Genomic DNA, 144,179 nt, shown 5'->3' with positions numbered 1-144,179 from the left:
CAGGTTTCAGTACAAAAATCCCATGTGTTTTTGGTTGTCTTCTCCTCTCCTCAAAAATAGCATTCCTTTTTATTACCAGTGTTGGATTCTTGCCCGTGAGAAAGTATTTCATTACTTTTGTTCAAGCTGAGTGAATACCTGGAAATATAGCTTTTAGATTATCAGGTACAATAGTAACATTTTCCGATCTCCGCTATTTACCTGTCAGTGTAAAGTTCATATAGAAACGGGTGAGAACATCTAACATAGAGCCATTAAGATTGCTTTTCTTGTATTCAGGTAATTTAGTTCAGTAAAAGGCATAAACCATCTCACGTGTTTACAGCAGGGGCTCATGGCGGTTTTACAACATCAATTTTAGATTGACACTGGTTAGAATAATTAAACTCTCTAGTACGGACAAAGCTTGCTATAGGAAACAGCCCCAGCATCCTCCTAAATGCAATATATATGTATGCGGTGAAATGTAGTTTGTGAAGTGTATCTCATTTGGAAAGAATTACCTTTCCCAGCATTTTGGAATTGTGATCTCTGCCTGTCTTGCACCGCTATTGCAAGAAAAAAACATTTTGAGATATTGGATATGTTTCAGACTACTAACTGCGAAGAATTTTCCTTTATGTTTTTCTATTCCATTTTCCCCGCTACCTAGCAAATGCTGCCTGACACTCAACTGCTGCGAGGAGAGCCAGGTTGATTAAATAAATATACTTGGCCCATTTTACTGACAGTTTTTCCTGCTGAGTTGGGAGTTTTCTCTGATTTTACACAGCGGTCCCTGAATAATCCGGACTTCTGGAGAACAATGTAATGCCCTACAGAGGAAATTCTCAAACTAAAAATCACTGGAAAAATCAAAATGTGTCTGAGGAACGAAAGATTTTGAGCAACAAGCAAAATTTTTCTCAGAGGTCTACAGAGCACATTTATCTGGTGTGATAACTCATAACCAAGGCCAATACTCAAGAGGCCACTTTCTACAGAAGCATGCAAGAACCTCTAATCAAGAAAAGGATTTTTTTCTAATCCTCCTTAGCTTTTTGTTGTTGTATAAAAAATGATCCTCTGTGCAAGATCATTAGCCACATAAATGCCACAACAGTTTTGTCCCCCTGATATATCGTGGCAAGAATTTGCACAACTTACCAACGCCTGAAGTAAAATATGGCATGTTTCAATATCTTGATTGCCTTTCATCACTGTTAAAACTCACCTCTTATCTTAATGAGTAAGTGTAAGTAGGGTTCCAAATTGGCTTCCTCTGTGCTATAATTTTACATCCTTCTCTCATAACTCCATCTATTCATCTCCTCTTTTCTCTAACCAGGCCCATCTTTTCCACAAATCTTTTACTTTCCCTATCCATATTGTTTTCTTTTGTTTTGCTTTCTTTTTGTTCAGACACCACAGATGAATTCCAAGTTTTTTGAGGAACGGCCTTAACTTATCATTTGCCATGAAACTTCTTCATTTCCATTCTTTTATAGGTCCTGATGATTCATCCAATGCTTATTTCCTTGCTGTTGGTAAAGTAGACACTTCCACTGCGTTATCCACCACATTGCTTAGGTTTCCTATTTTGTTACATGCGTTTTTTTTCAGCAAACAGTATACGTATGATTCCTTCTGGCTTCCACTGGGTCATCCTGTCTGCATCGGTGTTTTGTAGGCCATTCACAGAGCAATAATCAAACAGGTCACTGTAAAGACATCGTTTGGATTTTTGTATGATTTTAACTTTTGACACGGCCACACTTTGAAGTCTTGTAATACCAGGCATGATATCCCCTTCTTGGTTTGCTCAGACCATGACCCCAGCCAATGGACCACTCACTTGATACATCGGTAAGGATGCTTACCCTTGGTCTGTCTTCCTCACTTGCGGCTCCAAAAATCTAGTGAGATCAAAACAAATTAGGTGAAGTAATTAACTCGCCTTACTGAGTACAAGTGAGGAGGAATTGTAAGTCCAACTGGTAAATGCACCACCACTGTCAATACGAGTGAAACTTGGCCAGAGGGGCAGATCTAAGCCCTGAGACTTCCAGAAAAGCAGCCAGATGAAGAAAGAGCCAGTATTTTTTGTTGTATTTTTGTTTGCCTTAGGAATTATATAGAGCAGCTCTAATGGTTTGATCCTGGAAAGGTATAGTTACCTTTCAAACTAGATCAAAATAACATAAATGTTATAAACAAATCTAAAGCATGGCTTTTGGGGCAGACACTAGAAACTCTTCTGTAGGGGAGAAATGAAAATCAGCCCTCCGTTTCCATTTTCATTTCAATCCTCCTGCCCTAGCAGAGCTTTTCCCAGCAGCAGAGATACGGAGCCAGAGAACACATGGCAGCAGATGACAAAGTGGATAATTTGTCATCATGAACACATTGAGAAAGCCACAAATTTACAATTATTTCTGTTAGGCAAGAATACTTTTGCTAACTGCTCCTCGTGGATGGAATTTACAAGCCTTTCTCTGATTTTCACTGAGGCTTAATATTTGGGTCTTGTCTCAGTGAACATAACCCACTGCCTTTTTCACCAAATAGGTGGTAGCACTTACAGTCTCCTCTCTCTCTAATGTCTGTCCCGTATAACAGACCCATACCCTCATAATGTTCAATGTCAGGGAGAATTACAGAATCACAGAATCACTAAGGTTGGAAAAGACCTGTAAGATCATCAAGTCCAACCATCACCCCAACACCACCATGCCTATTAAACCATGTCCAAAGAGCCACGTCCACACGTTCCTTGAACCCCAGTGTCTCACCACTCTCTCAGGAAAGACATTTTTCCTAATATCCAGCCTGAACCTCCCCTGGACCAACTTGAGGCCGTTTCCTCTTGTTCTATCACTTGTCACTTGGGAGAAGAGACCAACACCCACCTCCCCACAACCCCCTTTCAGGCAGTTGTAGAGAGCGATGAGGTCTCCCCTCAGCCTCCTCTTCTCCACACTGAACAACCCCAGCTCCCTCAGCCGCTCCTCAGCAGACTTGTGCTCCAGACCCCTCACCAGCTTCGTCGCCCTTCTCTGGACACGCTCCAGCACCTCAATGTCCTTCTTGGAGTGAGGGGCCCAAAACTGCACACGGGATTCGAGGTGCAGCCTAATTGCATCAAAGGAAAGGGAATTTTTTAGACGCTCATGATATTACCATACAAATGTTTGATATAATGGTTAAATTGCTCAGCCTGGATTTCTGTAGGTACATCTCTCCTTTCTGGATTCTGTTCACTTCAAGACTAAGGCTTAAATTACTGTTCAGCTTTCAGTGACAAGAATTTTTTATTTTCTGGAATATTTTTTTTTTTTTGTAAATCAGCTGTCACGTACTTTTTTTCTAGTCACCCTTGCAAAAGAGAGAGAAATCAGTCTGCAGTCTTCAGAAATCCATCTTTAAAACAATCACGCAAGTGTGGCCTCCCCTACAAAATATCTTTCCCGAACACTAGTAAGCCTTATTAGAGAGCAATGCTTCTGCAAGTTCTTTACACTCTACACCTTTCCCACCATTCCCTGTCTCCGACCTGGGTGTAATTTCCATTTTTCTACTGCAGTATTTCCTTTCCAATTCTCCTTGCCTTCTGAAAAGTAAAGATCTTTGTTTCTCTGGTTCTATTTTATTCTCTGCAGGTTAGGTAACACTTACCGACCACCTAACTCTTACCGAGGTGTAAGTATTATTTTTGCCTGTTGCCTTTTATCTAAAGCCCTCATCAGTACCCTTTTATATTCAATAGAGTGAAAGATAAAAGTTGTACTTAAAGGAGATCATAAAATATTGGTGAAGTAAGAATTTTCCAGGAAGCTGTTGACTAATCTTAATAAAAAGCTAAGCTTTAGGGAAAAAAAGTAGTTACCTGTAACAAATGGCAGAAGATGGTAAAAACCCAAGTCTTTGTGGGGTATTATACTATACTACCCACTTAGAGAAAACACTGTCGTGCATTGACTCCGGTGGGATTCATCTGCGTGCTCAAGCGAAGCGTGCAGTCAGCTTCCAGATGTGCTAATACGAGACGTCTTGCTTCCCCTGCCCTCGGAGCGCCGAGCTTCTGCTGTGATACCTGGCAGTGGCTCAGCTGCAGATCGCAGCATGCTACAATCGCTTAGGAACCTTTCGAAATGTCCAGGGAAATTGTATGTTTCGGACAACTCGGGTTAATCATTAGGGTTTTAATTTGGTCACATAGCCAGGGTTATCATCTTTATTTTTAGGTAGGCTCCTCTGTTAACTATTATGGCCCAAGCACCTTGAATCGTGGCTTTATTACTTCTGCCAAAAAACCCCAGAAATTTGGAAATTCCATGCTCCTTACACCATACGTAGAACAATTATTCACTTTTATTTCAGAGGCAAATGCAGCTGGTACTGAACTCTCTCTTGTAAAAGTTACCCGAGGTAGTAAGAACTGAGTCATGGCACAAAGAGTTTATCTGAGAAGATACAGGGAGACTTTAACTGCAGACTGATAGATGTGGCCAGCAGCTGTCAGGAAAAGCAGGTACCTAAAAGGCACGGAAAAGACCAGTCAAGGTTAGCAGTGGGGTGGAATATAGAAAGGTTAGTTTAACTAACAGTAATAATTTCTGTTAACCCACTGCCATCGGACCAGCCAACACTGAAGCTCCTTTGGCTTTTATATAAAGCTCTCAAATCACCGTTCCACCCTAATTAGGATGATTTATTTAACTAATCCAAGCAAAGAAGATGATTAATGTACAGTATATACTTTGTATCACGAGCAGCAGCAAACAACCTCTCCGTCCCCTTGCCGCGTTTCTTTGGCAGTTCAGGTGGCAGAACTAGTTCTTGGATTGCAACAAATTTGCATGATGGGAAATATAAGCAAATGACCGAGTTGTAAACTCTCCTTTCTGTGCTACGAAAACACCGTTTGAGTTGAGCGACGAGAGAGGGAGAGGTGTATTTAGTTACTGAATTAAAAATAATATCGGGCGCTTTGAAACTGGTGCGGAGAGATGGATTTTGCCGGGCTCGTTCTACTTTCCGAGCTCTTCCGACTATAATTAAAAAAAAACCCACACCAGGAGCCTGTTGATAAAATGCAGCAGATGGCAGTGATGTACAAAGGATCTTTTGCTTATCTCAGGATTACCCTGAGCGTACAGGCTTCACCCTTCCTCACGCTGACCCGCTGGCCTAGAGCTGCTAAACGTCTCCATTTTACTCGTCTGGATCTCCACTCGCTTCAGTCTGTTTGCCAGTAAGTGTCTTAAATCAAGAATCAGACGGGAAGATTCAAAGCGGAATTCCTTTACGAGTTCAAAAGAACATCACTGAGATGCTGTCAGCATAAATAAACAACCTGAAAAGAAATAGCTGCTGATGTGAAGACACACCTACCAGAATAAGAATGTCATCTTGACTTCATTTTAGCCGTATTTTTAAAGCACCTGTGCCATCCATTAAAAGGGTGAATCAGATAAATCCAATTTTATGGCTTTTAAAAAGCAGTATCTCATGGATTCATGCCTATTTGAAAAAGATAGAGCAGCACAGCTCTCCTGAATGCTACCGGTTACAGAATCTCATCACATTTTCCTCCAAGAAGTGTAAAATCTTTCGGCTAAAATAGGGCACGTCTTACTGAGAAACATTCCGTATTATTGACATGTTTCAAGAGATGATGATGTAATTTTTAGCATCTCAAGAATATTCGACTCAAAATGAAGGGGAAAAAGAATAAATCCTCCGATGCTGCTGAGAAGACCTTTAGGAGGGAGGTCTCCGAGTCCTTCCCACTCCTGGCTTCCACGATGCCCCTGCTCGTTCTCTTTTCTGTCGGATTCACAACCCCGGGCCCCAGCTCGCAGGCTGGGGGGGTTTGTGCTGGAGCAGTGCAAGACCCAGCTTTACGTTAAGATTCGGCGGAATTAGCTGATCGGTGCCACACCGGGATTTTCAGCCACTGCTGAGATATGTATCAAACCCAAGATCGGTGATGCTCTGCGTTAATATGTTGGGCTGTGACCCGTGACGAGGGGGTTGTGGCCGCCCTGATGATTTGGCTGTGGGGTGCTGAGAGCCAGCATTGCCAGAGGTGATGAGCTGCAAGGTGGCTTGGACATCAATCATCAGAAATCATGAATTATGGGCTTCTGCATGCTCAGATTTCAACCACCCCGTAGTTGCCTTTTAGAGGGCGCACGATTTACGCTCCCGCGAATTACACCCAACCAACGTGATCTTGGTGCGCATTGAGGCACGTGCTTCCAGCTGCAGCAGTGGCTGAAAATCCTCCATAGAGAGGTCCCTGTGGCCAGTCCCAGAAACACAGCCATCACCAACCAGCCTCCAAAAAAAGCGTGAGCATGGCTTTGAGATGAGGGCTTAGGAACAAGGCAGGTTAATTGTATATACTTTGGTTTTCTGACCTCTTTGGACCCGTGATTTTATCTATATTAAGGTTGGAAACAAACTGCTGCGAGTTGGCAAAGCCCAGGCAGCAGCTAACGGAGGGTACCGAAGCTCCCTTGTTTCTCCCCAATGAATCCGCCCTTCATTTTAACCGTGAGGGCAAGAAATGAGCTTTAAAAGAAAAGGCAGATTCGCTCTTAATCAAAGCTCTCATTAAAAAAACGCACATAAGGAGTTCATTTTCCCTCCCTGCCTTTCTTCAGCGTTTGTCCGGCCCAACTGCAGGGTTGCTTAGACTTTTCTCTCTCTCGGGAATGCCAGCAGTGACCAGTGTTTGGGTAAAGCTCTTTAATACCTAGAACTGAAGACAATATTTGTTGATGTCTTTCTTGAGAAGCATTTTTTTAAAAGGAGCAGTAATGCTTCCTTCTTTATCAGTGACCAGGAAAGTAAATGAATAGAAAGAAAACGAATAGGAAATTAAAGTTTTACTTCTTTTTTTCTTACAATGACATCTAGACTTTTTTGGCCACAGCCAACTCCATTGCAAAAAAAAAAAAATTATCCTCACTAGATGATAATAACAACACTTGTCTACTGAAAGCCAGTGGCGACTAAGATATGCTAACAGAAACTATGCTGCAGATAAGGCTGCAGGCTGGATCGCCTGGGCTAAGGCTGGCCAGGCTGGATCGATGGGCCCAGGCCAATTGGATGAGGTTCAACAAGGCCAAGTGCCGGGTCCTGCACTTGGGTCACAACAACCCCAGGCAACGCTACAGGCTTGGGGACGAGTGGCTGGAAAGCTGCCCCACAGAAAAGGACCTGGGGGTGTTGATTGACAGATAGTCGAATGTGAGCCAGCAGTGTGCCCAGGTGGCCAAGAAGGCCAACGGCATCCTGGCCTGGATCAGAAACAGTGTGGGCGGCAGGAGTAGGGAGGGGATCGTGCCCCTGTACTCGGCACTGGTGAGGCCGCACCTCGAATGCTGTGTTCAGTTTTGGGCCCCTCACTCCAAGAAGGACATTGAGGTGCTGGAGCGTGAGAAGGGCGACGAAGCTGGTGAGGGGTCTGGAGCACAAGTCTGATGAGGAGCGGCTGAGGGAGCTGGGGTTGTTCAGTCTGGAGAAGAGGAGGCTGAGGGGAGACCTCATCGCTCTCTACAACTACCGGAAAGGGGGTTGTGGGGAGGTGGGTGCTGATCTCTTCTCCCAAGTGACGAGTGATAGGACAAGAGGAAATGGCCTCAAGTTGGTCCAGGGGAGGTTTAGGCTCAATATTAGGAAAAATGTCTTTCCTGAGAGAGTGGTGAAGCATTGGCAGAGGCTGCCCAGGGAGGTGGTGGAGTCACCATCGCTGGAGGTGTTCAAGGAACGTGTGGACGTGGCACTGGGGGACATGGTTTAGTGGGCATGGTGGGGTTGGGGTGATGGTTGGACTTGATCATCTTACAGGTCTTTTCCAACCTTAGTTATTCTGTGTGATTCTGTGTAAAACTTATGAATATAGAGCCCATTTTCATTAGATCAACAATGCTACTAGGTGCAATACTTCGAACTGAGTCTAAGCAAAAAGATTTTGACAAAGAGAAGCTGATCTAGGATGAGTCTCGCCAAATTTGTGCCACTGTTAGATTGCAAACGTTGCCTTTTGGAAGCGAGCCGAGCAGATTCTAGCATGACTGTTTTGACCCAGAAACTTCAACACAGAAAACCAGGTATCTTTTCTGTCTGGTTGGCATCAGCTCAGGTCACTGACAGCTCAGGTCGTTGTGGAGCGTGATGCTTTCCTTTTCACGGCGAAAAGATGGTGCTCTTAAAATGACTCTTACTTTGCATGTATCTACATACTTGGTGCTACCCCTCATGAAAAACAATTTCTGGAACAAACTAGTCAATGAAAACGAAATGAATTATTCCATGACACTAACAATAACCTGGACGCCAGCCTGTTGGCATCCCATCTAGTTACTTCATATGACATCTTTTATTCTTCGGGGGTTATTTCCTTAAAAAGTACACCGTAATGTTATTCCCACGCAGAGAGAAAGCAAAACTGTTTTCTGTCAGTATTGTGATGGATGTAAAGGAGTAGTACTACTGGCTGTAAAAGAAATTAATTGAAATGATGTAAAAACCTGCCTTGTTCTGAGCTGTATTCAGCACAAATATCTAAGCATTTGTGTAAAATCATCTACAGGCTTCACAGTAACTACAACAGCAGCTCTTTAGCCTTTAAAAGGAAGGTGTTACTACGCTGTATGTATCAAACAAACACAGAGAAGATACGAACATAACTAGCGTAACCGCAATTATCTGGGATATGTCCTTAACATAAAATTTAATCTTCCCATTTTTCCCAGCCAACGAGGCGTATAGAGCATGATCTGCTGCTGCTGGCTCAATGCTTAGGCACACCTGAGTTAAGAGAAAATGTTCTTCCTATATTTTGTGGGTTTTAGTTTCACTTTACTTTAGTGTCTTTTTATGGCCTTTTTTTTTTATTTTTATGAGGAGTATTACACAATGCTTTCTCAACCCCCCAAACCAATTATATTAAAAGAAGTATCTGAGTCAAATTCATAACCTAAATACTCTCAATTTTTTTAAAAACAATTCTAAATGTAGGTTTTCCTTTGAACATGGTAAAACAGGAATGATCTGACAGTGATAAGCCATACTGCAGAGTCAGTTCTTCAGGTCATTCTGTGTGTAAGAAAGAAGGCAGTGCTTAATTTCCTCTGCAGATGAATGCAGAGATACTGGAAAGGATAATTACAAGAAATAGTGACTCAAAGAGGGAGAATATATTCTCTTAAAAATAGCAAAATACCAAGAGAACAATGAAAAAAAACAAACAATAAAAGCCAAAAATAAAAAAAAATAAAATAAATATGATCCTAGAGTTATATATTCTTGCATCAAGAATTATTTGTTCCTGCTCTGTAGGAAGCAGGAAACAATAATAAAAAATGGGAAACGCATTGGATTACACGAGTTTGGTTTGTGGGTGTAAAAGGTATGCGTCATATGGAAATTTTATCTTCTGCTTTTATTTCTGTTTTAACTGTTTTACTTTAAATCATGGCATATACTATTTATACTGGCTTAAACAGAATATTAATTAGAAGTGACGGTTAAGCCTGAATATAAATCAAGATGTTAAGAAGTGAGTAGCCTCAGTGGACATTTATAATTAGCATTTGAATGTATAAGTCGATCTTAATTGCAAGCTACCCAAAGAACTGTAGAAAAATCTCTAGTTTTGAGTATGAAGGGGGTTGGATTTTACATGGTTGCATTTACTTATGCAACACCTTTGGATAAACGCGGATTCTCTCGGCTCTCAGGTCCCCCAAACCCACAGCAAGCAGATTTTAATGTCTGTCAAGACAACAACTGGGTTTTTTTCTCAGTCAAAAAAGAAGCTGGCTAGGATTTCCCTGACCTTAGGATGCTGGATGGCCTTTTTACAAATCCTCCACTGAGAGCAGCCACGTATGCGCCAAGCGGTATTCGAGCAATGCGTTTAAACAGCGTTCTGCTGCCTGCACCCCCAGAAGACCGTAGCGTGAGTGCCACAACGGAGTCTCGCGTTATCTCTGTCCCTGTCATCACACGGCGTTGCCTACTGCGGTCTGACAGCGATCTGAGCGCTCGTCCTTGCTTCACATACTGCCGCTGGTAGGAAGGGAATTAGGATGGGGATGATAATTTCATTAGGGATTCACAAGTCTCAATAAAAGCCGGCTGACTCTCCATCAGCGGCGCAGCTCGGCAGTGCTAACAGCAGCTAAGGGTCTAGTTTTGTCAGCAGTGCGAGCATGTAAAAGTCAGGGAGAGAAGAGATACATCACATAGTAAAATAACATTTTTTAAAATGTTGAAAACAAAGACTTAAAATCCTTTGTGTTTTCTAAACATCGATACATTATAAATACAGTATTCTAAAAAGAATACTTCAATTATGAATACAAACATTTTAACTGCAGCTTTTTGTGAAAGCATTATTTTTCTAACTAGAAACCTGCTTCTAAATCAATATTTTTACACTGTGTTTTTGCCTGCACTAACAGAACTCAAACCAGAGAATAACACCATGATGAATAATAACTACATAATGGTAATAATTGTCATTATTACCATTGCATAACTTGCAGTAATTTATTGTATATGTTAAAAATACTACTTAATCCAGAAGGAATACATTATAATACACTATTTGATTTTCCTGCATAAAGCAGTAAAACAAAACTTATATGAAGCCAATCTGAGCATTTGCATTCTGACATCTAATTAAATTTTACTTTGATAAGAAAAAATGATTGAAGTTGAACAACAGTAAAAAGCGGAAAAAAACTTTAAGTGCAGTGAGCTGTGAATTTTTTTCCTCCTCCTCCTCCTCATTATCATCATTATTATTTTCTATTTCCTTGGGGTTCGTTGAGAATTAAAAAATCAAGTTGGAAAATTAAAATAATTTTTGGCTAATAATAATTAGGTCTCTGGTATTCTGCCACCCAATGTTTGTGTTTTACAAAAGCCTGCATCGTCAGTATTCTCTGATAGCAGATAAAGAAACAGAGGCATAAAAAGTGTGACTTGCTTCGAACACCACAATACATCTGGGAGAGCGAAAAACAAACCCAAAGCCTCCTGACTTGTATCCATCGCCTCTGTCGTGGCGCCGATGAAGCAGAGCACCAGTGAGACGCGAAAAGGACATATAGACTTTACATTTCCACGAGCGGATTCAAATATAAGGTGACAGTGAAAGACTGCCGGTACTTATTTTCTTTATGGTTGGTAGATGAGCTGGTGGTCTTCAGAAAACCCATCAGCACCTTGCAGGAGATGTTTGGTACACACAGAGATATTAACAACTCAAGAAAATGAGCCCAAAAGCAGAGAGAGAAAATGAAATCAGCGTTGTACCCCACAAAGCAATCCCCCAAAGACTGAAGCGCTACTAAGATGCTATATTTAGGACAGAAGTCTTAAAGGTTATTTTCTAGCTCGTCGGGTCTAATACTGGTTATCACAAGCACTAGATCCTGTAATTTATGTTACAACCCTCGCTGGGCCCATAACTCTTTCTCCTTTCGCCTGTTTACAACCTACTCAACATCTCAATGCCTTCCCCTCCCCATTCTGTGCATCCCCCCCGCTTTTCTCTGGTTTTCACTCATTTACACTCAAACGTTTGTATTTTCTTCTTCTTTTCCACAGGGAACAGGGACACAGAGAGATTCTTTAGTCCTTAGTCCTCATGGGTTGCACCAGGGCAGCTCCATTTCAGGGAAAGCCCTGCCGTAGGCAGAACGTTTAACCCTTCAATGTGTTTGAGGAACACCAGAGTCACTTAAAAACGCTCCAACAAAATGAAAACCTGGAAACCCCCAGCTACCTAATTAATTCTTAAATATCTATTTATACTAGGGAAAATTTACCTCAAGTGGCCTCCCTTTGGCACCTCGTAGCTGAAGTGATGTCTGGGCTATCTGTGGGCTCTCTAGACTAGGGGTAATTTCACATTAGACTCAGAAAAGAGTCTCCTGATTTAATAAATGAATTAATTTACTGCTAATGTAAATAGGTAGACTTTTATTCCATCAGTTAAAGATAGACTTTATTTACAATTTATTTGCATTCATACTAAAATAGAAACCGGCCTACTAGTGTAGTTATTAACTATAAAAATAAAACATGTATGTGTATTTGTGCCACTGTTTTCATAATTTTACATATAATTGACCTGTTTCAGTCATCAGTTAAACGATACGTTATCACCAGTCTTATGTACATAAGCACAAGTACATATTTTAGTCTAGAGTAATATTAAATAATACTTAGCTGCGTCTACAGTATCTTGGGTTCCACTTATTCATGCTTTGTCTGTTCCTAGCCGTTTTCATAACCTGTTGTGGATGATTTTATGTCTCTATGGGTAAAGAAGATTTTCAATAACTTATTCAGAGACACAGATTTCTTTCTCCAAGTCCGTAGCAGATCAACTCTTGATCAGATAATTCAGCCGCTCCAGGCTGTACATCCTGACGTGAGTGGCAAAACTCCAGAAGCCATCGACGCATATGAATGTGCTTTCTTCTGGTCTACGATAACACATTTCCCAGCTGTAAGCTTTCCTCTCTATGTTTCCCTTTCCATAAAATTCTTGCTTGGGGTCTAGTTACATGATGCTGAATTTGCCAAAGTTTGGGGCCATTCAGTAGGCTGAGGTTGACAACACACGCGTACGGGCTTACGATAAGCGTCCTTTTCTACCTACGCAATCGTGAAGGAAATGAACATCAGAAATAGCCTTTGCCTTATAATTTTCCATATGGTATCGAAAAATATTGGTACTTCCAACTGAAATACCTGAAATAGGTTTAAAATTACATTTTGGTAGAACAATCCTACCTGCGGGTTAAGGCATATGTGTTGCACATCCCTTCTAAAGGTGTCACTTCAGCAGTTGAGCTGTTTTGGACAGCCGCAATCCACAGGAAACTTGGATACTGTAGCAAACATGGTACCCAGTCAGCAAAGCACTTAACAGACTTCACTGAGTAAGGACCTATAACTTTAAGACATCATAATTTGTGCTTTGTATACACCTTCCTTGATATATACAGGTATACAAAATTGTAACTTCTGCTAAAAACAACCTCTCTGTAACGCGAAGAGCCAAGTTTTGATATTGTTCCCTGATCCCCTACAAATATGCATCTTTCCCCTCCTCTCCTGATCAGTTTGGGACCAGCAGAGATTTACAGCAGGTCTCAGCATCTGGAGCCCAAAGTCTGGGCATGTGAGTAAGCCACGGGCTGGCTCTTTCCATAAAAGTGAAGGTGAAGACAAACAAACTTGATTCCATAACTTAAAAAGCAAATTGAAATGGTAAATACCTCTTTCATCTTTCAACAAAATCTGACAGTCTATAAATGCTTTTAATCAGCTGCACTGCAAACGTTGCTGTGATTTTTCTTCTATATACACTTTGTAAAATATCAGAAAGGTTGACTAGCTGTTCTCCAAACATCATCAACCCTTTCCGGTCCATTATACATTTAATTTTGTATTTTGAATGTGTATACAATATGTGGTAACAAGATAATAGGTGTTGGTTCCTTGTTGGCTGTTTCAGACCATAACGTAATCACGTAATTGTAGTCTTGAAGCATCTCATTTCCTTGTTAGGCCTGAACTGCAGTTCTCAAGAGCCGATGGTAAGGATGCTCAGGCAAGACAGAAAGGATAATGCGTGGATGCGTCTATGCGTGGGTCAAAAGCTTAAGTGAAACACAACAGAAAACAAAAGCAGGGAGAAGTAGCTGAAACCCAGTGATTAGAAAGGAGAATAATCTAAGAAAATAAGAACGCAGTGAAAAGTATCAGTAACTCTAAAACTGCATCTACCACCCTCATTAAATTGTAGAATGCAGTACTCCGTGACAGCACCATGTAATCTGATGAAATCAGAGCTTTCACAGTTTTAGACCAGATTGGTATTTGTAATTTTTACTTCTTTTTAATAATAGATGCTGTTCCTCTCTGCTCTTCCCCTGGTACAAAACAGTGCGGGGGGGGATTTGCACGGGTCTGATAAGCGTGTCAGGAAATGGGTCTAACAGTCCAAAAGCACTCGAAATTATTAGTACATCAAGAAAAATTGTCAAATGGTAAATGTCACTAAAAATACTTTTTCTCATAACTTGGAAGACATTACTGTGTGCCATCCAAAAATCTTAAATGAGTTTATACTTACAAAAGAGATGTAGGTATTAATACAAACCACTTAGCCAATAAACCCCTGAAGCACTTGGGTGAAATGAAGCCTCATATTCGTACAGAATAAAAATTCCTATGAAGTATCAAGGAAGACAACTGTTTTACAAGGGACATAGCATGTTTGTGAGCTTCCAGATTTTGACATTTCAGCTGCCTGATCTCCTTCAAAAAACGAGGCATTTGGAAACAATCCAGAAAATGATTAGGATCGTTCTAGTTCCACAACACTAAGGTTTTATTGAAGCAAGGCAGATACCAAGAGCGTGTTGAATTTTTACAGGTGCTGAACTAAACTGCTGCATCTATTACTGCTTTCCAGTAACAAGGCAGGCGCACAGCCCTTTCCAGAGTTTGTCTCGGTATCTTTGACTTACAAATGTACTGCTTTCTCTTCCTTTAAAAAAAAAGTCATTAAAAATAAGCTGCCTCTTTCATTTATTGCTGAAAATGATTTCCATTAACAGTAAAATACAAGGTAAGTATGCTTACAGAAAATGTTATTGACATTAAGGAAAGAAAACACACATTATTTTTGGTTCTTCACAGCGTTAACATTTTGGTCTAATCCATTTTAGGTCTCTGGCAGGCATTATTTCCTAAATTAGGCTACTGGCAGCTTATGGGCTATGATCACATCTCACGGATGCATGCAATGGTAGATGAGTTTAAAGTCAGACTGTGATTTCATGATACCATAAACCTGAATTTAACACACCAGCGCTGGATAAAAACCAGGATGGCCACGTAATTTGAAACACTGACCCGATATAAACTCTTCCAGCTGGTTCAAATGCGTTTACGGCCTCGGATGAAGAACTTTGCGGCGGCAGGTTTTAGTGCCAGAGCAGGTACTCTCGGAGTTACTCTGACCTTGAGACGCCTCATGGACCCTCTGTTTTACTCCGTTTTACTGCGGCTGATGCGAAGCCTGCACAGAAAACACACCGTCCAAATAAACGTGTTAATATAATAAGTCAACAGCAACGTGATCACAGGCCCATTCATCTGCATGGAACGTGTGCTCCTGCGGACCTCGCAGCGCCCCGATGCGACAGGGATGGCCGAGGAACCACCGCTTCGCAAAAAATAGTTCAACAGCTGCTTCTCTGGAGATAAGATTGCCATCTTCAGTGTTTGCAAGCCTTTGTGCAGCCTCTGTTGAAAGATTGCGGCACTAGGGAAAAAAAATAATAGGTGTATGCTTATTTTACATGTAGAGGGGAAAAAAACCATGGCCAACCAAACACAATGTCTCTTGAGTGAAATTTTGCAGAACAGATGTTTATCTGTCCTCCCTGGCTTTCAGTCGTTATGACAAACAGAATTTTAATGTAACAGAAAAATGGAAAATATCCTGTAAAACTGCAGACTTCTTTCTGCAGGCCTGCAGTGCCTTTATATTGCACATCTAATGTGGCAGATATTCATAAAGAAGCCACCACAGGGCCCTCTATAATTTTTCAATTATACCTAATTATCCACTTCAACACTAATATTTAGTCTTGTATATATATTATTCATCTTGTATGGTCCTGGGACTAAGTCTGAGCATTTTTCAAACCTAGTGCCAAAGCAGCCTTTACTGATGATGAGATCACTGTCAAAATCTCGGCTATTCAACAACCAGGACTGAATCCTCTTCAATCAGAAGACGGCGCGTGCATAGGCTTTGCTTTTCTTTTCGTTAAGTCAACGTGAATTCTGGATGTTTTTCCTCTGGGAAGACAAGACTGAAAAAGGGTCAGATTTCTGAAACGAAACAGAATAAATTTTATGGCAGTTGGTAAATCGGTGTATTCCATAGTCTACGTGCGTTATGAAAAAGAATTGACTCCTTTACGCACACATCGTGTTTTGAATCATACGGATGATTAAAACTTTAGAAACTACAGTATGATGCATAAATGGAAAACAAAGGGCTGTTGTACCAATTCTCACATTACTAATCCCACGGGAAATGGTCAGGGTTCATAAATGTTTTTACTGCCATTGGTTATGGACAGTGAATACTGAGCGGCCAAATAACAGCTACTCAGGGGCTCCACGTGCTCCTGCCAGCTGCGTTTTTCTTTACTCAGCACCCGCTGCAGACTCACACGGGAAGGTTGGGACTAGCCGTTAATTTGAAACACTCACGTTTTCAAGGCACGCTTATTTGCAAGCTCAGTTGCAAATCCAGCTCTAACATATAAGACTGTTTCTACTAAACAGATCAAAATTATGTGTTTCTTGGCAGACTTGACTTCAACGAGAAGACCTGACTGTAAGGAGGTTTTTGAGGGCAGTAGCATGGTGTTTATCCTTCTGATATAATTGGGGATTTTCTGTATCTGCTATTTCTATTGGTCCTTTCACTTTAATATCCGGTATTAAATTCAGAATAATAGTAAATAGTAAAGGTTCAGCTGTTTCCTCCCTTAAAAAAGTAACAAAACCAGGACACCCCCCCCAAAAAAGAGATCTTTTTATGAATATACACTGGACAAGAGCAGTTCAAGTCAAATATATTCAGCAGTGTGTACAATATTAGTGATCAATCATATTGTAAAAATGCTTCAGAAAGATTGCTAACCACTTAACTCAGGTCCCAAACTTTTATTTATGTATTATTGTGTGTGAAAAATTGTTCAGATAATAAATCGCCAAATATCACACATTATTTAACGGCGAACATGCTAATTAATACAGGTCTTTCAGCAGTCCTTAGAAGGGTGTACGTTTCGAAGCTCCTTCAGCAGAGAGGTGCTGGGAATCCTCTCTTGGTTAGTAATTTTCTGGGTGTTGTTCACTTTGGGCTACAAGTAGAAGATAATTGAAAAAAATAATCCTACAGGATAGAATTGTTTTCTAATTCACTAATGCAGGATGTCAGCAACCACAAAACACAAATATTAAGCTTCTACAGCAACATTAATTCGGTCACAATGTACATCTGGTTTATTTTACAGTACACGCTAAGCAGCAAAAGTAGAGCAATCAACGTATTCAGTTAATTTTATTACTGAGTTGTATTTTAGTATTATGCAAGGGTCTAATTCTATTTTTCCAAACAAGTGTGGGCAGTTTAGTTGGTTTGTTCCAGATGTTAATATCTCATCCTCAAAAATCGTGAAGCTTTTGCAGTTTGAGATAGGGGCCGTAAAGCTAAATGAATGTAAGAAGGAAAACAGGAGGAGAAAGACTGTCTCCATTCAGTGCGGCAGAGCTGACACAGGAACATTAACTTTTGCATTTCCTGACTTCTTACTTTTCAACAGGGTAACTGTATGCGAGTATGAATGGAGGGTTTCATTTGTTTATTTCTGCATTTAATTTCCTAAGTTTGGCGCTTTTTTTAAAAAAGGAGGGCGAATAAAAACACAAAGCCTTCTGTTTATGCAGCCTAATGAAGCTGATTTGGTACTTTTGATGTGGTATTCTCTGTACGCTGGATCAAGCACACAGGGATAAGCGTTTCTCAGCTGTGCAGTTTAGAAGAGCCCTCTGAACTGCCACCGTCCTTTGGATACGGCTTGAATCTCAGGATTAATAAAGTTTCTCTTTACCTGCCTTCACACAGTTTCTCAGGAAAACACTGTACATACTATAAATAATTCAGCTACAGCTCTGAGAATGCCTAAAATTTACTCAAAGCATGAATCTGAAGCTGCTCATACCGGACGTTCCTGCATCATTGTACAAACTGGTTTTAAAGATGCAGCTTCTGTAGCAGTTTTCTGGTCCCTTGAGCCTGAACACAGAATGGCAGCAAAAGCTGGCGAAATAAATTTGGATGCTTATAATGCGTGTCAATGCGCAGCTCTCAAAGGGCAGCAGCTCTTTAGTATTGATCCTCTCTATCTTCACGCTGAAGTGAACTTCTCGACCTGCGAGAGACGCTTTGCGAAAGAGGCACTACGAAAGAGCGTGTGATGTGCGAAGCGTGCGCATTTGACTTCTACGCTCTGAGGAAGCACGAGGAGAATTCCGAACCGGTTACAAGAAGTATGGGCCAAGAAGGTGGAGAAGGGCAGCGCTTCCAGAGGTTCGTCCATTATCCTTAATAACCCCAAGCACAAAAGCATTCATGAGGTTCGGCTTTCATGTGGGCATTGCTACAAGGCCGAAGATCAAACACAAAATGAATCATTGGCATTTTGATTTAGTTTTGTCTACGAGTCTAGTTTAAGAAACAGAGCGCAGTCCTATAGCTGCGTGCAGCAGATGCTCTTCAGCTAAGCTCCATGATCCGTGGTAGACGTCGAGCCCCAGCCAGTCTGTGACCTTTCGAAGATCTGCAAGAATTACACGCAGACAAGCGTTTGCTTGCTGTATGGTGTAACTAACATGGCACATTGCCCTTTCTTATCTGAAAAGTTGATCCAGCTGTGGGCAAGGTTTCTCTCTCCGCATATTTGGCCACCCAAAGCAAATATGACATGATTTAACTCCTACTTATCTTCTGATGCTGCATTTCAGTATTGCATTCGCATCTTCCGATACAGAACGTACTTTGAAAATAATTTAAAAATTTCACAAATGCGAGTATCAGTGACAACTTGTTGTGGTAAGTTTCCACTCGAATAATGACATCCTGAGATGCTAAAGCCTCCTCTTCTCTAGGCAACAAAAGCACTTTATAAACATTCATTAATCCTATCCTCATCAGTTTTCTATGAAACAATTTTGCCGTTTAAAACTTCTTCAATCATTTTTGCCTTTGTTTATCTCTGGGTTTGATCATTTTTGTCACGAGACCTGAATGGAATCCCACTCTGGTTGTACCACTGCATGGATAACTAGAACATACCTAAGTGACTTCCACCAGAGCAGAAGTCACAAATTTTTACCTTTGGCACTGGGCTTGCACATACTTCGGTGCCTAATTTTGCTTATCAAGTCAGAGAGCTCTTTTGGCTAGGTAAACCCACAAAAATCACCGAATTGTTACTCTCTTTAAAGCCAGTCACATAGTCTAAAGCATCCAAATCAAGATTAAATACACTTGGAAAGATGGCAGCATATGCAGATATCAGCATTTTGCTAAATCACAGTTTGTTTGCCAAACCATGTCCTTCTCTGGAGGACTGCCATCCCAAACCTGGAGGATGTAAAAAGTAAAGGATTCCTGCTTTTTAAAGAATGGCAAAATATTGTCAGATCATAAGACAGATGAAAAAATACTGCCAGCTGCTCAATTTACTGAAACATTCTGAGAGAGTGCAGCGTAGAGGAGAGGGCAGATTTTGGCTTAGGATCAGGAAACACCTTCTACTGGAACAATCAGCCGACATGCAAGAAAAAGCCTGAAAAACTGTAGGATTAATTATGTAATATACGCATTTCCCACAACCTCCATTTTCAAATGCAGAATAATTTACAGTAATTAAAAGCATTCCCAAGCTCATGACAAGACATCAGCATTGTCGAAATGCTGGTAACTACTCGTGCTTGATGTAGTTTCTTTGACCTTTCTTACTACTGGAAGTTACAAATTTTTATTTATCTATTAATTGCTGTTTGAGAAAAAGGGCAGGGTCATGAAGGCCAGTGGGCCTTCAGAAAAAAAAAAAACAAACAACCCATAGGGAGGAAAAAACTAAGTTTTCCAAGGTTCTGGATTATTTCTTTATATCCACGCATCACGCCTATGATTTGATTGGATTTTAGCAGCACAGTGTTGACTCCTGTTCTCCTAATTGCATGTAGCTATGAAATGAAAAACGACAACAGAACATGATTTATAGATGACATAATAGAAGAAGGTTTTATTCTGCTTCTGTTTGTGCCATTCGAAGGAATAAGCTTTTAGGGTGCCAAAATTATTGCTAGCCTTGTTAACTACTTTGGAAGCAAAATAGTTGACATAAGGATAGCCAAATCTGTTCCTTTGCGAAAGTGCAGTAAGACAGAAAATCATTTCATTGTCAGATAACGCTTCAGTTTATATTACACAATGAGATTTGCAATAAACTACAGATTCGGTAATGTCACTTACAACACTAAACCTGGAGAAAGTAACAGTGTACCTGTCAGCTGCCCGATGCCAACGGGGTGAAAGCAGCCTGCCGTGGAACAGCTGATCGCCCGACCCAGAGTTACACGGATGCAACCGAAAACAGACTTTGGCACGTTGTCGTTCATATTTTTTAATTTGCTTCTGAACTATATCACAAGTTTAGCTCTAGTCTACACGTATTAATATTCCAAACACTTGGCTCATTAGTCTAATCAAACGATGGAAAGCCCACACGAATGTATGGATTGTTCAGCAACCCTGACCCCACTCATTCACACACGTGTAATAGCCCTGCCACTCACCCAGGCATAGAAATGATCACAAAAGCAAACAATGCTGTGCTCACTCATTCACTTAATTAGTTAGTCACTGTTTCACTCACTCGGTTGACTCAGTCCTTCGTGCTTACAGCCTTAGAATCTCATCTCACTTTCCCAGTGAGTTATGCCAATTAAAATTCACTTAAGACCCACATAGATTGAGAAAATCAGAATTACACCCTCAGTCTGACAGGTACTAAACTTCATGAAACAATCTCTCAATGTGACTTGAAAGTACTTTAAGGTCTTAAGTAGAAATTTAGTGCTGCACGGGCCTTTTTCTCCTTCTTACCTTGCTTGCTTTGAAAGCAAAAGATGTGGTTCTGCCCTTGGTATTATTTATTTAAGTAAGCATTACTGAGAGCAAAATGTGGCCTTTTGCATGTAAATTATAGACAAGGTTTTAGCACTTACGTAGTTGTCAGTGATCTATACTTCATAAAGCATTTCTCAGCATCAGTCTGCGCAGACACTCATTTATTTCAAAATTGTCTTGGCTACAGTCCAGTTCCCTTAATTTCTCTTAATTGTATGTTTCATACCCAGCACGAAGGCTTCAGAGAGGAAAGTGATATGTAACGTTCTTAATTTGTTAAACCAACAACCTTTTTTATTCTACAATATGACTTCGATACAAATTCAAATCGGTGATTCTTTCCCTTACGTGTCTGACCAGCATATTCAGCTGACACCTAAAATGTAATGTTGACTGCCCATCTTATGACCAAGTCCTGCATCATGGCGTGACAGACTTTAATGTACAGGTCTGTCTGTATTTGTACACGCACATAAATCACTGCAATGGTGATCCTTTCTGTCATAAAGCACAAAAAACTCTTATCATCCTCTGATTTTAGAAATAGAACATTATTTTCCCAGTAATAGCTTTCTCAGACCAGCAGTAGAGTGATTTTTGGTCTTACCATTTTGATCTTCAGAGATATGTTTATGATAAAGAACCAGATATTTGGCAAAAGACTGCCAAATAAGCAGAAACCCTTACAGCTAGGAAGTAAATGCATTGACACAATGTCACAGCAGTGACTGGGTCTATGTCATCTTTTTTTAAAATTTGTGTTTATTTGTGTATGTTTTTATCGAGGGCTGAGACTGGAAAAGAAGAAGGCTTTGCCTTCTCTTGGAAGGGACCAGCATCTCAACTCGCTACAGGCTCTTCACAGACAGAAGCTTTCTGCAACCCACGCCCAAGGGATGAAATTTGGAACAAACTACCATTTGAAAAGGCTCCTGAATCACGGGAAGTGCTAACACAACCCAGAAGCATATTCAAATAGAATACATACTTTGTACATCTCCATAAACCTTCGTGAAGAACATCTTATTTTTATGACTTGCATTAGATGGAGCTTATTTAATGCGTGGATGAGTATAATTATCTTTTTATTTTCACTGTAAAGTCTTTACCGTACATCTTCTTAAATTGACTTTTTGGCCAGTATAATTTATTAGTCCTGGCAAGATTTAACAGATTATCAAATTCACTTTCAAAGTGTACGTATTCCTGGTCTTCTCCCGTAAAGGCGAGAAGTCCAGGAATTTTTCTCAGTTTAACCAAGTTTATGTTGCTAAACAATATTTTCATTTTTGCCTTTATGAATAACCTTGAGTATGTCTGATGATGTGCATATACACATAACATAATATGCATTATTATCTTCTTAAAAAAGGTAAGTAGGGTTGGTGCAACTGCAAATGCCTTTACTATTCTAGATATCAGGATTAGGTGATTCTAGGAGAGGACAGGACTGCACCTTTACAGAGGAAGAGGTGAAAGTTAGCACACCATAAATATCAAAGAGAGAATGAGGAGGGGCAAATGATGCTAAAAATGGAGGTCTATGGCCAGCAAATTCATGCACAGGTGGAAGGTTGCCTCCATTTGGAGGTAATACTTCTGAAAGGTGAAATGATGAATAGAAGGAAAGATTTCACGACTGCATTTAGCTTTGCAAACAGTCGGACTTATCACTACATGCATATCGCGCTTTGCTGTCCAAAGAAGCACCTTCTGCAGCCAAAAAAGAAGATTTTATTTTAGTCAGTGAACTCTGCTCACCTGCTAGGGTCATTTAGCCATTGCCACTGCACAATTTTGACACCTCAGAAACAGAATATTCAAACAGAGCTCAGGCTTTTAATCTTGGATTTGGCCCGATGGGAGACCATCCATCGAATGCCCACTTGAACCTTTAAACTCACTGCAAAATCCTCCCCTGTGACTGGCACACCCAGGGGTATCGTACAGCTACACTCCTGGAAACAGGGACAGGGCTCTGGAATTTAAGTTCTCAAGCATATACTTCCATGGCAATTTTGTTACATGAGACGGTTTCGACCTTTAAGTGGTTTGAATAAAACAGTAAACATGGGTCAGGTAAAGAATAAAACGAAAAGGAAAAAACAAGCAGAGAAAGATGGGAAAGTATTTTTCTTACACCACTTAAGCAGCTTCTGTGACCACAAAATAAACAAAAGCAGATTCTTTAAAGTGAAACCATTACCTCCAGATAGTTTTTAAAGTTAAATGAATTTCTAATAGAAGCCAGGGGAAGTGAATTCATCCCTTTCACAAATTGAAACGGATGATCACATGCAATAAGCTTTATCTCTGCGTGTTAAAAAAAGTCAATAGAAAATCACTTACATTGCTTCTGTTGTCGTATGAAAACAACACTGGAGCTTTCCTTTCAGCAACATTTCTCCTTAGCTGAAAAGATGCTATCCTGTGTTTGATACAGAGCCATAGTTTGAGTTAATTGTTTGCGTCCCGCTCACTTCCACCTTTATTTGTCTTGCACCCCCTTCCCTCATATGGGATGTTTTGAAGAAAAAAGATCTCCTTGAACTCAGTACAGTAGAGCTGAGGTGGCCCAGCACGCTGAGAGCACTTATACTTAGTATAAAATACGTTACATACCTTTATCATGATACATGAGGCAAACACTCAGTGAAAGGTCAGGCAGTTTTCGGTTACTTGGGGGGGGAACCAATGCTTTCGCAAAGAAGAGACGCAGCTGTATGTGTTACCAGTCACAGCATCAGACACAGACAGCCCCTAAACGGCCCAGAAATCTCTGCATTTTCCTGTAACAGCATTTCATGAAATCTTGGTCACAGTTAGCAATGTACGTACTGCTATACCTTTTTCCACGCATGCAGCCTATTTAATTTTCACGGTGCTCTAGTATTAGTACTTTGAGACAATAACTACACCCACACTTGCCACCGTACACACGTTTTGCACCCTGACTGCATACACCTCCCCACCTTCTTTGGTTACGTGAGTTCCCAGGGACTGGGTCTTGCGATAAGCGCGTCACGTCAAATGGCAACCACTCACCTGGTTGCACGAGAGGAAAAGAGTCTACAGCAGGAGTAACTTCTGCTAGCAGGGGCCCTTTGAGCACGGGGCTTCCTCTGGAGGCATGCCTTCAGCTGTGGGTCTGTGCTGCCGTCTCTTTCCAGTACCTGAAGGGGAAGAAGAAAGCTGGAGAGGGACTTTTTGCAAGGGCATGTAGTGATAGGACAAGGGGTAATGGCTTTAAGCTGAAAGAGGGAGATTTAGATTAGGTATTAGGATGAAATTCTTCACCATGAGGGTGGTGAGGCACTGGAACAGGTTGCCCAGAGAAGCTGTGGATGCCCCAACCCTGGAAGTGTTCAAGGCCAGGTTGGATGGGGCTTTGAGCAACCTGGTCTAGTGGAAGGTGACCCTGCCCATGGCAGGGGGGTTGGAACGAGATGATCTTTAAAGGTCCCTTCCAACCCAAACCATTCTATGATTCTACGTGAGGCACCGGACCAGGCAAGGCCGCAGCACTGCACCGCGAACGTGACAGAAGCAAGGGAGGGCAGAGCAGGAGTCTCGAGCACAACACGTCAGACCTGGCAGGCCTGGAAAACACTGCGTACACGTTACGTCTTGCAGTGACTCGGCTCCTTCTTCTCTTCATCTAGCCTAATGGCCACCGTGTCCACAGTTACGCTGGCTGATGATCTGATTATTAAATTCAATTCTACGGAGAAGCGTACAGCAAATGGAAAAAAAAAGAGGTCAGAAAGGGTTTGCGAAACAGGACATAAGGTTGCATTTCTTTCAGGGAAATCGGCCCATGAGTACCATTAAGATAATAATGGAAAAACATTGAAAAGCATAGTTGATCTCAAAATGGCTAGTTACAAAACACAGTCATTAATTGCTTTCAAAAAGTTAACACAAGAGAACTGCTTTTTTTATAATAACGTAACAAGAGGCCAACTCTTTAAAAAGGGTATGTGCTGACTACTGTGTAATCATTGCAGTGCGTAACAGCTGAATGCTATTACAGATTTACCGGTTCAGGCTGTACATACATTTCCATGTATGCAAACATTTTGTAAAATCTTACCAAATTCACATGGACTAAAATGCAGAATTTAAGCCCCACAACAAGCCAAGGTATCAGGAAAAGCACAGGTTAGTGTTAGGAATTGAACGAGCAGTGTACGGAAGTCACATCTGCCAAAAGAGACACGGAATGCATTTTTTTAAAAAATTAAAATAAATTAAAAGAATTAAAATAAATAAAAAAACCCAACCAACCAACCAAAGAAACAAAGACCATGCTCCTAAACGGCCCGCTGGATGAAATATTATTTGCAGTGCTACAGGCTCTGCTTGTAGGGGTGGGTGTACCAAGGAGAGGGCGTGCATCCTCCTTCTCTCCCCACCGCCGAGTAGCTGAGCTCAAAACCCAGCAGACTGAACCGTTCGAGGCTGTGTGACTAATACGTGAAGTCCACCAGACCGCGCCGCTGAGGAGACCCACCCAAAAGCTGCACCCAGCTTTGTTACAGCGACGTCTTGAAGCGCAAAGGAAAGCCACGCTGTCGTCAGCAAGTCACAAGCTTATCTACAAGAATTACAGATGCAGATACGAAGCCGGGCGGAGAAGGGGAAAACTGGCCAACAGTTGTGGTTATTTCAGGCTAAGGCAGTTCCCTGGCTGGTCTTGCTTGGTTCCCCCAGCCAGGTGGAAGCAAGACCATACGATTCTGACTGCAAGGAAATCATTACGATAATAACACATAAAGAATAATCTATGCTTTGGAAATACCACCTTATTTGAGATGCCAAAAGCTTTAAAAGAAACCACTCAACTATTATTTTTGCTTGGTAGCGCTGTACCTCTTCTTTTCTGTATTCAAATGCCACTTTTTTAAAGGGCGAAAAGAGGCGGCTAAGTACACCCCAACGTAAGCAATCATAGTTAGGAATATCTTGTGATGCTGTTGAACAATTATTTTTATCTCTAATTGATGTTAGTGATCTAGCACTGACAAACCCTTATTCCGCTATTTTTCTCATACATGCAATCTGAACATACATGTTTCATTCCCATGTTGGGAACACAGGAAAAGCTCTTCTACAATGAAAAAAAAAAAAAAGCTATAAAAAAGGCAAAAGCTTTCAACAATTCCAGAAGGGTCCAAAGCAAATCTGATACTTTTTTCCTGAATCTGATTTTTTTTTCATTGTCATGTAACATATATATTTCTTCAACGTTAGCTACTTTTCTCAAAAGTGCTACTACATGCTGCCATCAGAATTCACTCCTTTCAGACTGACTCCTCATAATACCAGATTCCGTAATTCTTTCAAAAATTTTTGTACTGTTTTTGCCTAAAGATCTGGTCTGAATGTCGCTGCATAAAGCAGATCCTTGTTCAAATAGGTGTTCTTTAGCCACGAAAATAGAGCAGAAACAGAAAACCATTCGGGTGGTTTATTCTGCGAAAACAGAAAGTCTGTACAGAGCTCGTCGCAACGTTAAACTGCCGTCTGCAGAAAAAAACAGCTGCTAAAATTCTCCGGGTTGTTTGAGACAGCCTGAACGACCGCTCAGAAAATCGGCGCCTAATGGAGCTCCTCGCTGAGGAGTTCATCGCTTTAAGAGCCTAGAACGGGACCTTGGCGGAAAGGTTGTTTTGCTATAGTGCAAAGGAGAAAGCGTAACTCCATTCGAAACACGTTTAATTTCCTAGGAAGCATTAGCTTCAGGTGTAACAGATGAATAATCTTCTGTGCAAGAGGCAAAACCGAAGCGATCTGAGGTCTAGTTCACAGCGTAGGTTCTACGACGCCGATTTTTCCACCTTGTGGCTGATCGTCCCACTTAGATTAAGTTCCCCTACGCTTATTTAGCGATGATTATTTATACTTGTTGCCTAAAACCAGATCCCATGAAGTGCAAGTCTTAACAATCAAAATAAACTAGAAATTGTAAGTTGTGAAGGGACTGGGTAGCCATTTTGGTGGTGGCAGCCATCTTGGGGCAGAATAGATTCAAAGAGCTGAATTTCCAGAAATGACTATTATTTCGCAGATATTGATAATTTCAAGACAATCTTTCACATTGTCAGCCACTCCACTAGAATTAGAGGAAGGGTACGGCAATCTACCGCACTATGACACGTAACCGTAAGAGAAAATAATTTCTGCTGCACGTTTTTTGCTCTTAAGTCACAAACCCCCCCGAGACTTCAAAATAAAAATCAGCTACGAGTAGAAACCCCTTTTCAAGGCCGTGAGGTAAAACGAGAACGTACGGTGTAGGAATGTCCACTCTTAAGATCTCAGTACAAGTTTAATATGTGACAAAGTTTGGAAATTTTAAGTACTTAGACATAGACAGACTATAAAAGCACACAAGCGCATCACCTGTAAGTAGAAGAACACCGAGCCTTGTTTAACACGTAAGCCAACTGCACGATTTGGGAATGAGGTTGCGTTTGTGATTTATTCCCCCCCCCCCCAAGAGACTTTTATCACTCAGGACCTCATTACGGTGGCCGCAACTCGTTTTTGGAGCTTCAACCCCAAGGCATTCGCAAGGGAGAGGGGAAGTGGTATTTGGCAAGGAAGGGTGACGGGAATAGACTGTGGAAGCGAGGACGCGGCTCACGTTCCGGCGCACCTGGGAAGCGGTGCTCGATGTGGGACGCGCAGGAAAGGGATACGGTTACAAGGGAAGGCCGAAGTACTGCATTGGGAGACTTTGCAATTTTATTTTTCACGGTTGAAGATGAAGAAAGGCTGGAGCGACTTGAGATGACAGCGGACTAAAGGAGCAGGAATCCTCAAGGTTTAAGCACAACCTCGGCAACAAGATTGATGAGCGCGGCTCACAGATTGGAAACGAGGGAAAAACGATAGCAACCTTAGAGGCTGGAGACAGCACGGAACAAGCGGCACGCTCCAAGCCCGATACGGAGCGGACACCTCGCTGCTGCCGTGATTTATCACCAGTCCCCACGACGGGGTAGGGCAGGGTTTTGACAGCGGAGACACCGCTCTGGGTGCGGAGCGGGGAGGCAGAGAAGGCCAAGGGGAACGGCACGACGCAGAAGAAAAGGGCAGGTGCCGGTGAAGTTTGGGAAAGCAAAGGTCAAACGACACGAGGCGAGGGGGCATCACACAACTCTGGAAGGTGACTCAGCCGGCCGACATCCGCCGGGCCGCGGGGGCCGGGGGGGAGCCGCGGGGGCCCGGCGGCGGGAAGCGGGCTGCAGCAGGCCGCCCTCGCCTCGGCCCGGAGCCGGCCGCGACCCTGGGGCTGTGGCGCCGCCGGCCCCCGGGGCCGGGAGAACCGGCGGGAAGGGCCGCCCTGCCCGCCGGGGAAGCAACAGGCGGGGAGCGGCGGCGGGCGAGGGAGGCGGCTGCCCGGCCCCCGCCGCTCCCGCCCGGCCAGCCCCCCGCCTCTGCCACAGGGCTGCCCCCCTCCCGCGCGCGCAGCGGCGGGACCGTTAAAACCGTTACAGCTCCCACTTTCGAACTGATTCAAACTCGGCAGCGCCGGGCAGCGCGGCCCCTCCCCGGGCTGCTCCGCGCTCCCTCCCGGCGCCCGCCAATCCTCTCGCCGCCCTCCTTTCTCCTCCCTCTCCCCCCTCCACGTGAGGCGGCGGAGAGTTTCAAGCCTCCCCGGCCCGGCGTGCCCCGGCCCCGGCCCCGCTCGGGTGAGGGGGGAGCCGGGGCACGGAAGGGGCCGGGGCCGGGGAGGCGGGAGAGGGAAGCGCGAAGCCCCCGGTCCCCCGCGGGCAGCGCGAGAACAAAGAGCTCTCCCACCCCTCCCTCCCCCCCCCGCACGTGGGGCGCGAGCTCCCGCCCCTCGCCCCGCCCCTCGCCGCGTCTGATTGGCGCGGCGGGCCCCGTCCGCGGCCATCCAATCGAGGCGGCGCTCGGCGCTCGCCAATGAGCGCGATGCCGATTGGGCCGCCGCGTTTGGCGCTCGGTCCGGGAGGGTGAATCCGGCAGCCGGAGGCTGAGGGGAGGGAGAGCGGGCGGGCGGCGCGGCGCGGCGCGGAGCTGGCGGCGGCGGCGGCGGCGGGGCGGCAGCGGCGAGAGGCCGGGGCGGGGGGCCGGGTGAGTGAGCGAGCGACCCCTCGCGGGCTCGCGGCGCCGGCGGCGGCTATTTATAACCGGCTGTCTTTGTAATGGGGGAGGGGAGGAGAGCGCGGGAGGAGGGGAGGGGGCGGCGGGGGGGAACGGCTCCCGGGGGGCAGCCGCCTCCCGGCCCCTTCCCGCGGGCGCGGCGGGGGGCGGGCGCCCGGCGGCGGGCTGGGGGGGGCGGGCGCCGGCGGCGAGACACGCGCGCTCCCGGCCGGTGACAGCTGGAGGGGAGAGACATGGAGTCTGAAGTGCCCTTTGTCTAAGTTGGCTCCGTCCAGCCCGACCGGCGGTTCCCCTTCCGACCCCCGCCCGGCGCAGCGCAACCCCGGACTGCGGGCGAGCTCGTCGTCCCCCTCCCTCCCAGGGTGGGGGGCGGGGGGGGAGAGCGGGGAAGACCCGCGGCGGTTTCCTTCCCCCTCCTCCCCGTCCCTACCGACTGCGTGCGGCGGCCGCCTCGGGCACAGTTTAGCCGAGGGGGCAGAGGGGAGGTGTGCCTACGCCTAACGCTCGCCGGGCAGGCGCCGGGAGAAACCCCCCGGTTCGGCCGGTGGGCAGAGCGGCACAAAGCTCTCCCCCACCGGGGCAGGGCTCCGGGAGGTTCGGACGGCTCCGCGCCGGGCTCGGGTGCTCACCGCTCCCGGAAGCTGGCGCTCGGCGGGGCGAGCCGGGCGGGGAGGCTGAGCGCGCCCCGGGCCGCCCGCCCGCCCCCTGGAAACGGGGCTGGGGAGGCGGGGGGGGGGGGGGAGCGGCTCCCGGCCTCGGAGGGTTCCCGGTTCAGGGAGGGAGTTTAAGAAAGGCGAGGGGGTGAATGAGTCCGGCGGTGGCTCCGGCGAACTTGCGAATGATTAAGGGCAGCCCGCCATCCTGATCTTCCCGAGCGCCGCGAGAAAGTTCCTAGGGAGCTGGAAATCCTGGGGTTTTTTTGGATCTGATGTCGCCGAGCAGGGGTATGCAGGGCGCTCCCTAAAACCAGGCTGTCTGGGGAGGTGCGAAGGAGGAGGGTACTGGGCAGAGCTGTCCCCGAGCAACAAATGTGCGATCGGATAACGATGAAGAAGAGATCGGCGCGTTGTGGCATCACGCGTCTGTGTTTGACGTTAACAGGTATTCACGGGGAATCAGAAATCGTTGTTGGCAGACAAAAGAAAAGCCCTCTGTGCATAGATGCGGCAGGAATGGGATAATAAACTTGTACATTACTCAAGATACTTATTTCCAACTTACAAAGCGCTATCCTTATTTCATTGGAGCTAGAGAAAAGTTTATTTTGTTTTTTTAACTAAGGAGCTGGAAGTTCAGATTCTTGGTCTCTCTAATAAGAAGCATGTAACAGTTTGAACAAGGTTGTTTAATTGTTGCAGGATAGGTTTGTCTTCATTGAAGTCTAGCAATAGCTGAAGCTACGGTTGCAAGTTTGGTTCTTACTCATACAGATTTCAGTGAAGAGTTTTACCAGCGTTTTTAGTGTCATCTTAACGTCTAAACTGGGATTTCCTGATAGATAGTTCATCTTTTTTTAGGGGCTGGCGCATTGAGATTCTTTAGCTGATTTCTAAAAATTAAAAGGTCATTCTTTGTTTGTCCCTAGTGTCTATATCAAATTGAGAGTCCGGGGAATGTTTATTTGTGGTAACAATAAAGCATCTTCAGAAGGGTGAGTATTACTTGTACACAGTGTACTGTAACTACTCTCACTTTAGATCATGAAAATGTGAATATTTAAGATCTACAGAGGCTTTCAGAAAGCAGGCTTTCAGTATTTTAGGAGAGACGACTCAAAAGTTTTGTGCGATGTGTCGAGTGTTTTTTAACTTCGAGACCTAGTGCTTTTTCAAGTACTGGCTTTAAGATTGGTACACCAAAAATGTTACACTTCTTGTTGTGGAGTTTCCTTTACCAAAAAAAAAAAAAAAAAAAGAGGAAAAATACTTCTCCCCCCCCCCCCCCCCCCCCTTCTGTCTACATGAGGAATGAAAGTAACAAAATTAAACAACCTGTGGAGATATCTGTGATGGTAAAATGTTCCATGAGATGCCAACAGCTATTTTTGTCTGGAACTTTGGAAGAATTCAAGATTCTAATTTAGGACAAAAATTGGGGGGGAAAAAATTAATTTTTTTTAGATTTTCTTTTTTAATATGTCATTTCACCCTGAAAAGTGATGGGCACTGAGAATCCATGTCATCAAAAGGTCATAAAATTTCTTTGCTCAGTTTAAAATGAGCTAAAGCGGTAGTGTGTAAACTTAGGCCGGAGACTTGAAATTCAAGCTCAGTTTTTCTTTTTTCCTTGGTGTATTTTTTTCCTCTCTTGTTAGAATTGCCAACAAACTGAAATACAGTGATTTCGTTGAAGATAGATACACATTCAAATGGATTTTTGTTTGTTCTGTAGCATTGCAACATTCATAGGCGAAATGTAAATATATTCCTGCGCTTCTGCTTACCTGCAAAGAAACTTTGACTTAGCGAAAAGGGAATTTTTGTAGGGCATTATTGAATGCACTAACTGTATTATATAGAGAGAGAGCGCAAGCTAACTGCCACTTTCTGTAAAGCGGCTTATGTCAGAATAAGCTACATCTAGTGTACTCCAACAACATTCCCAGAAAAGTTGGCGGGCTCTAAAATTCCTCTCGAAATTAGTCAATAAAATCTGTTCTTGTCACCATTCACAAAAAGATCCTGCTTCTTTAGCTGTATATATCATGTATACATTTTAATAAGTTCACGGCTATAATGTTAAAATTGAACAACAATTTCAGATGACAGTACTACATTCATGTGACTGAATGGCGAGAGTTATTTTTTAAAAATGGCTGCAATACTGACAGAAGGCATATTTAATAAACGTTTGCTTTACGTTGTATTTGAGCAAAAATGCTGTAGGGAACTTTAGTGTTGACTGTAAACTGAAAGTTCTGTAACTCTACATTAGCGCTTTTAGATGCATCTTAGCTGACTTGAGGAGAAGTAGCTGTGAAACTTAAAGGGGGAACAAAGATTTTCCCAGCAGGGATGCTGAAAACCTCAGGAACAGGACCTGGCCTTTGCTAAGCAAGGAAGTTTACTGACTCAAGTAGGTCACCTTTACAGAATTACCTATCCAAGCAGAATTCAGTTTACCAGATTGACAAAAAAAAGTGGAGGAAATGGACTACATACTGTAAATATAATTCTTAATGATTTGATGAGGTGTTTGAATAATACTTAGATTCGGAAACAAGACTCCTGCTAACAGAAGCTGCAGGACAGTAACGGGGGGTTTATTTTAATGTTAAAGCTGCTACCGACCTTCTGTTCATGCTATCAGCAAGATCCGTGGAGAGCAGTGCTGGGCCCATTGAAGTGGTGTCTGATTGAAGACAGCATCTATCCTGTCTGTATGTATAAATTTATCCATACATAGATGCTAAATGTATAGATACATCTATAGATATATGTTTATGACTTGTACAACTGTTCTAGAATGGCTAAGTCGATCTTTAAATGGATGAGTTGCTCCAGTACTGACTTAGTTTATGTGATGACTTCAGTTAAGCAGCTATGTCTGGGAAGAAGAAAGGTGAGACAAAGAAAAACCTTGTATAAAATGGATGCAAAACAGGGAGAGGTGTTCCACAGGGGAAGGACAAAAACGTTGGTTACAAGTTAGCAGAGTGCTTGGGTTTGTTTTGTTGAGCTCTGAGTATATGCCCAAGAGTTTTGTTGAGCTAAAGATTAAAGGGAAAACAATCCACAGAATTACTGAGTAGGTGTTATATCTGTTCTCACAGAGATCAGTTAAAGACTTCGGGATGATGCTGTGTATGTCTATTTGCAGATGAGGTGAAACTAGAGAGTGAAATTTGTTGGAGGAGGGAGTAGCAAGAAACAGTGAAGTTTTCTAAAACACGGTGCTGACAATGCTGCTTTCTGTAACTGGTAATAGTAAGTAGTTTGATTTGTTACAGGCTTTTTCGAGTTGTGCACCTAGATTTCCACTGGGATGTGTCAGACTGTGGACTTGAGGTCTGGATCCTCGGTGAAAGTGAGGAAACTACCTCCAATGTTATAGTCAGAAAATGTATTCTGAATTAAAGAGATAAAGTAATACCAGTAAACATGGGTAGAGGCAACTCTTAAGAAGAAGAGTGAAAAGTGTAATTGGCATATAATATTGACAAATGAAGCTTCTTTTAAAAATAGTAAAAAAGAAAGTAATTCTTAAATATATAACTAATTACTTAACCACAGACTTGTAAATTGCTTGCCACTTAAAACAATATTGGGAGAGAAGAGGATGTCTGTTAATGTCCCTGCTGTGACCAGAAAAGTTGTAAACAAACACACCCCCCACCCCAGATTAATGTGGGTCAGGCCCTTATTTTAGGAATCTTTTGGCTACCTGGCTGAAGTCTGCATACAGGATTTTTCAGGAGTTGTGCCTCTCTCTGCTCAGTTTGTGAAAAATACTCTTGTCTTGGGAAGATTTCTAATGCATACTATGCTTCTTTTCTAATGGTAAAATCAGTAGTACTTTTGAGGTGAGAAGGCAATTTGGAAATTTAGCTAGATACTGTGCATGTTCTGAAAGCTGTGGATAAAAATAACAATGTAATGATGTGGCTGGATCAGTTCAGTATTGTCATTTGCTTGAAAATGTGATGTAGTGCTTCCAAAGCTTCTGATTTGGCTATATACGATTTCATTAACAAATGAGGTAAAACTGACACCCTACTGTGTGCAAATAAAGACTTCCTTGATATGCAATTGCAGAACAACTTCGGAATTTGCTATTGGTTTTCTTTTTTTATATAGGCATATGGTGCCTGCTTAAATGACGTTGTATGTGTAATTATGCAAGCAAAGTAGTACAAATTGCAGTCCACATCCTGGGATTTCTAAGATGTGAACTGAAAATAAATCTTTACAGGAGGGTATGATTTCTTTATACTTTGAAATGATTTTTGCAATCTAGAACCGGGCCTATTTCCCTTGTCAATTTTTGTTGTATCTGGCTCCTTCCCATTCTGCCTTTTACGTGCTTGCTTCAGTTTTTCCTGCCATGCATTCTCTTTTTCACAGCCTGCGTGTTCGGTTTAAATCCCAAAGCCATCAGATGTAATTTAAAGAAACAAAGTATTTGAAAGGAAGGAAACTCAAAGCTCACAAATTCATATATAATTTTTATTTTTTTTTTTTAACGTGAGCTAGTTTCCATGTTTCTTAGCGTGAGTGGATCTGGCAAGCTTTATATTTTTGGTGTGTAGTTGCCTGATTTCATTTTTTTACTAGTAAGATAAAAAATTCTAGAGATGGAACTCAGTTTGCTGCTTCTGCCAGAAATCAGGCAGATTTGCATTACAGCCGCTTGATTTACCTGCCAAACTATACCATCGCAAATGGATTAAAGTCATTAAGTTATTGTCGTCTCTTTTTTAATTATACAATTTATAACCAGGGACAGCATAAAATCTGTCCTTTGTGACAACTTCTTCCAGCTACATGTCCACTACTCTGTGCCATGTTTCTAGTGAGTATTTTTTACTAATGTATTTGCTGCAAAGTTAAAGCCACTGTTTAACTATTGGAAGAAGAGAATTTTAAGAATAAAACAACCTTTTTTTTTTTTTTGAATGCTGTTACCGGTGTTTAATCCTTGCTTTGAAACTGGGAGACATAATTGGTCCCAAAGCCTTACTATTTGTAATTCTCTTCCAAAGCCTAAGGGAGCTGAGTGTTTTCACTGGAGGGTAGTAGAGTTTTTTTGGGTTTGTTGGGGTTTTTTTTCTGTTTTGGCTTGGTTTTTTTACTTTGTTTTTAAGATAAACTGTTTCTCATTAATTTTCTCCATTAAATCAAGCTTCTGGAAAAGTAGTCTCTCTGTTTTTTCCCCTTTATAAGCAATATTTAATCTAATGTGCAGATGGATTAATCCCCATATACCTTATAGAATAGGAATGCCATACGTTAGACCCAGTTATTTTGAAGGCTTTAACATGAGAGTTGTGTGAACAACTCTTATGGTTGCTTTCATCACTTGAAGCTCATCTTGGAATTTTTCAGACAATTGGCAAATACCAGTTCAGCTCCAAAATTTGCCAGACTTCCACAATAAATTCTACATACATGGAAGCGTAATGTCTTTCAAAGTTTAGGCTTTTTGCCTACACAGGGAAAGAAGTATGGGATAGCTATTGAACTGCTTAATTGTGGTGTGGCAGGGTTTTTGCAGTACGGAGCGTAGGTTGCTTTTGTGTGTGTGGATTGAGCTGAAGAACCTGTGGCTATTTTAGAGTTTTTAGAGTAAAAAAGGTGTGTCCACAAAGCAAGTTCGGGTGGAATAGGCAGTGCACTTCAAATTCACACCCTAAATTATTTTGCCTGTGGAGACACGTCTTAAGTGTTCCCAGCAAGTGTTACTTTTTCTGCCAGATTTATCCAGGATATCAAAAAACTAAATTTTAAGAGATGGAGGTGTTAGGCAACAGAGGTTATTTGGAATGTGTGTGGGAGTCATCTAACTCCTCTGGGTGTCTGTGGGTGAATGTGAAGGGAGAAATTCACAGGTTCGCATTTGAACAACTCAAAGGTGAAGTTCAAGTTTTATGCATAAAACCTTACTTTCTCCTGACAAATAGCCAGGCTTGGTCTTATGTAAGAAACGCAGGGTGGTTTTAATGGTGACTTGTAAAAAGCATGATCAAAATCGGGCTTGAAACTCTTTGTTGCCGTTCTGCTGTTTGGAGTTTTAAAATGTTTTATCTGTTTTTTGATCCAAATAGTCTTACTCATGCATGCAAATGTAGTTAAAAGTATTTATACATGCAGATATCCAAGTAAAAAACACTGCTGCACACTGTTTTGCTGATGTTGCCCAAACTGAAATGAGATGTCAGTCGATTTCAGTTAGTGCCAATTTTCGTTTGATCTTTAATATAAAATACTTGGTTATGATCTCCCCATTCTCTCTCCTTCCCCCTTCCCCCGCCCAAGTGGATGAGTACTTGAACATGTTATTTTTATTTCCAAAACAGTATTTTTCTAAAAGTATCAAATGTTGAAATGTTCTGGAAGAAAGCAAGAATATAGAGAATTCAGAAAATTTTTCTTTGAAATGGTTACTCTTACTCCTTACATGGTATTCAGTAATTATTTCATGTCTGTTTCTGTTTCTCTAAATCCTGAAACTGTACAGATACAGAGAAAGAACTTAATTGTTGAAGGGAAGAATACCTTTGAAAGTTGCAGGCTTGCATATACAGACTGATTGTACACTCTAGTAAGAATTTATCTTTTTCTTTTAAAGGCTGCCCGAAAACAAATTATACTACGTTACTTTTTTTTGATCTACTCTTGTATTTGTTTAAGGAAATGTATTGGCAATCTAACTGTTTGCATTGAAATCTTACTTTGTTATTAACAGATATAACTTCTTTCTTTTTCTCTACTGAAGAAAATGAAACTCTGAGAAGTACCCGTAACCATTATTTCTTGATGAGTAAATGTTCTAAATGAAGGACTCCCACAAAATGAGATAATGTAAAAATATATCTATTAGAGAAAAAGAAGTCATCAAACTGATGCCCTCCTTCTTCTTTAGGGCTGGTAGAAAATCTGAAAGAAGCTGGCTTGCTTTCTAGAACAGTTCTGTTGTTGGATCTTACTCAGGTACTTCATGTTTCATCAACCTGTAGTTAGTGCCATTGATAAATGCCAAAATAAAATTACTAAAATGATTGGGGGTTTTTGTCAAGACCAGGTGAGTTCATGCTTTTTTTTTTTCTCCTTTTTTATTATTTACGTTTTTGAAGCAGATTGATTAAAATTATTTTAGACATGAAAAACCACAGGCAATTTTGGCTATATTTTCTGAAGTACTTCTGCAAGGTCTGAGTTATTGACAAACTCTGAGTTGCAAAGTTTTTAACATGTTGGCAGATAGGGTAAGGGGTGTTGGATACGTGGTAGTTGCTTTGCTTTGATAGTCTTCTAACCCAGAAAAATAAAAAATTCTAATGTAAAACCAGCAAGAAGATAAATTAAGATTCCTCATGTTTTTTCCAGGAAGGAAAAGGGAGTGGAGGAACATTTCCTTCTCTTTAACATCCAGGAGCTGCTTGACTCCTCATTCTTCCCTTTCTTTCCTCCTTGTCTTGGGTAAAGAGTTGGAGTTTCTAGTATCTGCCTGGTCACTTTATAATGGTGGTAGAAACTCCTGAAAAGAATATTCAAGTAACATAGTGTTAAGCTCTCTGTGTGAATGAACTGTTAGGGGAGAAAGCAAGAAATAAAATACCGTGGGAGGCAAATTAAAATTTTATTTTATTTTTAAATCAGATGGGGAGCACGATTGAAGAAAATGTGAGTTGTGTGAGCCCTAGTGTTGCCTCATTTCCCTCCTGTCTTGTGTGTCAGTAACTGAACGGCTCTCATTTGCTATGTGAGGTGAGCATTTCAAATAATAAGTGGTGTGAGTTTCAGTATGAATTGAGCACCTCCAGAAATTGATCTGCAGGCTTAGGCATTTAGTACTCTTCACAAGGAGCTGAAAATTGAATGCCTAAGGCCATAGAGTTCACAGAGTCTTTAGATGGGGACAGGGTGGCTGGATGCTCACTTTTCTTTTCTTCGGTCAAAAGTAGCAAGGTGTTTTCAGCCAGAGGACTTCCTCACTCCTGTCAGTGTCCGGCTGCAAAAACGCGCATGCTGTCAGGAGGGAAATGGTAGCACAGGTACAGGAACAAGTGGCAGGTAAAAGTTCTTTTTGTAGCAATGCCAGCATGAAGTAGGGGTGGTGCTTGAAAGTCAAAGCCATCTGGTCCTCCATACAGTTTTTATCTGGTATATTTGGGCAGTAATGAGAAACTGTGTTTGAAGAGATGCATTTAACTGTTAAAAACAGACTAGAAACAATAATTGATGAAGGAAGGTAGATGTTGTGATCAAGGCAAGCAGAAGTCAGGAGTTACGTATGGGGAGGGAAAACAGGGACTCCTACCAAATCTGGAAGTTGGATGGAAGGTCACAATTCCTAATATCTGAGATAGGAGCATTTGCTAGCAACATCTAGGGGTACAACACAGGATTGTAGCTACTGTGAAGTAGCGTATGTAATTACGTTGCATACTGGAGCAGAGGGCAGGTATGGCAGTGAGTCTTCTGATTTGCGGTTAGCTCCAATGGCATTGCTTGGGTAGGGATCTGCTGTTATCTGTTAAACCATCAGTGTCTGCAGCCCAAAATGGTGTTTCTCCCTAGCAATTTTTTTTGTTTTTCACGACTTCCCTGATTTTTTTTTTTTAAAGTTTATTTTTTATAAAATGAGTGTTCACACTGCAGTTTTTCATAATGCCAGGGCACTTGCCTGCCTTCGTGAATCTGTTGCAGAAAACATACGTAACTTAGTTATCTGTAAGCCATGTCACATTTGATTTATGTTTGCCATTTGCATCAGCCTTGTTACCATAGGAAAGCTAAAAATCAGCCATTTAGAGGAAATTCTGATTACGCTGATTAGCTCGCATCCAAGGAATTGCCTATGTTATAATAATTTAGTAACCACTCCAACTAATTTTAGTTTTGGGAATAATACTGCAAAAAAATATAGTCATTATAGTTAATAAGTTAGTTATTTGTAGGAGTACTCCTACAAATAAGTAGTTGGATTGGATTAAGTATGTCATGAAACTGTACCCTTAGTTCACTGACAGCCGTTCATACAGCTGTAAGAGAAGAGGGTGTGTACAGTTATTTTGTTTATGATAGACACCTTGATCAAGGTAGCATGTGATAACCAAGTGTGAATTTGCCACAAAATGGTGATTAGTTTTTTTTTTTAAGCCTTTTTTGAAAGAAGATGAAATTCTTAATCAAAAGATACAGAAAAGCATCTTGGTAATCTTGAATATCCTGAAGTGTCATTTGGGAGCTATTAACTTAAGGAGATGCTGGGATAGTAGCAAGGCCCAAAACCCATTGTGTTTGGGAAGAAATAATTGAGGAGGCACATCTTTTGAGTTGTGGGGAAGCAGGTCGTAGAGGAGTTGCTTATTGTGAACATGCGTACTGCTTGACTTGCTTATTGAGATCTTCTAGAATGTGTCTAAGTTTACTTAAAAATGAAAAAAAAAGTGAAATTGAAGTCTGGGAAAACGAAACAAAAACCAACCAACCATGTAATGTTCCAGGGTAGAGATCAGGCTCCTGATCTTAAGTACACTCAGTGCAAGGTAAAGCTGTAGTCACTTAAACGACAGAAAGTAGAAGGTCTGGAAAGAGTGACACTTCAAAGGCACTAAGGTTGTTCTATAAGAGAAGCAGAACCCTATTAGGATAAGAAGACAACTAATTTGAAAAAAACAGCCCTTTTATGTTTTTTTTTTAATTTATTTTAAAGATAATGGTAAGTTTATGGAGAGTATGTAGCACTCTAGTTAGACTACATTCTTAATTAGTGAAGAGCTTTCCGATCTGTCTTTTTTAATTATGATTTCTAAGAGGTGGAACTGAAGACTCCAACTGTACCATTAAGCGGAGAAGGCCTCTTTCAAATGAACAAACACCCTGGAGAGTAGTGGGAAGGAGTGTGTGAACTGACTAGTTGATCAGTTCCACTGATGAGAACAATCCGTGACTACACACTGAACTAGAGAGTTCAGTCTGATTAAGCTCTTAAGCATGTTAATTCACAAGTTACTGTTCCCTTAATAGGAGTGTTGTTTTCCAAATTCTACCTGTAGCTAATTGAAACACCAAGAATTTTAGAATACAGTGGTGATTGTTTTCATCTTCTGAAATACTAAACTGGAATTTAAAAGGCAAGCAAACTCCATAGCATCAGCTTTAAAAATAGCATGGTCCTTGGTTTTGAGGTGGCGGGCCCAGTTCAGAGTTGTATTGACTTGTATAATAGTTCAGGTTGGCAGGTCGTCTGATCCTGTCTCCCGCTCAGGCAAGGCCAACACTGAAATTGCCTTTTCCAGACCACTTTTAAAATGTTTTCAAGAATGGAGATTCTAGCACCTCTCTGCTTAATGCATTCCTATGCTGGACCACACTCACTGTGAAGAATTTTCTCCTGATATTGAAATGAAATCCCTTGCTGACTCTTGTCTGTTGCCTCTTGTACTTTGATTTAGCATAGATTAGCATGTCTCAGTAGAAGGGCTAGGATAGTGCTCAACTTCTGTGATCATCCGGGTTTAGCTCCGATTTGTGTAAGAAAGCATGCTGTTCAGGGAATTAATTCTTTTATGTATTGGTTGAAATTCTTGAAGTGACTTGTCCAATTTTGATAAGGCCCAGAAACAGGCAAAAACATGACACATGTTTTAAGGAGTCTGTTTAGCGGTTCGGGAGCCTATGTGTAGTATTCTTAAGTAATTTTATTAAGAATAATGAAGCCTTAGACTTGTACTAATAATAGGAAATGGAAAATGACCATTGTTAACCCTTGGTTTGAATATATGCAGTTGTTGTGAATGGCTGTAGTGGGATGGATGAGGCAGAACTGAATTGAACCAACCTACACTAGCTTTTTGTTTGTTACGGACATCTTCTATATTTGTCTTGCACTGGCAACTAATGTAGACAAGTTACAAATGGTTGCTGCTGTTGTTTTGCCACTCACTACATCTTTTCAGAGCAATCTTTAGTTGATCTAGAGGTAGCAGGAAACACTTCTTGAAAGCTACTCGCAGAAGTAGTTTGCCACATTAACTGCTTTGATTGTGCAAAGTCTTGTAAAGAAGAAACAATTACGCAGTGTGAATAGTATGTTTTACATGGTACGGAAGGTAAGTGTTCTAGTCTAAGGCAAGTGGATGATATGCTCTAATGGTTTGCTGACGTTGGCAGGGAGAGGCGTTGCTCCTTTCCCTTGACCCTGGTTGCATGGTTCCTCTTCTCTGCCAGTCTGGGTGCTTATCAGGCCAGCATGAACAAATTTGGTCCAGTTCGGAAACTCTGCTTCAAGTGCAGAAAAGATCTGATTTGATGTAACTGATCATCTCAATCAAATTTGTCACATTTGCCATGTAAATTCTATCTGAGATGCTGAAGGAGTGTAGACGGACAATGAAGAGAGGAAACATATACCATTTTAAGATCCCACTTCCTTTCCCAGTCCTAGCTGAGAAGTACATTAGGATGTATTTGTCATCAGCTTCCAAAAGCAAATAGGTAAGTGAATGTGCTCCTTAGTTTTGGTTAAGTTGAAATGTTGTTCTTCAAAGTTAAGGTCTGTTAGGTAACTGTTAATATGCTAGTAACCATTGATTCTGTCAGGGAGGAGAGAGTGCACTGGCCCTGGATTTGACAACTCTGTCAGTAGAGGCAAAAATTTTAAGTTGTTGATACATAAAAAACCCCCACAATATTGTAGTGACAGATTGCTACTTTTGAATGGATTCCACTGACTGAAATGTATTTTAGTGTTGCAAATAGTAATTGCAAGTAAGTAACTGTGTCACAGTAATAGGAGCTTAATTGTGATGAGCCCGCTCCTAACAAAAGCATGCCTGTTTATAGCAGCAGACCTTCTGCTTTTGGCGCTGCCATATTACCTGGAAAGCCTACAGCCGTCATCAGTCTGTATTGGCGGTAGGGCTGACGGTAAAATGTCTTGGGTGTGGTTGCTGCCCACGCTGCAATTGAAACGCAGGCTTTTAATTCTACTTGCAAGCAAGGGTTTTTCTGCTAACTTGAGGGGAAGGACAAGGAAGTATTCTGAGATTTGGACATTTGCTTTCACACACAGACATTATGCCTCGGTTTGGGGTTATGGCATTAGTACATCTGAAGCTGTTGATGGTTCTCCTCCTTACATCAAGTTTGCTAAAATTAATAGTTTTGCCTTTGACAATAGCTTGTGTAACAGTTTCCATCTCTTGAGTAATCAAGAACATTCTTGCAGAACGTGGAATCTTGTTAGAGTTGATCACAAGTGTTTTATTAACCTACATCATCCACTACCACGGAAGCATGTCAGAATGAGGAAGGACAGATGGGCTATTTGGAGTTACCTGCTTAGATCAGTTCATGCACTGACCAATTTCTTTTAGACACTGCCAAACAGAGCCCAAAAGAGGTTAAGCCTTTGTAGGCTGATACAAGCCTGTTGGTATTTATCTGCCCAAAGAGTGGCAGAGCTGGCATGGATGGCTTAGTAAATGTTTCCTGTTTCTGGTTGTTAAGAATGATTTTTCTGTACTGGTAAAACGGAGTGGCAGAGAGACGACATGGCTTGACAAACACTAAAGCCTAAAACTGTTCCTCTCCCCCATTTCAGTTCTTTGCCTCTTGTTCCTGCCCCAGTGTTGCCGCCTGTTCACTTGTGTTGATTCAAGAAGTCATGTGGCTGCTGAACAAACCACCTTGTGGAGCTGATTTTGTTGAAAAATTGTATTTAAAAACTAAGTGTGTTTATTTTCTGGGCTGTTCAGACAGATTTTTTTTTTTTTTCCCTGACCTAGTTTGATTAACAGAATCATAAGCACTTGAGCTCTCACAGTAGAGAAGGCTGAGTAGAGGTGGAAATGAGTGACCGGGGTCACTGATACAGCGGACAGATGATGTCTTTTCCAGGTAAAACTGACACCAAATAGCATTTGAGGAAGGTAGTTGAACTGATGGTAGCATTTGATGTAAGTTCTCTCTAAATTTAAACATCCTTTAATGATACAGAACTTCAGCATATGGAATAACAACATCATGTAAATTTTAAAGGACAGATAAGTACGTTTAGGTATTTTGTGATTAAAAATAGGTTGGACTGCGCTGTAAACTTAAAATACCACATTTCTATAACACAGAATAGTAAAAAACACACTGCAGTTTACTCCTATCTATTTCTCTGTGACTAATTCTGTAAAAGACTAAATGTTCTGTACTTGTTTTTTAGTGAAATATTAGTAAACTACGTTAATGTTTCCTGTGTTGTTGTATTTCGGAGCTAGAGATTTTTATTAGTCGGTCTGGTTTGATATCTGAAATACCCAAGCTGACAGTGGCCTTGGGAATATTTTTATTCCCATGGAAATGAGAATGTGCTATTTTACCTAGATAAGTTTGAAAGAAAACCATGTTTTGTTTTGCTTTAGAAAATCCAGAAGATACAGTAGCAAGCAACTACAAAACTTCTAGGCGTATTTTTCCGTGTGTCTGCTGATAGCACAGGTGAAAAGCCCTTTGAGGTGCTGGGAGTGTCATTCTTGCCCCACCCCTGCAGCTTGCATAACTTAATGTGGAAATAGTTAGTAGCTCTGAAATCACAGCAGTGAACAATTTTTCTTACTTAGCTCAAGAGACTAATATTGTTTCTTGACCACAGTTTTTTTTTTCATGAATCTCTGAGCTGTTAACAAAAGTGTGATGTAAACAAAGGGGATGGATCTGGCGGATTACAGCATTAATTTATAATTAACCTTCCAGTCTTTTTTTTTTTGGAAGTCTGGTGATATGTGTTTTATTGATAGTTTATTTTCAGGTGCTTGATAATTGTAATAAGAGTCTACTGGAAACTGCTTACTCTGGAAAGGTTTAGGATAGGTTCATAGAGAGTATTGTCTTGGTTTGCATTTAGGGTGCATGAAGTAAAATACTAAAAGTAAATTTCCAAGAGTTTCTAAGTAATCAAGTTTAGTTTAACATAGCTGAACAATACTTAGCTGTGGTTGAACAATCGTTTTGTTGTACTGTGCTGTGTAGAATCCTGTAACATGAAAGATCATTTGAGTTTTTTTCTGAGGTGGTTTTGGAAAGTTAACAACTTTAGGTCTAAGCTTAATGCATTGATTTTTTGATACTTGAAATGTATTTTTTGTTTTGTTTTCTAGCAAGTATTGAATTTTTTGCAGGCTTATAGAAAAATCTTGTTAATCCCTTCTTTTGCTAAAATTCTGCTATTTGAGTTGAACATGAAAGTTGTCCTAAATTCTGCTGCCTGAGTGAAAATTTTTTTTAGTTTGAGGAAAAGCATAGAAGGGTGTGGTTGGGTTTTTTGTTGGGTTTTTTTTGTTTTTTTTTTTTTTAACTAAACCCCAAGTTTTGTAGATGCTTGAAGAAGTTTAATGATGACTTCAGATAGGGTTTAATATATAATAATTTCTCCATTAGTAAGATTGGTATGCTTAGGCTGAAAGACCTGTATGCTGTCTGGATCTGATAACAGCTTACATTTAAAAGAGCGTGCCTGCCACTCCAGAGCAAACTGATGTATAAAACCAGCGCCCGTTTATGGTGTAATTGCCTGTACCAGCTTTTCCTTGGTGTTGGTCTGAGTTCCTAACAATTCCTTCCTGCTTTATAGCTGTGCACAGGAAGCCATGGTCGGGGATGGGGTCATCAAACTGATCTGTGTTTCAAAAAACAATCACAAAAGTGAGCTTTTATTTATCGTTGGTCAGTGAAATCCAGTCTACCGTGCATCCCTTTGAGAAGAGCGGCTGCAGCTCGGTGGGCAGTATTGGGGTGAGAATAAAGAGTTGGGAAGGGTGGGATGATTGTCGCTGCTGTATGTTTTAATTCATAAATATCTCCAAACAGAAATCCTGAGTAGAGGGAAGATAATATAATATTGTTACAGTTTAAAATATTGTGTAATATTTAGCACAATTACAAATGAATAGCATTGTTTTAAAAGGGCAGACCCCTTCATTTGTTCTCCTATGCTTTCCAGTTTGAAAATTTTCATTAATTTTTTTTTTTCCTGAAATTTGGCAGGGTAGCCAGAGGAGCTTAAATATAGTCTTTGACAGCAGTAGGACTGCTTGAATAGACTGCCTAATTTAGAGAATTATTTGTGTTCTTGTCTGTCACTGACGGATATTGCCAAAATGATTGAAGAAAAATAGGACGTCTTGAAATAAGGCTATTTCAATGTTCTGTAGGCAAAACAGGAACAATTTGAGCAGAAATTTTTCTACGCTTCTTTGTCTCTCATGAATTCTACATGTACTGTACACACTTTGGCTGCTGAAAGTAAGTATTGGCTGATTTAAGCTTATCAGCATGAAGTTTCTTTAAAGCTTATTGTAAAGAATGCGGATCTTGTACCTAACTTCATTATGAAATGCTCAGCAGAATTTATTTATTTAAAACACAAGCGTATACGCTCTAGGACACTGCTGTTCTTTGTTGTTTTTCATTTCCAGCTATGCAAGCATGAGTAGCAACGGAAAAGAATAGCTATGTGTTTTTGTTTTCTTGTGGGATTTTTTAAAATCAGTGTTTAGGTGGGCTCAGTATGTCTCATTCTTAATACTTCAAACTCCTTATTGGTCAAAAAGAGGTGTTAGTTTTATTGTTTTTCTTCTATTTGATGGCTGTCTGTTTAGAATTGCATTGGTCCTCTCATTTAGTATAATTATCTAATGTCCAGTTCTTCCCATGCACTTAGGCATGCATGGGTATATCTATAGCTCAGGGAATTGGCCAGCCTGTAATATTACAAGTAATGGAAAAATTTGGATGGTACGGGAGCTGGCGAGCAGTGTGTATGTAGCAGCGCTCAGCTGTACGTATGGAATAGGCAGCGTGGGGTCACTTCAGTTCTGCGGTGCTGTGCTCCAGGAGGACTGGCTGGGTTAAGCGTAGCTTTGGACCCAAGATATTAAACCTTTGCCTTTAAGCGTTGCACGTGCATCTCCTTGCCGTGGCATCGGGGTGATGGCCCAGCCTGGAGCGAGACAGTCCGTCTGTCTGTGGCTGTACCAGGTTGGCACTTGGGATGACTCACAACATTTCCCTGTGTTCCCTCTTCCGCAAAGATGGTGCGGGGAGTTATGGCAAGTTTTCCCTCCTGAGCGTGATGCCAGGTAGGATCAGGCGAGGTTAGCTCAGGTTCTGCCTGGAAGTAGTTCTGGGCTTTGGGAGATGAGCTTTCTCTAGAAACAGTATACCTGCTCTAGAGTTCCACTTGCTTTTTTGTATCTGTTTTGGAGAGGAGATAATCTGTCCATAAGTAACTGAGTTGACTGCTACATAGTTCCTTTCTTTTGGATAAAAGTTCTCAGGATTGGGATTTTCAGCAGTTACATGGTTTCTGTAGGCCCTTCATATGAAGAGGGGGGGAAAAATGGGAAAGATTGATTTTGAAACAATAGAAACAGCTAGCAGGATTCAGAAGGGGAAATGGGGACAGAAAAGAGGGACATGGCCTGGGGGCTCTCAGAATCAGACCGTTGCACTAAGACAATCCAGTATTGCGTTTTCATTTATTAAATGGAAACTGTTTAACATTATGCTGTCTTCTTAAGACAGGCTTAACTGTTCTTAGGCAGATGGGATTCAGCTTGTGCCACTTGCGCTACTGTAGGGAATATTCTGAAACTTTATATGAAAAATTGACTAGTTCTGACAAATTGATCTTAAAATTCACTAGCTTTTCTGCTCTGCAATCCTAGCTGCGAATCCCATACAACATAATTTAATGAAAATGTATAGACTTTTTTCTTGTTTAGCAAAGTGAAAACTTTAGTTCGTTACAGCTCAGAGTACTTATGAATGCTAACAGCAGAAATGGTTGAAGAAAGTGATTTGGGAAAGGTTTTTTTCTTGCACATAGGTACTAGTGCAAGTGGACCAATACTAGGCTTGAGACAGCATCTACAATCCTGGATTTGCCCCAGAGGTTGAGTTTATGTTAGTGTTTCCCTGCAGTCTTTTAATTCTCCAAATTACTCTTCCTGTCAGGGATGGAGGTAGTGTCCAGCACCCTTCTGTAAGAGTTCATCTTTTGGTCTCATTTTTTGCTCCCCCAGCCCTGACCCAGCACGGGCTGTCCTGGTCTGTGAAACTTCTTATCCCAGTTTCTCAGGTTTAGTTTCTTAAATGTATAGTTTTTGGGGCAACCTTTGAATCGACATTAGAAATTGTCAGTGGCATTTGGCTGTAGTCCTCATGTGAAGATGATGGATCAGTTGCACTGTGAGAATTAATTCTGCCTGCTATGAATACGCTCTTCCCTCCCTGCCCCCTGCCTTGTTTTTTTTCCCCATACCTTCTTCTTAGATTAGGGACAGAAAAACAATTCCCTCTTACTATAGTACATGTGTTAACAACACTGTAATTCTACTTTGGCCATGTTTGACTGCCCAGAAACATACAAATATGGTTCACTTTGTTTGAAAAACTGCTGCTCAAAATCAGAATTCATTAATAAATTTTCAAGAATTTTCAAAATTAATACTTTACAACCATGCGCCCAGGACACTTTTTGCTTTTTTTAGCTACAATTTTTCTATAACCTATACAGGCATATGCTTCCTCTCCACTCTTTTTTCTCCTAATACATTATTACTTTATCTAGAAGAATTTTTCTTGCTCTAAGTTGACGTAAGCAACAGTGCATTTTTTTATTTCCTATGTTTCATTATTTGGTACCTTGAACATCAAATTATTTTCTGTGTTGTGCCCCAGACAGCAGCTTGAATCTAGCGCAAGAGGAGAGTGTTCTTCTAAGTCCTGTTTGTTTTCAGATTAATAACCTGAGTGTGCATAAGTTATGACATTTTAAAAGGAAGTATTTATCTTCTTGTAAAGTATTGTTTTTCTTACCATTTTAATACAACAGGTAACAATGATGTTCATTACTGAAAAATTGAATAGATTGGATTTGTTTATTGGATGGGGACATATTTCTCTCAGGTCTTAAATACTTGTTTGTGGGATGTTCTGGGGGCTGTATTTCAGCTGTATGAAAGAAAGATGGGAATTCTGTTGTTTGTTGTTTTTTTGTTGTTGTTTTTAATCTAATTAGATATGGTTTCCATATAGATCTGCTTTTGATGAGCAGGGCTTACTTGGCAATTTGATTTCTGTTAAGAAAGCTTTTTTTAAGCCTGAGTCATTTGTTATTCTCCAGGAAACTAGAATAAGAAGGGCTGTGTTTGATGCAGTATTAGAGTAAGTAAACATAATCTGTGTTTTGTTTTTATGGGATATGCTACTTCAGTATTGTCATAGAATCATTAAGGTTGGAAAAGACCTTTAAGATCATCAAGTTCAACCATAAACCTAACTCTGCCAAGTCCACCACTAAACCATGTCCCTAAGTGCCTCATCCACACGTCTTTTAAATACCTCCAGGGATGGTGACTCCACCACCTCCCTGGGCAGCCTCTTCCAGTGTCTGACAGCCCTTTCAGTGAAAAAATTTTTCCTAATATTCGGCCTAAACCTCCCCTGGTGCAACTTGAGGCAGATTCCTCTTGTCCTGTTGCTGGTCGCTTGGGAGAAGAGACCAACACCCACCTCACCACAACCCCCTTTCAGGTAATTGTAGAGAACGATGAGGTCTCCCCTCAGCCTCCTCTTCTCCAGACTGAACAACCCCAGCTCCCTCAGCCGCTCCTCATCAGACTTGTGCTCCAGACCCCTCACCAGCTTCATCGCCCTTCTCTGGACACGCTCCAGCACCTCAATGTCCTTCTTGGAGTGAGGGGCCCAAAACTGAACACAGGATTCGAGGTGCGGCCTCACCAGCGCCGAGTACAGGGGCACGATCCCCTCCCTACTCCTGCTGCCCACACTGTTTCTGATCCAGGCCAGGATGCCGTTGGACTTCTTGGCCACCTGGGCACACTGCTGGCTCACATTCGGCTATCTGTCAACCAACACCCCCAGGTCCTTTTCTGCAGGGCAGCTTTCCAGCCACTCGTCCCCAAGCCTGTAGCGTTGCATGGGGTTGTTGTGACCCAAGTGCAGGACCCGGCACTTGGCCTTGTTGAACCTCATACAATTGGCCTCAGCCCATCGATCCAGCCTGTCAGCTGAGCTTTCATTTATCTTTTGAATTCATTGGTACTTTTTCCATGTCTTTTGGTTGAACCTTAACTGAAGTGGTTTTGATGTTCTGTATTACTTACAAATTGAGATTCTGTCTTTCTGTTATTTAATGATGCTTATTCTATGTCTAATTTATTTCCAGCTAATGGGATGTTTTTCCGTATTTTTTCATTGCGTAGTTTAGCATATAATACGATGCATTTTCTGTACTTCATAATGCTTTTATGCTGTTCTCTCATCAATATTGTAGTGCACTTTGAACCACTGATTCTCTTTACCATGCTCTAAACATGAATGGTCTGGGGGTTTTGTTTTATTTTTTTATTTTTTACCTCTTTCTCCCAGAACCACTGGTGTTGTGGTAAATGAGATACAGGTGGGTTCTACATGCTGCCTTGAGGCATGGAAGCAGAGCAACTGCGTTTGACACTTTGCTCTAGATTTACCTCTCCCCGCTGGTTCTCTGTCCTCCCCCTCTGTCTAGTCAGGTGCTTCGGGCATGACATGAAACTTATAAATAAGTTTTGCCTTTTTTCCTCAAAGGATACTTCCCATGATTAGGATTGGCACTTCTGCTATTTGTTTGTTGATTCATTTTCATTCCAAATCTAAAACCCCAACGATTTTCCTTAAAAATATGATTTAATGTCTTGCATAAAAATGAGCATCAGGCTCTCATAGGCTATTACCTTTTGTTCATGGTAAATGAAGGCGTAATATTGAGAATAAACAGGTTCTGTATTGATTTCCTGCCCCAATCATCATAAAGTCTGATAGAATTCAAATCCAACCTGTACAAAACTGCTGAAAATAGAGCTCTGCCTACAGCAGCAAAGAGCTCCCAGTAACTTGGATACAGCTCTGCTCACGACCGTTGGGGGGGCTGTGGTGCGGGGCAGGGGAGGTAGCACTCGGCGTTCGCCTCCAGCCCAAAGAAGACACCCCTGTTCACATTTACCTACCTTGATAACTGGAAGGGCTAGAATTGTTTCTGCTCAAATTGATTATGCTTGTTAGAGAATGTATTACTCTTGGGCAACTGAACATTTCGGCCTTTCAGCCCACGATGGCTGTTGTGAATGCTATTTTGAGCTATTCGGTGAAATACTGTAGGTTATTACAGCGCAACTCTTGAGAGGAAGCCAGCCTTCGATGTAGTGGTTTTGTTTCAGGATGCTGTCAAAATAGTCATTGCCAGCATAGTCGCAGCATACGGTCCTTGATTTTTGAAAAATGCGGAGCAGATTGGCATATTCTAGCAACGCGTTTGGATTCTAATGTAAAAATACAACTTCGTCGCCAACAGTCCTGTAACATAAAAATGAAACACTTGGTACTGGGAGGGTGATCAGTAAAAGTGGAATCAGTGTCCTGTTTGCAGTCAGCTGGACAGTTTGGGTTTTTGTAGAATACTTGAGAAAAGAGCAAGGTCTCTTATTCTGCCTGTTTCAAAACTCTTTATGTCTGAATTTCTACAACTTTTTGGCACTTGAGTAGCTGGGTAGGAGGACTCTACTTGGGCTGCCTCTCTGCACTTGAAATCAACTCCAGAAGCCTATTCTAGGAGTTGGTATCTTACTGAAGAGGACCACTCCTGCGAGGAGGGAAAGGTTTGTCTGCCATGAACATAGCTCTCCAGAAGTTAATGTCCAAGACTGCTTGCAAGGATTCCAGTGTGTATCTTTGCAATGGGAATCTTGATATGTTCCGCTTCACCCTTTTGAATCCGTTAGGTACCTTTCTGTATAGAGGCATTAGAAATGCTTAAAGCAAATGTGAATGGTCCCGCTGATTTGTAATTAAAATTACTGTTCTCTGGTGTCTATTACTAAACTTTGTTTTCTTTTATTTTCTTTGTTGGATTGGGATGGTATTGCAAGTGTCTGATTGAAAGGAATTAAAGGAATTAGGTATGAAAGGTATTAAAGGAATATCTCTATCCTACCTAACTTGACTCTAGCTTCCTCCGTAAGCAGCTGCGTCAGATTTGGTAATAACATGACATTGTCTCTTGTAGGATAATCATGGGTCAAACCGGAAAAAAATCTGAGAAGGGACCAATTTGTTGGCGAAAACGTGTGAAATCAGAATATATGAGACTGAGGCAGCTCAAGAGGTTCCGACGTGCAGATGAAGTAAAGGTATGTCATCTTTTGGTTCTATTCCTTGAAGAGTGATAGAAAAATTGATTTTCTTCTGAAGTATGAGTTGTCCTGCAGTTAACACCTCCAATAACAATTTCATTAAACACTTTGATAACATACTGAAAATTTGTCTTAACTCTGTGATCTTATAAACAGGTATGATACATTTATATGCGATTGAGTCAGGCATGCTAAGTATCAGAAGAGACTGTGGAGAGCAAGTATGGCAACTTCTTTAGCTACGTATTCTTTCTAATTCTATTTAAAACTTAATTCCATGCTAAACCTCTAAGTCTCTAAACGTGAGAACATGGTCTGAGTCAAAGAAAGGGACAATGAACTATATTGAGCCTCACTGACATTTAAACAAAATTTGGACAGTTGCATTTTTGAGCACTTTTTTTAACCCTGTCTGATTTTGTTTATTTTTTTAGTACGTGTTTAATGCCTTAAGATGCTAGCGGGTGAAGTTAAAGTCTTTTTGATTTATTTGTAATGTTTACAATTGTGATTAATTTTTAGAGTATGTTTAATTCTAATCGTCAGAAGATACTGGAAAGAACTGAAATCTTAAATCAAGAATGGAAACAACGTAGGATACAGCCTGTTCACATCATGACTTCTGTGAGCTCATTGCGCGGGACCAGGGAGGTTGGTTAACATGTGTTGTGGTAATTCCACTTACAAGGTTGTTAGCACGTTTTTGTTTTATTACTGGAAAGTTGGCTGTTCATTATTTTTTTTTCCAGCATGACATGACTTGGCAGCTAAATATTTTTCGTACGAGTCTCTTAAAGAATTTATTATTTACTTTGATCATATGACTTCTGGAAAGCAATGAATACGTAGCAGACTACCTAGCTTTGAACGACACACAAAAGTTAAACTTCTTTATTTCTGAGAAGACTTGGATCATACCTCAGCACCCTTTAATCAAATCGCTTTGTCTCGCTGATATTGGGAGTTTAATCTTGCTCCTATTGGAGTTGACCCCCAGCGGTACACATGAGTAGTGACTTTGGTTCTTACTGAGTTAAAGCACATGAAAGCTGTGAACATACCCACTTGACAAAGTTGTCTTTACATTAATTAAAAGTCATTTTGCCACAGAGGTTCTAAAAGGAGTTAGTTGAGTTGATGCACCCTTGTGTTGCACAAGCAGATGGACGAAAAATCTGTGAAAAACACTTCCATGACAGTGATGCAACTTGTGCACCCAAACTGGCTTTTCATGTAGGTAGCTCCAACAGTGGCTTAAGCCTACTCCAACTTTCTGTATTCGGCCCAGGTTAATTTATCTTCTTTCTCAGTTGCTCTTTAGGCACTTCTCCAGATTAAGCCAGTTTGAGGATGTTTCATGTGTAATAACCTGAAAAGCTCTTTTCAGTAGGGTGAGAATGAAAAGACTTTACTGTGAACAGGTTAAAAAAACCAAACCACTTTCTCTTCAAGGAAATTTGTCAAATTTTCCTTTCCCTAAAATTTTAGTGGGAAACTGGGGGCACGTGTGTCACAGAGGTGCGTTTGTGTGCATGCATGTTCAAATGCAAACAGGCGAGGACCTTGCCCGAGTGTTTTCTTTTAAACGTGACTGAATATGCAATTACTCATGTACAGCTCTATACCTATGATATGGCACTGTATGATCAGAACTTCTGATAATAATTAACACAGGTGCACATCCAGTTTTCACTTTTTTGATAGTGACAGATCATTCCTCACCATTCCTTTCTTTTTTCTTCTTTTTTTTTTGTAGCTTGATTCACTATTCTTTTATGTTAATTTCCTGCCTGAATTGATTTCCTGCCTGAATTGATAGAGCACACTAATTATTGCATTCAAATCCAGTCTCTGTCTCATGAATCAGAACTCTAATGCTTGATTTAAGATTGCCATAATTTATAGAGAAGTGAGACAAAGAAATGGTGGGGGTTTTAAAAGATTACTTTAAAATCTTTTTTCCTTAATATGCTGAATTTCTTCAGAGTTGCATAGGACACTGGCTAGAAGTTTAGTGACCTGATGGAAAGGTTTTGCGAGAGCCTTCATGTGTTTGGTGAAGACTGCAGGGCATCGCTGATGACATAGGTTTTCTCCAATGAGTAGTCCAGTCAGCATCAACCAGAGACCATAGCATGTCCTGTGCTAGCCTAATAAATATTAAGCTGAGTTCCCTACCAAAACAATGGGGCAACATAACTGAGACTTAGTACCAAACACTGGGAGTCATTTTGACATGGCTCATTTGTCAGCCTGAGACTTCTAGTTCCAAAGAGAAAAGTAATTCTTTTTTTACTTTTGTATATTTCTTTAAAAACGCATGAAAAATATACTAGATGGCTGCTATCTAGAAAATCAAACATTAACCTGAAATGGGAATAAAGCACTAGCATAGGACAATGTCTTGAGTATTGATATACACAGCAGAAATCTAATTTCATTTGCTGCAGATTAAAAAGAAACTAAATAAATCTGGCTTGTGTCATTCTACCGGGGTACTGTCTCTGTATGCTGTTTGTTACATTACTTTGTGTATTTCTTTAGAAATGTGAAGCTCTGTTCATCTTTCCCTTCTGGAAAGGAGAAAGATCTTTTGTCTCCACTTCCTTTTTTCCTTTCAGGTAGCTATGATAGCTGTTCTAAACTTTGTTTTATCTACCTCCAAATCCTCTTTGTTGTATTTTCCCTAGCTTTGTATGTTCCTGTCTGCTTTTGTTTGTAACTTTTTTTCAGAGTTCTTCATACTGCTGTCCAAGTATTTGAGAAAAGTTGATCTGTATCTGTTAACTGTTGAATAGATGCAAGAATAACCTAGAAGTTGTCTGTATTTCTATGGCATGTTTATCTTTTGAAGGCTACATAAACCTCTGAATCTCCAAAAAAAGAAAAAGTCCTGTAGCTGAGAAACTCATTGATGTGTCCGGAGTTGCATATGAAGAGTTAATTTTCATTTTTCCGTTGTAATCAGTGAGCATAATCAAAGGTTTGAGGATAGGATAAAGATAAGCATCTTGGTGGCATTAAATTAAAATTCAGGTTTTTTTAACATAAATAATACATGATTTCTGCAGTGTATTGATCTGAAGCCAGGGGAATTCAGTTGTCTTTCTGATGGGTTGAGTAAATACTCAAAACATCAGTATAGCAGCAACAGGTACTAAATCTGTTTTGAGATACCAAACATAACTTGTATTGTAGGTTGAATAGTCTGAGTAAATTACCATCGCAGCCACTTAATAATAAGTGGAAAAAACCATCATGATCTATTAGTAAAGGTATTGACATGGAAATAATTCTCATGTCTTATTTCCTGCTAAACCTATCCTTACTATTATACCCTAAAAATCTGATGCATTTTTCAAAGGCTGATATGGCTAATTTTGATAAATGCTTTGAATTTTGTACATCGTAGAGTGTTCTTCTGTGACTTTTTTTTCTTTTTGTTTCTGATGTTGCTATGTAAGTGTAACTTCAACCTCTTATTTCAGTGCTCTGTTACCAGTGACATAGATTTTCCAAAACAAGTCATCCCACTGAAGACTCTCAATGCTGTTGCTTCTGTGCCTATAATGTATTCTTGGTCTCCCCTTCAACAGAATTTTATGGTAAGTTTAAAAAAGTGCTGGGAGGAGAAATGTATGGAGAAAAGGGAGGAGTTAATCTTAGAAATAAACCAGCAAAAATCTGTTGCCAGTTACCCTCCCCATCTTTTTGGTATTGGTAATAAGGCAGTAATAATCAGAAATAGGATCCCCCAAATAAAATTTTTTTTTTTAAAAAAAAAAGTAATTTTGGAAACAACCTCTGTCCTTGGTGAACCTAAGTATGTCTAAAACCTTGCTGTAAAGAGACCCTAAGTTTATTTAATTCAGGTAACCAATTGTCTTGTATGGCATTTAACCAATGTAGATTTATTTGAAAGCGTATAATTAGTGTAATAAGAAATGTTTTCTGAGGGATTTGAATGTCTTTATGTAAGACAATTGACCAACATACCTGTAGCAGAATAGTAATTCTTACGGAATAAAGAGAACTTAATCCTGAAATAGTCATTCTTAGATAGCAACTGAGTATAGCCGCCTCTTCTGATTAGGTTCACTGTGTGCAGAAGCCGTAACGTTAGATTTCTGAGGTAGGTATTTGACTTATTCAAAAAGCTTAGCTTACTACAAATCTTTGGCACATCATTTTGTATATGATCACCTTTGCTGACTGCTTATTACCATAATAATCGTAGCAAAGTGATTTAAATAACCAGTTTTATCAGGATATGTACAGAGTTCTTCCACACATTTTTCTACTTGCTTTCAGTTCATCAGTGTTTGGATATTTTGCACTGCTGTAGAATCGCGATCAGCAGGAAAGTTTACATTTATTTTCTTAACAATAGAAGGTTCTTCTGTAGTACTGGAAGATACAGCTGAGTATCAAGGCCCATAAATTCTACTGATAAAACATGGGAGTATGAATGCATTTAGTCTATATGCAGACAAAAAAAAAAGATGGTGGAGTTCAGATTAAATTGTGAGGCATGTTTCTATGCTTGCTGTTTAGACAACTTGAATTTAGAGTCTTTTTGTATCATATTTTCTTATCTCTGCAAAGCAATGAAGGGGTGGTTTCCACTGCACGTTACTGTGGAAGAGAACCAAGGAAGGGAGAATGAACTTATCAAATACAAGCTTTGCAAAGCTAGGTAGCTTACTATGTTTCAAAAGCAGAAGCTTTGTGGAAACACCCTGCTAACCTTAATGTTAGGAGCTAGGGTCAGTATCTTGAGCTAGTCGCCGCTAGCGTGCAAAATTGTTGAACAAAGATGAGGGTTTTAGTTTATTTCTCTAGTTAATGGTAAATGTGCTAAAACAGTGAAGGCAGTTGGTTAACTGTGATAGCTAGACGCTTGTAGATTGTGAAAATAACAATGCAGAAATGGTCGACTGAAAAACGCAGTTTAAAATTGTTTGATTATAACTGTTGTTACTAGGTAGAGGATGAAACTGTTTTACATAACATTCCATATATGGGAGATGAAGTGCTTGACCAGGATGGTACCTTTATTGAAGAACTGATCAAGAACTATGATGGGAAAGTGCATGGAGACAGAGGTGAGCCCAAACACTCAGGTATACTAATCACTTCTTCCTACATAAATAATTGTTGTCAGTGTTGCTTGCTAAGGCCTGATGCTTGATTGTTACAGTAGTATCTCTAGAATCCCTACATTGTGTAAACATTGGGTATAACACGCTTCCTTATTTAAATATATTGCTTTGCATTTTCGTAAGGCTGCGAAGTGTTAAAGTAGTAGTGTGGAGAAATTAAACACATCAACTTTTTCCCTAGGCCATACAGTGGTTCATCATAATGCCTAGATGCAACCTGGAGAAGTTCTTGGTCTTCAATTTTATGCTCAGAGCTTTGCAATGTAATAGTGTAACGTCCCTACGTGTGTCCTGCCTAGCAGAAGGTGGCAGGAGAAGCATGCAAAACTCTGGGAATGACAACACTTGCGAATGTGATTCGATAGAATAACCTCTTGTGGGTTCGGGGTTTTTTTTTCCTTTAAGGAAATTATTAGCTATTTAAAAACCTCCTTTCTATAAGTCAGCTTATAGAGCAAAGTTGTATCCTTCTGTAGGTACACTATATATATATGTATTCTTAGCTGTAGTTTACCTCTTATTCTGTGTAGGAGCTGGACTACATGCGATGTCATCTGACTCTTAGATTGCTGATGTCTCAGTGAAGTAGCGACCTTTCACTTGCTCTATGTGCCTGCTCAGAACTGGCTTAAACAAGCCTTAAACAAGCCAACTTTACAGTTGTAAAGGTTTCTCTGAGTACTCTGCTTCCCCCTTCACAGAAACATTACCTACCTCCCCCCCACCCTCCTCCAAATGGGGAATCGTTTCTTAAAATTGATTATATTCCTGTTAATGCTGGGGTGACTGAGAAAGAGAACTACATTTTTGAGTACATTGTGTGCCACTCATGAAGGTTAAGCCTGCGATTCAATAATAAATGCTACTCAGTCCTACACCAGTCTCGTTAATGTCCTCAGAATAGCTGGTGCCTTTATATTTCATGAGGAACATGAAATGTTTCATGGGGGTTTGCCTTTGAATATTTTTACAGATTTACTGGTTGCTGACATCCTTGTCAGAGAACTGGTTATGTCAAAATGGTGACATTACTAGTAAATGTCTTCTATTATTGATTTAATTTATTATTAAATGACTGTAGCTTTAAAATTAATCTCCTTTCACCGTCTAGACTCCTAAGTTTATGATGGCAATTACTGTTATTATGGGTCCTTCAAAACGATATATCTAAAGTAGAAAGACTTTTTTTAGCCTCTCAATAACTAGTATGCTTATGTGACTGTAATGAAATGTAAATGCTGTGGGAATCTGTAATCCAGAAGCATTCCCATGCAGGACTCAGAATTTTAAACTAGCTCTGTAATTGCACTTTTGGGAGAGAAATTCATACTAACCTGTGTGTGTATATTAAGAGTTCTGTTTAAAACATCCAAATGAAGTACCTGCCTGTTTTCATTGTCTACATAGGAATAAAAATATTAGCTTCCTTCACGTTGTAGTTTGACATCCAAGCCCAGTCCAGGTTCAAAAGGATGGTGATAAGCACTACAGTTCTCACAGAGTTCACGGTTATTTTTTGAAAAATAACAGCAGTCTCTGCCAACAGTAACTATAATTTTCCTCTCTGCAGAAATGCCTTATTGTCTATCTGGGCTGCCCTCTGAATTTCACAGGAGAATATAAGCTAATAAGCAGATATATGCAGCATTGAATCCTTCAGTTTTCTCTTGATTTTTTTTTTTTTTTTTTGCATATAACTTTTTTTATCAGCTTGCCAGTGGGATCTGTAGTGGGGAAGCGGATCCTATGGAACTACCAACCAAAAATCTCTCCGGAGATTCCCTAGCTGTCCAAGGATAGCTTCATGGGCTGTTGGCGCGCGTTGTCAGGCTGGCTTAACCCAGCCATGCTGGATTTGGGATTCCAGCATAAAATCTCTTAAATAGTCTAGCTAGTAAGTAATTTTTTTATCTTCCAAGGAAGAGAGATTTATTTATGTCTACTGGCGTGAAGCACAGGGAGTCGGGAAAAGAAAAAAATTCAACAAGTTTCCTTCTCCCCTTCCCAGTTGTCAGTCTAAGAAATAAATACCGAGTATTCTTAACTCTTCTCAGTTCATACATTGAAACTAAGAGTGGAAAAATACGAAATTGTTTTTAATAAATTACAGCATTTGCGATAATTTAATTCAAGTGTAGGGAGGATTAAAAATACTTCATATACACCTTGTGCTTTTCTGTTCACTCCCAATTTTGCTGAATTTCAGAATGTGGATTTATCAATGATGAAATATTTGTTGAGCTGGTCAATGCACTTGGTCAATATAGTGATGATGAAGATGATGATGATGGAGATGACAATCCTGATGAAAGAGATGACAAGCAAAAAGATCGGGAAGGTAACAGGATGGGTATGTCTGTCTGCAGACTTTAAAAATTAAAACCAAAAAACCCTTTTCTTTTAATCACTCAATAAATTTGTTCAAACCCTTCTATTTAATAGTTTTCAGGTCTAAAGTAGCATCATTTTCTTCATCATTTCCTTTGCCATTTAGTTCAAGAGTTGTACAGAGAATGCTACGAAAGGTGCTTTTGCCAATTTTTGCTTATCTGCATACTGAGATGGTCAAATGCACCAAAATCAGTTGGAAATCTGTCTAATAAATGCTTTGGTACTCCTCAGAAAATGAAATACCATCATTCTGAAGCAGGCAGAGTTCTGAATTGCCATCTCCATCTGCTGGTGAAATAATGGTTTCTCCAGATTTTACTAGTAGAGTTCTCTCAGCAGGAAAGATCACTTAATGCAGCTTAAGTTGTCTGTAATTTAGAAATAAAACCCTTTGCTTCTTTTTTTTATTAGGATTTTGGCGAAGTTCCCCTTTCTCTGAACATCTCCTTGAAGTAGCAAAGGAGCAGAAACATATATTTTTTTTTGTTTTCCAAATTTTATGCTTCTTTGACAGAGAAAGAAAGCCATCCACCTCGAAGATTTCCTTCTGACAAGATATTTGAAGCCATTTCCTCAATGTTTCCAGACAAGGGTACGGCGGAAGAATTGAAAGAGAAGTAAGAAAGTATTTCTTAGGATACATTGCTGTGTTGTATTATGAAACAAAGATTCCTTGACTTCGTTAAATATTTGTTGATGAGGAATGGTCCCCCTTGCAGCTACATTCTGTGGCAGTTGTGTAACTTCTGCAAGTGATATTGGAAGGGAATTGGCTGTTCCCTCAGAGTCAAAAAATACAGAGGTGTTTATTAGCCTTCCTTTCAAACTGCTGAAGAGTGGGTGCTTGCATGTGTTTAATAATCTATGTTATTTTTTTGAGGTGGTAAAATAACAGCTGCTGTTAAAAAAAAAAAAAAGTTGTCTCCTTTTTGGAGTTAGTGAGTAATAGCAAGTAATATATATGAGGACATGCCGGTCCATAAAATAAATGCATTCTTTCCTAGCTGACTTTATATTTGCATTAATGGGTATGGAATTAATAACTTGTCACATCACTGACAGATTGAGCTTTCTAGCTGGCATAGATTTCTCAAATTTCTTTTAATTTGTCACTGAAAATGCAGAGTGGTACTACAATCAAAAATTACTTTTTTTAATTATACTGAATAAATAACTTCTATTTCTTTTTTTTAAGATACAAAGAACTCACTGAGCAGCAGCTTCCCGGAGCTCTTCCTCCTGAATGCACACCAAACATAGATGGACCAAATGCTAAATCTGTTCAGAGGGAGCAAAGCCTGCACTCTTTTCACACACTCTTCTGTAGGCGCTGTTTTAAATATGATTGCTTCTTACATCGTAAGTACAGTTATAGTGCGCTTGTGTATCTCTTATTTTTTGCAAGTCAGGAAACTTAAAAGCACCATAAGATGCAATACAGAAGGAAGGAAAGAGAAGAAAAAATAAAAGCAGTAATGTTGCTAAAGTTTACGAAAACAACTTGTCCATGTTGACATGATTTTGCAGTGAAAACTATACTTCAAAAACCTGAATACAGCTGTTTGGGGTAGTTTGTTACGCTTTTTGCATTTAGGAGTTCATATAGAATTCCTGGTTTGGACCAACCCGTAATGTTACTTGTCTTTTTATAGCGTTCAAGAAAACTACATTGTTTTCTACTAGTGTTTCTGTGTCACACTTTCTCAGTTTGTGCATGGAGAATGGAATATATTTCTCCATAAAAATATCTGGTTATTCATCAGACTTGCTTCATTTTCTAGCAGGGAGAATGAATATCCCTGAACAGTTTTATCTTTTATTCTCTCAGGTTACTTTCTAGCCACTTTACTTGTACTTGGTGATTTGAAGAAGAATTGTTTCAAACAGCTAAGTTTTAGAAAATGTGATGTCCTTTTCACTGACTTGCCCCATTCATTTGGGGAACGGATTTTACAAGACCGTTAGCAATGATGTTAGTATCCATTTGCAAATTGTGAAGAACGAGAGAGATTCTGAAGTGCTACTTGAGACAATCTTTTTCTCTGAGAACAGTCAAATGTAAAGGGGAACGTAACAGTCAAATATGAAGTGGCTTCAACTTGTAGTTGAATACTATGATGCCCTCTATTTGAAATTAATTTTCTCTTTTGACTTAACTGTTCATTTGCATGTTCCACTGTGAGTGTGCATGCATGTTCATTTGGAAACCTTGGTGCTTTGTCAGCAGCTCCTCATCCAGCACACATGCAATCTGCCCGTATTTGTACTTCACACTGAAGGCTTTACACAGTGCTGCTGCTTTTTAGTATCCCTTAGTTGCCATTCAGTTTGAGGAGGAACTGGAGTTGTTCTCAGATGGCGGCGGGGGGGCGGGGGGGAGAAGCTTTTCCTGTTCCTAGTTTCTTTAGTGTTTGTGGCTTTTGGAGTTAGGTCTGTTAGTTTCGCTTTCTCCTTGCATTCTGTTGGCAGGCCTTGCTTGAAAATACAAAGAAAGCAGCTCTTAAACACTATTCAGAAGTAAGAACAATAAATTTCTGGAGGTATAGCTGCTGCCTTGTCCAGCCAGCTTCAACACAGCGTGTTCTGTGAAGCTGTAGGTTTTGTTTAGAAGTATCTTTGTTGCCTGGATGACTCACTCCAAGAAGTGCAGCATGCAGCCTTAGTCTGTAGGACATGGAAGTGAAGCTGTATGCTACCTCCTGGCAAATCCATTCGTCTGGCAGTGGTTTTACGAGTTCTTGACACTCTCAATAGTCTAGCAGGGAGACTGAGTGCCAGTCTAGTTTTACTTCTAAGTCAGCAAGAAAGCATTGTCCAGACATAGTGAGAACAAACTTTTTCCAGTAGCACCCCAGAAGATTTTAGGTACTTCTGCAACAGTGGTTTTAGGCCATTTTTCTCACTAATCTTATAAAACTGTAGAAGTATATGCATTTGCCTTTCATAGTCATTTTTGCAGATTGTTAGAAGTAGAACTGAAAGGATCCACAGACCACATCTTGGTATCTACTACTCTGGGGAGCCTGGTATTACCAGTCCACAGTTTTGAGTCACCAATTCTGTGAGACTTTTCTTTTAGTGCTGTAAAGGACGGGTTCAGTGTGTTGTGCATTTTGACATGTTCTTAAGTGCCAGATTCAGCCAATGACAAAGTCCAGAGTCATGCCACTGATCAGCTGTAGGAATTCAGTTCTCGTACTAGCAGCATCCTTCAAGCCGAAAGCGTTTTGCCCCCTTTCTCTGTGCTCATACCCTTCAGGTGGAAGACAGTGTGTTTATGCTGAAAGATTGCCTAAGTTCTTGTTGCTGGTGATTTTTGATATGTCCCTTAAACAAGTCAGTATTCTTTGCAAAGTGATGTACGTCAAAGGCTTCATTTTAAACCATGCCTCGTACTTTAAAAGGCCCAAACTTTTTAAGTCACCTCTTGAGGTTTTCAGGGCCATAGCAGAAAGAAGGAAGAGTAACACTTCCACTGAGGAGGCATTCAAGATGTACCTTTGTGTCAAGATGGAGCGTGAAGTTACCGGTTATGATAATGCTCTTCATAACAGCTTATGCAGCACATGCGTTGTCACTGATAAAAATATATTTGATACTTGATCGTTGCAAAGAGATCGCTTGAAGCTTGATTTACACATTTGCTATGTAGCCTCCAGACTGGACACTGAATGTAGTAAACTGATGCTTCAGTCACCATTCCCTGAAGACATGCAAATCCCACCTCTACAGTGACTGGTCACTGCTTTGGATGCATTGCTTCCTTCTGCTTTTGTCTGTAGTAACACCAAAGAAAGAGGATTGTTCTCTGTCTGTGTGTCTGTCTGTCCGTGTGTCTGTCTAGAGCTAGGAATTTATCTGTTAAAAACCAAAAGAGTCACTTGTATGACCTCTTTCTGGGAAGTTTTAAGACTGTTGGCCAAAATCCACCAGATTCATTGCTGGGAATAAGTAACTCATCAAAAAAAGACTACTCTGGTTATTGGAAGGCTGCATTAGCAATTTTCAGTGTCTCTGCAGCAATTTAACAACGCAACTTTTTTAAAAAGTTGGTAACATTTCTACTAGTGCCCTAATCAGTTGCCCCTATGTTCTACTTCATGCAATTGCCAAGCACTACAGGATGATGTCCTGGCTTCTGCAGATGACGTTTTTGATTAATTACTTTGGTAACGTGGTGGGCTTACAGTGATCAGATTTGTACTTTGAAAGGCACAAATCTCTGGAGAAGGCATAGAGAATTAAAAAAATACAGGAATTCTATTAGGTCTGGTTTTGATTTTTGTGATTCCCCCTCTTAGATTCCATTTTTGTTAAGATTAGCCTTATTTTATGTAGTTTCAAATCTTTATTCTAGAACATTTGAGTTAAGTATTGGAAAAGTTATCATTAGATTTTTAACGTGTCAAGTCCCCTTGACGACCTGGCAATCCCTTTATGTGCAGGTGATGACATTACTGAAAAAACTTGTGTACCGACTTCATTTGCTGACAGCAAGGAATTATGCCTAAATGTCTGGACTAACAAAGAATTTAGAAGAAGGAAAAATATCAGGTAGGGAGAATTTCCCAAATAGCTTGACTGTGAAGCAAATGTACATTTCAGGCTAAACTGTTGCCTGTGTACTTTCACATTATGAAAAATATGAGAACTGAGGCCATTGGGGATGAGACAGGTAATAAAAGACAGAAAACACGTTCAGTGAAGCAATTTTAGAATTACTTTCGTAAGGAAACTATTGAAGAAATATAGAGTTTAGTTATTTAGGAAATTCTACAAAGTCGTGTTTGATTTTGAAAAAAAATAACTACTGATATTTTCAAGATTCATAACACAGCTATACAAACAGTTTTATTCTTGTCCTGGGTCCTTTCTTTGTAACAAGCCTCCCAAAAAAATACCTTGCAACAGCGGTGGTAGATTCTGACTGTAGTTGTCAGTACTATACTGTGTTGGGTGTTTCAGAAATAGTGGAATACACGATATGATTCTAATGTTAAGTATCAGATATAGTGTATTTTTGAGGTCTGGCTGGTTTAAAAAGTCAAACATTGATTTGTTTCACTGCATGACAAACTAAACATTTCTTCATTGTCTAAAGGAAAACAATTTTTTAAAAAAATAAACACTCATTTTAGGATCTTGCACAAATGAACTTGAAAGAGAAATGCTTGCATCTGCAAGTGACGTGCAAAAAAATAGTTGTGATTTCTGCACATTGCAGCAGTCGGATATGGATCATGGCTTGCAAATGTTTTACTGTTTTTCGCATTGCCACAAAATTATTTTCCTTGTGGTATGAAAAGAGGGTAAAACAGTTACATGGAAAAAAACCCAAACAAACCCCTGAATGAATGAAACAGTATACTGTGCAAATTTAAAGATGCGGTGTAGAATAATGTGGGGTTTTTTCCCTTCTACTTTCTGGTGGGGGGCTCCCATCATCTCGTTGTTTCTTAAAAGCTGGGAAAAGGTGGAATAACTTGGCATTAAATTGCAAGGTTTCTTTGTTATTTAACATATTTTACCTACAGAGTGCATGAACACTTCAAGGATATGTGAAACATATGAGAAGTGACATACCACATAAAAGCTTTTAACTGGAATGTGGGGGAAGAAAGAGTGCTAATAGCAACAATATGCATAAATTACATTCCTATACTTGCTTGTAAATAATTTTTACATATCTATAGACCCATACGTGGAAAACTGAAGCTCTTGTGTTTCCAGATTTATAAAATGTAATATATTTCTCTGGAGAAAGTGATGCAATATTTAATTAGTGATACTTTTATACTGTTTATACCTTTTTAAGGAAGCCTTGGAAGAATACATTGCTTCCCTGAGGTTTCCATGTGCTGGTGGCATTAATACAGGCATAACATTATAGAATTTATGATTTGATTTCTAGCACACCTTCCCTTGTGGGAGGGGAGCATGAAGCGATGGTTCCAAGATAGAGTGGTTTCATAAGAGAAGCTCCCTTAAGAAGTGCTCACCACCACTGGTCACCCTCCCGACAAGTGCTTGTGGATCTACACTGCAAACCAGATCACTGAAATGAGATTTGCTTTTAAAAACTTTGTCTGTGAAGATATTCTTGAAAAGGGAAAGAACTGCATTTAAAAAGTTCAGTCCTGAAAGCACGGTGCACTGTTATAAAGAGAAGCCTCGTGTACAGTCTAGGAATAGGATGAGTAGGAAAGCCTGTGGTGGTGGCTTATTGAAGGAGAAGGATGCGTGTGGTGTTGGTATGGAATGGCCCTTCTTAGGGATTAATATGGGTAAGAGGGGAGGGATTTCTTCTTTCGGGTTGAACACTAGCACTTTTTATTCACTGAGTGTTGAAAAACTTAACTGCAAGTTACAGTTGCTTAACTGCAACTGTGGTAAAAGTGTAGCATAAGTGCTTTTACAGTGCTTGGGACTCAGTATTTTCAGACCAGCGTCTTTTGTAGGCCTTCATGGAGTGTTAGAAAAAAGACAGCTAGCACTGAGCAGTCTGTCTTTTCTTTCTTTTTCTTTTTTTTTTTTTAAAAAAAAAAAACTTGAGTGCATTCTCCATTTTTGTTCCTTGCAGTTGTGTATGCCACTGTTAGCACATTTAGGGGGAAAAAGTATTGATGTCTGTCTATCTATATAAAACCCCAAAAATTCGTTCCTTGAGCATGGAGGAATTATTTTAAAAAGAGAATTGCAGAAAACTAAGGATGGTATTTCAAAAAGCTCCTAATATAATTTGGGAACGTGAGTATATGAGTTCTGGTGAGAGCCTAGCTGCAGGTTTCCAGGCTTCAGTTAAGTAAGGGATACGGAAGAGTTCCCAAGACTTCCAGCAAAACTTGGAAAGTCAGTCTCTCTGAAAACATCCTGCTGGGAGGCAGGGATTGCAGGAGGGGAGACCTGGTAGAGATGAGCTCTGGCAAAGGGAATGGGTAGGAAACCCTGCCATCCTGTTACGAAGGTGCTCCTGTTGCATCTGTAACGTACCCAGTTCTGCTCCGTTCCGAGTCACCGTTCTGCAGCTTATACGGAGCTATGCAGAGTCCGTCAGATACACGAGCAGACACTTCTCTGCAAGTTGGCAGGCTTAACTGTGGTTGTTCTGATCCAGAGCGACTGTGCGATGCTAGCTTATTTTTACCCTGCAGCTGGGATACAGGAACTGAAGTCTTACCGTCTGTCAGCTTAGTTGGAGCGCTGATAAACTAATAGAGTAAAAATGCTTATGTGTCCTCACTAACAAAATGAAAAGTGGGTCCATTACCTTTCCGAAGTGTGTGGGGTTGGATTTTTTTGACAAGATAGAAATTGAACACCTGAATCTTACAGATTGAGAGATGATCATGCGTTAATAGGAGAAGCCCTGAATAATTCTGTTTAACATGGTAACGTAGGTAAAGTCTGTTCTGTTTATTGGGAAGGGAGATACAGCAAGTCTTCCTTGATACACGAAACAAATGTGACGATTGTCTTCACTGATGTAAACGGGCATATGCGAAACTTACCCATGTGCTGTCTCTGTGTATTTATGTGGTAAGTCAAATGTCACTAGATGGAAAAAAACCACCAAATAAACCCTATTTGTTATCATTTTTATTCTGGTTTTAGTAAGGCCATGGTAAACCTTTATGTTTTGGATACTGTTTGAGGTTAGATATTTAATGTATTTTTATATTAAAACTTACAAATGTGATGTTTTGATTCAACAGCATTCCACGCAACTCCTAATACTTACAAACGAAAGAATACAGAAACAGCATTAGATAATAAGCCTTGTGGACCGCACTGTTATCAACATCTGGTAAGATAATTTCATATGTTAGAATTCACCAAGTGCTGGTGCTAGCTGCAGTATAGCACGCTACGCTTAGTGTAAGGACATGCTGGATCTATGATAGTGGGCCACTTTCAGTCAAGTATGTTACCTTCAGTTTGTGCGAAAGAAAAGAGTTTAACTTCCAATCATCAAGTGAAAGTCTAAGTAGGAATAATTTTTAGCTCTATTAGATGTAGCCTGAGATATTTGTAGGGAAGAAAGATTATTACCTCCCAATAATGTGTTGCTGCTATTGTGTCCAATCTAGTCAAAGAACTGTATCTTACAGACTTAGCGCTCTCGTAAGTTATATCGCAGCCTAAAATTATAAAGGTTTTTTAGTTTGCTGAAGGCGGATTCCATCCAGTATTTCTGCTCGTGAGAAACAACAGGTTGGAAATTAATAAGGGGAAATTGTTAGTAATATAATTTCAAATATCTCTCGTACTTCCCCTAAATTTTTCAGTATGAGAAACTATGTAATTTTCCAATCTAAAAACTTGCTACGCATTGTCATACCCCTTTCTACTAGAAAACAAATTACCAGTGATTGCATTGTAAAAAATGCAGAACGTGTATTGTTTAAGTGCCATGTGCAAGAAGAGTTCTTGTATTTTGAAGGGTATTCTCTGTGGGAAATTATCATTTTTTTCTGTCATCTAGGAAAATAGAAATTTACTACTGAATTATTTTTCACTTGGCAGCCAAAATGAAAGTGGAACTGAAATACTGACATAAGTACTTCTATTTTTTTGCCATGATGGCATAAAAAGTATTTATGTTCATGGTTAGAGTATGTTTAACTGGAATTTGTGTGTGTATGATAATATAATAATGCAAAGTTATACAGTATGCAAGTAGAACGTGTTCCCCCCCCCCAATCCCTGACCACAGGTGAAAACACTTTTTAATTCTTTTACTGAAAATTGTAATGTTTTGTGCTTAGGAAGGTGCAAAGGAGTTTGCAGCTGCCTTGACTGCTGAGCGTATAAAGACACCACCAAAGCGCCCAGGTGGCCGCCGAAGGGGAAGACTTCCAAACAACACCAGCAGACCCAGCACGCCGACAATAAATGTATTGGAATCAAAAGATACAGATAGTGATAGAGAAGCTGGAACTGAAACTGGAGGAGAAAACAATGATAAAGAAGAAGAAGAAAAGAAAGATGAAACATCGAGTTCCTCTGGTAAGGCTTGTGAATGCTTCTTCAGTCAATTAGCTGCAGTGCTTGAGAGGATAAAAAACCAAGCTGAGCCCATGCGATCCTAGAAACCCTGTATTTGGAATGTATGGAACTGAGTGAAAAGACAGAGTAATAATATAAGTTGAATCAAATAGAACCCTGTAAGAAAATTGCCAGGTTATCTCTATTTATATATAGAGGTGAGATCGTGTAACTTCAATAGCTGCTGTTAGCTGATTTTTAACTTCTCTAAGAGGTACGTGAAAAGTGCTGGTTTGTTGTGGCACTTAGATTAGGACACAATTACAACAAAAACCTGGGATGTTTTTAACTACGGTTAATAATTTGACATTTTTAAGGGCTGTGTAAAATTTTTGAAACATAGCCTTACATTGACCCGTACTCTCAATTATTTATTACAGAAGCAAATTCTCGGTGTCAAACACCGATAAAGATGAAGCCAAATATTGAGCCTCCGGAGAATGTGGAATGGAGTGGTGCAGAAGCCTCAATGTTTAGAGTTCTTATTGGCACCTACTATGACAACTTCTGTGCAATTGCCAGACTGATTGGGACCAAAACGTGCAGGCAGGTAAGAAGGGAAGCTACTCACTGATAAGGATGATAGTGTTTTACTTTGAAGTATAGAAATACTAGTATTGATTAGTAAAAGAGAAAATTAATTAATTTTCTTGGTTTTTCCCAAGAATGCTATGATCTAGAATTCATGCCACAGATATATAAAAGTTTTAAAACTGTTTTTAAATTAAATTTAGAGGAGGTTTAAATTAGACTATATGTTCTTAAATGACAAAAATAATCAACTTTAAATGTATTGAAAAGAGACTATGACTGGATATAATCTGTAAGTTGTTGGTTGGAGGAAATCATACTAACTTACAAAATGAGCAACTTTCTATTAGTGAGAGATTTATCGTGGATGTATTATGGTATCTCTTGTTAGGTGTATGAGTTTAGAGTAAAGGAATCTAGTATTATTGCTCCAGTCCCTGCTGAAGATGTTGATACTCCTCCCAGAAAGAAGAAAAGGAAACACAGGTAAATCTGTTACTAAATAACCTTAGCATAACAATAAATTGGAGATACAGGGGATCAGAACAGAAAGTATTTCGGAGGAAAAGTCATGCAACTCTTCTCTGTTTGCTTCCAAAGTCAAAATTTGCAGCAATAAAACAAAATGGTGTTTTGATTTCAGACAAAAGTCATACTGCATTGGCAAGCATAACCTTCCACTTCTCTTCCCCTCTCCCTTCTTTTTAACCTCTTTAACAGCCAGACTCTTGTTAGCAGATTCTTGTAGGTGTATTGCTGCAAGTAGTCAAACTAAGTTTAGGTTAGAAATACTCTACGCAGCTTGTTATAACATTCAGGATATTGCGGTATAATTTTGTTTGCAGCAATAAATATGACATTTACAAGCATTATAATGGGATTCAATAATGATTTTATGGTATTTTCTAAATTAAAACTCCTGGGATTTTTATGGTGAAGTGTATTCCATTAAGATTCTGATCAGTAAGCAAAAATATTGTGGCAAACTAGTAGGATTGTCTTTTTTGTCTTTGAGAGACTATTCCTTTGTAGCACCCCAGTTTCATTATCAACTAGAACTTCAACTAAAGAACCAGGTTAACAAGTTGTTTAAAGTGAAGCTGCAATGAAGAACAAAATCAAGCTTTTTGCTGGAGTCACAAAGACCATCTGAAACAATTCCTGTTGAAATTGTAAAATTGGTGGCTGCTGTCTGTCAGCGAAACGCATTTTTCTTTGAGAATCCCGAGGTTTGAAAAATGCAACTCTGTGTTGACTATTTTTGTTCCCAGGGATAAGAACATAGGAGATAAAAAGCTGACTGAAAATTAGCAAGAACGTTTCTTTCTGCAAGCAATAAGTACGCTTTTTTCCGTCAAGTTTCCTATTTCTCCCCTTAACTTTCCTTATTTTCCCCCAAGTTTGTTCTTCCAGTTCTTCTCCCATCGATTCTTCTTGCTTCTGTCTTAGCTTATCTAAGTATATTTATTATTTCCAGGCTTAGTGAAATTCCTGTTACTGGCTCAAAGATACTGTTGACGTGGTGTACAATGTTTCTGCTTTGTAGCATAGAGGCAGCCGATGTGGGCTAGGAAAAGATTCAGTGAGCATCTGGAAGAGATTCTGTTCTGAGCAAAAAATATTGATTTACTGCTCTTTGCACAGTTTTCAAGTTTTGGGGCATTTGGTGGGCTTGGCTATTTAAATCTGGAGTTAATAGCCATAGCACAAGTTTGGAATATGCAGTTGGGAATTAGCTTGCTTTCAGATTCATGCAAATTGCTATAAAAATGGTGCCACTGCCTCTACTTGAAATGAGCAACTAAAAGGCGTAAATGTATTTTGAAGCTGAAATGGATTGTATGGGTACCAGGTTGACATTGTTTTGGAGGAGTTTTGAGACTTTTTCTGGTTTGGGTTTTTTTTTTTTCCCAAATAAATAAAAGCACATACCATTACGTGGGCTTTCGTGATGTTAATTTGTTCTTATTAGTTGCCAATATAAAAACTTTTATCCTAGCAATTTAGTTTTGAAATGCCTTTTAATTCTTTTAACGCTCATTGAAGGAAGGAGATAATTTTTTAATTTGATTTCACAGAATATGTGGCAATCAAGCTGTCTCCATTCTTCTATGTGCAGTGGTCTCTTAAAAAAGGAAAACCTTTTAGGCCGCCTACATACTACTGTAATCTGAGCACACTCTAAAGATGTCGCACAACTAGCAATTGGGAAAACCATCTGGAAGTCTTTCTTTGTTTCTTATGTTTCTTTTGAGTTGAGTTTACTCACTCATAGAGTAAATCCAGTCCTAGAGCCGGGAAGGCCATTCTGTCCTGTTTGCACTTTTCCACTGCAAGGGACTTACTGGTCTGCAGGTTTTCCACCTGTACATGTGGTAGACAGCCTTCAAGCAAAAGCAGCGTTCACCGCAGAGAAAAGCAGCAGCAGAAGGCTGCTTTTAATGTCCTCTTGTAACTGATTCAATAGCAGATTTTTCTTACAAGACTTTGCCTATTTCCCATGCGATCTTGGTCCCCGTGTAGGCGTACTGAGCAACTAGCTGGCAAGACTATACCTCTCTTGGATAGTAAAAGATATTCGCTCCCTCCTTCCAATGTCATTTTTGTTAGATAGCCATAATAAAGCTGATCAATGAGAGGAGAAGACTTTTTATATAGTTGGTTTTTGGAGCACCAGTAAGTGTCAGAACCTGTCCCATGTATCGGAGACTAACCTGGCAGTTTGTGAAAACTCTGCTTTGCTGGAGGAATAAGTACTTTGCATAGAAGCCAATAGAAAAATCTGAACCGAGAAAGAATTCAGACAGGCATGAGCGTATGCTGGAGGGAGAGTACTTCAGCACTGTTCATTCTCTTACGTGTACGTTTTCTTCCATTGCTGGGAGCTGAATTGGGTTTGCTTTAACTAACCAACATTCCTTCCTCTGGATTGCTAAGGATCTGTTATTTGATTGTAGGGCCAGGTAATGCTGCTGCTTGATTATTTTTGTTTTCCTCTCCTCCCTCAGCCCCTATTCGGATGGGAGTTTACTTAGTACACTTTATTTGAAAGTATTTTATTTTTTCCCATTTTTCTCATTTTCCTCCTCCTGTCCCTACGTTCCGCTGGCCTACTGTTCACTGCATACATTTGAATAGCTTACGTGGCTCTGCCTAGAGTTCAGGGTGCCTTTTTATAGGGATTTAAAGACTGTGATCAGGCACAAGGTGCCGCTGAGGCATTGGCGCAGATGTTCTTGTGTGACACCTGGTTGGAAGGCTGAGCCTTAGAGTGGTGGGGAGGCTGTGGATAAGGTATGATTTAGGTGACTGAGAAGAAGTCTTTGCATGATGCCAGAAAATCAAACACTGCAAAGACTTGACTACATATATTGACATAATTGGCACGTATTCTGAATTTTCAGTGCTGTTTTAGGTAGCAAAGTATCCCTGTGCAGCGGAAAAAAAAAAAAAAATACTAGTGTAGCTTCTTCCAAAGAATGCATTTCTACTGCCTGATTAGCTGATACCAGTGCTTCCTAAAAACACTGGCAAAATTAGTAGGTTGTTAGCAGAGAAGAACAATACTTTTGACAGCTTCTGTCACGATGCTTCTGGAAACACTTGTTTTCTAAGCTGGCTATCCTGCAGATGTCAGCAACCAGATGTACAAATCCACCTGCTTGCTTGGAAATCTGCCACTGAGTTTCCAATTTTGCTTTTTTTTATGAAGCTTCGAGTTGCGAGAGCTTTCTCAACTTTGTCTTTTCCTTGCCTTCTGCTTCATGGGAGCAGATTTTGCCTTTTTGTTTCTGGTTGAGGTAGCAGATTATAGGGCAGATATACTAAAGGTGGACTAATTTATCTGGTACTCATTCAGGCTTCAGCTTTGTGCACTAATCAAGGGACCTTGCAGTGCTTCCTGGCAGTTTTTGGAAGTTACAAGCCAATGAAGGTATTGTTTGATTGACCAATTCGACAGAAGGTTTGATTAGCACGGTGTTGGCAGCTTACTTCATGTTGTTTTCTGTCATTCCCCACAATTCACGCTCACGCTGCATGTCTCCAGCTCCTTTCTTGCTAGGGTCTCGTCCTCCTTTGACGCCGGTCGCTGTTACAAGAGCGGTTAAGCTGATGCCTTTGCCATTGTGACTGCCATATTTAATTTGGTATCCATTCTGAGTTGTTAGTATTAATGCTTTGTTGACAGTGGCAATCTTTGTCCATACAGTCTATAGTTACCCATAGAAACAGGTGGCAACTAGCCAGCAAGGGGCATTTTACTTTAAAAGTATTAGGGTAGTGCTTACCAAAAAAAAAAATAAAATAGTTCATACTAATTGCAAATGAAATGGTGTTTTAAGAAGTCTATCCACAGAAAGCTTTTAAGGGTTTGGTATGCTAGTAAGTCCTTATTATCTTGGGCTGAGAGACAAGCTTCTGTGAAAGAATTGTTCAAAAATACAGTATATGTTACATTTGCCAAATACCAGCCAGGCAAAAAAGAAAAGCAGCTTGATGTGCATTAGAGTAATTTAAGTCAAAACTGCACTCCTTCTTTCAATTATATGGGAACTGTCTTCTTGCAGAGAGTCAACAACTCATAATTCGTAAGTACATGTTGGTAGCCTTTTTTCTAGAGTGAATCATTCTTAATAGGAATGTCATCTATTTGTTACAGTGCTCTGCAATGCTGATAGTCTTTGGGTTTGTTCCCTCCCTTCAACCTCAGATACTTGGACAGGTCTGCCTCTGTGGGTTTGTAACTTGCATGGGTTCCTTCAAATGCTTGTAAGAAAGTTGGCTGTTGGGCACTTGAAGTCTAAGGGTAAAGCTTTGAAAGAGCAATTGCGTACAGAATCTTGTTTACCTAAAGCTATTGAGGGGGGGAGCTCACCATTCGGTTAAAGTAGAGATTGATCCTGTGCTTTTATGGAAGAAGTAGCAGCAAAAAAGTCCTATTTAAGTAGTTACAGTGGGAAATATTCTTTCAGAGCGCAAACTTCTGAGAGCTGCATTCAGTGAAAGGCAGAATAGCTTTCCAAGGGTTCTGTGCTGGGGATTTTTGAGCATGTGTGTTCACGAGTATTTTGGACTGCGAAGTACATCTGCACAGAAAGTGAGGTTGCTAGGTGCGGCTAGCAGTGTATTATTTGGCCAGGGAATGAGGCTTCTCCCATATTCTCTTAATGTTGCTCCATTAGAGTCTCCAAGAAGTATAAACTTTAAAACATTTAGATTAAGGATTTTCAAAAACACACCACACAAAACCACCACTTCTTGCAAAGGGACTGCTTAGCTCAGCCAACGGAGACAGAGGACACTGAAGGAATACTGCCAGGTCATAAGAAAAGAGTTTGAAGTAGAAGGGAAAAGACTTAGCACAGTACCACCAGTCAGAACAAACTGGGGAAAAGTCTGTCCAACCAGAAGAAATACCAAGGTCGCATCAGCGTGGCGGTGCCAGACAGATGTGATCTCCTGTTGTCATATACTTGGGGCTCAGCAGATGAAGGGTAATACCTGGCTGTGATCTGTAGGAGACTACCAGCGTGGTGCTGGGGCCAAGTCCTGTGAAGCAAACGGTTGACAGATCTTCACTCTCCTGTTTAGACACGTCCCCGCATAGCTGCAATTCCGTATCCTTCCTTCTGCTGCTGCTTCTGCCTGCTAGAAGCAGCTCCAGCAGCCTCCTCTTTGCAGGTTGGCCTTAAAGATCATCTGAATTTAAGCATCTCTCTAGCCTGGGCTGGGTGAGGGCTGCTCGTCGGTACAATCCTGGGACTCGAGGAATGGTGCGGGGAGGGGGAGGGAGCAGCCTGCAGAGCGTTGGTCTTGTCAGCTCCAAGAGATTGGGACAGGGTGGTTCCGCTGCCGCCGCTCCTGACTTGCGCACAGTTAGCTGATGTTCATGTTACCAGAAGCTTTCCCATTTTAAGTCTCGTTGGGTGCAAGATGCAGCTACCTTTCCCAGCCCACTGCAGGAGGAGTTCCTGTCAACCTTCTTGTGTTTGTTTTGTGTTTTTTGCAGGTTGTGGGCTGCTCATTGCAGAAAGATACAGCTGAAAAAGGGTTAGCATCTTTCCATTCAATTTATGTCCTGAACTTTTAAGATCCTACTATTGCTTTTCTGATTTTGTTTTTTGGGGTTTTGGGGTTTTTTTAAAATGTTAGGCCATTATATACATTCCATGGGGAGCTTGAGATTATAGGGGGAACAAAAAGAAAAAAAGTAAGCTCTCATTATAGATATTGTAGGGACAAAAGGTACTGTTTGGTTTACGTAAGTGGAAGAGCTCTGTAGAATTCAAGAAGAAAGGAAGGAGGCTGAGTTTACAATCTTTTCAGTATGGCCTTGTTGAAGTACAGATAAAAACGGTATTAACAATAGGAGCTGCGGTAAAAAGCGGCATTTGTTTGGTTTTTTTAAAGACCAGCTTACTTTAGTTATCCGAAAATTTGTTGAGAGTGGTTGGGACTTCTAGCAACATAAATAATCAATCCATTTGTGTCTCTCTCCTTTTTGGTTGCTGATTGTTAACTTGAACATTTTTATGAACACATGTGAACCCAACACAAGCTCAGGAGTATTAACAGCAAATATAATTTATATAGCACCAAATTCTCCTAGCTGCTCTATAGGTAAAGCTCTAGACTTGTTCCCGATAGACCCTCCTTGCCTGTAAGATGCTAGCGTTGTCTGTATTGGAAAATTGACTTGGGAAAGCACAGTCGTATAATGACCAGGTATTATTTTGCCAGTGTAGCTCTTTGAAAGTTGACTGTTGCTCCAGAGTAGAAGTTACTTTGTGTATTTGAGCAAATTTACTTTGCTGAATAATATCAGTGTTACTCTAGAACGTGTTCACCCAGGAAATTATACCATTGTAGTTTCGTTTTTCAGTTTTCCACAGTAAACAGTTTTCAGCTCTGAATACTCGAAGCAGCTGAGGAATGGGAAGAATGAAGTGCACTAGGAAGCAGGCACCTAATGGTGACAAACACCTAACGAACGTTACAGTTCTGGTTTGGTGTCCTTTGGGTTTTTATCCCCGCTGAGCGTAGGTTTGGGATTTTTTTGTTCCTTTTGGGGGTTGTCTTAGTTAAATAGCTAAAAGGGAATTTCTGCTTTAAAGAGTGACGGGAACTGCATGTTGTTTGTTTGCACCTTGCAACTTTCCAAAATGTTGCTATTTTTATTCAGATGGCTCATCGAATCATGTTTACAACTATCAGCCATGTGATCATCCACGTCAGCCTTGTGATAGCTCATGCCCATGTGTAATTGCTCAAAACTTCTGTGAGAAGTTTTGTCAGTGCAGCTCAGAATGTAAGTAAAACGTTGAAAAGCTGTCTGTGAATGTCTTTCACTGTCCCAACATCTAACTCTGCACTAGCAGGCAGTCTGTACTGCAGACAGCGTTTGCGGGAGCAGCAACTTATGTCAAACAGTGTGAGAAGGGAGCACGTGTTCAGTTTAATTTGGGCCTCTTAATTAGCCGTTGAATGAAGTCGGAAGCAAATCTTCGGACTTAAAATTGAGGAAGACTAAAGTAAAATCCGGGAAGGAAAGAATTTACAGTACTCCCGTATGGCCTATACAGATATCAACGGCTATGGGTTTTTTAATATTCTGATATGCTATAATCTGCACTGTCTTAATCTTACAATGTACTTTTTTCATGCTTGCCCTTTTTGTTTTCCATATATTCCCTTGTAGGCCAAAACAGGTTCCCTGGATGTCGTTGTAAAGCACAATGCAACACTAAGCAGTGTCCGTGTTACCTAGCTGTACGCGAATGTGATCCCGACCTCTGCCTAACGTGTGGAGCAGCCGACCACTGGGACAGCAAAAATGTTTCTTGCAAGAACTGCAGCATTCAGAGAGGATCCAAAAAAGTACGTAGCTAGTTACAAAACCGCCTTGGTTTTGAGGTGTTTTTATGTTTTCATGCCAGAGAATGGAATTTCTTTGCCTTTGTGCTGTCAAACAGGAAAGGAAAAACAAAAAGGGAGGTAGCTGTCGCTTACGTTAGCTTGCTTATGTGCTGCTGGTAAGCTCTGTGTATGTTTTGTCATGAACCAATTAGTTGGGTGTTTTCTGTGTAACGCTGGAGTAGAATATCTCCTTTTCCCCATTCAGGCTTCGCTTGTAACTTGCAAATAGGCTGCTGTTGTAAAGTGATAACTCATCAGTCTTCCCCTAGATCAGCATAAGAAAGTTTGGCTCGGACATAGATGTGGGCTATTTCTTTCTTCAGTTGTTGATTCTAACGCACAAACTGGTGTACAGTCTACCGAAGAAATCTCAAAAGCCCGTTCAGCTCTGTTAAATAAATACACCAAGGTTTATTTCTGCTCCAGAACATCTTCTCACAAACTAGTTCAGTTGAATGCTGAGCTAATCAGTAGTGGGTTCCTGTCTGCAGACCTTTCTAGTTTGAACTCCTTAGTGTATATGTTTCTATGTAACACCCTCATTTCAGGGTTAAACTAAAATTTTTATTGGTTTTCAAGTACTTCCTGTGGTTTTTCTTTCACATACAACTTCTGATCCACAAGCTGTAATTTCAGTGTGTGTTTGATAATTAGAAGAATCCGTGTTTGTCCTCTCTCCTGGAGCCCCAGCATATGTTTTGCTAAGTGGTACAATTAAAACCAAAACAAAAACCAAATCCAAGCCAGGCCCGTCTGAACTTTTTGGGTTTTCTCTCCCACAGCACTTGCTATTGGCACCTTCAGATGTGGCAGGCTGGGGAATTTTCATCAAAGATCCTGTACAGAAGAACGAATTCATCTCTGAATACTGTGGTGAGGTAAGGACGGAGAACACTGGTTATGTATGAGCTTGACCGGTGAAGAAGTTGTGTGCTGGCTAGGGAGCAAGAAACTGCCTCTAACTTGGTATCAGGTTTAGACAGAGAGCTGTGATTGACTAAGGATGCAGCTACCACTGTCAGAGCTCCAAACCCAGGAGCTAGACGGTTGAAACGTCACCAAAAATTTGATACAGGCTCTCATGAGAATGAGAGGCTGGAGTGTCATTTTTATCTTAGATGTAATTTCAATTCAGACGTGCCTGGAATTTTGTGCAAAATCATTTAGTACAGTATGAAAATTCAGTAGGCGTTTTCACTAAATGATGTTCTATAGTAATAAGAAAACCCTGAATCAGGTATGTAGTCTTGATTTTGAGATAAGAAGCAATTCTTGCTTTCCTTCTGCTCTGAATAAACTTGGTTATGCTGGGAGCGAACCATGGTTGTTGGATAAGCACAGGATGCTGGCCGAAAACAGTACTTTGTGTCTGGGAATATTTTCAGTCCCAGAGAATTGAAAAAAAAACCCCTTTCTCTCAGAAGAATGTCGGGGTTTTTGACCTCAAGCTGCTACGGTTACAAAAGGTGAGGGGTGGTCTCTTTTTTTACAATTCCTATTTCTTTCAGATTATTTCTCAGGATGAGGCAGACAGAAGAGGAAAAGTATACGACAAATACATGTGCAGCTTTCTGTTTAACTTGAATAATGGTATGTATGTATGTACTGGTCACAACCCTTGCAGCATAAATAAAATACGCATGCTCACCATTTTCTTCAGCCCTGTTCTTTTGCAGGCAGCAGGTAACAAAAACACTGTGACATTTTTTCTTCTGCACATCTTTTCCTAGCAACACCTAGATTCCTACTATTGATAGCTAGTGCTTTCTTATTTTTCCTAAATGCTAGTCAACTAGATAATAGCGATGGAGCCTATTACACAAGCCAAATATACGAGATGAGTTGAGTAGAAGTAGAATTTCATGGAGTAAAATTACATGCAAGCATTAGTAAAGTAGCCTAAAGACTTTAAAGGGCTTGCTAAGTATTGTCTGACATAATTTTACTGTGACTTAAATTAGCAGTGAGTTATGATGGTAATTTTATGATGGGGGAAAAAAAGCCAAACAGACATGTGACTACTGCCACTTGAAGAGAAAAAATACAGACTGCGCTGTGTCGAGCGTGAAATAAATACTGCAAAACTTTGAACGGGGGGGAAAAAAAAGCTGCTTTATGTCAATGTTGACTTAGCATATTTAGGGAGCTTGTCCTTGTGGAATAAAGGTAGAGAAGCTTCAAATGAGGAACTAAGGCAGTGCCACTGTGGCAGGAGATAAATGGAATGCGCAGTGTGGGGCAGCAGGAATATTTTGAGTCTTGCAGAGCAATAAAGCGATGGTAGGATGATGTGCCAGCTCTTCCAGGTGGGAAGCCAAGCAGTTAGGTTTTCCAGCTGCTAAAATGCAAGCACACTAGGTATTAAGCACAAAAATTTGTTTGTAGGTGACCTATCCATCATCTGTGGGTTTTGGTTTTCTCCCCCCCTTCTAGATTTTGTGGTGGATGCAACACGCAAGGGCAACAAAATTAGATTTGCAAACCATTCGGTAAATCCCAACTGCTATGCAAAAGGTAAGTTTTAAATTTACTTCCTTTTAGCAATGTATGAAATGTTGTGGGATACTCACTTAGAATACGCATTTTACCAGTATTTGTGTTAACCTAATTTTACATTTCTTTTCAACAGTTATGATGGTTAATGGTGATCACAGAATAGGAATATTTGCTAAAAGAGCCATTCAGACTGGTGAGGAACTGTTCTTTGACTACAGGTTGGTAGATGGATTTTGTCACTTCTTCCTGTTAAGAGACTGGATTAACTTTCAGTATTTCTGTCCAGCTCATGACTAATTACTGTGCCCACCTCCTTACAACCTCAGGTCTCAGCAGCGGAGCAGCAGTCCCCTTGCATATTTTTTTAGTTGTTTTTTTAAGCCGGACACCGTAGTAAGCCTGACTTGAGCAAAGCAGCTGGGTAAGAACCTTGCAAACCTGTAACACCAGCTTGCCTAGAGATAAGTTTAGTGACCAAGAGGGACAGAGCTGCACAACTTTCCCCGGCAGCCCTGCACGTTAACCTTTCCCTGGCAGGGTTCCCCAGGCAGCAGTATGGGTTGTCTCTCCCATCGTTCAGAAATGGGCAAGAAGTATTTTTGTGTCATCACAGGGATGTGATCGCTAAGGTTCTGTTCATGCTTTCCTCTAAAATCATCTCACTTGAAGAAAACAAACCTGTCCAGTGACAATACTGTGTAAGGCAACCTTGAGAAATACAGTTGCTTGCCACTAGCTAAAATCAACTTCTGCCTTGTGAGATTCAAGGCAAAAAAGTGTGGAATTTTAGTGGTTTACCTTCCTCTTGGTCAAACTCCTCTCAAAGCAGTTTCTCGAGTGATCAGGGTTGTTCTGCACCTGCAAATCACACAAGGAATAAAGGCCCCAGCTGGTGAGGAAACGATGGGAAAGCCGAGAGCGTGCCAGGCTGTGGTGCTGTGCTGTTAGGTCAGAAGGGCAAAGCTGAAATGTTCAGCATTACTGGGTTTTTATTTTTGTTTTTTTATTTTTTTTCATTGCAGATACAGCCAAGCTGATGCCCTGAAGTACGTGGGCATTGAAAGAGAAATGGAAATCCCTTGACACCAGCTACCTCTTCTTTTAAACAAACAGCTGCCTTATCTTCAGGAATCTCTAGTACTGTGGGCAATTTTAGAAAAATAAAAATGATGCAATTTGAAATTCTGTATTTGCAAAGTACTGTAACAGTAATTTATAGTAACAAATTTAAAAAAAAAAACAAACAACTTTTTATTGCCTTCTCACCAGCTGCAAAGTGTTTTGTACCTATGAACTTTTGCAATAATGTGGTGTGGTACATTTTTCAACCTTGAATAAAGGATACTTGAACTTCTTCATTTTTACTGGAACCGAGTGGGAATTTTGTGTCAGCACGGGGAATACTCGCTTCCAACTTCTGAGCAAAGGCAACTCTGTATGTGTCTGCTACTTAAGGTCACATTTAAGATTAAGATGAAGGTGGGAGCAGGGTAGGAGCCAGCAGTCAGGCTGAATGTGGAGCTGCAGTTTAGAAACTCCCGCAGTTGCTGCTACAGCCAACCTCTTGTCGCAGTATCAACTGCGCTTACTTCTTTTAAAGTTTTCCTCTACTTTTGCTAAGTCTCATCAGCCCTTAGTCCTACCAGGGGCTCTGTCCAGGAGCAGTAGATGTATTTAACGGGAGGGGAAAAGGGTCCCCCCCTTACAAGCCCCCTGGAGAGCCCTACTTTCAAGACAAATTTGTGACAGAAGCAAACCTTCTATCTGCCTACGAGACTAACGGCAACCCACCTGCCCAAGCCGGTGCCAGGCATCTCTTCACTCTGTTCACTCAGTGTGGCACTAACACAGCTGAGGCCACATTTGCATCGTTTGAAAAGGGAACTGCCAGCGGTGCTCCAATAACCGGGAACCATCAGCTGTGGCTTCCCTGAAGCAGCAAACTGAATAGTGAATGCAACAGCAATTGCACATGCATTTCTCTTTGCATCAATCAGCCCAAGCCCATTTATGCTGCTTGTTTAGCTGCAGGCATCCGCTATTTTGCTTATTGGCACAGTTAGTTACTATCTCTTCCTATGAATTTTTTTTTATATATGTATGTTTTTATCTGAAATTGTTTAGATTGCAGCTAGGTGCCTGTTTATTTCTGCTTTGCCAGCTGAGCATGAACTCTCCAGCCTTGCTGCTCCATAGAACAGGATGCTCCAGTCAAAACAGCTGGGGTGGGAGTTTTGCAAAACTGCTTTCAAGGCTAACGTCAAAACACCACTGCGAAACTGAGTTCCAGAAATCCTGTCAGTGACCGTGTCGGTTCTGCTCTGAGGAGGCTCCGACTCGGCGGGGAGAGCTGGAGTGGCGCTGCCTGCTTCCACACTCTCAGGTACAGGAGTCGGCTGCCAGAGGCTGTCCTGCTCTAAGAATTCACAACCCTTATCTTACTCATCAGGAAAAAGGCCAAAAGTCAAAACTAACTTACTTACTTACTTTCTCCCTCTTTGGGTAAAGCACGGCTCTTGGCTGAAGCTGGATCGACAGCAGATGGGTTTTAAGAACAGAGCTCTGCAAGAGACAGCATACAAAGCACACGAAACAACGCTGCTTTAATGAGAGATGGGTGAAGGCTCAGCTTTGGGAGGCTGCTCAGAGCAGGTTATTCCTGGCCTCCCACACGCGATCATCATTCAGCCCCGCTCCTCTGTCACCCTACCGCTCTTACATCCCACTACAACAACCCACGAGCACCGAACTTTCTGCTAGAAGGGTTTACAAAAACAAAACACAAAACAGCATCTTAAAAAAAAAAAGCCGCCAGCTCAGAAAGCAGCACTCCGCTCTTTAAATTTCAAAAAGCAATTTGAAAATTGAACGGCAAGGCGCTCCATTACCTGTGCTAGCAGTCTTTAGTGCAATTAAAGTGCTTTCAGAATAGGAATAGCAAGCATGCAACATCTGAAGTGGGGATGAGACTTTCTCCCATTTTCCAAAACCAGTCTGGATCACATCTAATACCGCTCTGTAATTCAAGCTGGCAGTCTTTTTTCTTAAAAAAACCCCAAACCCCAGACATTTTGGTAGGTCAAAGCCTAATTGCAACCACAAAAAAACAGGTTTCCATCAGGGAAAAACAGTCTCAACACAAAACCTGGCCCCCTTTCCTCCACGCCAGAACAAACACTGAACAAATCACCAATTCCAAGGGGAAAAAAGGGTCTGGCTGCAGCAGTTTGGTGCTTAGCACCATCAAGAATTAACAAAACAGCGAGCTGTGAGGATGGTGGCATTAGCTTCCACCTGCTACAAGCAAAATGCTCGTTTCACATGTGTATAATGAACACAAAACATTATGAGAAGAATGGAACGAAGCCCCATCCATCAATGTAAGTGCATTAACACTCAAAAATGCTTTAATTCCCAGCACAGGCTGCATTTCCTGGGAGTTAATCTTTAGGAACACCCTCAACTGTCTGTTCTAGCCAAAGAAATACGAGGCTGAACCTTATTTATTCAGGGCAGCATTTAGGCAGGTGCGATGCATTTTATAGCACACCGAATGATATTAAAAGCAGTTCCAATTTCAGACCAAGCATCGCCACGTCTATTTAAGTATTTTCTATACTGCACATCTTGTGAAATCATCACAACTTACTTTTCAAAGCACGGACATTTCCTCTTAAACAAGAGCTAACGTGTGCATTTGATGACAGACAACAATTAATTTCTTCAGAGAACAAAATGTGCTTCAATTCACCAGAAAACAGGGAAAAGGAGGAAAAGCAAAACGAGTTTCTATCGCTTTCATAACCATTATACCTTTTATTTACATTTAGAAAGATAAGTCATGAAACTTAAAACAATAAAACCAAATGCAACTTGTACAGAAATCTTTTAATTTTGTTTTTTATTTATCACACATTAAAAAATGAAACACACTATACAAATGGTTTTTCATAGCAGATTACACATGGGTCCATTCCGACTCGCTCTCAAAGTGCTGCCAACATTTATAAGTGCTGCCCGTGACGGCAGCTGTTTACCATATAGCCAATGTATTGATTTAAATGCAGTAGCATGCAACCCTTAAAGGAGAAGGGTTTGATTCCTTTCTGTTCTTAAATTAGGTTAAATGGCATTGGTGTCCGTATTTACATACTTGAAATGTATCAATCCTGAGCAGTTCTGATGTAAATCTGAGACTGGCTGATGGGAGTCCTGGTCTCAGTTATTAAAAAGGGAGGTCCAAATGGCAGCAGGGCGGCTGCTATGAAGTTCCGGTGCTTTCATTCTTGCCATCACATACCTATTTGCCGAGTGTCACACAGTCAAGTAATTGCTAATAAAAACGTTAAGCCAAGTAACTGTAGGTGTCCTTCTCACCATCTACGCGTTCCAAGTACTCCTTCTCAATCAGGATGTCGATGCATTTCTGCGGGAGAAACAAAGGTAAGCGGTGCGACCCTGGCAGCAAAGCCCTCGCCGCGGTTGCTACAATCTTTGAACGATTTTGGCCACCGCATTTCACGCCAAGTAGAGGACGGAGTGGGTGAAGGGCACAAACCACGGCAACTGGCTCTCCCGTTTCTGACCGCAGCCAAGCGGAGGACCTCACTAATGCACTAAACTGAATCGGGCTTACTCGACGCCATCCCAGGGGAGCGGCTGGGAGATCACCTCATCATCGGTGTGCCGAGCAGCTTCACAGTAAGACAGCAAAGAGTTACACCAAGACGCAGAGCGCCTGCTGTTCTGTTACTAAAGAGAGCAGTTGCAGTAACTAGCTGCCTGTTCCAGGACTCGACTGGGTGCATCTCTTCCAGCCCTGGTGCCGGTTTACGCAACGGCTCTCCACTGCCTGTTTTTTCCTTGCCTATCCCCTTGTCATGGGATGTAAAAACCGTCGGTGGACCACTGAACAAACCGATGACAACAAGCAAACGTAACGCCCCCCTCCCCAACATCTTTATTCTAGAAGAGATCGGGAACTGTTGCGTTGAGCTGGCCCACCGCCTGGAGAGCAGGAACAAGAGGTGAGTCTGGAGCAGAGGCTGCTGTGAGCTGGTGCTGATATGACAAGATGCACTCAAGCTGCTATTGTAGCACCGCCAACAACACGAAACACGCATATTTCCGTAAGAGAAATACAGTATTTCCGGTTAAAATATGTCCTACTTATTTACCACTCCAAAAAATCCATCCTTACCCAGCCCATCTCTCTCCTTAGCTTCCCGTTTTAATTCAGAAGGATATATTTTGTCTAGCTGTATCCTCCTCACCTCCTGGAAGAGGGGTTCAGAGGTGCGCTTCTCACATACCTTAATTACCGGAACTCGTGGCTTGAACCTTGAGGACAGCTGTGTTAGCACTTCTCCAAGCAGTTGCTGGTGTTTTAGAACCTTCCTCATTTTCATGATTCTCACAATAGCAGCCTGCGCAGCAAAGTCGGAAAGGTGCGCTTAGGAGCAAAGCACTTATCCTCCCGGATAAAGCCATTTTACTTCCCTAGCAGAACACATCTGCTAGGGCAGAAGCATCATCACAGCAAACTTGAGTACCAGATGGGGAGAAGCATGCCTACAAACGTCAGCTACTCAGGCAGACTTTAAGAACTCGGATTCTGCGTAGCATACAGTCATCAGGAGTGGGTTTGACACATGAATTTTAAGAACTACTCTGCTTACGGTCAGCCCTAACTATAGTACCAACCGGTACCAAGAGCGACATGAAACTACTTGCGTAAAAGAAAGCCTTCTTTATGTATTTACCCCTACGTGACGCTCTTAGTAGTACATTTGTATTTCCTTCCCCTGCCCCTTTGCTTCTCAAACAGATTCCAAATGAACTGATAGAAAAACACTGTGAAGTTCATACTGCCTCGGCATTACTCGTTTTCCCCCAGGGCGGAGATCTGGTGGTGCCTGCGGGCATCCGTGGAACCCAAATGCTCATCAACGTGGTGTTAGAACAAATGTGAAGAACCGCGTCCTACCCCGCCTTTCTATATTTTCTGTCTACTTTCTGTCTACTACAGACTCGTATCGCTTTCAAGAGCATTCTAAATTCATTTTTAGCTCCAACACTGCAATGGCATGTTGTCTTTTAATAAAAATTAAGAAAACCCCACAGTAAGCTTCATTAAAGGATTACAAAGCTGTAATTCTAAGTTCATAGCACGGCAGCATTCTGCAATCCAAGTCACCTGAATCAGTAGTTTCCTATCTTCCTCTATATTTTTGTGTGTAGTTTCTTGCTCCTGCTTCTGTTCAGTCTTCATTGGCACATTGATGTTTACCCTTAATTTTTTGCTGTAAAGAAAAAACGGAAGTTAGTAAAACAATTAGCCTGTTGAAAAACCAATCAAACAAACAAAAAACCCCCCAAACCCCCCAAAAAACCCAACTCCAAAATAACAGCCATACCACCACAATTACTTTACAACAAAAGGGCACTGGGCCACTTCTGAAAATTTTAGACAATCTTAAATTAAGTTTCAAAAAAGTAGTAAATAAAAAGCCAAAAAATGCAACCAACCAAAAAAAACCAAAATACCTTTTTGGTGGTTGGTCGTGTATTTCTTGACTTACTGAATCCAACCTAGTGACCTGTTAGGTCAAGTTAGCGCAATATAGGACACTGTATTTGAAAGATGTTTAGTAAGAAGCTTCCAGGCAGTGAACGGGACAAAAAGTCAGTGGAAAGAGAATCACTATTCCAATTTACAGATTGGATTCTGACCATAATGTGGAGAAATCCTTTTGTTGTGCTGTGGTGGAGAGGGGATCTGTTAATTTATTTAGCATAGTCTTGTGCCACATAAATTGGGAACGGCTGAGCTGTTTCCGTCACCGCATTAACGTAACTGACCGTGAATTCTCAAACCTTTAATTATTGGTCAAGGAGGGAAGAAAGCAGATGAAGAGTGAGGTACAAGGAAAGGTTTTAAAATGGTTCTTTCACTTGAGATCGTATCTTCAGGAAGTACTGAACTCCGCACTGAATTTATGTGCGTTTACGTCTACGCTCTGGTAAGCGTGATAAAAAGTCACCACAGTACTACGAACAGCTTAAAATACAGGAACCTTGAAAGCAACACTGGTTAAAGCAGGTAAGAAAACCTACTGAAAATGGTGTTTATGAAGTTTTCAAATCACTGTATGCTCTGAAGCTCTACGATGAGCCTGCTGATCATCTCACGTTATCTCTAATGGATGAACGTTTAAGACTTTGACCTTTGCTCGTCACTGTACACTACCGTAACCTTACAAAATAAAAGGTATTTTGCCGAGTGCATGCAAGTCATGCACCCTGGGAAAAACCTGCACAATTTCTTACCAGAGATAAATTAAGACAAGCATTAGACAAGAATCAAGGAACAAAAAGGAGAGCAGAGAAGGAGGATGCTCCCCGTTATACACAAGTGATGTATGCTGCTGAAGTTTTTCCTTACTTTTTATAACCAAGATACAGTTTTATTAAGGTATCTGGTTTTAACTCCACCTCATCAACGTTGGCATTTTCATCTTCCAAAACCTGCAAGAAATGCGTAAAATAAATAAATATTCACTAATACTTTTTGCTGAATGTTAAGCAGGTCATAAAAAAAGGAGCAAGAAGTACTTACAAGCAATTTTGATTTCAACAGTATCTGTAGAACTTGTGCCAAGATATCCTACAAAATTACAGAAAATCTTATCAGAGCAGACAGACAGCCCCTTGCTCTAACTTAAATACTTCAGCAAGAATACACAGATTTAGACTAAGAACTAGTGAGTGCAGAACACTGCAAAATGAGTTAAAAAAAAAAAGGCAGTAAAAATGAGCGAGTTCACAGAAATAAGATGTAATTAAGGCCCTTTTTGGGTGTTAGGACATATTCCCCTTGCGGTCGGTCAAATAACATCAAACTCTTTAGAAAGACCAACTCCCAACGACAGAATCTTTCCAGTTGCTGTTTTAGGAGCTGTTTTGCAAGCAGATTTATAAGCGTAAGAAATCAGTCTTTTTTTTTCCCCAAACCATGCAAATATAGATACCATGACAAGCTTAAACCTCAGAAAGCAAGCACCCTCTGCTTTCTGATTAATGTGTTTTGCTTTCCTCGCTTACAGCACGGATCTGCTCCGGTTACTGTCGCCGACCGGTCACCCAGAGGGCTACGCTACTGTCAACGTTCTGTGCAGGCTGGCAAAGCTGCGATTTTACCGCAGCGGAAACCTGGGTTTCATACAGTTAGTTTTCAGCTGTATAAAGAGTTTTATTCTGGTCCAACCATAATTTGGGCCAAATATTTCTTTTACGTAAATAAATACATATAAATATTTGCAAACAAGCATCTATAATAAATGGCACCCCCATCAGACCCCATCTGGGTTTACAGCAAACCAGCGGCAGCACTAACTTTCTAGATATACATTTCTAAAAGTAAAGATCTCGCTGACTGGGAATTGCCTAACTTTCCCAAAGTCCCAGCAGACTTGATTCAAACCTACCAGTAAAGGACACAGATGCCAAATAAACTGTGGGTCATAAAGTCTACTTGGGAAGAAAAGGAGGGAACCTCTTCCACAAAAGAGAGCGAGCCAACGAAACCGCAGATATTACTACGTTCATGTATATAAGCCTTCAGATGTAAAGAACGGACGCGCAGATCAATCGTTTAGGGAAAATGCTGTTTTTCCTAGAACGTGGCCTTTTAATATTAAAATGTATGTAGTGAAGCCCTGAAAACTTAACTACCAGAGCTCAGCAGGAAGCTAGACAATTCACTCCAGCCATGAACAGGAGCATATAACACACTAAGATTCATCAGAAGACTAAGCGGTTATGATTACGGGAAAGCAAACCAGGAAAGTAAGTTGACCAAGAATAGAGCACATCTGTCTCCTTCAGGCCAGAAACCGACTCTGCCTTCAAGCATGTCTAATCCCGATTTCTGACGACAGCGGGAAGAGCCCTGAAGACCAAAAGACTCGTTCACAAGAGCGTGGTAAAAACGTGCAAAGCCACTACCATTTTTATTTGGGTACTGTCTGTCAGCTGCTGCACGGTATAGGCGTCTTCTGTGTTGTACTGCAGTAAAATCGCCATCTGGAATGTGGATGCCTAACGGATCCAAAAAAAAGAGGAAGAAGGGGAGAGGGGGGAAGAAAAAAACAAAACAGAAAATGAGAACGAACCAACATACTTTCTGAATTTGAACAGGCTGAAATTCACCCGTTAAACACATATACTGGAACGTTTGGACCACAGAGAAGAGCCAACTAGTGCTAATCATTGCACAATGCAGAAAAATCTGATCTTACTTACACAACCAGAACTCTGCCTTCCAGCGTTATCTAAACATAAACCCTAAGATCATGATCATTTAACCAGCTGCAGACACTTCATCATATCTTCTATTATGGTGTCAAAGCCTTATCTTTCTAGTTGCTAATATAATTTTTCATTTTTTCCCCGCTGTCGCTCCCTGACTCTTACCCATTTAATCTTCATTAAAGCCTACACAGACTACTGAATTCATCCTCACAACCCTCCCAACTCCGGCAGAATAATGAAACCAAATTTATAAACAAGGCAGCTCTCAGTGGCTTATTCATGTCATTCACCACGGGGTTAACATATGCTGCTGACAAGTTCAAAGCCTGAGATTATCTTGTTCCTTCTCACTGTTGTGAACTCCTCTCCTCTGTCTACTTTTCGAGAGAAAGCAGACACGAAAGCGTAAGCAGCATGAGATCTTACGCAAAGAGGTTGCGGTTGTCTCGCACAACACAGTTCAACACCTGTTTAAACCACAAGTTATAGATTCCCTTTTCTAAGTCAATTTGCTTTTAAACATAGGTCTTAAGTAACATTACAGTAAATAAATCAAACGTATAATAAAGGTTCTATTAATCAGAACACCAACAACCATCTGGGGAGGGCCAACATTTATGTTCACTTCAGTAATCCACAGATCTGTAGCCATCAGCTCTTGCATCTGTGCTTTGCTTTATTTAAAGACAGCAGCGTTACTCACAGGAGTAAAGCTAATGAATGCATGTGAGCATGGTAAATAGTAGCTAAATGTGTATGTGCGTGTAGACATATGAACGTACACACACACGCCCCCCAATTAAGGAACTGAATGATTTAAAATACTTAATTGTGATACATCGTTACATACCGTTAATGAATATTTTGACATACAAATAAAATACGGCTCAATTCACTGTATTATCTATTACAATTAGTTTGTGTGCGGGCACAGGTATTCACATGAGCTCCGCTACTTCAACATCTACACTCTTCACCATTTTACACACGTTTATCTGCACAATGGTCCTTCCAAGTAAGGAAAAGCAATTATCTCCAAATGAGGAGTAAAGGGGCCGAGCAGCTCATCCAGATAACCTAAGAGCAGTGGAGCAAAGCGTGAACGTATGGCTTTAAAATGATCAGCTGCATCCAGTCCTCCGAATGCAACCAGCACCAAGCGCTTCTGTCGGCATGGCGTTACCCTTACCTGTAACGTGTATCTATTTTTGAAACAGTTGGTAACCAGTTCCCCCTTGGACAGCTGATACAACCACGTTAATTTTCTTCCACTATGACGACTGGCATAAAATGCAGTAAATCTCTGATAGCTCCGTTCTAGCTGTATAAAAACAACAACAATAAATAAATAAAGAATATTTACCTTCGTTTATCATTACTAGAACACGCTCTGGAAGCAACACAGGAGAATCAAATCTGATCACCCTCGACTGCCATGTTGTCTGTGTAAGACAAACAGAAATCCAGAGTACTCAAATTCTTCAGATTGGATGAAAATTTCCCCTTGTTACAAGTTTCCCCTTTAAAGTGTCGTTAACAATACAAACCTAAACGAGCATTTTAAGTTCCGTTCTTCCTTTTACGATACATTAAGCAAGGCTAGAAAGGTGATTTCTTTTAACCACCTCATCCTCCAGGTAACAGCAGTTAAACTTCTTTCTCATGTTAAGCATTCACATCTTGTCTATTCCAGATAAGCACTTGACAGAAAACTGATGTTTATAGTATCTTAAGATTTTACTGGACAGAGCCGAAGCAACAGCAGGAAAAAGTTTCTTAAATCAAAGTATACGCAGAAAAATATGCTAACAAAGATTTGCTTCAGTTACTGTTGAATGTTTTGAAGAAAGCTTCATCACCCAGCGTCTTTCCACAGGAGAAAACAGTTATGTATTTCATACAGTTCCCTCCTGCTACCTTACTCACTTATCTAGTTCCAAATATCCTCCAGCCAAACAGGCAGACACGAGAGACACTTCCAGTCCTCTCTGACACACAACAGAAGAGGAGGAGACACCGGCCTCGTAAAACGAATTTCTCGCCTGATCGTTCCCCGTTTGGCTGAGCCAAGTGCAAGCGCCTCACCTCAGACGGCAGAGCAAAGGTGCAGGACTGCTGGAAGGGCCACGATCCAGAACTCAGCACCTGGATGCTGAAATCCACTGGAAGAGAGGTGAAGAGGCTGAGCTGCATGATCCCCCTTGCTCCCACCCCCTCTTCAAACACGCAGTCCCAGTTCTAGCACAAACAAGAAATGGTTCTGCCTTTTGCTCAAACTAACGTGGTGAAAAATCATTAAGCAATACGTGGTTTTTTTATTCCGACCACAAAACAAAGGAATTCATGTAAGCTGTCGCTGCAGTTGGAAAGCTTTAGATTTACAGTGACAGTCACTCAATTTTTTCTCATTTGTAGAAGTTATTACCCTGTTTCTACCCCCACAATGGATTTCTCTTTTAACATGGGAGTGTAAGAATTGTAAGCGTTCATTTTTATGTGTAACTAAAACTCATCGCTCTGGAGTACCCGACTGCAAGAATAAACATCCCACATTTATACTTGTAAGGCATTTTGGGCAAGCCAGCAAGAATCATACAGAAACTAGTTAACTTTAAGCCTGACAAAACACAACTCTAAATACAATCCAACAAAAAATTATCAATTCTTTAAAGAGTTTGTTTCGATGTGCTTCAATGAAAAAAATACTTCTTTTATAAAAAAGTGACAGGGCTGACACAACCTAAAACACAACACCCTTTTCTCCTTAATACTTTCACACAAGTATGAACTTAAGCTATGTTGTGCTCAAAATCAAAACTGTTTAAAGAAAAACGTCTGAGGTGGGTGTTGGTCTCTTCTCCCAAGTGACAATGGTTGGACTTGATGATCTTACAGGTCTTTTCCAACCATAGTAATTCTGTGACAAGTGATAAGACAAGAGGAAATGGCCTCAAGTTGCACCAGGGGAGGTTCAGGCTGGATATTAGGAAAAATGTCTTTCCTGAGAGAGTGGTGAAGCATTGGAAGAGGCTGCCCAGGGAGGTGGTGGAGTCCCCATCCCTGGAGGTGTTCAAGGAACGTGTGGACGTGGCACTGCGGGACATGGTTTAGTGGGCATGGTGGGGTTGGGGTGATGGTTGGACTTGATGATCTTACAGGTCTTTTCCAACCTTAAGGATTCTGTGATCTTTCCAATCAAAAAAACTAACAAAAATAAGAGACAGGATTCAACTTAATTTAATTACACACCTAAACATGAGCTGCAAAATCAGGAGGAGGCTACTCATAACAGAAGATACCAAGTGCTATGAGAAGACAAAGTACAGACCTAAAAGACTAGTTTAAAAATCCTAACTATCTTGGTCAAAATAATCCCAACTTCTGGGGTTATGACAACAAAATCAAGTATTTCCCTCATATAGTTAGCTCTGTAGAAATAAGAGGAAGCTAAACTACTCAACAGTGACTTAGGTAAATGTGTTACTTACAATCTAACGGTTCTGAATTGGTCAGGTGCTTTTTAAATTGCTCATTCAAGTCCTTGCTTACACCAATATCTTGGAACATCCGCTGCAGCTTGGAGGTATACTCAAAACCACAAGCTTGCTGTATTTTAAAAGCACAGGTAGGTCAGCAAGACACATTTGTGACATTGGAGAAGGAGAAGAACAAAGTATCAGAGCCTATTTTCTTAAAAGAAGATGTACAAAGTTCAGTATTTCCCATACTCTAAATACTGATCCCAACTAGACATGCTCTTTAACTGTCATCAAAAACTGAAGAGAAGTTTCTTTAAAAATGAAGCAAAACACACAATGAAACAGACTACTAAAAGAATATTAGATCATATTTTGCTTGACCCTGAATGAACAAGGGTTAATGAAATTAAGCAGCTTTTCAGCAAACATTCCCTTGGCTAATTATATCCATGTGATTCATTTGGACAAGAATAATTAAGCTTAACTCCATCACAGACATGTGCTACAAGCTCCTAGGAGGTAAAAAACCCAACAAACCAACAACAAAAAAAGGAAAAAGACCTAGGTTGTGTCTTTTTCTACTGTACGTAAAATAATAAAGGACATACATCAATGCTTTCCAAGGCAGCCTGAAGGCCTGCAATACGGTGGATCATGGGACAGGCATGGAATACTCACTTTTAGTTTAGAGATCATGCTTGCCTCAGCATCATCACTAGCACTGTTCTGATGTACAAGTCTTTTTGCCAGCATTTTAGCATAGAATTTTTGAAACACATCTTTATCCTCAATGTACTTGAAGACAACCATCTGGAAAAGCCAAGATAATTTGTAAGAAAGAAAAAAAAAAAAAATTACATAAGCATTTGTCTTGAAAAAGCCATAGCAGTAGCTACTTCATTTGCACTGCAATTTTTAAGGGCGGGATTTTTTGTTTGGTGGGGTTTTTTTGGGTGTGTGTCTTCGTTTTAAATGTGGATACTATTTTAAACACATTAACTGTATATTCCACATGTACAACCCTATATATGAATAACTATGTAGTGCGTATACGTAATTTTATAAAAATATATTATAGAAATTATATATATATATAGTATGTGTATATAAAAATGAAGTAAAAGCATAAATTCCATTTAGCCACTTTAAATCTGCTGCAAAGGACTTTTTTTTTATTAAAAAAATACAACCAACAAGCCACACAGAGATGAAGATTAAGAAAAGCCAAAATATTAAGTAATGAAATCAAACGTACAAAATAAAAGGCTTTCTCTCATCTGACTTGTGTGACAATCGAATAGTACTAACTTGTCAACGCTTACACGGAAGAAAACTGTGTTTACAGAGATCTTACCACTTGATTGAGTGTATCTTCCAATTCTGCTTCTTCTGGATTCTTTGAGCTGCAATTAAAGAAGTGCATTTTTAATGAGTCCCAAACCAGCTGAATTAAAACAACATATGGATGTATATGGACATTTCATAAATAAAGGAACACGGTTTGAGTAGCTCTGGGATCAAAGACTCTTTAGAGAGGAAATAGTGTAATGAAACGAATGCTTTACTACTCCACATGTAAGCGATTCTGAAGTACGTGATTTTTAAACAAAAGGTTGAAGTCCTGGACCATGAATTGCTCGGGACTTCCCGATAGCCTGATACTTCTCAGGATTTATGAGCTTAAACATGGATCTCTCTCTCTTCCTGCCTTTTTTCAGCTGCTAAATGCTATCTTAATTCCTTATCTTAGATAGCACAGTGAAAAGAGAACAGCTCAGAGAACTGGGTCTTCACTGGGTGAGAGCTCAGGTGGCAGCACGTTGTTTTCCTCCATATCATGCTTGTCCATCAGGCATACCCCAAATCTACCCTGCAGAATGCTAGTATTTATAAAGGGGAAAATAAATCCTTTGTTGAAGGAAGGAGGGGATGGGGAAGGGAAAAGTGAGCAAGTTCTTCTGGTTTTGGGTTGTTTGGCGGTGGCTTTTTTCCTCCCCCAAAACAGCTAGAGAAGTTGCCAGTGACAAAACTGACACCAATCCAGCATGAACTGAATCACTACCAACTCGATGTACGAGCTGCTGAATCATTTGAAGTTAAATACCTTAATTAAATTATGCACCACAAGAGGTTAGAAAGAGTTTTTGTCCTCCTCAATAGAAATTGAGGAGGAATGGATGGAAGATGGAAGAAGATATAGTGAAAACAACAGGAGGAAAGCAAGAGTCTTAACGGAAAAAGGGAATGCGTGTCTCTTCTTTACAAGATATAAACACAACTCAAATTTTGGGGGGGAAAAAAAAACCCACCAACTAAACACCCCTGCTGTTTTATTAGAGAAAAATAGAACTTAGTTTCCTACAAGGAAAGAAAGTCTTAGATCTTCTATTATTTCCCCTGTCTTCTTCAAAAAAGAAAAGTAAACTCCATATAATCCTTAGGAACGGTCCCATTGAAATTTTTATATTCAGAATTTGGTATCATTAACTCTTGAAACGTTAAGTTCTCTTTCTGAAGACACAATATAAAACCTCATATGTTAAAACCTTTTAAAACAACAGCCAACCTGAAATAAGAATTTGTCTTGGAAGACGTACCTTTTCTTTAGTAAAGAGTCACAGTATCGTGCCAGTAGCTCTGGGGATTTACTGGATGATTGAGCCATTTTTGTCACTGCATTATTATTTATAAATCGACCACAAGCCTATAAATCACAAAAGACAGTGAAATTTTGGGACATAAAACACTGAATAGAAAAAAAAAAAAAAATGTTCACTATATGCCACTACATATACTTACTTTGTCTAGTGCAGCCACAAAGCCAGCATCGTTGTTGAATGCAGACATGACTAAAGCATTATATTTCTTATGGACATCCAACACTGTCTGTACATACATTTTTGGATCCTGCAATAAAGAGAGATTGTTTTTTGCAACCCGTTGTCTTTCTGCTTCCTACTTCCTCCAAAATGGAGCTACTCACTGGCCCAAGAAAATTTTTATGGGCAAAGTCTGCAAACATTAGAAATATTTTAAAGGTAAAATAGTATCCGGACTAGTTTAGGTCCTACGTCCAGGACTGACTTACATTAGCACAAGCTTTCATTTACAGCAACCAGAGTGCAGAGTGTACTACGTTATATAGTACAAAAGAAGACAAAACCACATACCCAACCGCTGCAAACATTTCCGAGAAGGACATTTTCAAAGACATAAGCTTAATTCCAATCAGCCCTGAGAGAGCTGGACAATCATAAAATGGCAGTTGCTAAAGAAGAAACCCTCAAAATAAATCTCTGTAGTAAGAACGTAACAGATGTATCCCCGATAGGTACAACATAGTACAGAGACCTCAGTCATTGTTGACAGTTCTTAAAATTTACCCGCTCAACACCCAGTGGCAGCCAAACGCCAATAAACATCAAGTTTATGGCACTCACAGGCTGCGTCCTGGGTGCAATTACTGATCTCTGCATCTCAATAAGGATGGAGCGGAGTCAGAGCAGGAACACTGAAGGACAACTAAAACACCAGGCAGACAGGGCAGCTACTATACAACAGACTAAAAAGGCTAGAAGTCTTCAGTTTGGAGATCAGAAGCTTGCAAGGGCATATGACCGAGGTTTACAAAATCAGGAGGATGATGAAAAGATCAACCACAACTAAAAGTCACATTTTATAGCTATGGGGCACTCAATGAAAGTGATAGGCAACAAGTTTAAGACAGATAAAGTAAAGAACCTCTTTACATATAAGGTAGTGGACTTCTGGAACTTGCTGCCACAGGAGGTTGTTGGAAGCAGATTAATAACAGCAGGTTCAAGAATGGATTAGACAAACTCACGGACAACAGGTCCATAAACAAAGACAGAATGAGAGGAAATGGCCTCAAGTTGCACCAGGAGAGGTTTAGACTGGATATTAGGAAAAATGTCTTTCCTGAGAGAGTGGTGAAGCATTGGAAGAGGCTGCCCAGGGAGGTGGTGGAGTCCCCATCCCTGGAGGTGTTCAAGGAACGTGTGGACGTGGCACTGTGGGACATGGTTTAGTGGGCATGGTGGGGTTGGGGTGATGGTTGGACTTGATGATCTTACAGGTCTTCTCCAACCTTAATGATTCTGTGATTCTGTGTAAAAACTAAAAGCACTGGGCATGGAGGTACTCCTGTAACATTCCTATGGTAAGAGTTTTGGATGCTGGCAGCAAATGGCAAAAGAAGGGCAGGGTTGTATCAGGATCCTGAAAAACATTTCCTGTTGCCACTAAAGACAGACAGAGACTACATGGATCACCGATCTAATGCCATGCTTGCGATAAAGAACTGAGATTACTGAGAACCTCCCAAACAAGAAACTCAAGTGGAGTTGAAGGACATTCAGAAAGGCATCTACTGATTATAAGGACTCAAAAAAAAAATAATAAAATAACCAAAGGCACTAAAAGCAGTAATTTTCTGACTGAAGAGCAGTCTCGTTAATATGGTTAATGGAGTCTCGAGCGCAACTCATTCGGCAGTAAAAATCTAAAATAGGTCAGATGAGTCAAGCTGGTATGACTGTTTCTCTCCACTGACTACAGAGAAACTGAGAAGTATTTGCTCAGCTGATTATCTGTTTAGACACAGTACAGATACATGAAGTTTGGCAGAATCAATCCTACCTAAGTGTGATAGAGGGCTAACGAGGCAATGATGAATAGCGATACAGTGGTGTGAAGGATATTGGAAGACGAAGCAAGATGGTTCCCAAGGCAGTCAGCCAGAAATACCGTTATGAACATGAAGAGCAAATGTGTAGAAAAAGAAAAGGAACAAAAGAGAAAGATGAAGAAACAAGAAAAAGTGTCGTGATCAGGACGAGTTTTGTAAACGGTTGGAGTCAAAAGAACTAATACGTTCAAATCTCAGGCTTCTCCGCTCTCAAAGACGAACTAATTCCTGCAGAAAGGGCTTTCATTTTTCTGGAAAATTCTTCGAGGCCTAAGTAGAAAGAAATTCCAGAGTGATGACCACTAAGGGGGTGTGTCAGCCATGGAGCACATCTGATTTCAAAATTTAAGGTGACGTCTACAAATGAAGCTGAAGAATCCTGAACTTACGTCGCGATTCATAAAAGATCAACACTGCTAAAAAGCTACACACTTAAAACTACAGAAGTGAACAAAAAGACACTACACACATGTAAAATATTTTAATCTGTGCTAAAACCTAAAGTTTTTACTGTTCTCCATGCAGTCATTACAGATTACTGCTTTAATGATTACTAATATGAAGCTATTTCAAGAACATCTGAGGCCAGTAACAGGTTAAAATGAACTGTGTCAGAAATCAAAGTTAAACCCCATTTTAAATAAAATTTACCAGAATCGATGTTCTATCCTAGTTTTGCTTTGTGCAATGTTCCATTTTATTTTTTTTTTACTAGAAAATGTCATATTGTCTATAGACAAAAAGGTTAGCAAAGGGTTTAAACAACTTCATGTTGCTAAGATTCAACTCTAATCAATACAAAATTGAATCTGAAATTACAGTTATGGGATAAAAATCAAGAAAGCCAATTATATGGCTAAACGACCACAGTGTTGCAGAAGACCTGACCTGCTCCTTATATTGTGACCTCTCCAACCATTTTGGTTGTCTCTTCCTCTTACATTTCTCATGCTTTTCCAAATAGAATAAAGCCATTCACAAAAAACCTAAAAGCAAGAGAAACTTTCTCCACACAGTCCTATCCAAGTCAGAAGTCTGTAAAACGATGAAATAAAATACAGTCTACTGAAGATAACGCTTCTTGAAACAGTGGACTTTTGTGTGTATTTGTAAGTGTAGGATGTTGTATTTGCACAGCCACCTTTCCAAGCAGCATGACATCCTGACAGACAGCAAAAACTCAGAGGGGGAAAAAACCCAAAACCCAAACAAACAAACCCCCCCCCCCCCCCAAAATGTAGTAACACAATGATGTGACCCTTACTTTAAGCCTACTATCAATATCTGAGAATTGCCTAGTGCTCACAAATTAAATCAGTGAGAGGGAAAACATAAGCAACTAGAAATTGTATCAGGAAGTATTCACCCTCCTCTAACGTAAACCCGGCAGCAACCACACACAGACTTCTTTGATAGGATACTTGCATTTAGAGCAGCTTCTCCACATTTCTCAATTGCAGCTAGACCCTGATTATGAATGTGGGTTTCCAAAAGTTTTTTCAGCTCTCCAAGGCCATCCTGGATTCGAGATACAAGGTTATACATGCGTCCCAAGTCTGGAAAAAAAAAACAAAAGAAGGAAAGCCAACATCTCTCATTTGCACTAGCTATAACTCCAATTTCTCATTTGCAAGTTGCTTATAGGAGTTAAACCTCCATCATCAACAAAAACATACGTGCAACTGCTCCTGTAAAAAGCCAGAAAAAACTACAGCAAAAAATTATACAGTAGAGCAAATCTTTGCACTAACCTGGAAAGCTAAGACTACTTAAAGAGAAAACAATCTGTTAAATATTACGATCTGGTTTACCTTCACAATGCTACACAAATCTCAAGAAGAAAAAAACTACTTAAATTCTAGAAATACATTTACTTCTGATTTTTAGTTTTCATAAATTTAAAGAGGTGCAATGACTTAAAAATGGAGTTAAACCCCTTTCATTTAGATGACATTTCAAAGCGTTACCATGAGTTAGGACTGTCACTAGCGTTACTGCTGGCCGTGCTAAGAGTACAACATGCTCCAGCTCATCACTGTCCTTTAAATCTTATTCTGAACAGGACAATTCTCGGAGATCTAACACCGCCTGTAGCCTTCTGTATATTAACACTTCCACTTGGGGCGGCATCAGTGGTAACAGCTGGAAATGTAAGGCAAAATGTTCTGTATTGATACGACCTTAGCAGATAAACTGAAACTTTATAAGCCAAATTTCCTCTAATAAAGCACTGTCAATAAAGCCATCTCTTAAAAAAGACGTTTACGTAACTGATTACCAGTAGAAATAACTGTATCTCAAGGGAAGAAAAGGTTCTGAAAAGCATTACCATGGAACAAAACTAACAAAGGTAATAATAAATTGGACATCATTTCACAGGCGTTAAAGCCTCATATTAAAATCTCACTAGTTTTCAGCCAAGACTTTCCAAAAGCAATTAGTGATTTTGGAAAGTCAAATATTGAAAAGGGTTTCGTTTTTATTATTCATTTTCAACAGGGCAGATACTTTGTACTTTCTGAGTGCAGAACTCTTCTTTTTTTTTTTTAAAAAAAAAAACCCCAACTTTAATACGGCCATAAACCAGGTACACAACCCCACTTCGTACCTCTTGTAATCGTGTCCTCACTGAACAGCACTCAAGCGAAAAATTAAACAACCGAATTAGTTACTGTAAACTCATGAGGATATTTCACCTTGTTGAATCCATCTTAAGGTTGCCAGCTGTATCTAGCACTTCTAAAGTGTAAGGACTTATGAGCAATAAGGGCTTATGAGTAATTTATTACCACCTGCGGATTATCAGATTAAATAAACCAGAGCAATCAGGAGCTGTATCGCTACCTAACTCTGAAATACAACACACGGAACTTGATGCCTTTAATACTGAAGCGATGACACCTCTATTCAGACCCGTTTCCGTATAATGCTTTCCATTCCTTCGAACTTCGGCAAGCTTAAACTTGTGGATTTGAAAAGCAAATGGTTTTTCTCTCTGAAAACCACATTTGCAACCCAATGTTAAACTTTTATAATGACGGAAGGATGCCAGTTTTTTACCTACAGAATTTTAGAAAAAAGGTAGGAAAACAATGCCATGCATAGATATAATAAGCCGCCGCTAGACCAACCCACGAATTCACAGGTTGGTCTAGCGGGATGTCTGTGTTTGCTGAAATATGGAAGAGATGCTACAAAGCCTCAAGGAAGATTTACACAGCAACTCCACCTAAATCATTACAGCCTGCTCCCAATACACATAATTATTTCCTACAGGTATCATACTGATGTGACTAGGTAACACATGACAAATGTGCCCCACAACCTTTACAACTAGTTGCACAACGTGATTAAAAAGTTACAGAAGGCCAACAGGAGTGGCTGTAATGCAATATGCTTAACACACTTCACATGGGAGGACCTCAAAACTAGTCTGCTTTCAAGAGCAAAGCAATAAAGATTTTAATCGAGAGCAAGATTTTATCGTAAGTTTAGGATAGTCTACAATAGGCTATTTTAGTACATTACAAATTTGAGAATGAACTGGTTATGGTGATTAAAGAATGAATTCTCAATCTTTCAAAATAAATCTTTCAACCTTGAGACTTCATGAAACTTGAAAAGGGCCAGGAAACTACTGTAATTTGCACAAGTGAAGCCGATAAGAGAAAATATTTTTTGGGGAAAAAAAAAAAAAAAGACAATCAGGCATTTTAAAATGCCTAATTAATCTTAGAAATAACCCAAATGAAAGTAAAACCGAAGACATATAACAAGACGGTGCCCAAGACACAAGGTACTACTTTTCCTTTTTTACCCGGACAAACTTACGGAATTGCATCACTATGGTAAGTGACTGTGTTAAAGGCTCACATAACCCACGAGCCTGATAAAGTAAGGGGAAAAAAGCCTGGGAAGACCTCCCGAGTCCAGAAAATTTTACTTGATTGTGCTACTGCTATTTCTATTGTCAGAAGACATTTGTAAAGTCATTTTACTAGTCAACACCCATCTGTATCAAAATCGCTTCCAATTACAGAGTCAATACATTTATTTACAAACATGAACAACATCTGACTCCTAAATTCTAGTACAGGATAAAAATCTTCTATTTACATTTGAAACAGGTAACTTCTGACCTACGCATCACGCTGAACTGCCCTTTTCTATTTTGAAGCATCTCTTTGTTATCGGCTTGATGATTATAGTAATTCTTTATAGCTGCTCTTTTAAGGTTGCTATATAAGAGACAGAGTCATAGCTGCAATTCACAACTCTCAAACGAACAGTATCATCAATAGTAACTTAATTGTAGTATCTCTTAAATTCTGTCACTTTCTTACAAGCAGTATTGCAGCTATAGAGCCTTACCTTGACTTCCCATACAGATTTAATTAATTCCCCAACTGGAAAAGTCCGAAACACCACTCAGCCTTATCATCTGCACGATGCACAGGAATTGTTTGGCCCCAGTATTGCCTGTTATTTTGTGCTAAGCCTTAACTCCTGAAGAAACTCAGAAACCAATACAATTGACAATTCCTTGAAGACACCTCAACTCTTTGATTATCTTCACTTATTTGAGAGGAAGCGCTGAAGAAGCCTTTATTCTATGGGTTCTCTATGAAGATATAAACTTGATCTATTAGTGGCACACTTAAGACTCATTTTCACAGCTAAAATTATCTCATCGATTAATAGTTTGCACCCTTTCTTTGTGCTCTATATGCAGTTTTACATATTTTTTATACTACATTTTAGAAGCTCCTTATTTGCTTCTATTCCTCTTTTAACGTTTTCCTATACACACTTCTAGACAATTTGGATTTTAGAATTCTCACTGTTGACTCGGAAAGATCCATGGATTACACTGAAACGGCTGGTAAGACCACTGGTCTGATTTTCATCTCACATCTCTCTCATGCAAGCTTCAGCTCCTGCTGGAAGGATGGCTCAAGTGCTCTTGAAGCTCTTCCAGCCATGTTAAGAGAAAACAAAATTAGTGCTGTTTTGCCTTAATATTTGGGATCGGAATAGGCTTCTTGAGGCAATATCCTCAGCCACCCCAGTTTAATCAAAAGCTGCTTGTCAATCAGTTTAGCGTCTATCTTCTCTCTTAATCTAATTCCTGAACAAATCACATTTAGCTATCACCAGAATGTACACGATTCACAAATCATCAGGGAGGAGCTCAAAGCCTAAAACTAATGTTTAAATCTCCTTACCTTCATTTTTGTCAGCATCCAACAAATTCTGAAACTCTGTATGAAATATCTCCAGGTGTTTTTCAATAAGTACTTGCTCACATTTTCGTGCTAATTCATCTTGTGTGCTCTCATGGAGATATACCTGAACTCTACGCTGTTCCTCAAGAAGGCGAGCTTCAGCCTACAGAACAGAGAGATAAGCATGAAACCTGTACGGAAGGCAGAACAGAAATCCAACAGCAGAAAACAGATGACTATTTAATAAATTCATCTAGAAAACAACAACAACAAAAATTAAACCTCTCACTAATGCGGTGTTATGGTCCACCTACTTGAGCAGTTATTTTTCTGGGAATCATATGGAATCGATGTTTATGTTGATGATAATATATACTGTTTAAACGGGGCGGGGGGGAGAATCACAGCAAGATTGTTTTCCCGTTGCTTCTGAATAAGAAGTTTACAGATGGAAATGTGCTGTCAGAACGAGAGAAAGCTGCTGACATGAGATGCCGGCAGTATTAGCATCAGCAAGCTCTCCAGCTACAGAGGTAGTTTGTTTAAAACGAACATGAGTATTTTTCGTGCCTCCACAAAACTAAAAGGCAGAAAACTGCAATTTAACAGTATGCCCATGATAAATTTCTTTGAATGTTCTCATCTACATTCTTAGATAGAAAAGCTTCCCAATAATCTACAATCATTCAAATTATACTAGCATTTAATTTGGCATATGAAATGCTACATATGCATCTCTTCCTGGCAAACCAAAATTCTAAATGTCACTCAAGGAACAGTACTTATGCCAAAATGCAAAACTGAAGTTGTTTCTATAACAATTACCTTTATTTTCTTTACAAAAGTGTTAAAGATTTGCTTTACAAGCCATCTGTAATTGCAGCACATTATTAGGGATAAAGTGCATATATCCCCTTATCAGTCCAAATTATTTAAATTAATGTCACCAAGAGAAGGATATCAAATTAATGCATTTTCCTAGTATTTCAGAATATCGACTAAGCATGGGAGATCATATTATGGACAACAACAACAACAAAAAGAGAACAATTTCACTGCAAGTACACTGCATCATACGCAGACGGCTTTAAATAATCACTGCCACTGTTAGCTTCACTCATTTCTGTAATAATTTTGCACTTAGCTCTTGTGAAATGCTCCTGGATTAGTGTCTCCTAGAGTTAAAGCAGTACAGGTCGAAACATGGAAAACAAAATCAATGGTTTGGGAAGGGGTAGAAGCTCAGGCTTCAGAGTACTTGCCCGTTTCTTTACCAGTAAGGAATAACAATCGACTCCCTTAACGATAGCAAATAGCAGCAAATTATTGAATCTTTCTGATGAACGCTGGAAGCTGGAATGAGACTGGTAGGACTACTTATCTTCCGTTCAACCACTTCTGTATTTCTGTAGTTCAGGAAATTCTGCCACTTCTAATGCTGCTGCTTAAAATATCCTTAGTCCTTCACTTTTAACGTTAATAGTCAACTCTCACTTTGAGCTCCTTTATGAAAATAAAGATTCACTCTGACTCCAAACTTGCTTATGCTCTCTCACTTTTTCTGTTCTTATAATTCCATTTTCCTTTTAAAGCCACTTTTCAGAAACAAGGGAAAAATAATTAGTTCACACAACAGCTATTAGTTGGCTGTTTCAACTATAAAGACCAAAATTTAAGTTTGAGACTTTATTTCAAGGGACAGTGTTAAGAAATACCGACCTTTTTCCCTACAGCATATCAGGCCATGCCAGCTTTACTCAGGCCTGAGAAGAAAAAGTCACAATCCTTCTAAACTCATTAAGTCTGCCTGTATAACTACATACACATATCCTCATCCTAATTAAGATTTCATTGAGTATTCTACAAGAAACAACCAGAATTCTACTATATCATGGTAATACTCTGCTGCTATGCTGGTGTGCACTAAGATACACCATCAGTTTTCTTTTTATTATTATTCTGCAACGCTATTTATCCCCAATTAGAACCGAACGCACAGTGCTTCAGTGAGAAAGTCAAGCGAGCGTACTAACGGCAGATTACTTTGCGCGTAGTTCATGCTTCCAACAGATGACTTTGAAGACCTTCTCATTGCTAGTATGTCGTGTGACTGCTGGACAACTTGCAGCTTTTCACATCAGTGTCATTTAAGGTGTTTCGTAACAGAAATGAACCCTAATTCCAGCAATACCTGAGTAATAATTAAGGGGAGTATTACTCTGTTCCAGGCATTTAAGTGGCGTGCAAGATTATGATACCCAAAGTGAAAAAAAATAATTCAGAAGTTTACAAAACTGCCTTGTCATGTTTAAGCAAAAAAATTTTAGGAATTCCTTATGCATAATGAAGTAAGATAAAACCGAAGGACAAAGCTATCTGAATTTTAACTGAATAGTTCTGAAAAACTCCACGGCCTCTCTTGATCTCTCCAGCAGAGCACGCAGACTAGAGAAATCAGACAATTTGTGCCAGTGAACTAGCTTTTAGCTTCGATTCATAAGTTTCCCCCTTCTGTTAGGTCACATCGCTCAGTTTTGTATCATTTTGCAAGCTCTGATCATATTTACTGTAAAGTCCAACACACATCTTTTTCAGTTTCATCAGTTAAATCCCAGGAAATGAGTAATGAAAACAGAATTTCTTGTTCAGTTTGATTTCAACGTATGCACGTTATCTGTAAGGAGATGCCAAGACAGCCCAAATAGCTTGTCTGCATCTCTAGTATATGAATTTAAGCAGAGACTTAAGGCTACACACTTTCTTGCTGAAGATTTCCCCTGCCTTCTGCTAGCTTTGTAGGTGTTTTCAGCTTCAAGCAAAACAAGTTGCTCTTCTGTGGGTTTCTGAAGCCTTAAGGATTGTTTGGGGTACTAAGAAGTTCTTCCTACTTGCCACTAACCTCTAGTTCTTGAAATAGCAATGACCTTCAGACAGCTCTTTACTGTCCTGTACCAAGGAAGCCTGGATGAGACAGTCATTTAGGTTATGAATAACTGCAATTCCCTTACTCTGTTTTTATATATATTTTAGGATGAAAGTAAGGACAAGAAAGTGAAAGGGAAGTAGCAAAAATCATGAATTCAACAACAACAGAAAAGTAAATATAGGCAGGTCTGGGAACTGCTGGACAACTATCCCAATGCACTAAAAGCCGGATTCGTTTTACTGTGTTATTTCTAGGACTTCTTTTTTTTTCTTTTTTTTTTTTTACCCTCCTTATTTTGGGCAAATCATTGACTTTAATGCCGAGACTCAGACAGGATGTGTTCTGTGGCAAAAAGAAACACCAAGATATTGCAGGGAGGGACGTGTATCTGCAGATTACATACTCAGAAAGCTCTCTTTTTTTTAAATTAAACCGAAAGGGAAAAAACAAGCAGCTATTCAGAAAGTGAGAAAGCCTGCTGAGAAAAATATATTATAAAGCAGCACTTATCCAAGATGGAAGACGACCAATCTATTTCACATTCAGTAAGACTGACCCAATAACCAGGCTAGAAATAGTCCATGTTTATCCAGCTCGCTCTCAATTGCCCTGTCTGGGATCCCCCAAACCAGAGACTATCGAAGAATTTAAATCTGGCCTCTATTGATCAGAAGTATTGTGTAGGGTTCGTTACATTCAAATATTCTGAGAGAATTAAAACTAATTAATGATCTACTTCCTTGGCCAGCTTGCTCAGGAAGAGATTTCAACAGATATGCCAACGCACAGTTCCTTGTATAGGAACAGTAAACTTGTAGGTCTAAAGCTGAATGACTGCTTTGGTGTCTTGAAGTCTAACAAAATCTGAATTTATTTTAACATTCTCTTCTGTTTTGACGATTAAGAAAGTTTCAGACTTTCATTGTACTTACTGAAATACACCAAGATGACAAACTTCAGACCAGATAAACATAGAAGCAAATGACCACAGGGAAAAAGACCTAACTGTTTTCTGTAAAATAATCAGCAATAAAAACCAAGAATTTATATTACTTTACCTCTTAAAAAAAAAAAAGAAATAAAAAAAAAAAATCTGTATCCAGAAAGACATCACAAAGCTCGTTTAATAACTTACCTTCTTCATGTACTCTGTGACAGGGTTCTGTTGCAAGAATTCAGTACTTTCTCGTGTATAAAATCTCTCTGTGTCAGCAAGAAACTGAGATTCAAAGGATTCTTTATAGACAGTTAGTGTAGGTCCTTTTGCAAATGCATCATCTTCATTCAGGCCCAGCTCCACTACAAAAAAAACCCAACAAACCAAACAAAGAAAAAAAAGAGCGAGTAATGACAAAATTGTCTTTTATGAAGTGGTCTCTTACAAATAAACAGGTACACTCCTACTAACTTATATGAAGGTCATCAATTGGGATAGTATCAGCACCACTTTTTAAAACTTTTTAAAGTATACATTTATTTTGCATTTAAAAAAATAAGCAGCGCAAGACATTACTCATATAAACTGCTCTTTTTGATACATTACTAAATGAATGATAGGATTTAGAGAACTTCGCTATCTCAAAAGCTAGGTCAAATTCCCCTTCCATTTTTCCCTCTTGGAGTTCCAGATTATTTTTTTTTTTTTTTTAAGTTAATGAAACTGGTCATTAATCTGCACGGCAAAACTCTCAATTTCATGCAAACGGGGAAACCCAACCTCACTCCGCTTTGTAAACTACTATGCTTCCCCCCTCCCAAATTTAGCTCCTAAATAACCGATTCATAAACAACGAACACTCTTGTCTAGCAGTTGTGCTTTCAAGCTTTACAAATATGGTATAATCGACTGAAATTGTGTCAAGTATCTCTACAAACATGAAGTTAAACAATATATAACTGCGTTTATTTTACTGTAAAAATCTTTCCTGGACATCCAAGGAGGCGGGATGCTACTTTGGGGCTCTGATAAGGGAAATATAGAGAGATATATATAGATATAGATATATAGAGATATATATATAAAATAAAAACTTAGCAAAATCTCATTTACCGTAAGATTGTACAACTCCACTGATCAGCCTTGTATTGATAGTTTCACCATTTCTTTCCTTTTCAATCAATTTCAACACAGCATTTGTTACCTTAGAAAAGAGGGATTAAAAGTAAGTCAAGCACAGAGAAAGCAGCTGGTAGGCCAAGCACCGTATTTAATCAGGAGTGTATATTCCTATATTCAAGACAAGTCAAGCCCCTTGAGAACAAAATTTAAGGACCCCTGAAGATGTAAAATTCCTACAGACATCACAGAGTATGCTACACCTTTAAGTTCTGCAATGTAATTACGGTCCGATGAGAGGTGAGCTGTAAAAGGGTATGGAAGTGCTTGGGGTTTTTTCTTGTCTTTTTTTTTTAATTTCAAAAAGCACCTTCGAAACCAAACTTCTCTTTGTTTTATACATGAAACGTAAGAAAACTCTGCAGTAAGAGCTGAACCAACCACCTGTACTTTACACAAAGAAAGCTATCGGCTTAGGCTGATAAATAATGCGTTGCGACTACTGTTCCTCTAAACGGAAATCTAGTTAACATTTTGTAATATAATGCAGTCTTTTCAACATGAAGTGCTGGTAAATAAGAGTGAAATTAACATACATAAATATAGCGTTTTGTTGTGATGGAATGTCTTGTTTTATAGTGTGCTAATGGACTAATTAAAAAATATTTGGTTGACCTGATATTCCCAGGCATCAGTGTAAATTTAAAGACTCACAGTAACATTAGAAGAGACCAAAATCTCAGGCTTGTCATTCTCAATCTTGACTCTCAAACCTTAAGACATAGCCGCCAGCCTGTATGCCTGCCTGGCTCGGAAACACCTGAAGTTGTTATTTCATTTAAGACTAGACCCCTTAGCTGTTTTTTTTTTTTTAAAAAAGCAAAAAAAAGCCAAGGGTCCCTCCAGCAAAGGGAAAACAGAACAGTCTTGGTATCAAGGTTCAACCACACACACATAAATATTCCAAATATTTATCTTCTTAACATCACAAAGGAGAAGCAGAAGGCTCCCTTTTGTTTTCTGGGTCCCGCCCCAAATTCTCCTTGGAACAGATACTAACAACATATAAAATTAACCCTATAAAATAACACGACAGTTATAACATATTTATATGTACCTGCTTATTTAATGGCCTGAATAAGCAGTCTCTCCAGGTCACCAAGGCAAGCTAGAAGCAAAGGGAGATGAAAGATGGAGTAAAAAAAAATAATTTTTAATATCTATATATACACACACACATACAAACATGAAGGGTAACTCCTTAAGGAAAGCTGATATAGTATGCTAAATAATCAGAATTTTTTTAAATGATTATATTTTGGCACACACGTTTCTCATGCAACAAGACTGTTTCACATTAAAATTATCATTTGCTTGATTACTAACTCTACCTAAGATGTCCTCTTTTCTGACAGCGATCCACTGCCAGCTCTGCAAACTACTAAACCCTGCACGCTACTTTGAGAACATACAGCTTTTTTCGTTGGCGATTTTCAGGCTGACACAGTCCCTTAGCGTTAGGCTGGTGAAGTTAAAAGGGAGGGAAGAAAGGATACCAAATGTTTTTCTACCATACGCAAAGTTATTTTAGCGAAGCGGCAAAATAAACCATCACTTTGCTGATGCTTCACCAGCAAGGACAATAATTATCCTTTATAAAAAAAATTAAAAATCTACTTTTAGTTATCTGAGATACAGAATTCCTGCTATGTTCTTCCCTTGCTTATGTTACTTTGCATTACAAAAAAAATTATCGAGATCACATATCAATCTTTCAGAACTGTACCAAAATAACTTCTATTACAAGCCAAATGTTGACTGAATCTTAGCAGCTTGGATGCTAAAAAATTTGTAAAGATGTATTGAAGTCAACATAAAAAAAATGCAATTTACTTCTCCATTCTGTATTTGAAACACTCGACTGAATTCTAAGTGGAATAACAAGGCCACGTTGATGCACACAGATACCAGTCTAAGCAGCAAATATTCAGAAACAGACAACCCTGGACAGTCTAATATTGGTAGTCCCAATACATACAAGGCAGAATGAACATCTCACAGGTTTACACACGTGGAATTTTTATAAATATACTGGGGTGGGAGTATGGAAAGGGGGGAGATTTCCACTTTGCCCACTTCTTCAAAACTTCTATGAACTTCGTACAAGTTTCAAGGAGCGATCTGTCAGCTGATAATGCAAACACGACAGATGGAATGGATAAATCCCTCACCTCAAAAAGCTACTTACCGAATAAATTTCATATATTCCTTTACGACCTTCATCGCACTCACGACGAACCCAATGTCGATTGAGGTAGGCACATATCCCATTCAATACTTTGCTTGAAAACCTATAATCTTCCCACTGTTGAGTGTAGAATTTCAGCACACTCTCATCCATCAAATCTTCACCATCCTGAAATAACAGAAGTTTGCCAGTACTGTTGGGTAATTTTAAGGTACAACCAAGATATATAAGGGTGTACAAATTGCGTGATAAATCTACACCATGCAATGTGTTTATAGGAAACATAGCGCTAATGCATTTACTTCTACGTTAATAAAGCATGAGGCCAAGTATGAGATTTAGGAATTAGAACGCTGGTAAAAAAAATGCACAGCACAAAGCTCCAGAAGACACTCTCGTCCCTCCTGTGGGCACCACGTTAGAAACAGATCGTGACCCTGACGAGTGCGCTAGGTAAAATGTGCCACGGTTGCAACGGTAATGCATTCCACACGACAATCTCCATAAAATACACCACCCACGCCCACTGCTGCTACTTGGGGACAAGTGAGCATGGCTGGGGTCTTCTCTAGGATCCTGTCAGGTAGTAAGCGGAACCCCGTAGTCTTGGAAATGGGTATGGCATCATATTTGTTCTTGTTACACAAAAAAAGAAGATAAAGTTGTAACACATGGAAGCTCAAGTATCTTTCCAAACTACAGCTTGAATGGACAAGGGAATAAAACTAGAAGTGCATTCTGGATAAGACCTCAGACACCTTTCTGCAGCTTCATAAATTAATTACGCTGTAAACTTGATAGGACACCAAGAATTCTTTTATTATTGCTCAAAACTAAAATCCCAAAAATTAAAAGCATGGGTCCTTTCCAAAAATAACTAGGAACCATTCTAACAAAGCAGCTGAACAACCTACTCCATTAGTAGTGTATTTATCGAATTAAATTAAAGGCTACCATCAGGCATTTTCAACATTACAGGCAACCATTTTCTCAGCATTACTAATACGCTGGTTAATTGGTTAGAAAGTCTAGCTATTCTTCTTCAAGATACAGCACAACTTAAGATGGCATATAACATTACTTCTATAATACACAGAAATGCTGTTTTGGCTTGAAGAGGAAAAGCAGCTCGCAGGTACACGTAGCGACTGATCTGTGCCCGAGGTAAAGCCTACAAAAGTTTCCAATGGCTAAAACGGAGACAAAAGCAAATTTCAAGATCATTCCATTTACTTCCAGCGGCTGCATACAGCTCTGGTTTTGTTGATACAAGCTTCTTTCTCTCAACCCAGCCCAGATTAATACTACAAAATGCCGACTGATCTAACATCCCATCTTACCTTAAGGAGATTTGTCAAGTAGTTCTTCAGAAATTCTTTTAGCCGTTTGTACAATTCCAAGCCAACAAACTGAGCACCTCCGGGTGTCTGGCCCTTTTTCGATTTAGACGGAGGTACTCCAGCTCCTCGTGCTTGATTAGACTGGTGTACACTAGTACAGTAGTTATAAACATGACTGACAGGGAAGTTAAGGAATACGTATGTGCCAGCATGAGACATTAAAAATAAAATGAAAAACCAATATGTTAATTTCAACAAGCTATTTTTATATGACCATAAATGACTTAATCATAATACATTACAAAACGCATTAGCCCACATAAAATCAAACCCAGACTAAGAAAATGAAGTCATTTTCAGCAGAATTACCTGCAGCAGAAATGCGCCAGACTGCCAAGTGCTCTGCACATACTGACGCCAACATTAAATTTACTTAACGCGTACTTAATAAGGCCACCAAGACGACAACGTGCTGGAATTTGCTGATAAGATTATTTTCGAGGTTTAAATGGAATTTATTTGATGCATTATATTGGTCTTCCACAAATACATAAGCTTTCATTTGAACAGGAAGAAATCTCAACACTAGCTCAAGCAACATTCAGTAGTTGAAAAGACAGAGGATAGTATTTTTGCGTTCTTTCAAACACAATCCTTTTAAAAGGAATGGCCATTTAACACTGGCAGACAGGGGACAAACCTAGAAAGCAGAAATGGTGAGACACACACACATACTAACGCACACCTTAAGATGAGATTCACCGAAACCCTATTTTAGGCTACAAGTATAGACCCAACATTTACGTACGTGGTAGCAATAATTTCTCCTCTCATACAGCAAGTCTTCCAGGCTGTATTAGTATCTGTTAACTTAACATTTCAAGAAAACATTCCGTTTCCTGATCTAAACCAGTCAAATATTCAGAATTCTTCCAAAGTAATAAGTGGAAGTCACAATGCTCGAAACGCTTCAAATAATCATAGAATCATAGAATCATTTCGTTTGGAAAAGACCTTTAATATCATCAAGTCCAACCGTAAACCTAATCCTGCCAAGTCCACCACTAAACCATGTCTCTAAGCGCCTCATCCACACGTTCCTTGAACACCTCCAGGGATGGGGACTCCACCACTTCCCTGGGCAGCCTCTTCCAATGTCTGATAACCCTTTCAGTGAAGAAGTTTTTCCTAATATCCAGCCTAAACCTCCCCTGGCACAACTTGAGGCCATTTCCTCTTGTCCTATCACTTGTCACTTGGGAGAAGAGACCAACACCCACCTCCCCACAACCCCCTTTCAGGCAGTTGTAGAGAGCGATGAGGTCTCCCCTCAGCCTCCTCTTCTCCAGACTGAACAACCCCAGCTCCCTCAGCCGCTCCTCAGCAGACTTGTGCTCCAGACCCCTCACCAGCTTCGTCGCCCTTCTCTGGACACGCTCCAGCACCTCAACGTCCTTCTTGGAGTGAGGGGCCCAACACTGAACACAGCATTCGAGGTGCGGCCTCACCAGCGCTGAGTACAGGGGCACGATCCCCTCCCTACTCCTGCTGCCCACACTGTTTCTGATCCAGGCCAGGATGCCGTTGGCCTTCTTGGCCACCTGGGCACACTGCTGGCTCATCTTCAGCCGGCTGTCGACCAACACCCCCAGGTCCTTTTCTGCAGGGCAGCTTTCCAGCCACTCGTCCCCAAGCCTGGGAAAGCACCCTGAAAGAAACTGCACTCCACAAACAAGGAAAAATAAACTAGCTTGGCAGCACTCAAATTCAACTTGATGAGGACTCAGATCTGACAACAAAAAATACCATAATGACTCACCCGGCGAACGATGAGCCAACAGGAACGAAGCTACTGAGCATTCATGCGTCTACTGAAAGTCGGAGGGGCAGCCTTTTGAGTCACATCCCTTGTTAGAGAACGTCATATTAAGCAATCCAGAAGGTCTAATTTGGTTTTAACTTGTGTTTTAACTAATGAGCCAAGCTTTAACCACTAGACAGGCTTCCTCCACAGTATGCCACGTATTAGGAAATTAATATGTTGCTGAGATTTGCTTTTTATCTTTCCCTTCAGAAAGACGAGCATAATATAGTGGAAGACATCAGTACAACTAAATACCAAGGGAATTATAAACCCCAAATATATCATGCATTACAGTCATTACAGACAGACTTGCTTCTAGTATTTAAACAGTAAAGCTCAAGAAGAAAAGTCTCAAAATGTCCAGTTAACTCCCTTGGAACTTCGTAAAAAAAAAAAAAAAAAACCAACCTTGACGGACAAATCACATCCTTAACGGGGTTTAAGGATCAGAGTATCCTGCATGCCACCAGGATCAAGGCTCCCGGTCTTTGCGTCAAGCTGAAAGTAAAGCCTGCTCATGGCCTATACTCATGTACTCGTTCAGAAAGTCATCCCGTTCTGTCCGGAAGAGTGATGCTCTTTGCTTAAGAGTAACTCTTTTTGAAAACATACAGTACATAGTTATTTAGCGGTTACCTCACCCAGATGCCAAATAATGACATCTCCCACGATATCAACCAGTAATATAAAACCTTCATTTGTGCTTAGCCACTGAACTTTTATCAGCCTCTTATCTCTATCAGCCACTTATTTCCTGGACATTAATGATTTCTTCCAGCTCCTCGTCATTTGTTTGTTCAACTTTCCTGGCACCGTCACTACTTTTACCATCTACGCCTCGATTTCAGAATTCCTTGTTCAAGTGGGGAATGCCACACAGCATAACAATTCTTCTCTAGATACAAAACCTTCCGTCTTTTCACAAAGAAGACAAGCAGGGCTTACCTCACAGTTTGACTTTAAAATATTTAATATAAGGTCCTCTGAATTGTGTATGGAAAGTCTCTCCATCAAGATACAAGGAATTTAGGGCTGATTCATAAATACCCAGTTGGCAGTCTTGCCTCCTTCTTCCCCTAACTCTCCTATCCCAAATGGTTTTAAGCAAGCCTAAAAATATGAGGATTGTCCAGATGACGGGTAATTCCTCCAGTTTTTGTGAATACTGCCTGATGACAATATTCTGTCTAGTCTTCAGAAAAATCAAAGACCAAGGTCGGAAGACATAAGCCTTTTCCTAACCCCGACCAAGGTTGGAAGACATAAGCCTTTTTCTAACCCCACACATTCCACTATTAAAACCAGGAGTCCTTCTAAAGTCAACATAGAGAAAGCCTGAGACTTTTTGTCCATGCCTGACAATAATCAACTCCAAGCTGGAGTAAAAATATACCAGTCATGCCCATCTTTATTTCTTATTCCAGCTTGAGTCTTGCTAGCCAACGTGCCCAAGACAGCACTTTTGAAACGCTCTAGTTTAGTTGTTCTGTGCAAGTCAAACTGAAGTTCATTTGCCTGCGCAGAAGGCAGTTTGTAAGTGCAAACAACTCTCTGACATATTATACATGAAAGAATGCTCTCTCACACTTTGTTTACAATCTGCGTCCCCATCTGCTAAAGCCAACCACTGACAGAAAGACTGACATATTCAAAATAAAATGACACTTGCGCTGCGTACATGACAGTCCATCTGAGAATCACAGGGAGAACGCTATGAAAAGAATTCTTGGTTGCAGAAGGCAAACTAATCCCCTCAACTGCTTTGTATATTGGAAGCCACGTACATAACCAAACAGCTATTAGGAAACATTTCTGTGGGTGTTTGCACAATTCTGCATAGCAATTCGCATACTACAACAAGCAGAGAAGTTAATTCATCACCAGAACAGTCTGCACCGCAGTGAAGCTGCGCTGCTCCCCAAGTTTCTGGCTGTTGAACTTCAGATTTGGCCCAGCAAACAGAAAAAACCATCTACAGGAGGAACAGATCAAGAGCAATCTCCTCTAACTACTACACCTTCCTTGCAATGAAGGAGAAATTACATTTACTTATCCCAATTAAAATTTGAAGTAGAAGACTGCAAGGAAGTTTATAAGTTTATTCAGCATTGTGCTGTTTAAGATGAAAAATCTTTTTCCGAACTTTATTCTTCTCTGAAACTCTTCAAAATGGGATACAAGAAGCACCCAAAGACAAACTAATTTTGCCACCTTTGTCTTCAACATAATTGACACTGCTTTTGACAACCTTGACTCAGTTTCTAAAGCTGGGGAGTACGAAAGAAGAAAACCAAAACACTCCCATGCTGCCACCCCATAATGAATTTATGGCCTTGTAGGAGATCATTTCCACTGCAGGCAATGATCCCTGACACACCACCCACCCGGGAAACCTTACTCGCCACCCGCTTTTCCAGTAGCACGGGAGTTCATGCGGGCAACCTGTGATTTGGACGGGGGAAGTGACTGCTGCTACAACTAACCCTTGTCCCTGTTCCCCGATCCTTTGCTGAGCAGATCCGAACTTCTGCGTCCGCAGAGGGGAAGCGAAACGGACACTTTCAATAGTAGCGCATATACTTTTTGAGCAAGTACGCCATCAAAACACAAGCTTGAGCGCGCCACGGTCATCTCTAATCTACCCTCCGCTCCTGAAAAAGTACCAAAATACTCCATACAGCACTTTTTTCCTCCAGCAGCAAGTGCAAACAGAAATTATGTGAGACAAGGATCAGTTTTGTAATTCAACACACAACGGGAAAACACTCAGATTTTACACTGATGGGTGCAAATTACTCGGTTTTGCATGAGTCCCTGATCTTAAATTTTTTATAAAGAAAAGGGTTCTGTTGAGGTAATAACTGATTCTTCTCTCAGCAGCACAGCTGGGTCCCCCCGGTTTTTCCATTTTGCTATGAAAAATTAATATAACTGGAATAAGTCTGCTTGAGGAAGAGATATGTAAAATTAAAAGGAAGCGAAAGGCAAGCAGAATTAATACAACGTAGCACAAAACTATAGGGCAAAGAGAAACAACAACAAAGCTTTTGAAAAGGAGGAAGCACATACCACCACCAAAAGCTGAACAACCCTCTAAGCAGAACTTCTCTCTCATTACTTCTAGTCTCTTTACTATAAAGATCAATTTTAGGCATAAATTCGCTATTTCACAGATCTAAAGCGGTAATTAACTCTACGCTCTGTCACCTCAACAGCTGGCCCACCGGGACAAGTTGAGATTCGTTCCACTTTTGTCAAAAATTTGTATTTTCCTAGATTAAACCGAAGGCATGCAAGAACAACATATAGAAATTTATTGAAAATACTGATAGGAAAACTGCTAGGAAAGACTACAGAAGTTTTGTATTCTCGTAAAACCACTTCTACGACAAGCAATACAGCTTACTCTATTTACTAGAGAACAGCTTTACATATTTTCGTCAAAATAATTATTCTATGTATCCAGAAGATTAGGCTCGGCAAACCTCACAAAACCACCTGACGCATAAGTAAAGCCGCCTAGAGAAGCGGACATGCCGACGGGACTTTAACGTTTCATAAGCCAAAGAGATGAAGGAATTTTTTGTGCCCCTTTTTGAAATGATGCGGTTGTCAAAAATCAATCGTTTTTCAGAACAAGTGCTTTCAACACCCACTTCAGCTTCATGAGGAGGAGCAGTAAAACAAAAAAAACCCCAAAAACTTTCATTCTTTTGAGGGAGGTATCAACAAGAGCTTATTTTAAGTATGTTCAGTTCGTCATCTGGTAAGGAAGGGTTACCCCCACAAAGAAGCTCAGAGAAAACAACCAAAAAAAATCAAGACCCTGTCGCCAACCCCCTACACTCTCCATTTATGTTTCAATACACTTTATCCTAAGATCAATTACACATTTAAGTCTTTAGATTAGATACACTTGCACTGTTAAACCGTCCCCATTTTAGTCTGGGAAGGACCGAGGCAGAGACTGAAGGAGCTATTACAGCATCAGCCACGCAGCTGATATGAAAATCCAGGTGTAACTGAGCTCAGGCACGTTTCTGCAAGTCTGAGACGGGAGAAACTTCCAGCAAAAGCCATCTGAAGACTAATAGATAACTTCTTGTTTCCCTCTTCGTGGCATAAACTCAAAAGAATCACAGAGAAGCACTGAGTTACAAGGAAAACACGCATTTTCAAAGCCAAATGTATATACAAAGTGTACAAGAACCACCATAACTGAGGTGGCTTTTAAGTTTTCAAGTTCTTTGCATTGACAGAAGTTGGTTTTGTACAGAACATTCTCCGTCACTACAAAAAGCAAGAACAGCAAGCGATCATTGTGGAGAACATAAAAAAAGAGGAACCGATCACACTAATATAAACATATTCTGCACTTCTTTCAACCTGAAGCAGCGATTTGTATAAATATACAGAAACCCGTACAATTATACCTACCTTTCCACCCAAGGAAAAGCGTATTATGTACCCTTCGAACATGTAAACAAATACATTTACTTCTACCTTTGCGTTCCACGCAAGAACTAACTGGTACATGAGAAACGCTATGAAACGTCGCATAGAACATAAGCAGGATTAATGCTGGCAGAGAGCAGAGGTTGCTTTGATGTATCCAGAGTGACCTTAAACAATTTGATATGACAGCGGAAGGATGGCTTAGAGTGAGAGAATCTCAAGAAAGAGCGGAACAGTTTCTGAGGTTTCAAAAGTGCATGCCCTAACACCCCAGTACCTTTTCGGTACAGAAAAAGCATAATAGTATGTTCAGGAAAAAGAAAACCCACAACATACCATGCTGCCTGGTAACAACAGATTCATGTGATCAGAAAAGAAAAGATTCTCACCGTTTTAATATACATCTGCTGATCTAAAAGCTTACTAAAATACAGGAATTCCGGGGAAAGCCACTAGGACAAGGACTGCAATAGAAGCAATTACAAAAGACCTTGGCAAACGGATGCCAAGAGAAGGGCTTCATGGTTTTGCTTGGTACTACTGGCGCTGAATCTATCCACAGGCAAAAAAAAATGTTAAATGTATTTATACGTTCTGTTTTATGAACAGACAGATTATCCTGAGTCATCTGGTATTTTTAAAATGTAAGCATACTACACTTAATTAATGTTTAACACAAACTTTTCCTTTACCGCTTGCTAATATCCAAGAAAAAAATAAAAATCCAGCTTACAAAACAGATTACAGTAATCTTTTGTGATGTACAATTACTTACATTTGGTCCAATGGATAATCGGTAACTACCACTTCGTTAAAATAAGTTAACAAAATTGAATCACAATAAGTAAATTCAGAAACAAGGAAAAGATTTTTCATAAAATAATGAAATGTGACAGAACAACCTCACCTTTACCTAACCTTACTTTAAAATACTTACAACAATTACTTTTGAAAAGGATTACAATAATATAGGAAACACATTTGTAAAATCCAATTTACGGGTGTAAGACTTGAGCAAATTTTAAATCATAGCAAATTTGGCCATTTTGCTTCAAAGCTTCACATAAGAGCTATACAATATAATTACGCCAAATACAACTACTCAAATGTATTATAGGAACTGTTGAAATCACCAGTGTGACTTTTATGTACACAACATTAGAAAGACTTTGAAAGCCAAGTTGGACATTGCAGATGCAGTTTTTAGTAAAACAACCCCACCTTCCATAGTACTGTATACTCTTCTTATCAATGAAAAGATTTTAAGATATTTTCACGCACATAAAAACCTCATTTGTTATAAATTAATGGTACTTGGAATCTTTAAACAGTCTTATTTTTCTCAGTTGAATTTTCTTCAAATAGTAAAACTGGACAAAAAGGTTCCTCTATTCCCCATGGGCATAAATTAACTACACTGTCTAAAAAAAAAAAATCCTTAAAAATGCCCCTCAGATTATGTTTTGTAAATCAAGACAGTGAAATCATGAGTTTATGCCAAAAAATCATTTTGACATTTCCAATAAAAAGTACACGTATATGAAATAAAAGCCCGCTACTAAGCTTCCCATTGACCAATCGTATCTGGAAATTGAGAAGTTGATGGGTGCTTGGAGGAAGAAAATAAGAATCTCAGCAAGGTAGTCAGCTTTTTGTGTAAGCTACTATGAAAAATTATGCTAGTTTAATACAGTATAGGAAAGTTTTCTGATAGTCTAAAAATCCCTGGTCTGAGAACCTGCTTAAGATACATAAAGAGTATCAAAGAAGAGTAACAAAATCCTTTCATTCTCTCCACTGCAGAGCTTAAATCCAAACGCACGTAAATCCCAATTCATCCTCTCACGCCATGAGGCCTGAGAAAAATAAATTGCAGACTCACCATATGATTAGTTTAAAAAACGGGCATCATCTTCTGCCAAGAAAAAGAAAACTAGCACAAGATTTATGAATATTTTATCATTGCCAAGTGGAGTTTAAGAAGAGGTGGCCATAAAGACAAGTGACTTAGAGCAATAGAAATATCAGCAAGTTGAGTAAGAAATAATTTCAGTGAAGTAATAGGTCTTCCACCAACAATTCAAAACAGAACCTAGCAACTTGCTACACACAAGCACAGCTCTCTCTTGGACAGACTCACCGCCAGCTTCCTCCAAATAGACTAAATGCCACGGAGAGATATCATGTGTACATGGATACTACAATTTCATTACTCCTTGACTAATTGTCACAAATGGGGTTCCTTTTTTGCTGTTGCAGAACAGCAGCTTGAACTTTTGTTCCCTTTGAATAAAGTAGAGAGAATTACTTCTGAGTGAACCACCCTCTCAGGTGCAGTGTACCAAAACTTGCTGTTGTCCTCCCGAGTTCCCCGAGTGACTCCTCAGTGACATTATCACTGCTCTAACGTTGACTTTTACAACCTAGTCCTGCTGCTAACAGCCTCCAAACTAATCGCCACTAAAGGAAAAATAGGTTAAAAAGGCCCTTCCCTCACAGCATTAGTGATGCTGTTAGGTCTACCGTTCCTAGAAATCTAGTTAATCTTATTGACTAGTTCTCTTTTCTTCATGAAGTCAATGCTTGGCATGTAATTCTACGCTAGCTTGCAATACAGCCTGTCACAAGATGTTAGTTACTATTGCAGGAGCTACTAGGCTGTTCAGTACTAGAAATTACTTAATTATCTCAGTAAGGGACAGAAAAGCATCCAGATAAAGGATTTCATTTTCAAGAATCTCACAAATGGGAAAAAGACCAAACAAAACAAGTCACACAACAACAACAACAAAAAAACAACCCACAGCAAGCACCATTCTACAGGAATTCCGTTTCTATATGGAAGTTGTAAATTCTCAATAGGAAACACAAAGAACATACCTCACAGAATCACAGGATCACTAAGGTTGGAAAAGAGCTGTAAGATCATCGAGTCCAACCATCACCCCAACCCCACCATGCCCACTAAACCATGTCCCGCAGTGCCACGGCCACACGTTCCTTGAACACCTCCAGGGATGGGGACTCCACCACCTCCCTGGGCAGCCTCTTCCAATGCTTCACCGCTCTCTCAGGAAAGACATTTTTCCTAATATCCAGCCTGAACCTCCCCTGGGGCAACTTGAGGCCATTTCCTCTTGTCCTGTCGCTTGTCACTTGGGAGAAGAGACCAACACCCACCTCCCCACAACCCCCTTTCAGGTAGTTGTAGAGAGCGATGAGGTCTCCCCTCAGCCTCCTCTTCTCCAGACTGAACAACCCCAGCTCCCTCAGCCGCTCCTCATCAGACTTGTGCTCCAGACCCCTCACCAGCTTCGTCGCCCTTCTCTGGACACGCTCCAGCACCTCAAGGTCCTTCTTGGAGTGAGGGGCCCAACACTGAACACAGTATTCAAGGTGCGGCCTCACCAGTGCTGAGTAGAGGGGGACAATCACTTCCCTACTCCTGCACCCAGCATCCTTGTAAGTAGGGCTGATCTTCAGACCCATTACAACTGCAGCTTGAATCTCACCTGCATCTGTTTTGCTTTCAAACCAAGCTGCTTGATAGGCAGAGCTTCCTGAAATAAAAGTCCATCAATCTACTAGGTTTGCTGTACGCAAAGACGGAGCAAACATGCTACAGATAACTGCACCTGAAAGGGAAGTAATCTTTTAAGCACAACTTTTGAACATGAGCACTTGGTATAGGATGCAAAGTGCATAGTTATCTTCAGAGTAAACACTTTTGCCTAACCAGTGTCAAATAATAGTTATCAGACTATTAAATTAATCCACAAATGACAGCCAACCATCAAAATTATCCACTAAATTAATTCACTTATGAAAGTAACAAAAACCGTCCTTAGTTTTTGGACCGAACAACTCCTTGAAGCAGTGACAAGATGGAAATGAGTAGCTAACAGACCATATATCCCTTTCCCAGCTTCACCCCAAGAATATTTGGGAACATCAGGAGGAGAGGAAAAATAGCAAGTGTTTTAACATTAGCATTAGAAGAAGTAATTCAGCCTTCAGCTGCCCTGCTTGATAGAACTCAAACAGGAATATATTAAAGACACTCAGAAGATAAAACTCTCTCAGAGGTTCTACTACATGTCAAATTTCTATCAGACATTTAACTTTTGCAGACTCGTTTCACTCAGTCAAGAACAATACTGAATCTAGCGCTGCAAGAAATCAGTCATTTTATGTCTCAGGAAAAGTTCTGACCCTAAACCAAGCGTTATTTCATTTCCCCATCACTATTAAAGAAGTATCCTAGAAATACTCAGCAGACTGCTCAGGGGTTTTCCCACCCCGCCCAGGAGCACGGATTCTGCAGACACAGATAAGATTACACATCGACTGAGATTACATGTACAGAAAACAAACTTTTCTATCTCCTTAGAAAGTCCAGAGAACCACAGAATTAATTGCTTTATAGCCCTCAAGCTTCTGTTTCTTTTATAAAAGCTCTGTCCTTTCCAAAAAATTAACAGAGACTAAAATTTGATACGCAATTCCAAATCAGTGCCGACAACGGCTTTAGACGTTAATTTATGTATCAGAACAATAACCTTTATTAAAAAAAACTCTAAAAATTAATAAAGAAAAATAGCAGAACTACCTAAAGTAGGACAGGAAATGTATTCAGTCATCATTTCTTCTATCATATGTCTACACACTTTGCTGTACCACAATCTTAAGCAGTGCTTATACTCTGCTGAGCAATACAAGGTTACGAGAGGGAACACGGAACAACAGATGCAAAACAGAGGCAGTTCCTCATCAAACCTATTTACGTGCCACTTTCTAGGTTGAACATAAAAGGATTTCTCACTTTCCAAAGTCTTGATTTCAAACACTGAAGCTATAATACAGCAAGAGGCACACCTCTCCTTCAAATGAGTGATAAAAGATCCTTACGCACTACCTGACAGAAACAAGTTTCCTACAATCTTCCAAATAGTACTTCAGCACACACGTGCAAGGATGAACACAACCCCCTTTTAGCATCTTATAACAACTTCCAGGATGGGGAGATGGTGGAAAATTTCAATAGGTCTCTGATGCAAGCTAGGAATTCAAGAGAAATCCACTGGGCACATTCTCACTCCAGCTGGAAAATTATAAAACTAACTCGGAGTAAAGTACTACTCTGAGGTTAATAAGAGAAAAATTTTCCGAGCAAACCAGACATTATTACCAATGAGACCTGCAGCATAACGCCAGAGACTAACTTATAAAGGAAAAAGAATTCCTGTCTTCTTTTGGTATACTGTGGACTCAGAATTAGATCTATTAATAAAATCGCTTTAAACATCTGTTCTGTCAAAGATAATAGTAACGAAACCTGAAATTCAGAGGTAGCCATAATTACGAAGACCGTTTTCCAGACAGCAGAATGTTCCTGCTTACTTGCCAGTAAGATTAAATAGAAAAGGCTAACCTTCAAAATAAAAATATATTCTTAAAAGCCATTAAGTCAAATAGTTACGAAGCAATTTTGAGTTTAGAAAGGTAAAAAGCTTTCTCTGATCTACTAACAGTCAAAGTACTAACTGGCTTAGGCATTAGGATACGTGTAGAGTTCCATGTATCTGGATTTTGCCATACTTTGTCTGGTGTAAACCTGTTGAATTCCAGCTCTTAGGTCATCCCATATCTGGTCAAGACCGATCTGTTTAAGTCCATGCGGGTTCTGACTCCTATTCGATGACATTTTGTAATTCCTGTAAAGTCTTCCAGTGCAGCAGCCTGAGATCTGGTTATTCCTCCATCAGAATCACAAGTCAAGTAACATTCTAAACTCAGTTGCAGCAACTCAGTGAGATATTCTCTACATACAAAGAGTGATGTCTCCCAGGAAGATAATCTGCAAAAGGAAAAGAAAACATACATGTTATATGACAGTCCAAATTCATCCGCACTAGAGAAAAAATATAAAGTTACTTATTTCATTGAAATATTTTCATTTACACAGATGAGAAATCCACGATGAGATCTGAAACACCAGAACCAAAGAACATAATTTTCCAATTCAGCAATCCACTACAAAATGTGCCCGTTAGTGCCCAGATCTGTCCACAGCGCTGCTGACAACAAAACCCTAATAAGAAAATGTAGCAGTAAAAATGTTTCCCAGCAGCAGACGCTATCCTACTAAGAAGTGTTTCCTCTCCATACAGCAGTAAAACTCCAGTATTTCCAAACTACTCGGGGTTCTGTGGTAACTCCCTGTTTAACAAGCATCCTGACAGCTATCCAAGATTAACCAGAAGATACTAAAAAGAATTATTTTTCTTTGGTTATCAGTAATTCTTCCAGACTTGAGATTCTATAACAGCTAACCTGAAAGTCCAAGATATTTTGAGAGCAGAGAATTTTTCTACCTGGTAAATGCACGCTTACATTAATTTCTTTGCTAAGTAAATGAATACCACACCTTCAGCGTCGTCTTACCAGCAAGAGAATATGCAGCCAATACTGGTGGGAAAGAATGAAAAACTAATGGAGCGCGCAAAATAAAGATCGCGTGAATTGTAAATGAAAGAATAAGAAACTAAGAAAATGCACTACTCCCATGAGTGCTTAAGCGCACCAAGTTTGGGAGGTAGTGAAAAGACGGTCATCATTCATCAGCCTTGTGAAATGATGGAGTAGGAAAACAAAGAGTCACCTGGAAAGGACTACCGAGAATATCAAGCAGAAAAGATCCATTTTCACGCAAGTCCTTAAAATATTTTGCTATTTTAACATGTCTCATCCACTGCAGCAATAAAATTAAGAAGATGCCCGAAAATGGGCATCAACAAAGGAGGTAACACGATTTAAAAAAATTAACCCAGAAATAACAGAGCTGTAATAAGTCAGGACCAACTTACTCTTACAGCAGCCTTTTGACATATAAAGGAGGCTTGTAAGAAAGATGGAGAAAGACTTTTTACCAGGGACTGTAGTGACAGGACAAGGGGCAACGGTTCTAAATTGAAAGAGGGTACATTTAGACTGGATATAAGAAGGAATTTTTTTACAATGAGGGTGGTGAGACACCGGACCAGGTTGCCCAGAGAAGTTGGGGATGCTCCATCCCTCTAAGTGTTCAAGGTCAGGTGGGACAGGGCTTTGAGCAACCTGATCTAGTGAAAGATGTCCCTGTCCATGGCAGGGGGGCTGGACTAGATGACCTTTAAAGGTCCCTCCCAGCCTAAACCATTCCGTGATTCTGTACCCTAGAGCCCATTCACTGAAATACTCAAAACACAGAGAAACACATGATGACTTTCTGCCATGCTTCTATAGACAAGAAGAATACACCTTTATGATAAACCCGCCCTATAATGGAGATTGCCAGCCAAGGCTTATATGAACCCTTCCGTAATTTCAAGGATAGTATAGGCCGAGACCTGATAAATCCTATTCTTTGGTTTTGACCTTTGAGCAGCGGAAAATAAAGATATTCCTTCAGGATCTACAGTGCAGGTGCTTCGTCACAGCCACCTCTAGGCTGTTACATGTTTCACTCCAGATTTCATTCAAAGGTTAAGTATTCTGTAATACTCTCCTAACAGCTCCCCCCTGCCCAAATTATTTGCAGGACTTCTCTTCTGCCTTACCTCCTTGACCCTAAAAACACTAGCTAAGATCGAGACATTTCTTCCATTTTTTTTTAAGTCAATGAATCTGTCTTACCACAGTAACACAGAAGTTACCACTCCTCGTAGTCCTTTACTATCCATCAGCCATAAGCGTTTAAATCTCAAGCTCCAAGTAAAAACCACCGAGAAGTATTTCCATTATGTCAATCTGAGCAACAAGTACTGTCTCATTTCAATCAGACATAAACTGCTTCTGTAGTTAATTTTTCTTTTTACACAAGCAACTATTACTTAGAAGATTAGGTGGAAAAACAAGAATTCAATCAATATATATCTTATGAAACGTACACTTAAAATTTAACCTTGCCATTCTGTTTCTAATAACCAGTTTGCTGTAATTATAAAGACACAGGGGAATAACGCATCGTCATGTTGAAAACATGACAAACATAGCTTGTTTGTCTTTCACTTCTTTCATTTCTGGAAATGGAACCTGCTGCAGTACTAACGATGACGGACTTCTACGACTGAGCAATGAAAGCCCAAAAGAACAAAGGTCCACGAGTGGCCATTCACCTCTACTGCGGGGAAACGCTGTGCATGTTACACACCCACAATCTTGGACTATGATTCTAAGTCAGCATTGCAAGACAAAGCAAGAAAATTAATCCAATGTCTACAATCCAGGAGAGAAGAAGCTTTTTGGTTCCTTAAATCGAGTACTATTTGAACTTTCCACACAAGCAAGAGAAGACGTGCTTACAAATCTACAACTCTACTATGACTGCAGTATGTGTAAAAAGTGGCTGACCATTACTCTCTTGCTAATCTGTAAAAAAGCAAGCAGCCTATTTTTTAGCAAAAATATTTTGGCGCAACTAATTCAAAATACTTCACTGCTGTATAAAAGCTCCTAACAGAAGGCCAACCTCTTGCTAGCTAGCAGAAAGCGTAATAACCGTTAATAGCTCACAACGTGAGTAACGTCTTACTCAGACGTCTCTCCAGGTGCCGGTAAGAGGCGGCCACCCTTCCCTTGCAAGCCTGCGGTCACCGGTTGCCCAGCGGATGTGGCGTTTCCCCCCTCTATGACAATGGAAATACTTAACTTTCTTCTCTAATTAAGCACCTCCTAGTTTTTATGTACCTTGGTGCATCTACAAATACAACCTTTTCATCACACTCTTTGAAGCTCAAGGTCTTCCTCACTCACACTAATTTTCCCTCTCCTCCCCCTAAAGTAACCCTCTGTATTTATGTCTGGATGTAGCCATTAAAAACAATGCCACGAGAAAGAACTTAATTTTTATTTTCTCATGCAGTCTACTACGTAGAAATCTTTTCTTTATAAGCAATAAATTCCACTGCATTTGATAACATTACCTCACTATCCTTTGGCTGGCTTCCAATTTGAATTTCACAATTAAAGACACGAATACAGAATGATAGCATCATGTCACTAACTTCCTAGATTCAAATAATTTACTTCTTCCAGTTAGTTACTAGTTAATGCAGTTGGGAAATAAAGCAATAGGTGAATAATCCTAGAAACTACTACTCATTTTTTGCAGATCTGTTCATGTGCAGAAAAACAGAAAGGTAATTATTAATATATTACCCTAACCGAAGTAAAGTTTCACTACATAAGAATACTCTAATTACAAAAGCATATTTATGAAAGCCGTGATTTGTACTAAGTGGTTAAACTAAGCTACGGTGCTACACGTATAGAGCGAGGAGGGGTAAAACAAGGCTTTGTTACTCGGCAGAGCTGTTATTATACACAAACACCCAGTGAAAATATGAAGTCCTATTTCACGTGAAAAGTGTAAGTGTAGTTTTCAACATTATTATTGTGACTGACGGACAGAAAACCTCTCTTAGGCAAATAATTCTGGAAGGTCAAATCTGGTCCACAGTAGTTACACTGCATCTCTTCACCCAAGGTCCCCTAAACTGACAAAGATGAAGAAGAGGTCAGATGTCTACCGCGGGCCGTGCGTGACTGCCAAGAGCAAGGCGCCCTCCCAAGAACCATGAATTGCTACAGGTGAATTAAACCCTCAACATTAAGTCGTTACCTTTACATCAGCGAGATCTCTCACCTCTTGAAGCGCTGCTGGCAGGACTATGCAAAAGTCAGTCTTGAACTGACCGTCACCGTGCTTTCTCGCCCAAACAGATCAAACTTAACTGGAGAGCTGCTTCATGGACAGGATTACCTGCCCAAGTTGCAACAGCCGCGCTGTGGCTCTGGACCAGAGACCCAGTATATCTTCAGGACCAGCTATATTTACATGAAAAAAAAAAAATTACCCCTGCAGTTTCCAGCTGATATATACACAATTTGATGCAGCAGTACGACAGCGTTCAAAGCAATCCCGTGCTTCAACCCTGAATTCAAGCACTGCAATTAAAACACTGTCAAACAAAACCGTCATTTCTGCCTATGCCAATTGTCAAAAGAAGGTAATATTTCTGCCAAAACTTTAGAACAACAGCCTTGAAGGACAGAGAAAAATGCTATTCCCTCCTTTTCATTACTTGGGGGGGACGTGACATGACACAATGAAGCTGGTGAGGGGTCTGGAGCACAAGTCTGATGAGGAGCGGCTGAGGGAGCTGGGGTTGTTCAGTCTGGAGAAGAGGAGGCTGAGGGGAGACCTCATCGCTCTCCACAACTACCTGAAAGGGGGTTGTGGGGAGGTGGGTGTTGGCCTCTTCTCCCAAGTGACAAGCGACAGGACAAGAGGAAATGGCCTCAAGATGCGCCAGGGGAGGTTCAGGCTGGATATTAGGAAAAATGTCTTTCCTGAGAGAGTGGTGAAGCATTGGAAGAGGCTGCCCAGGGAGGTGGTGGAGTCCCCATCCCTGGAGGTGTTCAAGGAACGTGTGGCCGTGGCACTGCGGGACATGGTTTAGTGGGCATGGTGGGGTTGGGGTGATGGTTGGACTTGATGATCTGACAGGTCTTTTCCAACCTTAGTGATTCTGTGATATGCAAGGAAACACATCGCAGTGGAAAACAGTGGGTTTGTTTTTACTGATTGTCTAACAACAATCAGTATTTCTTTTAGATAGTCCATCTGAGGAAAATGATGTGTATGCCAAATGAGGCCTATAAGAAAATCTGAAAGTTAACCCTACTTTTATCTAAAAAACGTCATAAAACCCACCGGATTTACAGCGTCTCAAGCCGTCTGCTGGAGTCACTACCTCATTTTTAGGTCCTAATACAACATCACTTTCAGCTTCACAGCTCCAAGGCCTATGCATCACTTGTTGTTCTCCCACAACCGCTTATTTCTGAACTACAGATTTCAAGATAGCTTACTTCAGTAATTACCAACAGAATTTAAAGTTGTCAGCTTCTTGGCCCAGGAAGAACTTACAGGTCCAGAGCAAGCTTTTCCAGCTGACCCAAGAGCCCAGACAGCATTTTTTAGAGACAAGGTAGAGAGGCACAGGACCTAGACTTAGTCATTTCCAAGTATTTTATCCCTTGTCTAATTTCAAATGAGAAGAACATTCTTGTCACGCCTAAGAGCATGAGCTAAGGTGAGCAGATTTAATCATACTTAAAACAAACACATTAGGGAAGAGAAGCAAGTTTCACTAATAAGCTACGGTGGAATAAATGCCATTAAAAGTAAGTTCAAAGACCTTTAGTGTTACGAGGTTTCCAAAGTTCACAAGTGTGTATTAAAAGTCAGCATTTCACCTCTGGACGCTGCCTCTAATCCGTTTTCTAAAACTGCAATGCAAGTTTCCCAGTAACAAAAATACAGTACAAGTTCCTTTGGACACCGGCTGCAGTTTGGCATCTTTCGTAAAAACTGGTGCAGTGACCACGTTCACTTAAATCGCCACTACAAGCAAAATATCAGCCCTCTGTGCTGAAAGGATAAAGCATAATAAATGTTTAATCTTTGACTTCAAAAAAAAAAAAAGGAGTAATTTTAATACAGCCACACACTTCAAAATGCAAAATGAAATTCCTCTTGCCAAACTCTTTCCTCCCCATCTTTCCAGCTTGACTCCTCTAACCTACTTTATCCTGCTCTCCTGTTGCTGTATTTCAGCAAATCTGATCCAGAAGTACAACAGATGCTCTTGTGTTCAGCAAACAGCAACACTCAAAAAGGTTCCCAACTAGTTTTAGTCCCTCAAAGTCTCTGCTACCTCCACACTGAGCCAAGACATCCATTAAGGTCATTAACCCAAGATATGCAATACTGGTTGAACCAACGCCATAGACACAAGCACACAAAAAGTGTTTTCAAAAAACTGAAACAGAAGCGCATTAAACACTACCTTTGTTCTAACACAAGCTGTTTGCTTGTTCTTATACTATTTTAAAATCTACTTAAGATACAGGATGCTGGTTTATAGTCTAGCTCACATAAATTTCAATATTGCTATAGTTGAAGTGACCCTAAAGTATTACTGTATCAGAATATTTGGCAAGTTTTTGCCTTACAATAAGCATCCGAAGGCACATCTATTGTTTGCAGTGTTAGGCTTGATACAAAACACACCAAAAATTAAACCAAAGAAGTCAATTTATTATTCATATATTCTCTCTTACCAAACACGGACAGTTTCACAGATACGACACTGCAAGTGATGAATCCTGCAAACCAGGATTAAGATTCCTCTTGAAGTCATGCAAACACACACCTTTTGAAAAGGAATGTAAATGCAAAAGGATAGAGCTGAGAACAATATACCTCCCTCCACCGCTAGTTACCCTGTAAGATACAATCTACGTGATTAACCAGATATAAGCACTGGGGTGGGGTGGGGAGACACTTGGAAATTTTCTTTGCTTTCACCTTTCACTTCTTTGCCTTTACAATTTATAAGCTATTTCTTGGAAATTTTTTTCTGGGTTTAAAAACGTCTCTTGAATCCTAAAGGACGCAACCTCCACCCTAGCACACATTTATGTTTGATGGAGTGGAAAGAGACAAGAGAAATAATTCTGGTTTGTACCTATAGTCACTTGCACTCACAATTTATGATTTCAAAGACACTTTTTATATCCATGTATCTACAAATTAATTATTTTGTGTTTATTTGACTTGAGGTTACCATTACGAGCTCCAAACTATAATGTAACATAGCTTAGTTGAGCCATGGTCCTGCATGCAACATTTTACAGCACTGACATTTCTGTCTAGAAGTATTTTAGGTCACTAAATATACAGACTATAAACTAGGCAGACAGTTTATGCATGTAAAGTGACCCAATCCTTAAAGCAAGACTGGGAGCAAGCGTAATGTCCTTAAAATGGTTATTCCAGAAATCATATCAGTACCAGAGGAGAAATACTAGACTATTTCCTCCCTTCTCAATATTAAAGATATTTAAGAAACAAATTATGCAAATTACAATGTTCAGTTCCTCTGTATTATTATAAAATATTGAGTTATATGTAGTGTGAAAAGCTTTAGCTCATCTTATTTTCAAGAGACTTAAATTCAGTTCACCTCATTATGAGAAAAAGCAGATATATGCATGCGCACACTCCACCCTTCCAAAAGTTGTCTTTGGGTGGTATAAGCATTCTGTGCAGCGGTTTGTTGGGTTTTTTTTAAAATGTAGTTTAGAGTAGAAGCAAGTAGGCTCAATTTGCCAGTAGTTTAATACCAAGTTGTGTAATTTGGTGTAAAGTTTGAGCGGTTGCTACTCTACCTCCCTGACGATGATTTCACTCAGGGCTTTAGTGTTCTTCCCACACCCCTCCTCCACGTGTTACAGCTCTGATCAATGACATCGAAAGCGCTGTAAGGAATACACCCCTACATTATGTCATGTGCCAGTGATACAGTTGCCAGCTGAAAAAATAAAACGAAAGCCTGGATGTGTTCTTCACGGCTAGAAAGACACTTAAATTCACCTTTATTTTCAAATTTAAACAGAATATGTGGAAGTAACTTGGAATCGCAGCATTTACACCTTTCTTAAATTATGCATGATCATGTTCACTAAATGCCTTTTAACTGACATGGGTTTAATTTGGATGCCTGATTGCAATGATTTTTCAAAAATAGAAATGACTATTCCTCAGAAGAGCACCGAGCAAGTTGGAGCGTGCCGCTTTTTCGCTTCTCTTTGCCTATGCTTTTATTAGTTCTTTAACATTCTTCCTTTACTTCTCGATTTCAGCTTTACCCTTGTCTGCCTTGAGCAAACAGTTCCTGCAACTTTTGACAGAGATCTCACTACCGTAATGCAATAAATTACACAAAACAAACAAAAAAACCCCATATAGGCGCTGCCTAATAAACAGAGGCTAGGTCTAGACTAGGCGAGGTTTGCCGATATATCTGTACAAGCCAACTCTCCCTTCTGCACTTGCAGCTGAAGTAAACTTTGGTCAATATTAACAACCCTGCCAACAAGAAAACTTTCATGGTAGCCTTCCCGCACCAACACCAACTTTGCAAATAACATAAGGGACGATACCCTTAACACTACTTCAGGTTTTCTTTGGCCATCTTTAAGAGAGTTCACTTTTTTGCTGTTCAAGTAATCTTTGCGTACAAAGTTTTTAGACTACTCCTAAACTGAACACGTCCTTTCTAACCTGAGGTCTCAGGTTTTCCTGTGCTACAAACAGGATGCAGACCCTACAGTGTTTTTTAACTGAGCCTGCAGGGATAAGCTTCATAGCTTTTTAAAACACTGATTATGCTCTTACGTCTTGGGAAAAGAAAGACTGCAGACTAGGAAAAGAGCAGCACTGTGTGAAGAGAAAATCAAGTCAAGATATGAGCACACCGAAGAGGAGGAAGAAGGGTTTACACAAGACAAAGGGCCTTGAGTATTCCCTCTCCGCTGGCTTAAATCATATATAGATACAACCTGCATTAAAAAAAAAAACCAAAACAACAAAAAAAAAACCCCAGCAACAACAACAAAACCCAAATACACGTAAGCCTTGAAGGACAACGTGCATGAAGATGGATTTCTTGAGTCAGCCAGGAAGATGCAGAAAATGAAAAGCCATGAAAACACGATGCTAGATACCCAACATGCCAAGCAGAAGATAGAACAACACACTTAGTTTTTCTTAGAAAGAAAAAAAAATAAAAGGCAGCAGCGAGGAGTCATATCAAAGGCAATTTAGCAAGAACAAACACAGAAGACTGTGGAACCTGTGAAATATCTTGGGAGAGTTTAGAGACCCTAATGATCCTGCAAGGACAATTCTTACACATAACTGCTTTCCTAAAAGCTCTTACCAGCCATCAAAACTTCAACTAAAACCAACTTAATAAGCTCCTATTGATCTCCACCAAAAAAATCTTGGTATGGTCTTACAGTCCACTTCAGACACAGCACGATCTCCGCCAGAACCCGCAGGGAAAGTCTCTGAACCCCAAAACAAATCCCCCTCCATTCTAACAGCACTTAGTGCACCACAACATACACCTTCATACTGACCTGTTCACAGACTCAATCACAGAATCACTAAAGTTGGAAAAGACCTGTAAGATCATCAAGTCCAACCATCAACTAACCCCATGCCTATTAAACCATGTCCCACAAACAGGAATTTTTACCTGTAATAACGTTTATGTACAAAAGTTTTCCCATGCTCTTGAAAGGTGGTGATTCTTATCAGTAACTTTAAGAAATATTAACATTAATGAGCGTAAAACAATTCTGGCTAGAACCTCTTCCCAACAGCTTGCTAATTTTACAGCATCTTCCATCTTGTTACTTTTGCAAGAGCTCAACTGATCAAGGCAATGCAGTTTGGTGCTTCAATTTATAAATAAAGATTACGGTCACAGCGATTCGTCTCGCAAGCAGTCTGACATTTTTAGACGTTCAAATATATCACAAGAGCAAAGCTTAAATACTGAAGAGCTTCCTCCCATATTCACCTTCGTGCTCATGTTTCATTCAGAAGCGACAAGGACTGCAAACATCATACAGTAAAAACAGTCTACGCATCAAGGACTGTTCACACGCATTCATTTCCTGCGTGTGACAAAATCACTACCCTGCAAAAGTGCCCCCTCAATCTAAACCTGATATAAAAAAAAAAAGATAAAGGGCACAGATATATCTGCTAGCGATCTAGATTCCTACTATGGTATAGCGTTGCAAACACTATTAGCAATGAACAATACAGCTCCTATATATTTCATTCCAGATGCCTAAATATTGACAAGGCGCACTGACTCACTTCCACAGCCAGCAAGAATGAGAACTTTCTCATTAAAGCCTAGAAAAGGATTCATACATGATTTTTCTGGTTCAGCTAGGAAATCTGAACTGTAACAGCCCTAACTCACAGCAAAGAATTTATACCTCACCAAGAGTTAGTTCCGCATAAATTCAGTATCAATTTCAGAAATTTTTTAATCGGTTTTGACCTCTGATGACTGTGACAGGCATGTCTGGTACAGAAGTGAAACAGTTTAACCTAATTTTGTAGAAGTTAAAATTGATGCACATCCCCAACAGCCACACTTAAACCCTGCTTCTTGTTGATTTAGCTTGCACCATTAAGTTTTAAAGCTAAGCCTGCATTAGAACCTAACAAAATCCATTTAATTAATTTACTCAAGCACATACGTTTTGATTTTATGTTACTCCTACCAGTGATGGCACTCCAGCAAAGACACACTTTCAGAGATAACAAACTTTTCCAAAGTTATCTCTGAAAAAAAGCACAGTAAGAGAACAGTCTGTTTTCTTCCATGCAGAAATTTTTAAAAAGTGTTTTCAATTCTACAGCGAAAAGTTTCTCCTTTGGCTACCCTGAAGCAAGAAGAACATTTGCCCGTGACATTATTATCATGAAAAGCAAGACGGAAAGACTAGCAGCTAACAAAACAAGAACTATTTCCTATAACCCTCTTTTTTCCCCTCAATTCAGTCCTCCAAACTTTAGATAAAACTTCCAGATGACAGTCTTCACAGCCCTGAGACTAGAGGAGCTTGCAAATTTACATATAAAATTAAGTTTAAATTACAGAGCAAAACAGGGTGAACTAAGGTCACACCAACAGCCTTACTTCTGAACTCTAATCCACATTAAGATATTGTCCAACCTTAAACACACAGAGCAACAAAAAGCCAAGTTACATCAGATGCAAATTAAAAATACCAACAAGAAGTTTCTGAGTTCAGCTATGGCTGAAATTGCATTCCTAATAACCCAAATTCTTGCAGCTCCCTGCTTTAAACTCAAAAACCTAACTTTTGTCTACCTTGTATATTAATGAATCGAATACATCTGGGTCCCAGTAGCAAAGCCACCAGCAGCTCCATGAAAACGGGAGATGAGAAGCATGTCCGTGTCTTCAAAAGATCAATACGTTACCAGAGCAGAGTGAGAAGCTGCCCGCACTGCAAAACCTTTCAGTCATCATGATCCTCACCATCCTATGTGTGAGTAAGAAGTTTCCGTTTCTCCTTCAGAGTAACACCAAGTTTGAGACATACAGCAACATTAGATCTAATGAAATCCAAAGACAAGGAGCATTTTATATCACCGTCAGGTACTTCTAATTCAAAGAAAAACAGAAGTCAACACTATTGAACTGATATTCAAATCTAGTGCATAACTACAAAGACCTCAGAGAAAATATATTTGATCCTTTACTCTTAGAACTGTAGTCAAGCAATGCTTCATACCTGCTAGACCAAGCTACAGCAGTGAAACCTTCTGACTCCAAAATCAGAATAATCAAAAGGGGAAGGAAAGGAGATTACATTAATTTTTCCCGAGTTTTTTTAAGAACACCACATCGAAGTTATACTCTTTATTCAAGAATCACAGAACATTAGAGTGGTTTAGGCTGGAAGGGACCTTTAAAGATCATCTAGTCCAACCCGCCTGCCATGGGCAGGGACGTCTTTCACTAGGCCAGGTTGCTCAAAGTCCCGTCCAACCTGGCCTTGAAGACTTGGAGAGATTGGGCATCCACAACTTCTCTGGGCAACCCGTTCCGGTGCCTCACCACCTTCATCGTAAAAAATTTCTTCCTTATGTCCAACCTAAATCTACCCTCTTTCAGTTTAAAACCGTTGCTGCTTGTCCTGTCACTACAGACCGTGGTAAAAAGTCTCTCTCCATCTTTCTTCTAAGTCCCCTTTATATACGGAAAGACCTCAAGGTCTCCCTGGAGCCTTCTCTTCTGCAGGTGGAACAGCCCCAACTCCCTCAGCCCTTCTTCATAGGCGTACCAGCCCTCTGACCATTTTCGTTGGACTCGATGATCTTACAGGTCTTTTCCAACCTTAGGGATTCTGGGATTAGTGGCCTCCTCTGGACCCAGTCTAACAGGTCCATGGTCCATCTTGTGCTGGGGACCCCAGAGCTGGATGCAGTGCTGCAGGTGGGGTCTCAGCAGGGCAGAACAGAGGGTGAGAATCACCTCCCGCGACCTGCTGGTCACGCTCCTTTTTACAAGTCCAGGATACAATTGGCAAAGAAGGTACGGCAATCTTGAGGATAAAGTACAAGACACCCCAGCTCTGGCAAAAATTTGCATATGACTCTATACCAGTTTCCTGAAGTGCAAAATGGAATTAATATTTTCCTATTTTCACAGTAGCCTTCACTTATTTTTTTTTCAAGGTTCACAGATGAAGAGGGATTTGGAAAAAAACTTACATTAAATGAAGTGGAATGTAATAGATATTTGGTTTATTTAAAAAAATACATTTGATTTCGACCTGTATCATTTATAAGAGGTGAGGTAGCAACATGACACAGTTCACTGCTGTGGCATGAGAGGTTCTGTGGGTAAAAAGAAAATTGTCAGAAAATTACCCACTGGGACATGCATTATTTCCTAAAACAGTGCTTTTCCCAGCAGCTGTACTGCAACCATTCCCTGATTAAACCTCATAACTACTCACGCTGGATAATGCAACGAGTGTTTAAATCTAACAATGTTCCTCCTCTGTAGTTATGTTAAAGGCTACAAGTTACAGCACCACAGCAGGGCACATCAGCTCAGGACAATTTTACTACCAAGTCATTTAGTCATGTCGGTAACAAGTCTGAACTGTATCGTTGCAGAACCATCAACAGTCAATTTGTAGTTGTTCTTCCACTGATAAACCTATAACTCTTATAATAAAATAGCGAGTTACTTATGTAGACAAGCTGAACAGCTTTCTGTAATTTTCCAGCCATTACATTTTCTTGCCTTTTCCTTACTGAAAATTCTCCTTTAACAAGTAAAGGAAACTCAATGGTCTCCGTAATAAATTCAAAACATAGGAGTTTAAGTTTGCACCCTATATAGGTTACAACTTTTACCTACGCCTCTAAACGTTGGTTCCAAAAACCATTTCTTTACATGAAGATTGTCTTGAAAAATACAGTAATTAAAACGTTTTTATCAGTTTACTCTTGCCAAAAACCAATGCTGGCACCAAAGTAGTCAGTTTAAACCAAGTTCATGCATTCCTAAAGCACATGCAGAACTTCCAAGACGAAGCTTTCCAGGCTCTTCTTTCCCCCAAGCTCTGTGCGGCAGTAAGACTGTACCTGAAGGCTGCTGGGACTGCCGCTGCACGTCCTCCCGGCATGCCCGTCCAAGTGGGACACCTACTCTGTTTTCCTCCTGATGCACGAGACAGACCCCGTTGGACACCACGGGAAGTACAACAGCACGGCCACCTTACACTTCCATCTGCTTCTGCCCTCGGCAAGTTAGAAAATCCTGGCTGAAAAGCGCAGTACACGACATCGGTATCCACCTGTAACACACTGACAACCTCTTCCTGGGACAACCCCCTCACTTCACGTTCACGATACACATTTTGTGATGTTGAGAGTGGTATAAGCGCAAGTGGGACATCTTTAAAGCTGCTTCATCCACTAGGAATTTTTTAAAAAACACAAAACTTCAATGCCAAGAGCGAAGACTCCAGGTATACCCAATTCACGCAACCCCTGACGCCCAGGACGCGACTCATCATTAAGCCAGGCCCTACTGAAATAACTGCGACTGCACAAAACCAGGCACTACTTGAGAAACGCAAGAGATGAAAAGCAGTACTCGGAGATCTTAACATATAAATTGTAAGAAAACACTTTTTAAGCTGAATATCTGAGATAACTTTCTCAAAGGACTCAGTATTGTTTTCATAACAATACAGCTAGAATGTAAGACCTTACGCTCACACTAAGAATAATCTAAATTCAAAAAGCCACCCCCAAATGAGTATCCAAATAAGGGTGTGCATCAATTTACCTTAAATTATTTAAATTAAAGCAATGCAATTTTCTCATGCCAACAGTCCAAGTAACAGGCCCACGTTATAAGGCAAGTTCAAACCAGTGTAAAAAGGACTAAGGTAGAAGAAAAATCATTTAGTTAAACCAGTACAACTGTTTTGTCAGCCGAGGAGCGGGGTGCGTACGTGTAATTTAGGTGCCTAAACTAAGAAACTGTTCTTTACGCGATCCCTGAATAGGCAATGGAAGAAGTTTCCTCCAGAGGGGTAATTCAGAGCAGAAGCCTAGTTCAGCTGCTCTGAGCTATTGTCGAGTCACCAGGACCTGCGTGCGCTCAGCTGAGAAAATAAGAAGCTGTTAAAGCCAGGCACCGAAGCTGGATTCTAGAGTTAGGTGTATAAATTACTCCTGAGATCAAATGTGTTCCTCACGCCTCCATAGGACAACTACGTCCAGTGTTTCAATCGCACCTCAAATACATGGTGATAATACAACGGCGAAACGTAACCAATCTTAAGAACCAAAGCAACTAAGAAAGATGTAAAATAAGAAGTTGGGCAACAAATACTGAGAAGCAAGATAAGTCGCAAAGCAGGGGGGAAAGACTTCTTTCTAGTAGAGTCACCGGCAAAGCGTCAATGCAACGCAGACATCAATACACAACATCGCAGCCGTTCACCGTGAGCATCTTTGGAGTAAAAACTATGTACCACGGTACCTCGAAGTATCTTACTACTTCTCCAGAGAGGATGCATCCCGAACACCCTCCATTATCAACGAAATACCAATTCACAATATGGCATCACAACCAGTATTTGGTCTAATTTAAGTTACACGGCCACTAGGTATTTCTGGTCCCCACGGACCATTCCTCCTAGTCCTGCCAAAAGGATTTCCAAGACAGACTTTTTTGCCCGAAAGTAGCCTCAGGGTATGTGTGTGTATTAGGGGGGGAGATATATGATTATATATGAACACATATACTGGGGAAAAGGTTGTTGAGGAAGTCAGTAACAAAATAAATGAAAACAAAATAAGGTAGAACAAGTAAGTACTGGGTCCTCTTAGTGCTGCCTGACAAGTATAGAGATAACCTAGGGTTAAACTCCTTTCTCCTCAAAGGCACAGCTGGAGGATTTAAATACAAAGTGGGGGAGACAGCACGTGAGTCTACAAAGGAAAGGAAAGAGTATTAGGTGAGATCATAAAGCAGCTTTTAATGACAGGAATATAAGATCAGAAGGGCAAAAAACCATGGTGAAGGAAACAGTTACTGGGAGGAAGAAAACTGAAAGGGGAAAGGTAATAGGGGGATAATGATGGTGATGGACTATAACTTGAAGAGGAAATAAGAAGGATGGGAAAAGGATCCCAGTAAGGACACAGCTTTCAGCGGCAAAGTTACTGGGAAACAAATGAGGTGATTCTTTGCAACGACAAAAAACTGCAGGGCTGGTCATCTGGATGGAGGCAATAAACGCACAAAAATCCAAACAGACAGATAGAAGGTTACAGGAGGCACCTTCCCTGGCAAGGCCACAACAAGGAGGGGCAACAAGAGGGAAACCTGGTGCGCAGTCCTTGACAGCGAGAGAAACCTGGAGAAGGTGACAAGGAGGAGCTGGGGGAAACATCCCCCAGCAGCCACGATGGTACTGGGGACCTGGGGGAATTTCTCCAGGTACAAGCAAACAGCTCCTAGACAGAGCTGAGTGTCACTAGGGCCTGGGGATGGCGGGGATACGAGGCAGGGAGGAGAAGGAGGAGAGAAAGCAGGTGAACACCCGAGAACAGTGCCCAGGGAGGTCACGGACAAAAGCTCACGGGGAGAAGGGAGCAGAGGCCGGGGAGGAGCAGGGCCTGCGGTGCCTGGGGTGGGCAGCCCTGGGCCTGCGACCGGGGGGCAGAGCGGGGCTGCGGGAGGACGGGCCCGAGGGGCCGGGGTCTAAGAGCCCGCGGGGCGGGAGGGAGAAGCCAGCGAGGCGGCCCCGGCCATGCGGGGGCCGCGGTCACGGGGGAGGGCAGGGAGGCGGAAGGGAGGGCCGGGCCGGGCCGGCACGGGGAGGGAGGGAGGGAGGGAGGGAGGGAGGGAGCGGGCAGGCCGGCCGGCGGGCCGATCCGGCGGGGCCGGGGCAGCCGGCGGGGCGGGCTCCCGCGTCCCAACGGGGACGACGCATTTTGAGTGCGCAGTTAGCGGCCTCCCCGCTCCGACCCGGCCCGCGGCTCCCGCGGCCGGATCTGCCAGCGGGCCGGACAACAGCTCCCGCCGCCTCCCCTCGCTCCGGAGCCAGGTGCGCGCCCGGGAGAAGAAAGGCGGGCGGGCGGGCCGGGCCCGGCCTCCCCTTCCCCCGCTCCCGCTCCCCGCGGCGTGACTCAGTGGCGGGCCCCGCTCCGCCAGGCCCGCGCGGCCTCAGCCCGACGAGGCCGCCGCCGCCTCCTCCCGGGCCCGGCCCGGCCCGGCCTCGCTGCGACACAACGCCGCGGCCTCCCCGCACTCACCAGCATCGCGCGTCCCGCAGAGTCAGGCCGCGTCCGCCCGCCCCTTCCGCCTCCGCCAGGCCCGGATCTGCCGCCGCCGCCGCCTCCCCCCAGCGCGGCCCGGAGAGCGCGGAGGCGCCGCCCCTCGCCGCCCGCCCCGCCCCGGCCCACGGTGCGGGGAGGCCCCGCGGGGTGGCCCGGCGGCGGGGTGGGGGGGGGGACCCGGGCCCGCGGCTGCCCGCGCCGGGAGGGCCCTCCCGCTCCCTCCCCTCCCCTGAAGGCGGGCGAGGGGCGCTGCGGCGGCACCGGACGGGGCGGCAGCGTCGCGGGGCCTCTCCCCGCCCGCACCGCCGGCAGAGCTCGGGGTGACCTGAGCGAGGCCGCTCCCTCCCTCCTCCCCGCAGGAGGAGAGCTGGGGCAGGCCGGGGCTTGGCTCAGCCGCGCTGGGGCTACCGAGGGGCCTGGGGGCCGGCTGGGCTTAGCGGGGCTGGGGGGCTCGGCCCCTTGGCGGAGCCTGCCCGCCGCCATGAGCCGCTCGGCGGCGGGAGGTCGGCGGCGCGGGCGGGGGCCACCCGCCCGCCATCTCCTCGGCCTCCAGGCCCCTGTCCTGCCCGAGGCGTCACCGCTCCGGCCCCCCCCTCCAGAGTTAGGCCAGCGCCAAAAGAGCTGTCGGATGTGTTTTGGGATGACACCATTAGACGTGATAACATCCATAACTAAGCAGCTGCTGCTGTATTTAGGAGAAACACGGGTTCCTCGCGTGTCCCGGACATACTGGGCTGTGCCATACCCAGTCCCACAGCCTGAGTGGATGGTACGGCTGCGTGTTAACAGCTTGGCCTTGTCAAGCAAGTGTTAAACCAAGCTGCGAGGCTCTCCTGAATTCCCCGCATCAAGAGTCCTTACCTCGAGGTGAGGCTCTCCTCCAAATTCCCCACATCGAACCTCGAGGTGAGGCTCTCCTCCAAATTCCCCACATCGAACCTCGAGGTGAGGCTCTCCTCCGAATTCCCTGCATCGAGAGTCCTTACCTCGAGGTGAGGCTCTCCTCCAAATTCCCCACATCGAGAGTCCTTACCTCGAGGTGAGGCTCTCCTCCAAACTCCCCGCATCGAACCTCGAGGTGAGCCTCTCTTCTGAATTCCCCACATCGAACCTCGAGGTGAGCCTCTCTTCTGAATTCCCCGCATCAAACCTCGAGGTGAGGCTCTCCTCCAAATTCCCCACATCGAGAGTCCTTACCTCGAGGTGAGGCTCTCCTCCAAATTTCCCGCATCAAACCTCGAGGTGAGGCTCTCCTCCAAATTCCCCACATCGAACCTCGAGGTGAGGCTCTCCTCCGAATTCCCTGCATCGAGAGTCCTTACCTCGAGGCGAGGCTCTCCTCCAAATTCCCCGCATCAAACCTCGAGGTGAGGCTCTCCTCCGAATTCCCCACATCGAGAGTCCTTACCTCGAGGTGAGGCTCTCCTCCGAATTCCCCGCATCGAACCTCGAGGTGAGCCTCTCCTCCAAACTCCCCGCATCGAACCTCGAGGTGAGCCTCTCTTCTGAATTCCCCGCATCAAACCTCGAGGTGAGGCTCTCCTCTGAATTCCCCACATCAAGAGTCCTTACCTCGAGGTGAGGCTCTCCTCCGAATTCCCTGCATCAAGAGTCCTTACCTCGAGGTGAGGCTCTCCTCCGAATTCCCCGCATCGAACCTTGAGGTGAGGCTCTCCTCCGAATTCCCCACATCGAACCTCGAGGTGAGCCTCTCCTCTGAATTCCTCACATCGAACCTCGAGGTGAGGCTCTCCTCCGAATTCCCCGCATCAAGAGTCCTTACCTCGAGGTGAGGCTCTCATCCGAACTCCCCGCATCGAACCTCGAGGTGAGCCTCTCTTCTGAATTCCCTGCATCGAACCTCGAGGTGAGGCTCTCCTCCAAATTCCCCGCATCGAGAGTCCTCACCTCGAGGTGAGGCTCTCCTCTGAATTCCCCACATCGAACCTCAAGGTGAGGCTCTCCTCTGAATTCCCTGCATCAAGAGTCCTCACCTCGAGGTGAGCCTCTCTTCTGAATTCCCCACATCGAACCTCAAGGTGAGGCTCTCCTCTGAATTCCCCACATCGAGAGAGTCGTTACCTCGAGGTGAACCTTGCACGGAAAACTTCGATGGTGATTAGAGTGCAGCTGCCATAACAACATAGTTAGAAATCTTTTTGTAATCGTGAATTTCAGATGGATAAGAAAACAACCTGGAAAACAACATTGCAAAGAGACCAGGGTAGAAATTGAAAGAGAGGAAGTTTTGGTGTTCAGCTGTGAGCTGGTTGGAAGATGTGTGAAGGTGTTTGGTCTGACTGATTTAGGGATAAGTAGTTACACGAACCTGTTTGCAATCTGTGAACAAATTTCAGCAGAAATACCTAGTGTAGGTAACTTATGATGATAAAATATAAACTCCCCAGCATATTTCAATCGCCTTTCTGTGGATTGCAAGTGGGGCCGTTAATTTTTCTTTTTAACGGTATGAAATGGGTGATGCAAAATCATACTGAAGTTTAGACGGGTTTCCGAAAAGTAATGTTTTGGAGTCAGTCCTGTCTTATTTATTCCTGAGGACTGTGGAATGATATTCCTGGAGCTGTGCTGCAAAGGAAAAGAATGGGGTTTGCGTATCCTTGGTATTGTGCCATTCTGAGGTTCTCTGCACTGTACTCTCAGAAACCACGCAGATTTTCCCTGCCGAGATGAAGTCAGATTCCGGTCTGAATTATACCAGGAGACATTTAAAGCAGCTCAAAGTTGTGAGAGGTTCTTATGCTTTACGTTAGTATAAAGAGTTCAACCCAGAAAATGCAGTAGCTGCGTAGGAAGGGAAAGAGAAATGGGGAAGCGATAGGAAGAAACAGAAGATTGCTTTGCTCTGCAAAATGCTTCACTTGCATCCCAGCTCCACCAGCTGTACACCATTTTTGAAAATTGGCCTTCTCAAAGCTAATGGTCTTTAGTCACCTAAGTACTTGAAGAATTATTTCCCTGTATAATAATGCCTTACTCCGGCACCGCCTACTGAAGTGGACGCAAGCAAAGTCATTGACACAGCTCTTCTAATGAAACAGTGCTGGCTAAGCACCTGGGAAGCGCTGTCGGAGGAACTGGTTTAATGTGGAGCAGGGACACTCTCTCAGTCGGCTGGGTGGCATCGCAACGCTTATATTCATTTTGCCCGTGTAGACATACTTTGCAAATACCATTCCCAGGCATGACTAAATTTCTGGCTTGCTAACGTATGTGAGTTGTGCTAGAGGAGAGTTTGTGTTAGTCATGCTGGATGCTGCATCAGGACGGCCAGTTCTGCGTGGTGTGTTAAAGACTGGGGAGAGCGAGGGCAAACAGAATAGTCTGTGGGAGACAGGAACCAGATCCAAAGCAGGGTGGACTGATCATAAAAAAATACGGACTGATTTTTCAGTCTTGGAAAGTAAGCTTTAATGCCGTATTTTACAGCAGTTGTATTTACACAGAAGTAAAGCCATCGTTGGTTTAAATCCTAAAATGAGGGGACGATAGAGCCGTGGATAAGCAAGGAAAGTGGAAGAGAAATGACAGGAAGGGAAGAAAATATGGGGAGAAGGAGGGTCTGAATTAGCACCATCCTGCACTAGAGTGGGGATTTTTTTTGTTTTTGTGACAAACTGCAGCACAAGCTTGAGATCTGACAGTTTGGAGTGTTGAAGGTTTGTTTCTTTTTTTTTTCCCTAGGGTTGCATTATGATTTGCGTACACTGTAAAAAAGGCGAGGCGCGGTTCTCTGCTTTTATTCATGATGGTGGTAGCTCGGTTGGCGCCCTGAAAAGGTAGGCCATGAAAAAACCTTCACTAGATGATTTAGACGTGGTGCATAACACCGCTCATTCATGCATCCATTGAAAGAATTCCAGTATCAGGGTAAGTGGTCACAGAGAGAAAAGGGGATAGAATGCCAAAATAAATACTACCAAATTACTCATAGCAGGATGGCTAATGCATTTTAAATTGTCCAATGGAATTGATGTACTTTGCATGAAAGGAGAGAAGCTTCCCCAAGAGGTTGAGGCAGCCAAAATTTCAAGGACAAACTTCACGGGAGAAATCCACTCGTGTTTTCACTGAAGTGAGTTTGCAGTGCTGCTGAGAGGGGCCTGTTTTGACAGTAACTTGCAGGTTTCGCACTTGTTGCATCAGCAATGAATCAGCACCCATCAAGCAAGAAAATGATCATGACGATGTTTGCTGTCGATGCGAGTTCCCTGGGCAAAGAGGAAAAGCCTGAGTCATTCAAAGACACAGAGGTGCAGTGGCTTGCTAGTTTATTGCTACTGTCAGGAGGCTGGCTGGATGGGGAGGGATACTTTCCCTGCTCGTTATATCTGCGGGGATTGTCTGAAAACATTGTATCACCCCGTCGATACGGCCAGGAGGACAGGCTAAGGGTAGGTGATAACCAGATTTTTAGCCACATTCTTATCAAATATGAGTTCCATTGTGCTGCACCAGTGACTCAGGCTAGCAAAATAAAAAAAAAACCAACCCAACAGAGAGAGAGAGGCAATATTGCAAAAGTGTTTAACCAAACAAGAGGACAAGTCTGCTTTTTGGAATTTACTGACTCTGTAAGATATGCCGAAGTAGTGAATGCGGTCAAACGCACCACATGATGGTGTCTGACATAAACTACAGTCAGCTTGAATATAAACAAAGATTTCTTTGATTATGATGCTGACCCAAAAGGAAAAAAACCCACAAAACACACTACTGTATTAGACTCCAGCTTGTAAATAATAGTTTTGAAGAACTAAATAAAGAAAATCCCTGTATGACAGTAGCTAGCCTGGGTGCAAAGTTCTCGAGACGCTGAGATTCTTACTGTTGTTCATAGAGAATATATGATGAGAGGACAGATAACAGCAGAGAGGTCACTGCTAGACTTTTATCTGTCCTAAAAGTTAGTGTAAAGACGCTGCTACAGAGATTGCCGAGTGTATTCGTACTTTTTAATCAGTGGTAAGGTGCTTAGTATTTTGAACTCTTTCAGTTACACTCAGTGGGCTCACAAAATGAGAATGATTTCTGAAAGTCTCACTCAAAGACCTCTTCCAAAACTATTCTAGAAAACAAAATTTTGCACTACTACTTCTGTTAAAGTACAGGAGTTATACTTATATTGATCAATGTGCTTTTCACTAACCAACACATTTATTTGATTAATTATAGCAGAGTTTTAAAGTTACATTACAAAATGTAACTAAATGTAACTACCAAATGTTTTCAGTCCTCAACGTGTTTAACGAATTTATATGTCAAGTAGAACTCTGATTTGTGCATCTGAATTTTCTTAAAGGTATGAGAACACTAACTAGTATTATTTTCATCTAGGTTACTTAGTCCAATGCTACTTATAAATAAGTATGCAACCAGTCAGTGAAAGCGATGAAGGGAGACCGCTGTTTACATTCCGCCAGGAAAATTCTTCGGATGCTCTGGAGACTAAGAAAACGTTAATATGATTTACTTGGGCAATAATATAATAGAGCTGCAAAACCAAGTTATTCATGGATTATTTGGCCTTCAGAATACATCCAGATACAGAAAATCACCAGATATGTACAGCTTTAACTAATAATTTTGCACTTTGAAAGAAAATGGTACTCTGAGGGGAAGGCTGGTGAAACTAAAAAGAATTTGTTAAATCTGCTAAATTTGAAAGAGGTTATCAGGATATACAAGCTAGGTGGAGAAGGGCAGGAGGAGATTTAGCAAGCTACCGGCCTGAAAAAGTCACTCGAGAGCAGACTTAGCACTAAGCCGATGGCACAGACTTCACTGTGCACGTGAGTTGGAGATGTGCAACCGGAGC

General features: G+C 40.8%; 2 protein-coding genes across 2 annotated transcripts; one reads left to right on the top strand and one right to left on the bottom strand.

The window, feature by feature from the left end:
• The first annotated feature begins 28,911 nt into the window (after positions 1 to 28,911).
• EZH2 (enhancer of zeste 2 polycomb repressive complex 2 subunit) lies at positions 28,912 to 79,642 on the top strand. The gene is made up of 20 exons (XM_059818266.1): positions 28,912 to 28,921; positions 50,735 to 50,858; positions 51,384 to 51,512; positions 54,350 to 54,466; positions 55,846 to 55,966; positions 58,230 to 58,373; positions 58,929 to 59,031; positions 59,610 to 59,773; positions 66,127 to 66,218; positions 67,180 to 67,420; positions 67,840 to 68,009; positions 68,382 to 68,476; positions 74,001 to 74,041; positions 75,174 to 75,299; positions 75,690 to 75,868; positions 76,690 to 76,785; positions 77,416 to 77,497; positions 78,341 to 78,421; positions 78,537 to 78,621; positions 79,426 to 79,642. Exons 2-20 carry the CDS (start codon positions 50,742 to 50,744, stop codon positions 79,484 to 79,486), a joined length of 2,244 nt encoding a protein of 747 aa, XP_059674249.1. The 5' UTR covers positions 28,912 to 28,921; positions 50,735 to 50,741; the 3' UTR covers positions 79,487 to 79,642.
• A 2,651-nt stretch (positions 79,643 to 82,293) lies between these two features.
• On the bottom strand, positions 82,294 to 138,348 carry CUL1 (cullin 1). Its single transcript, XM_059818327.1, has 22 exons — positions 138,317 to 138,348; positions 121,581 to 121,873; positions 109,698 to 109,872; positions 108,358 to 108,525; positions 107,227 to 107,277; positions 106,104 to 106,194; positions 105,189 to 105,352; positions 101,128 to 101,290; positions 97,328 to 97,458; positions 93,994 to 94,101; positions 93,792 to 93,898; positions 92,549 to 92,597; positions 91,873 to 92,004; positions 91,204 to 91,321; positions 89,801 to 89,877; positions 88,905 to 89,036; positions 87,410 to 87,502; positions 86,022 to 86,069; positions 85,848 to 85,930; positions 84,600 to 84,705; positions 83,716 to 83,829; positions 82,294 to 82,829 (listed from the first exon to the last, which is right to left on the bottom strand). Exons 2-22 carry the CDS (start codon positions 121,718 to 121,720, stop codon positions 82,749 to 82,751), a joined length of 2,331 nt encoding a protein of 776 aa, XP_059674310.1. The 5' UTR covers positions 121,721 to 121,873; positions 138,317 to 138,348; the 3' UTR covers positions 82,294 to 82,748.
• Between the last annotated feature and the right edge of the window lie 5,831 nt (positions 138,349 to 144,179).

The sequence above is a fragment of the Gavia stellata genome, chromosome 6 (assembly GCF_030936135.1).
Source record: "Gavia stellata isolate bGavSte3 chromosome 6, bGavSte3.hap2, whole genome shotgun sequence".
NCBI classification, from domain to species: domain Eukaryota; kingdom Metazoa; phylum Chordata; class Aves; order Gaviiformes; family Gaviidae; genus Gavia; species Gavia stellata.
Note: the sequence above shows the minus strand (reverse complement) of the source record. Positions and strands in the feature narration are given on the sequence as shown.

Coding starts and splice junctions, on each gene's coding strand:
- EZH2 (XM_059818266.1), top strand. CDS start 50,742: ATGGGTCAAACCGGAAAAAAATCTGAGAAGGGACCAATTTGTTGGCGA. Junction 59,774..66,126: donor ATATGATTGCTTCTTACATC/GTAAGTACAGTT, acceptor TTGATTCAACAG/CATTCCACGCAACTCCTAAT. Junction 75,869..76,689: donor TTCAGAGAGGATCCAAAAAA/GTACGTAGCTAG, acceptor TCTCTCCCACAG/CACTTGCTATTGGCACCTTC.
- CUL1 (XM_059818327.1), bottom strand. CDS start 121,720: ATGTCATCGAATAGGAGTCAGAACCCGCATGGACTTAAACAGATCGGT. Junction 105,353..106,103: donor TGGAGTTGTACAATCTTACG/GTAAATGAGATT, acceptor TTTTTTTTGTAG/TGGAGCTGGGCCTGAATGAA. Junction 94,102..97,327: donor GTGGAGAAGCTGCTCTAAAT/GCAAGTATCCTA, acceptor TCTTTATTGCAG/GATCCAAAAATGTATGTACA.